Genomic DNA, 144,179 nt, shown 5'->3' on the forward strand with positions numbered 1-144,179 from the left:
AGAATATATATCCCACAGGGGTAAAATTGAAAAAAAGTTGAAAAAAATGTTTTTGGCACTTAGTAATTTTTCCGGCGTGTGTCAGACTTTCAGAGAGGGGAAATGTCAGTGAGCATTCCGATTTCAGTTCCAGAGTGATTCTCCCGTTGAGTCCTTGATATTTAGACGTTTTCAGTCAATTTTCTGAATTTTTGAAAATTTCACTTTTTTGTGAAAATATCTGCTAAATGAGGGAATAATATGTGTGAGGGTACCACAAGAGAGTTCCAAATGTGTGTGTGTAGAATATATATCCCACAGGGGTAAAATTGAAAAAAATTGAAAAAAATGTTTTTGGCACTTAGTCATTTTTCCGGCGTGTGTCAGACTTTCAGAGAGGGGAAATGTTAGTGAGTGTTCCGATTTCAGTTCCAGAGTGATTCGCCCAAAGAGTCCTTGATATTTAGTAGTTTTCAGGTAATTTTCTGAATTTTTTAAAATTTCACTTTTTTTGTGAAAATATCCACTAAATGAGGGAATAATATGTGTGAGGGTACCTCAGGAGAGTTCCAAATGTGTGTGGGTAGAATATATATCCCACGGGGGTAAAATTTAAAAAAGTTGAAAACTTTTTTTTTGGGGACTTAGTCGTTTTTCCGGCGTTTATCAGACTTTCAGAGAGGGGAAATGTTAATGATTATTCCGATTTCAGTTCCAGATCGATTCGCCCAATCAGTCCTTGATATTTAGTAGTTTTCAGACAATTTTCTGAATTTTTGAAAATTTCACTTTTTTGGGAAAATATCCACTAAATGAGGGAATGATATGTGTGAGGGTACCCCAGGAGAGTTCCAAATGTGTGTGGGTAGAATATATATCCCACGGGGGTAAAATTGAAAAAAAGTTGAAAAAAATGTTTTTGGCACTTAGTCATTTTTCCGGCATGTGTCAGACTTTCAGAGAGGGGAAATGTCAGTGAGCGTTCCGATTTCAGTTCCAGAGCGATTCGCCCAATGAGTACTTGATATTTAGTCATTTTCAGCCAATTTTCTGAATTTTTGAAAATGTTACTTTTTTGTGAAAACATCCACTAAATAAGGGAATAATATGTGTGAGGGTACACCAGGAGAGTTCCAAATGTGTGTGGGTAGAATATATATCCCACGGAGGTAAAATTGAAAAAAGTTGAAATTATTTTTTTTGGGACTTAGTAATTTTTTCTGGCGTTGACCAGACTTTCAGAGAGGGGAAATGTCAGTGATCGTTCCGAGTTCAGTTCCAGAGCAATTCTCACGTTGAATCCTTCATATTTAGTCATTTTCAGCCAATTTTCTGAATTTTTGAAAATTTCACTTTTTTGTGAAAATATCCGCTAAATGAGGGAATAATATGTGTGAGGGTACCCCAGGAGAGTTCCAAATGTGCGTGTGTAGAATATATATCCCACGAAGGTAAAATTGAAAAAAAGTTGATAACATTTTTTTGGGGACTTAGTCATTTTTCTGGCATGTGTCAGACCTTTAGAGAGGGAAAATGTCAGTGAGCATTCCGATTTCTGTTCCAGAGCGATTCTGCCGATGAGTCCTTGATATTTAATCGTTTTCAGCCAATTTCCTGAATTTTTGAAAATTTCACTTTTTTGAAAATATCCGCTAAATGAGGAAATAATATGTGTGAGGGTACCACAGGAGAGTTCCAAATGTGTGTGGGTAGAACATATATCCCACAGGGCTAAAATTGAAAAAAAGTTGAAAAATTTTTGGGGGGGACTTAGTCATTTTTCCAGCGTGTGTCAGACTTTCAGAGAGGGGAAATGTCAGTGAGCATTCCGATTTCAGTTCCAGAGCGATTCGCCCGATGAGTCCTTGATATTTAGTCGTTTTCAGGCAATTTTCTGAATTTTTGAAAATTTCCCTTTTTTGTGAAAATATCTCCTAAATGAGGGAATAATATGTGTGAGGGTACCCCAGGAGAGTTCCAAATGTGTGTGTGTAGAATATATATCCTACGGGGGTGAAATTGAAAAAAAGTTGAAAAAAATGTTTTTGGCACTTAGTCATTTTTCCGGCGTGTGTCAGACTTTCAGAGAGGGGAAATTTCAGTGATCGTTCCGATTTCAGTTCCAGAGCGATTCGCCAGATGAGTCCTTGATATTTAGTAGTTTTAAGGCAATTTTCTGAATTTTTGAAAATTTCACTTTTTTTGTGAAAATATCCGCTAAAAGAGGGAATAATATGTATGACGGTACCCCAGGAGAGTTCCAAATGTGTGTGAGTAGAATATATAATCCACGGGGGTAAAATTGAAAAAAAGTTGAAAAAAATGTTTTTGCCACTTAGTCATTTTTCCGGCATGTGTCAGACTTTCAGAAAGGGGAAATGTCAGTGAGCGTTCCGATTTCAGTTCCAGAGCGACTCTCCCGATGAGCCCTTGATATTTAATCGTTTTCAGCCAATTTTCTGAATTTTTGAAAATTTCACTTTTTTGTGAAAATATCCGCTAAATGAGGGAATAATATGTGTGAGGGTACCCCAGGAGAGTTCCAAATGTGTGTGGGTAAAATATATATCCCACGGGGGTAAAATTTAAAAAAGTTAAAAAAATTTTTTTTTGGGACTTAGTCGTTTTTTCGGCGTTTATCAGACTTTCAGAGAGGGGAAATGTTAGTGAGTGTTCCGATTTCAGTTCCAGAGCGATTCGCCCAATGAGTCCTTGATATTTAGCAGTTTTCAGGTAATTTTCTGAATTTTTGAAAATTTCACTTTTTTTGTGAAAATATCTGCTAAATGAGGGAATAATATGTGTGAGGGTACCCCAAGAGAGTTCCAAATGTGTTTGTGTAGAATATATATCCTACGGGGGTGAAATTGAAAAAAAGTTGAAAAAAATGTTTTTGGCACTTAGTCATTTTTCCGGCGTGTGTCAGACTTTCAGAGAGGGGAAATGTCAGTGATCGTTCCGATTTCAGTTCCAGAGCGATTCGCCAGATGAGTCCTTGATATTTAGTAGTTTTCAGGCAATTTTCTGAATTTTTGAAAATTTCACTTTTTTTGTGAAAATATCCGCTAAAAGAGGGAATAATATGTGTGAGGGTACCCCAGGAGAGTTCCAAATGTGTGTGAGTAGAATATATAATCCACGGGGGTAAAATTGAAAAAAAGTTGAAAAAAATGTTTTTGCCACTTAGTCATTTTTCCGGCATGTGTCAGACTTTCAGAGAGGGGAAATGTCAGTGAGCGTTCCGATTTCAGTTCCAGAGCGATTCTCCCGATGAGCCCTTGATATTTAATCGTTTTCAGCCAATTTTCTGAATTTTTGAAAATTTCACTTTTTTGTGAAAATATCCGCTAAATGAGGGAATAATATGTGTGAGGGTACCCCAGTAGAGTTCCAAATGTTTGTGGGTAGAATATATATCCCACGGGGGTAAAATTTAAAAAAGTTGAAAACATTTTTTTTGGGGACTTAGTCGTTTTTTCGGCATTTATCAGACTTTCAGAAAGGGGAAATGTCAGTAAGTGTTCCGATTTCAGTTCCAGAGCGATTTGCCCAATGAGTCCTTGATATTTAGCAGTTTTCAGCCTATTTTCTGAATTTTTGAAAATTTCACTTTTTTGTGAAAATATCCGCTAAATGAGGCAATAATGTGTTGAGGGTACCCCAGGAGAGTTCCAAATGTGTGTGTGTAGAATATATACCCCACGAGGGTAAAATTGAAAAAAAGTTGAAAAAAATGTTTTTGGCACTTAGTCATTTTTCCGGCGTGTGTCAGACTGTCAGAGAGGGGAAATGTCAGTGAGCATTCCGATTTCAGTTCCAGAGCGATTCTCCCTATGAGTCCTTGATATTTAGTTGTTTTCAGCCAATTTTCTGAATTTTTTAAAATTTCACTTTTTTGGAAAATATCCACTAAATAAGGGAATAATATGTGTGAGCATACCACAGGAGAGTTCCAAATGTTTGTGGGTAGAATATACATCCCACGGAGCAAATTTGAAAAAAGTTGAAAAAAATTTTTTTTTGGACTTAGTAATTTTTCCTGCATTTATCAGACTTTCAGGGAGGGGAAATGTCAGTGAGCACTCCGATTTCAGTTCCAGAGCGATTCGCCCAATGAGTCCTTGATATTTAGTCGTTATCAGCCAATTTTCAGAATTTTTGAAAATTTCACTTTTTTGTGAAAATATCCACTAAATGAGGGAATAATATGTGTGAGGGTACCACAGGAGAGTTCCAAATGTGAGTGTGTAGAATATATATCCCACAGGGGTAAAATTGAAAAAAAGTTGAAAAAAATGTTTTTGGCACTTAGTCATTTTTCCGGCGTGTGTCAGACTTTCAGAGAGGGGAAATGTCAGTGAGCATTCCGATTTCAGTTCCAGAGTGATTCTCCCGTTGAGTCCTTGATATTTAGACGTTTTCAGTCAATTTTCTGAATTTTTGAAAATTTCACTTTTTTGTGAAAATATCTGCTAAATGAGGGAATAATATGTGTGAGGGTACCACAAGAGAGTTCCAAATGTGTGTGTGTAGAATATATATCCCACAGGGGTAAAATTGAAAAAAATTGAAAAAAATGTTTTTGGCACTTAGTCATTTTTCCGGCGTGTGTCAGACTTTCAGAGAGGGGAAATGTCAGTGAGCGTTCCGATTTCAGTTCCAGAGTGATACTCCCGTTGAGTCCTTGATATTAAGTCGTTTTCATTCAATTTTCTGAATTTTTGAAAATTTCACTTTTTTGTGAAAATATCTGCTAAATGAGGGAATAATATGTGTGAGGGTACCCCAGGAGAGTTCCAAATGTGTGTGGGTAGAATATATATCCCACGGGGGTAAAATTGAAAAAAGTTGAAAAATTTTTCTTTGGGGAGTTAGTCGTTTTTCCGGCGTTTATCAGACTTTCAGAGAGGGGAAATGTTAGTGAGTGTTCCGATTTCAGTTCCAGAGCGATTCGCCCAAAGAGTCCTTGATATTTAGTAGTTTTCAGGTAATTTTCTGAATTTTTTAAAATTTCACTTTTTTTGTGAAAATATCCGCTAAATGAGGGAATAATATGTGTGAGGGTACCCCAGGAGAGTTCCATATGTGTGTGGGTAGAATATATATCCCACGGGGGTAAAATTTAAAAAAGTTGAAAACTTTTTTTTTGGGGACTTAGTCGTTTTTCCGGCGTTTATCAGACTTTCAGAGAGGGTAAATGTTAATGAGTATTCCGATTTCAGTTCCAGATCGATTCGCCCAATCAGTCCTTGATATTTAGTAGTTTTCAGACAATTTTCTGAATTTTTGAAAATTTCACTTTTTTGGGAAAATATCCACTAAATGAGGGAATGACATGTGTGAGGGTACCCCAGGAGAGTTCCAAATGTGTGTGGGTAGAATATATATCCCACGGGGGTAAAATTGAAAAAAAGTTGAAAAAAATGTTTTTGGCACTTAGTCATTTTTCCGGCATGTGTCAGACTTTCAGAGAGGGGAAATGTCAGTAAGCGTTCCGATTTCAGTTCCAGAGCGATTCGCCCAATGAGTACTTGATATTTAGTCATTTTCAGCCAATTTTCTGAATTTTTGAAAATGTTACTTTTTTGTGAAAACATCCACTAAATAAGGGAATAATATGTGTGAGGGTACGCCAGGAGAGTTCCAAATGTGTGTGGGTAGAATATATATCCCACGGAGGTAAAATTGAAAAAAGTTGAAATTATTTTTTTTTTGACTTAGTAATTTTTTCTGGCGTTGACCAGACTTTCAGAGAGGGGAAATGTCAGTGATCGTTCCGAGTTCAGTTCCAGAGCGATTCTCCGTATGAGTCCTTCATATTTAGTTGTTTTCAGCCAATTTTCTGAATTTTTGAAAATTTCTCTTTTTTATGAAAATATCCACTAAATGAGGGAATAATATGTGTGAGGATACCCCGGGAGAGTTCCAAATGTGTGTGGGTAGAATATATATCCCACGGGACAAATTTGAAAAAAGTTGAAAACATTTTTTTTTTGGACTTAGTCATTTTTCCTGCATTTATCAGAATTTCAGAGAGGGGAAATGTCAGTGAGCATTCCGATTTCAATTCCAGAGCGTTTCGCCTGATGAGTCCTTGATATTTAGTCGTTTTCAGCCAATTTTCTGAATTTTTGAAAATTTCACTTTTTTGTGAAAATATCCATTAAATGAGGGAATAATATGTGTGAGGGTACCCCAGGAGAGTTCCAAATGTGTGGGTAAAATATATATCCCACGGGGGTAAAATTTAAAAAAGTTTAAAAAATTTTTTTTTGGGACTTAGTCGTTTGTTCGGCGTTTATCAGACTTTCAGAGAGGGGAAATGTTAGTGAGTGTTCCGATTTCAGTTCCAGAGCGATTCGCCCAATGAGTCCTTGATATTTAGCAGTTTTCAGGTAATTTTCTGAATTTTTGAAAATTTCACTTTTTTGTGAAAATATCTGCTAAATGAGGGAATAATATGTGTGAGGGTACCCCAAGAGAGTTCCAAATGTGTTTGTGTAGAATATATATCCTACGGGGGTGAAATTGAAAAAAAGTTGAAAAAAATGTTTTTGGCACTTAGTCATTTTTCCGGCGTGTGTCAGACTTTCAGAGAGGGGAAATGTCAGTGATCGTTCCGATTTCAGTTCCAGTGCGATTCGCCAGATGAGTCCTTGATATTTAGTAGTTTTCAGGCAATTTTCTGAATTTTTGAAAATTTCACTTTTTTTGTGAAAATATCCGCTAAAAGAGGGAATAATATGTATGAGGGTACCCCAGGAGAGTTCCAAATGTGTGTGAGTACAATATATAATCCACGGGGGTAAAATTGAAAAAAAGTTGAAAAAAATGTTTTTGCCACTTAGTCATTTTTCCGGCATGTGTTAGACTTTCAGAAAGGGGAAATGTCAGTGAGCGTTCCGATTTCAGTTCCAGAGCGACTCTCCCGATGAGCCCTTGATATTTAATCGTTTTCAGCCAATTTTCTGAATTTTTGAAAATTTCACTTTTTTGTGAAAATATCCGCTAAATGAGGGAATAATATGTGTGAGGGTACCCCAGGAGAGTTCCAAATGTGTGTGGGTAAAATATATATCCCACGGGGGTAAAATTTAAAAAAGTTAAAAAAATTTTTTTTTGGGACTTAGTCGTTTTTTCGGCGTTTATCAGACTTTCAGAGAGGGGAAATGTTAGTGAGTGTTCCGATTTCAGTTCCAGAGCGATTCGCCCAATGAGTCCTTGATATTTAGCAGTTTTCAGGTAATTTTCTGAATTTTTGAAAATTTCACTTTTTTTGTGAAAATATCTGCTAAATGAGGGAATAATATGTGTGAGGGTACCCCAAGAGAGTTCCAAATGTGTTTGTGTAGAATATATATCCTACGGGGGTGAAATTGAAAAAAAGTTGAAAAAAATGTTTTTGGCACTTAGTCATTTTTCCGGCGTGTGTCAGACTTTCAGAGAGGGGAAATGTCAGTGATCGTTCCGATTTCAGTTCCAGAGCGATTCGCCAGATGAGTCCTTGATATTTAGTAGTTTTCAGGCAATTTTCTGAATTTTTGAAAATTTCACTTTTTTTGTGAAAATATCCGCTAAAAGAGGGAATAATATGTATGAGGGTACCCCAGGAGAGTTCCAAATGTGTGTGAGTAGAATATATAATCCACGGGGGTAAAATTGAAAAAAAGTTGAAAAAAATGTTTTTGCCACTTAGTCATTTTTCCGGCATGTGTCAGACTTTCAGAGAGGGGAAATGTCAGTGAGCGTTCCGATTTCAGTTCCAGAGCGATTCTCCCGATGAGCCCTTGATATTTAATCGTTTTCAGCCAATTTTCTGAATTTTTGAAAATTTCACTTTTTTGTGAAAATATCCGCTAAATGAGGGAATAATATGTGTGAGGGTACCCCAGTAGAGTTCCAAATGTTTGTGGGTAGAATATATATCCCACGGGGGTAAAATTTAAAAAAGTTGAAAACATTTTTTTTTGGCACTTAGTCGTTTTTCTGGCGTTTATCTGACTTTCAGAGAGGGGAAATGTTAGTCAGTGTTCCGATTTCAGTTCCAGATCGATTCGCCCAATGAGTCCTTGATATTTAGTTGTTTTCAGACAATTTATTGAATTTTTGAAAATTTTACTTTTTTTGTGAAAATATCCGCTAAATGAGGGAATAATATGTGTGAGGATACCCCAGGAGAGTTCCAAATGTGTGTGGGTAGAATATATATCCCACGGGGGTAAAATTGAAAAAAGTTTAAAACATTTTTTTTGGGGACTTAGTCGTTTTTTCGGCATTTATCAGACTTTCAGAAAGGGGAAATGTCAGTAAGTGTTCCGATTTCAGTTCCAGAGCGATTTGCCCAATGAGTCCTTGATATTTAGCAGTTTTCAGCCTATTTTCTGAATTTTTGAAAATTTCACTTTTTTGTGAAAATATCCGCTAAATGAGGGAATAATGTGTAGAGGGTACCCCAGGAGAGTTCCAAATGTGTGTGTGTAGAATATATACCCCACGGGGGTAAAATTGAAAAAAAGTTGAAAAAAATGTTTTTGGCACTTAGTCATTTTTCCGGCGTGTGTCAGACTGTCAGAGAGGGGAAATGTCAGTGAGCATTCCGATTTCAGTTCCAGAGCGATTCTCCCTATGAGTCCTTGATATTTAGTTGTTTTCAGCCAATTTTCTGAATTTTTTAAAATTTCACTTTTTTGGAAAATATCCACTAAATAAGGGAATAATATGTGTGAGCATACCACAGGAGAGTTCCAAATGTTTGTGGGTAGAATATACATCCCACGGAGCAAATTTGAAAAAAGTTGAAAAAAATTTTTTTTTGGACTTAGTAATTTTTCCTGCATTTATCAGACTTTCAGGGAGGGGAAATGTCAGTGAGCACTCCGATTTCAGTTCCAGAGCGATTCGCCCAATGAGTCCTTGATATTTAGTCGTTATCAGCCAATTTTCAGAATTTTTGAAAATTTCACTTTTTTGTGAAAATATCCACTAAATGAGGGAATAATATGTGTGAGGGTACCACAGGAGAGTTCCAAATGTGTGTGTGTAGAATATATATCCCACAGGGGTAAAATTGAAAAAAAGTTGAAAAAAATGTTTTTGGCACTTAGTCATTTTTCCGGCGTGTGTCAGACTTTCAGAGAGGGGAAATGTCAGTGAGCATTCCGATTTCAGTTCCAGAGTGATTCTCCCGTTGAGTCCTTGATATTTAGACGTTTTCAGTCAATTTTCTGAATTTTTGAAAATTTCACTTTTTTGTGAAAATATCTGCTAAATGAGGGAATAATATGTGTGAGGGTACCACAAGAGAGTTCCAAATGTGTGTGTGTAGAATATATATCCCACAGGGGTAAAATTGAAAAAAATTGAAAAAAATGTTTTTGGCACTTAGTCATTTTTCCGGCGTGTGTCAGACTTTCAGAGAGGGGAAATGTTAGTGAGTGTTCCGATTTCAGTTCCAGAGCGATTCGCCCAAAGAGTCCTTGATATTTAGTAGTTTTCAGGTAATTTTCTGAATTTTTTAAAATTTCACTTTTTTTGTGAAAATATCCACTAAATGAGGGAATAATATGTGTGAGGGTACCCCAGGAGAGTTCCAAATGTGTGTGGGTAGAATATATATCCCACGGGGGTAAAATTTAAAAAAGTTGAAAACTTTTTTTTTGGGGACTTAGTCGTTTTTCCGGCGTTTATCAGACTTTCAGAGAGGGGAAATGTTAATGATTATTCCGATTTCAGTTCCAGATCGATTCGCCCAATCAGTCCTTGATATTTAGTAGTTTTCAGACAATTTTCTGAATTTTTGAAAATTTCACTTTTTTGGGAAAATATCCACTAAATGAGGGAATGATATGTGTGAGGGTACCCCAGGAGAGTTCCAAATGTGTGTGGGTAGAATATATATCCCACGGGGGTAAAATTGAAAAAAAGTTGAAAAAAATGTTTTTGGCACTTAGTCATTTTTCCGGCATGTGTCAGACTTTCAGAGAGGGGAAATGTCAGTGAGCGTTCCGATTTCAGTTCCAGAGCGATTCGCCCAATGAGTACTTGATATTTAGTCATTTTCAGCCAATTTTCTGAATTTTTGAAAATGTTACTTTTTTGTGAAAACATCCACTAAATAAGGGAATAATATGTGTGAGGGTACACCAGGAGAGTTCCAAATGTGTGTGGGTAGAATATATATCCCACGGAGGTAAAATTGAAAAAAGTTGAAATTATTTTTTTTGGGACTTAGTAATTTTTTCTGGCGTTGACCAGACTTTCAGAGAGGGGAAATGTCAGTGATCGTTCCGAGTTCAGTTCCAGAGCAATTCTCACGTTGAATCCTTCATATTTAGTCATTTTCAGCCAATTTTCTGAATTTTTGAAAATTTCACTTTTTTGTGAAAATATCCGCTAAATGAGGGAATAATATGTGTGAGGGTACCCCAGGAGAGTTCCAAATGTGCGTGTGTAGAATATATATCCCACGAAGGTAAAATTGAAAAAAAGTTGATAACATTTTTTTGGGGACTTAGTCATTTTTCTGGCATGTGTCAGACCTTTAGAGAGGGAAAATGTCAGTGAGCATTCCGATTTCTGTTCCAGAGCGATTCTGCCGATGAGTCCTTGATATTTAATCGTTTTCAGCCAATTTCCTGAATTTTTGAAAATTTCACTTTTTTGAAAATATCCGCTAAATGAGGAAATAATATGTGTGAGGGTACCACAGGAGAGTTCCAAATGTGTGTGGGTAGAACATATATCCCACAGGGCTAAAATTGAAAAAAAGTTGAAAAATTTTTGGGGGGGACTTAGTCATTTTTCCAGCGTGTGTCAGACTTTCAGAGAGGGGAAATGTCAGTGAGCATTCCGATTTCAGTTCCAGAGCGATTCGCCCGATGAGTCCTTGATATTTAGTCGTTTTCAGGCAATTTTCTGAATTTTTGAAAATTTCCCTTTTTTGTGAAAATATCTCCTAAATGAGGGAATAATATGTGTGAGGGTACCCCAGGAGAGTTCCAAATGTGTGTGTGTAGAATATATATCCTACGGGGGTGAAATTGAAAAAAAGTTGAAAAAAATGTTTTTGGCACTTAGTCATTTTTCCGGCGTGTGTCAGACTTTCAGAGAGGGGAAATGTCAGTGATCGTTCCGATTTCAGTTCCAGAGCGATTCGCCAGATGAGTCCTTGATATTTAGTAGTTTTCAGGCAATTTTCTGAATTTTTGAAAATTTCACTTTTTTTGTGAAAATATCCGCTAAAAGAGGGAATAATATGTATGAGGGTACCCCAGGAGAGTTCCAAATGTGTGTGAGTAGAATATATAATCCACGGGGGTAAAATTGAAAAAAAGTTGAAAAAAATGTTTTTGCCACTTAGTCATTTTTCCGGCATGTGTCAGACTTTCAGAGAGGGGAAATGTCAGTGAGCGTTCCGATTTCAGTTCCAGAGCGATTCTCCCGATGAGCCCTTGATATTTAATCGTTTTCAGCCAATTTTCTGAATTTTTGAAAATTTCACTTTTTTGTGAAAATATCCGCTAAATGAGGGAATAATATGTGTGAGGGTACCCCAGTAGAGTTCCAAATGTTTGTGGGTAGAATATATATCCCACGGGGGTAAAATTTAAAAAAGTTGAAAACATTTTTTTTTGGCACTTAGTCGTTTTTCTGGCGTTTATCTGACTTTCAGAGAGGGGAAATGTTAGTCAGTGTTCCGATTTCAGTTCCAGATCGATTCGCCCAATGAGTCCTTGATATTTAGTTGTTTTCAGACAATTTATTGAATTTTTGAAAATTTTACTTTTTTTGTGAAAATATCCGCTAAATGAGGGAATAATATGTGTGAGGATACCCCAGGAGAGTTCCAAATGTGTGTGGGTAGAATATATATCCCACGGGGGTAAAATTGAAAAAAGTTTAAAACATTTTTTTTGGGGACTTAGTCGTTTTTTCGGCATTTATCAGACTTTCAGAAAGGGGAAATGTCAGTAAGTGTTCCGATTTCAGTTCCAGAGCGATTTGCCCAATGAGTCCTTGATATTTAGCAGTTTTCAGCCTATTTTCTGAATTTTTGAAAATTTCACTTTTTTGTGAAAATATCCGCTAAATGAGGGAATAATGTGTAGAGGGTACCCCAGGAGAGTTCCAAATGTGTGTGTGTAGAATATATACCCCACGGGGGTAAAATTGAAAAAAATTGAAAAAAATGTTTTTGGCACTTAGTCATTTTTCCGGCGTGTGTCAGACTTTCAGAGAGGGGAAATGTTAGTGAGTGTTCCGATTTCAGTTCCAGAGCGATTCGCCCAAAGAGTCCTTGATATTTAGTAGTTTTCAGGTAATTTTCTGAATTTTTTAAAATTTCACTTTTTTTGTGAAAATATCCACTAAATGAGGGAATAATATGTGTGAGGGTACCCCAGGAGAGTTCCAAATGTGTGTGGGTAGAATATATATCCCACGGGGGTAAAATTTAAAAAAGTTGAAAACTTTTTTTTTGGGGACTTAGTCGTTTTTCCGGCGTTTATCAGACTTTCAGAGAGGGGAAATGTTAATGATTATTCCGATTTCAGTTCCAGATCGATTCGCCCAATCAGTCCTTGATATTTAGTAGTTTTCAGACAATTTTCTGAATTTTTGAAAATTTCACTTTTTTGGGAAAATATCCACTAAATGAGGGAATGATATGTGTGAGGGTACCCCAGGAGAGTTCCAAATGTGTGTGGGTAGAATATATATCCCACGGGGGTAAAATTGAAAAAAAGTTGAAAAAAATGTTTTTGGCACTTAGTCATTTTTCCGGCATGTGTCAGACTTTCAGAGAGGGGAAATGTCAGTGAGCGTTCCGATTTCAGTTCCAGAGCGATTCGCCCAATGAGTACTTGATATTTAGTCATTTTCAGCCAATTTTCTGAATTTTTGAAAATGTTACTTTTTTGTGAAAACATCCACTAAATAAGGGAATAATATGTGTGAGGGTACACCAGGAGAGTTCCAAATGTGTGTGGGTAGAATATATATCCCACGGAGGTAAAATTGAAAAAAGTTGAAATTATTTTTTTTGGGACTTAGTAATTTTTTCTGGCGTTGACCAGACTTTCAGAGAGGGGAAATGTCAGTGATCGTTCCGAGTTCAGTTCCAGAGCAATTCTCACGTTGAATCCTTCATATTTAGTCATTTTCAGCCAATTTTCTGAATTTTTGAAAATTTCACTTTTTTGTGAAAATATCCGCTAAATGAGGGAATAATATGTGTGAGGGTACCCCAGGAGAGTTCCAAATGTGCGTGTGTAGAATATATATCCCACGAAGGTAAAATTGAAAAAAAGTTGATAACATTTTTTTGGGGACTTAGTCATTTTTCTGGCATGTGTCAGACCTTTAGAGAGGGAAAATGTCAGTGAGCATTCCGATTTCTGTTCCAGAGCGATTCTGCCGATGAGTCCTTGATATTTAATCGTTTTCAGCCAATTTCCTGAATTTTTGAAAATTTCACTTTTTGAAAATATCCGCTAAATGAGGAAATAATATGTGTGAGGGTACCACAGGAGAGTTCCAAATGTGTGTGGGTAGAACATATATCCCACAGGGCTAAAATTGAAAAAAAGTTGAAAAATTTTTGGGGGGGACTTAGTCATTTTTCCAGCGTGTGTCAGACTTTCAGAGAGGGGAAATGTCAGTGAGCATTCCGATTTCAGTTCCAGAGCGATTCGCCCGATGAGTCCTTGATATTTAGTCGTTTTCAGGCAATTTTCTGAATTTTTGAAAATTTCCCTTTTTTGTGAAAATATCTCCTAAATGAGGGAATAATATGTGTGAGGGTACCCCAGGAGAGTTCCAAATGTGTGTGTGTAGAATATATATCCTACGGGGGTGAAATTGAAAAAAAGTTGAAAAAAATGTTTTTGGCACTTAGTCATTTTTCCGGCGTGTGTCAGACTTTCAGAGAGGGGAAATGTCAGTGATCGTTCCGATTTCAGTTCCAGAGCGATTCGCCAGATGAGTCCTTGATATTTAGTAGTTTTCAGGCAATTTTCTGAATTTTTGAAAATTTCACTTTTTTTGTGAAAATATCCGCTAAAAGAGGGAATAATATGTATGAGGGTACCCCAGGAGAGTTCCAAATGTGTGTGAGTAGAATATATAATCCACGGGGGTAAAATTGAAAAAAAGTTGAAAAAAATGTTTTTGCCACTTAGTCATTTTTCCGGCATGTGTCAGACTTTCAGAGAGGGGAAATGTCAGTGAGCGTTCCGATTTCAGTTCCAGAGCGATTCTCCCGATGAGCCCTTGATATTTAATCGTTTTCAGCCAATTTTCTGAATTTTTGAAAATTTCACTTTTTTGTGAAAATATCCGCTAAATGAGGGAATAATATGTGTGAGGGTACCCCAGTAGAGTTCCAAATGTTTGTGGGTAGAATATATATCCCACGGGGGTAAAATTTAAAAAAGTTGAAAACATTTTTTTTTGGCACTTAGTCGTTTTTCTGGCGTTTATCTGACTTTCAGAGAGGGGAAATGTTAGTCAGTGTTCCGATTTCAGTTCCAGATCGATTCGCCCAATGAGTCCTTGATATTTAGTTGTTTTCAGACAATTTATTGAATTTTTGAAAATTTTACTTTTTTTGTGAAAATATCCGCTAAATGAGGGAATAATATGTGTGAGGATACCCCAGGAGAGTTCCAAATGTGTGTGGGTAGAATATATATCCCACGGGGGTAAAATTGAAAAAAGTTTAAAACATTTTTTTTGGGGACTTAGTCGTTTTTTCGGCATTTATCAGACTTTCAGAAAGGGGAAATGTCAGTAAGTGTTCCGATTTCAGTTCCAGAGCGATTTGCCCAATGAGTCCTTGATATTTAGCAGTTTTCAGCCTATTTTCTGAATTTTTGAAAATTTCACTTTTTTGTGAAAATATCCGCTAAATGAGGGAATAATGTGTAGAGGGTACCCCAGGAGAGTTCCAAATGTGTGTGTGTAGAATATATACCCCACGGGGGTAAAATTGAAAAAAAGTTGAAAAAAATGTTTTTGGCACTTAGTCATTTTTCCGGCGTGTGTCAGACTGTCAGAGAGGGGAAATGTCAGTGAGCATTCCGATTTCAGTTCCAGAGCGATTCTCCCTATGAGTCCTTGATATTTAGTTGTTTTCAGCCAATTTTCTGAATTTTTTAAAATTTCACTTTTTTGGAAAATATCCACTAAATAAGGGAATAATATGTGTGAGCATACCACAGGAGAGTTCCAAATGTTTGTGGGTAGAATATACATCCCACGGAGCAAATTTGAAAAAAGTTGAAAAAAATTTTTTTTTGGACTTAGTAATTTTTCCTGCATTTATCAGACTTTCAGGGAGGGGAAATGTCAGTGAGCACTCCGATTTCAGTTCCAGAGCGATTCGCCCAATGAGTCCTTGATATTTAGTCGTTATCAGCCAATTTTCAGAATTTTTGAAAATTTCACTTTTTTGTGAAAATATCCACTAAATGAGGGAATAATATGTGTGAGGGTACCACAGGAGAGTTCCAAATGTGTGTGTGTAGAATATATATCCCACAGGGGTAAAATTGAAAAAAAGTTGAAAAAAATGTTTTTGGCACTTAGTCATTTTTCCGGCGTGTGTCAGACTTTCAGAGAGGGGAAATGTCAGTGAGCATTCCGATTTCAGTTCCAGAGTGATTCTCCCGTTGAGTCCTTGATATTTAGACGTTTTCAGTCAATTTTCTGAATTTTTGAAAATTTCACTTTTTTGTGAAAATATCTGCTAAATGAGGGAATAATATGTGTGAGGGTACCACAAGAGAGTTCCAAATGTGTGTGTGTAGAATATATATCCCACAGGGGTAAAATTGAAAAAAATTGAAAAAAATGTTTTTGGCACTTAGTCATTTTTCCGGCGTGTGTCAGACTTTCAGAGAGGGGAAATGTTAGTGAGTGTTCCGATTTCAGTTCCAGAGCGATTCGCCCAAAGAGTCCTTGATATTTAGTAGTTTTCAGGTAATTTTCTGAATTTTTTAAAATTTCACTTTTTTTGTGAAAATATCCACTAAATGAGGGAATAATATGTGTGAGGGTACCCCAGGAGAGTTCCAAATGTGTGTGGGTAGAATATATATCCCACGGGGGTAAAATTTAAAAAAGTTGAAAACTTTTTTTTTGGGGACTTAGTCGTTTTTCCGGCGTTTATCAGACTTTCAGAGAGGGGAAATGTTAATGATTATTCCGATTTCAGTTCCAGATCGATTCGCCCAATCAGTCCTTGATATTTAGTAGTTTTCAGACAATTTTCTGAATTTTTGAAAATTTCACTTTTTTGGGAAAATATCCACTAAATGAGGGAATGATATGTGTGAGGGTACCCCAGGAGAGTTCCAAATGTGTGTGGGTAGAATATATATCCCACGGGGGTAAAATTGAAAAAAAGTTGAAAAAAATGTTTTTGGCACTTAGTCATTTTTCCGGCATGTGTCAGACTTTCAGAGAGGGGAAATGTCAGTGAGCGTTCCGATTTCAGTTCCAGAGCGATTCGCCCAATGAGTACTTGATATTTAGTCATTTTCAGCCAATTTTCTGAATTTTTGAAAATGTTACTTTTTTGTGAAAACATCCACTAAATAAGGGAATAATATGTGTGAGGGTACACCAGGAGAGTTCCAAATGTGTGTGGGTAGAATATATATCCCACGGAGGTAAAATTGAAAAAAGTTGAAATTATTTTTTTTGGGACTTAGTAATTTTTTCTGGCGTTGACCAGACTTTCAGAGAGGGGAAATGTCAGTGATCGTTCCGAGTTCAGTTCCAGAGCAATTCTCACGTTGAATCCTTCATATTTAGTCATTTTCAGCCAATTTTCTGAATTTTTGAAAATTTCACTTTTTTGTGAAAATATCCGCTAAATGAGGGAATAATATGTGTGAGGGTACCCCAGGAGAGTTCCAAATGTGCGTGTGTAGAATATATATCCCACGAAGGTAAAATTGAAAAAAAGTTGATAACATTTTTTTGGGGACTTAGTCATTTTTCTGGCATGTGTCAGACCTTTAGAGAGGGAAAATGTCAGTGAGCATTCCGATTTCTGTTCCAGAGCGATTCTGCCGATGAGTCCTTGATATTTAATCGTTTTCAGCCAATTTCCTGAATTTTTGAAAATTTCACTTTTTTGAAAATATCCGCTAAATGAGGAAATAATATGTGTGAGGGTACCACAGGAGAGTTCCAAATGTGTGTGGGTAGAACATATATCCCACAGGGCTAAAATTGAAAAAAAGTTGAAAAATTTTTGGGGGGGACTTAGTCATTTTTCCAGCGTGTGTCAGACTTTCAGAGAGGGGAAATGTCAGTGAGCATTCCGATTTCAGTTCCAGAGCGATTCGCCCGATGAGTCCTTGATATTTAGTCGTTTTCAGGCAATTTTCTGAATTTTTGAAAATTTCCCTTTTTTGTGAAAATATCTCCTAAATGAGGGAATAATATGTGTGAGGGTACCCCAGGAGAGTTCCAAATGTGTGTGTGTAGAATATATATCCTACGGGGGTGAAATTGAAAAAAAGTTGAAAAAAATGTTTTTGGCACTTAGTCATTTTTCCGGCGTGTGTCAGACTTTCAGAGAGGGGAAATTTCAGTGATCGTTCCGATTTCAGTTCCAGAGCGATTCGCCAGATGAGTCCTTGATATTTAGTAGTTTTAAGGCAATTTTCTGAATTTTTGAAAATTTCACTTTTTTTGTGAAAATATCCGCTAAAAGAGGGAATAATATGTATGAGGGTACCCCAGGAGAGTTCCAAATGTGTGTGAGTAGAATATATAATCCACGGGGGTAAAATTGAAAAAAAGTTGAAAAAAATGTTTTTGCCACTTAGTCATTTTTCCGGCATGTGTCAGACTTTCAGAAAGGGGAAATGTCAGTGAGCGTTCCGATTTCAGTTCCAGAGCGACTCTCCCGATGAGCCCTTGATATTTAATCGTTTTCAGCCAATTTTCTGAATTTTTGAAAATTTCACTTTTTTGTGAAAATATCCGCTAAATGAGGGAATAATATGTGTGAGGGTACCCCAGGAGAGTTCCAAATGTGTGTGGGTAAAATATATATCCCACGGGGGTAAAATTTAAAAAAGTTAAAAAAATTTTTTTTTGGGACTTAGTCGTTTTTTCGGCGTTTATCAGACTTTCAGAGAGGGGAAATGTTAGTGAGTGTTCCGATTTCAGTTCCAGAGCGATTCGCCCAATGAGTCCTTGATATTTAGCAGTTTTCAGGTAATTTTCTGAATTTTTGAAAATTTCACTTTTTTTGTGAAAATATCTGCTAAATGAGGGAATAATATGTGTGAGGGTACCCCAAGAGAGTTCCAAATGTGTTTGTGTAGAATATATATCCTACGGGGGTGAAATTGAAAAAAAGTTGAAAAAAATGTTTTTGGCACTTAGTCATTTTTCCGGCGTGTGTCAGACTTTCAGAGAGGGGAAATGTCAGTGATCGTTCCGATTTCAGTTCCAGAGCGATTCGCCAGATGAGTCCTTGATATTTAGTAGTTTTCAGGCAATTTTCTGAATTTTTGAAAATTTCACTTTTTTTGTGAAAATATCCGCTAAAAGAGGGAATAATATGTGTGAGGGTACCCCAGGAGAGTTCCAAATGTGTGTGAGTAGAATATATAATCCACGGGGGTAAAATTGAAAAAAAGTTGAAAAAAATGTTTTTGCCACTTAGTCATTTTTCCGGCATGTGTCAGACTTTCAGAGAGGGGAAATGTCAGTGAGCGTTCCGATTTCAGTTCCAGAGCGATTCTCCCGATGAGCCCTTGATATTTAATCGTTTTCAGCCAATTTTCTGAATTTTTGAAAATTTCACTTTTTTGTGAAAATATCCGCTAAATGAGGGAATAATATGTGTGAGGGTACCCCAGTAGAGTTCCAAATGTTTGTGGGTAGAATATATATCCCACGGGGGTAAAATTTAAAAAAGTTGAAAACATTTTTTTTGGGGACTTAGTCGTTTTTTCGGCATTTATCAGACTTTCAGAAAGGGGAAATGTCAGTAAGTGTTCCGATTTCAGTTCCAGAGCGATTTGCCCAATGAGTCCTTGATGTTTAGCAGTTTTCAGCCTATTTTCTGAATTTTTGAAAATTTCACTTTTTTGTGAAAATATCCGCTAAATGAGGGAATAATGTGTAGAGGGTACCCCAGGAGAGTTCCAAATGTGTGTGTGTAGAATATATACCCCACGGGGGTAAAATTGAAAAAAAGTTGAAAAAAATGTTTTTGGCACTTAGTCATTTTTCCGGCGTGTGTCAGACTGTCAGAGAGGGGAAATGTCAGTGAGCATTCCGATTTCAGTTCCAGAGCGATTCTCCCTATGAGTCCTTGATATTTAGTTGTTTTCAGCCAATTTTCTGAATTTTTTAAAATTTCACTTTTTTGGAAAATATCCACTAAATAAGGGAATAATATGTGTGAGCATACCACAGGAGAGTTCCAAATGTTTGTGGGTAGAATATACATCCCACGGAGCAAATTTGAAAAAAGTTGAAAAAAATTTTTTTTTGGACTTAGTAATTTTTCCTGCATTTATCAGACTTTCAGGGAGGGGAAATGTCAGTGAGCACTCCGATTTCAGTTCCAGAGCGATTCGCCCAATGAGTCCTTGATATTTAGTCGTTATCAGCCAATTTTCAGAATTTTTGAAAATTTCACTTTTTTGTGAAAATATCCACTAAATGAGGGAATAATATGTGTGAGGGTACCACAGGAGAGTTCCAAATGTGAGTGTGTAGAATATATATCCCACAGGGGTAAAATTGAAAAAAAGTTGAAAAAAATGTTTTTGGCACTTAGTCATTTTTCCGGCGTGTGTCAGACTTTCAGAGAGGGGAAATGTCAGTGAGCATTCCGATTTCAGTTCCAGAGTGATTCTCCCGTTGAGTCCTTGATATTTAGACGTTTTCAGTCAATTTTCTGAATTTTTGAAAATTTCACTTTTTTGTGAAAATATCTGCTAAAGGAGGGAATAATATGTGTGAGGGTACCACAAGAGAGTTCCAAATGTGTGTGTGTAGAATATATATCCCACAGGGGTAAAATTGAAAAAAATTGAAAAAAATGTTTTTGGCACTTAGTCATTTTTCCGGCGTGTGTCAGACTTTCAGAGAGGGGAAATGTCAGTGAGCGTTCCGATTTCAGTTCCAGAGTGATACTCCCGTTGAGTCCTTGATATTAAGTCGTTTTCATTCAATTTTCTGAATTTTTGAAAATTTCACTTTTTTGTGAAAATATCTGCTAAATGAGGGAATAATATGTGTGAGGGTACCCCAGGAGAGTTCCAAATGTGTGTGGGTAGAATATATATCCCACGGGGGTAAAATTGAAAAAAGTTGAAAAATTTTTCTTTGGGGAGTTAGTCGTTTTTCCGGCGTTTATCAGACTTTCAGAGAGGGGAAATGTTAGTGAGTGTTCCGATTTCAGTTCCAGAGCGATTCGCCCAAAGAGTCCTTGATATTTAGTAGTTTTCAGGTAATTTTCTGAATTTTTTAAAATTTCACTTTTTTTGTGAAAATATCCGCTAAATGAGGGAATAATATGTGTGAGGGTACCCCAGGAGAGTTCCATATGTGTGTGGGTAGAATATATATCCCACGGGGGTAAAATTTAAAAAAGTTGAAAACTTTTTTTTTGGGGACTTAGTCGTTTTTCCGGCGTTTATCAGACTTTCAGAGAGGGGAAATGTTAATGAGTATTCCGATTTCAGTTCCAGATCGATTCGCCCAATCAGTCCTTGATATTTAGTAGTTTTCAGACAATTTTCTGAATTTTTGAAAATTTCACTTTTTTGGGAAAATATCCACTAAATGAGGGAATGACATGTGTGAGGGTACCCCAGGAGAGTTCCAAATGTGTGTGGGTAGAATATATATCCCACGGGGGTAAAATTGAAAAAAAGTTGAAAAAAATGTTTTTGGCACTTAGTCATTTTTCCGGCATGTGTCAGACTTTCAGAGAGGGGAAATGTCAGTGAGCGTTCCGATTTCAGTTCCAGAGCGATTCGCCCAATGAGTACTTGATATTTAGTCATTTTCAGCCAATTTTCTGAATTTTTGAAAATGTTACTTTTTTGTGAAAACATCCACTAAATAAGGGAATAATATGTGTGAGGGTACGCCAGGAGAGTTCCAAATGTGTGTGGGTAGAATATATATCCCACGGAGGTAAAATTGAAAAAAGTTGAAATTATTTTTTTTGGGACTTAGTAATTTTTTCTGGCGTTGACCAGACTTTCAGAGAGGGGAAATGTCAGTGATCGTTCCGAGTTCAGTTCCAGAGCGATTCTCACGTTGAATCCTTCATATTTAGTCATTTTCAGCCAATTTTCTGAATTTTTGAAAATTTCACTTTTTTGTGAAAATATCCGCTAAATGAGGGAATAATATGTGTGAGGGTACCCCAGGAGAGTTCCAAATGTGCGTGTGTAGAATATATATCCCACGAAGGTAAAATTGAAAAAAAGTTGAAAAATTTTTGGGGGGGACTTAGTCATTTTTCCGGCGGGTGTCAGACTTTCAGAAAGGGGAAATGTCAGTGAGCATTCCGATTTCAGTTGCAGAGCGATTCTCCTGATGAGTCCTTGATATTTAGTTGTTTTCAGCCAATTTTCTGAATTTTTGAAAATTTCACTTTTTTGTGAAAATATCCGCTAAATGAGGGAATAATATGTGTGAGGGTACCCCAGGAGAGTTCCAAATGTGCGTGTGTAGAATATATATACCACGAAGGTAAAATTGAAAAAAAGTTGATAACATTTTTTTGGGGACTTAGTCATTTTTCTGGCATGTGTCAGACCTTTAGAGAGGGAAAATGTCAGTGAGCATTCCGATTTCTGTTCCAGAGCGATTCTGCCGATGAGTCCTTGATATTTAGTCGTTTTCAGCCAATTTTCTGAATTTTTGAAAATGTCACTTTTTTGTGAAAATATCCACTAAATGAGGGAATATGTGTGAGGGTACCCCATGAGAGTTACAAATGTGTGTGGGTAGAATATAAATCCCACGGGGGTAAAATTGAAAAAAGTTGAAAAATTTTTTTTTTTTAAATTTCTCATTTTTCCAGCATTTATCAGACTTTCAGAGAGAGGAAATGTCAGTGAGCATTCCGATTTCAGTTCCAGAGCGATTCGCCTGATGAGTCCTTGATATTTAGTCGTTTTCAGCCAATTTTCTTAATTTTTGAAAATTTCACTTTTTTGTGAAAATATCCACTAAATGAGGGAATAATATGTGTGAGGGTACCCCAGGAGAGTTCCAAATGTGCGTGTGTAGAATATATATCCCACGAAGGTAAAATTGAAAAAAAGTTGAAAAATTTTTGGGGGGGACTTAGTCATTTTTCCGGCTGGTGTCAGACTTTCAGAAAGGGGAAATGTCAGTGAGCATTCCGATTTCAGTTGCAGAGCGATTCTCCTGATGAGTCCTTGATATTTAGTTGTTTTCAGCCAATTTTCTGAATTTTTGAAAATTTCACTTTTTTGTGAAAATATCCGCTAAATGAGGGAATAATATGTGTGAGGGTACCACAGGAGAGTTCCAAATGTGTGTGTGTAGAATATATATCCCACAGGGGTAAAATTGAAAAAAAGTTGAAAAAAATGTTTTTGGCACTTAGTCATTTTTCCGGCGTGTGTCACACTTTCAGAGAGGGGAAATGTCAGTGATCGTTCCGATTTCAGTTCCAGAGTGATTCTCCCGTTGAGTCCTTGATATTTAGACGTTTTCAGTCAATTTTCTGAATTTTTGAAAATTTCACTTTTTTGTGAAAATATCTGCTAAATGAGGGAATAATATGTGTGAGGGTACCACAGGAGAGTTCCAAATGTGTGTGTGTAGAATATATATCCCACAGGGGTAAAATTGAAAAAAAGTTGAAAAAAATGTTTTTGGCACTTAGTCATTTTTCCGGCGTGTGTCAGACTTTCAGAGAGGGGAAATGTCAGTGAGCGTTCCGATTTCAGTTCCAGCGTGATTCTCCCGTTGAGTCCTTGATATTTAGTCGTTTTCATTCAATTTTCTGAATTTTTGAAAATTTCACTTTTTTGTGAAAATATCTGCTAAATGAGGGAATAATATGTGTGAGGGTACCCCAGGAGAGTTCCAAATGTGTGTGGGTAGAATATATATCCCACGGGGGTAAAATTGAAAAAAGTTGAAAACTTTTTCATTGGGGAGTTAGTCGTTTTTCCGGCGTTTATCAGACATTCAGAGAGGGGAAATGTTAGTGAGTGTTCCGATTTCAGTTCCAGAGCGATTTGCCCAAAGAGTCCTTGATATTTAGTAGTTTTCAGGTAATTTTCTGAATTTTTTAAAGTTTCACTTTTTTTGTGAAAATATCCGCTAAATGAGAGAATAATATGTGTGAGGGTACCCCAGTAGAGTTCCAAATGTGTGTGGGTAGAATATATATCCCACGGGGGTAAAATTTAAAAAAGTTGAAAACATTTTTTTTGGGGACTTAGTCGTTTTTCCGGCGTTTATCAGACTTTCAGAGAGGGGAAATGTTAATGAGTGTTCCGATTTCAGTTCCAGATCGATTCGCCCAATGAGTCCTTGATATTTAGTAGTTTTCAGACAATTTTCTGAATTTTTGAAAATTTCACTTTTTTGGGAAAATATCCACTAAATGAGGGAATGATATGTGTGAGGGTACCTCAGGAGAGTTCCAAATGTTTGTGGGTAGAATATATATCCCACGGGGGTAAAATTGAAAAAAAGTTGAAAAAAATGTTTTTGGCACTTAGTCATTTTTCCGGCATGTGTCAGACTTTCAGAGAGGGGAAATGTCAGTGAGCGTTCCGATTTCAGTTCCAGAGCGATTCGCCCGATGAGTACTTGATATTTAGTCATTTTCAGCCAGTTTTCTGAATTTTTGAAAATTTTACTTCTGAATTTTTGAAAATTTTACTTTTTTGTGAAAATATCCGCTAAATGAGGGAATAATATGTGTGAGGGTACCCCATGAGAGTTACAAATGTGTGTGGGTAGAATATAAATCCCAAGGGGGTAAAATTGAAAAAAGTTGAAAATTTTTTTTTTTTTAAATTACTCATTTTTCCAGCATTTATCAGACTTTCAGAGAGAGGAAATGTCAGTGAGCATTCCGATTTCAGTTCCAGAGCGATTTGCCAGATGAGTCCTTGATATTTAGTCGTTTTCAGCCAATTTTCAGAATTTTTGAAAATTTCACTTTTTTAAAAATATCCGCTAAATGAGGAAATAATATGTGTGAGGGTACCCAGGAGAGTTCCAAATGTGATTGGGTAAAACATATATCCCACAGGGCTAAAATTTAAAAAAAGTTGAAAAATTTTTGGGGGGGACTTAGTCATTTTTCCAGCGTGTGTCAGACTTTCAGAGAGGGGAAATGTCAGTGAGCATTCCAATTTCAGTTCCAGAGCGATTTGCCCGATGAGTCCTTGATATTTAGTCGTTTTCAGGCAATTTTCTGAATTTTTGAAAATTTCACTTTTTGGGAAAATATCTCCTAAATGAGGGAATAATATGTGTGAGGGTACCCCAGGAGAGTTCCAAATGTGTGTGTGTAGAATATATATCCCACGGGGGTAAAATTGAAAAAAAGTTGATAAAATTTTTTGGGGGACTTAGTCATTTTTCCGGCGTGTGTCAGACCTTTAGAGAGGGGAAATGTCAGTGAGCGTTCCGATTTCAGTTCCAGAGCGATTCGGCCGATGAGTCCTTGATATTTAGTCGTTTTCAGCCAATTTTCTGAATTTTTGAAAATTTCACTTTTTTGTGAAGATATTCGCTAAATGAGGGAATAATATGTGTGAGGGTACCCCAGGAGAGTTCCAAATGTGTGTGGGTAGAATATAAATCCCACGGGGGTAAAATTGAAAAAAGTTGGAAAAAAATTTTTTTTGGACTTACTCATTTTTCCAGCATTTATCAGACTTTCAGAGAGAGGAAATGTCAGTGAGCATTCCGATTTCAGTTCCAGAGCGATTCGCCTGATGAGTCCTTGATGTTTAGTCGTTTTCAGCCAATTTTCTGAATTTTTGAAAATTTCACTTTTTTGAAAATATCCGCTAAATGAGGAAATAATATGTGTGAGGTTACCCCAGGAGAGTTCCAAATGTGTGTGGGTAGAACATATATCCCACCATAGTAAAATTGAAAAAAGTTGAAAAAATAACTTTTTTGGGCGACTTAGTCATTTTTCCGGCGTTTATCAGACTTTCAGAGAGGGGAAATGTCAATGAGCATTCGATTTCAGTTCCAGAGCGATTCGCCCGATGAGTCCTTGATATTAAGTCGTTTTCAGCCAATTTTCTGAATTTTTGAAAATTTCACTTTTTTGTGAAAATATGCACTAAATGAGGGAATAATATGTGTGAGGGTACCCCAGGAGAGTTCCAAATGTGTGTGTGTAGAACATATATCCCACCATAGTAAAATTGAAAAAAGTTGAAAAAATATCTTTTTTGGGCGACTTAGTCATTTTTCCGGCGTTTAACAGACTTTCAGAGAGGGGAAATGTCAGTGAGCATTCCGATTTCAGTTCCAGAGCGATTCGGCCGATGAGTCCTTGATATTTAGTCGTTTTCAGCCAATTTTCTTCATTTTTGAAAATTTCACTTTTTTGTGAAAATATCCACTAAATGAGGGAATAATATGTGTGAGGATACCCCAGGAGAGTTTCAAATGTGTGTGGGTAGAATATATATCCCACGGGGGTAAAATTGAAAAAAGTTGAAAAATTTTATTTGGGGACTTAGTAATTTTTCTGGTGTTTATCAGACTTTCAGAGAGGGGAAATGTCAGTGAGCATTCCGATTTCAGTTCCAGAGCGATTCGCCCGATGAGTCCTTGATATTTAGTCGTTTTCAGACAATTTTCAGAATTTTTGAAAATTTCACTTTTTTGTGAAAATATCTGCTAAATGAGGGAATAATATGTGTGAGGATACCCCAGGAGAGTTCCAAATGTGTTTGTGTAGAATATATATCCCATGGGGGTAAAACTGAAAAAAGTTGAAAAAATTTTTTTTTTGATCTAAGTCCTTTTTCCGGCGTTTATCAGACTTTCAGAGAGGGGAAATGTCAGTGAGGGTTCCGATTTCAGTTCCAGAGCGATTCGCCCGATGAGTCCTTGATATTTAGTTATTTCCAGCCAATTTTCTCAGTTTTGGAAAATTTCACTTTTTTGTAAAAATATAAGCTAAATGAGGGAATAATATGTGTAAGGGTACTCCAGGTGAGTTCCAAATGTGTGTGGGTAGAATATAAATCCCACGGGGGTAAAATTGAAAAAAGTTGAAAAAATTGTTTTGGGGACTTAGTCATTTTTCTGGTGTTTATCAGATTTTCAGAGAGGGGAAATGTCAGTGAGCGTTCCGATTTCAGTTCCAGAGCGATTCGCCCGATGAGTCCTTGATATTTAGTCATTCTCAGCCAATTTTCTGAACATTTGAAAATTTCACTTTTTTGTGAAAATATCCGCTAAATGAGGGTACCCCAGGAAAGTTCCAAATATGTGTGTGTAGAATATATATCCCACGGGTGTAAAACTGAAAAAAGTTGAAAATTTTTTGGGGGGGACTTAGTTATTTTTCCGGCATGTGTCAGACCTTTAGAGAGGAGAAATGTCAGTGAGCGTTCCGATTTCAGTTCCAGAGCGATTCGGCCGATGAGTCCTTGATATTTAGTCATTTTCAGCCAATTTTCAGAATTTTTGAAAATTTCACTTTTTTGTGAAAATATCCGCTAAATGAGGAAATAATATGTGGGAGGGTACCCCGGGAGAGTTCCAAATGTGTGTGGGTAGAATATATATCCCACGGGGAAAAAATTTAAAAAAAGTTGAAAAATTTTTGGGGGGGACTTAGTCATTTTTCCGGGGTGTGTCAGACCTTTAGAGAGGAGAAATGTCAGTGAGCGTTCCGATTTCAGTTCCAGAGCGATTCGCCGATGAGTCCTTGATATTAAGTCGTTTTCATTCAATTTTCTGAATTTTTGAAAATTTCACTTTTTTGTGAAAATATCTGCTAAATGAGGGAATAATATGTGTGAGGGTACCCCAGGAGAGTTCCAAATGTGTGTGGGTAGAATATATATCCCACGGGGGTAAAATTGAAAAAAGTTGAAAATTTTTTGGGGGGGACTTAGTCATTTTTCCGGCGTGTGTCAGACTTTCAGAGAGGGGAAATGTCTGTGAGCATTCCGATTTCAGTTCCAGAGCGATTTGGCTGATGCGTCCTTGATATTTAATCGTTTTCAGCCAATTTTCTGAATTTTTGAAAATTTCACTTTTTTGTGAAAATATCCACTAAATGAGGGAATAATATGTGTGAGGGTACCCCAGGAGAGTTCCAAATGTGTGTGGGTAGAATATATATCCCACGGGGGTAAAATTGAAAAAAAGTTGATAAAATTTTTTTGGGGACTTAGTCATTTTTCTGGCGTGTGTCATACCTTTAGAGAGGGGAAATGTCAGTGAGCATTCCGATTTCAGTTCCAGAGCGATTCGGCCGATGAGTCCTTGATATTTAGTCATTTTTAGCCAATTTTCAGAATTTTTGAAAATTTCACTTTTTTGTGAAAATATCCGCTAAATGAGGAAATAACATGTGTGAGGGTACCCCGGGAGAGTTCCAAATGTGTGTGGGTAGAACATATATCCCACGGGGATAAAATTGAAAAAAGTTTAAAACATTTTTTTTAAGGACTTAGTCATTTTTCTTGTGTTTATCAGACTTTCAGAGAGGGGAAATGTCAGTGAGCGTTCCGATTTCAGTTCCAGAGCGATTCACCCGATGAGTCCTTGATATTTAGTCATTTTCAGCCAATTTTCTGAATTTTTGAAAATTTTACTTTTTTGTGAAAATATCCACTAAATGAGGGAATAATATGTGTGAGGGTACCCCAGGAGAGTTCCGAATGTGTGTGGGTAGAATATATATCCCACGGGGGTAAAATTGAAAAAAGTTGAAAACATTTTTTTGTGTTTATCAGACTTTCAGAGAGTTCCAAATGTGTGTGGGTAGTATATATATCCCTCGGGGGTAAAATTGAAAAAAGTTGAAAAAAAAATGTTTTTGGACTTAGTCATTTTTCTGGCATTTATCAGACTTGCAGAGAGGGGAAATGTCAGTGAGCATACAGATTTCAGTTCCAGAGCGATTCGCCCGATGAGTCGTTGATATTTAATCGTTTTCAGCCAATTTTCTGAATTTTTGAAAATTTCACTTTTTTGTGAAAATATCTGCTAAATGAGGGAATAATATGTGTGAGGGTACCCCAGGAGAGTTCCAAATGTGTGTGGGTAGAATATGTATAGCACGGGGGTAACATTGAAAAAAGTTGAAATTTTTTTTGGGGGACTTAGTCATTTTTCTGGCGTTTATCAGACTTTCAGAGAGGGGAAATGTCAGTGAGCATTCCGATTTCAGTTCCAGGGGGATTCGCCCGTTGAGTCGTTGATATTTAATCGTTTTCAGCCAATTTTCTGATTTTTTGAAAATTTCACTTTTTTGTGGAAATGTCTGCTAAATGAGGGAATAATATGTGTGAGGGTACCCCAGGAGAGTTCCAAATGTGTGTGGGTAGAATATATATCCCATGGGGATAAAACTGAAAAAAGTTGAAAAAAAAATGTTTTTGGACTTAGTCATTTTTCCAGCATTTATCAGACTTTCAGAGAGGGGAAATGTCAGAGTGTTCCGATTTCAGTTCCAGAGCGATTAGCCCGATGAGTCCTTGATATTTAGTCGTTTTCAGCCAATTTTCAGAATTTTTGAAAATTTCACTTTTTATGTGAAAATATCCGCTAAATGAGGGAATAATATGTTTGAGGGTACCTCAGGAGAGTTCCAAATGTGTGTGTGTAGAATATACAGTACAGACCAAAAGTTTGGACACACCTTCTCATTTAAAGATTTTTCTGTATTTTCATGACTATGAAAATTGTACATTCACACTGAAGGCATCAAAACTATGAATTAACACATGTGGAATTATATACTTAACAAAAAAGTGGGAAACAACTGAAAATATGTCTTATATTCTAGGTTCTTCAAAGTAGTCACCTTTTGCTTTGATGACTGCTTTGCACACTCTTGGCATTCTCTTGATGAGCTTCAAGAGGTAGTCACCGGAAATGATCTTCCAACAATCTTGAAGGAGTTCCCAGAGATGCTTAGCACTTGTTGGCCCTTTTGCCTTCACTCTGCGGTCCAGCTCATCCCAAACCATCTCGATTGGGATCAGGTCTGGTGACTATGGAGGCCAAGTCATCTGGCGTAGCACCCCATCACTCTGCTTCTTGGTCAAATAGCCCTTACACAGCCTGGAGGTGTGTTTGGGGTCATGGTCCTATTGAAAAATAAATGATGGTCCAACTAAACACAAAACGGATGGAATAGCGTGCCGCTGCAAGATGCTGTGGTAGCCATGCTGGTTCAGTATGCCTTCAATTTTGAATAAATCCCCAACAGTGTCACCAGCAAAGCACCCCACACCATCACACCTCCTCCTCCATGCTTCACAGTTGGAACCAGGCATGTAGAGTCCATCCGTTCACCTTTTCTGCGTCGCACAAAGACACAGTGGTTGGAACCAAAGATCTCAAATTTGGACTCATCAGACCAAAGCACAGATTTCCACTGGTCTAATGTCCATTCCTTGTGTTCTTTAGCCCAAACAAGTCTCTTCTGCTTGTTGCCTGTCCTTAGCAGTGGTTTCCTAGCTGCTATTTTACCATGAAGGCCTGCTGCACAAAGTCTCCTCTTAACAGTTGTTGTAGAGAGGTGTCTGCTGCTAGAACTCTGTGTAGCATTGACCTAGTCTCTAATCTGAGCTGCTGTTAACCTGCGATTTCTGAGGCTGGTGACTCGGATAAACTTATCCTCAGAAGCAGAGGTGACTCTTGGTCTTCCTTTCCTGGGGCGGTCCTCATGTGAGCCTGTTTCTTTGTAGCACTTGATGGTTTTTGCAACTGCACTTGGGGACACTTTCAAAGTTATCCCAATTTTTCGGACTGACTGACCTTCATTTCTTAAAGTAATGATGGCCACTCGTTTTTCTTTACTTAGCTGCTTTTTTCTTGCCATAATACAAATTCTAACAGTCTATTCAGTAGGACTATCAGCTGTGTAACTACCAGACTTCTGCACAACACAACTGATGGTTCCAACCCCATTTATAAGGCAAGAAATCCCACTTATTAAACCTGACAGGGCACACCTGTGAAGTGAAAACCATTTCCGGTGACTACCTCTTGAAGCTCATCAAGAGAATGCCAAGAGTGTGCAAAGCAGTCATCAAAGCAAAAGGTGGCTACTTTGAAGAACCTAGAATATAAGTCATATTTTCAGTTGTTTCACACTTTTTTGCTAAGTATATAATTCCACATGTGTTAATTCATAGTTTTGATGCCTTCAGTGTGAATGTACAATTTTCATAGTCATGAAAATACAGAAAAATCTTTAAATGAGAAGGTGTGTCCAAACTTTTGGTCTATACTGTATATCCCACGGGGGTAAAATTGAAAAAAAGTTGAAACATTTTTTGGGAGGACTTAGTCATTTTTCTGGCGTGTGTCATACCTTTAGAGAGGGGAAATGTCAGTGAGCGTTCCGATTTCAGTTCCAGAGCGATTCGGTCGATGAGTCCTTGATAGTGTTGAGCGAACATGCTCGACACTGCTCGGTACTCGCCCGAGCATCACGCTACTCGGGATGTTCGGCGAGCACCGAGCATTTCCGGGTTACTGGGCGGGAGCTCGCGTCTCCGCCCTGCATGTTTGGCGCTCTTTACAGAGCCAATGAACATGCCGGGATTGCCAGCCAGTCACTGTAATGCCGCAGCCATGTTGTTTGTGGGCATTACAGTGATTGGCTGGCCGCACAGCGTCACCTCGAGTATTTAAAACCGGGCGCCGCCATCTTGGACACAGTCGCTCCGGATCAGACAGTGTAGGGACAGCGCTGCTGATTTAGGGAGAGATATATCCTGCAAAATAGTTAGTGTAGGGTCTGTAAAGGCTGCCAGATCAAACAAACAGTCCTTCTCAGGACTAATATCCATCCCAGGTATATCAGGCAGGCAGGCAGGCTGTATAGGAGACGCAGTGGTTATACCAGCAAACGCTGCATTACAGTCCTGTGTGCTGCTCCTGTTGCTGAAATTGCTGGACTTAGCTCCAGGTCCCGGGGGCCAGGAAAAATCCTTTTTTTTTATCTAAATCCTCTTTTTTTTTTCCTCCTTCACAATGTACAAATACCCATCTTATTAACCTTTTGGTGTCCCCCCCCCCCTAAAAAAAAAAGTGTGCCTCTGATTTTTCAGACACAAATATATCTGTTGAAAATAGGCTGGTGTAGGCCAGAGAAATAGAAGTGTGGTTTTGCAGTTCTATGGGCCATTTGTATCTAAAAAAAACAGATTGAGTGTGTCGCTCACTGTTCAGCCGCAAATATACAGTACAGACCAAAAGTTTGGACACCCCTTCTCATTTAAAGATTTTTCTGTATTCTCATGACTATGAAAATGGTACATTCACACTGAAGGCATCAAAACTATGGATTAACACATGTGAAATTATATGCTTAACAAAAAAGTGTGAAACAACTGAAAATATGTCTTATATTCTAGGTTCTTCAAAGTAGCCTCCTTTTGCTTTGATGACTGCTTTGCACACTCTTGGCATTCTCTTGATGAGCTTCAAGAGGTAGTCACTGGAAATGGCCTTCCAACAATCTTGAAGGAGTTCCCAGAGATGCTTAGCACTCTGCGGTCCAGCTCACCCCAAACCATCTCGATTGGGTTCAGGTCTGGTGACTGTGGAGGCCAGGTCATCTGGCGTTGCACCTCATCACTCTCCTTCTTGGTCAAATAGCCCTTACACAGCCTGGAGGTGTGTTTGGGGTCACTGTCCTGTTGAAAAATAAATGATGGTCCAACTAAACGCAAACCGGATGGAATAGCATGCCGCTGCAATATGCTGTGGTAGCCATGCTGGTTCAGTATGCCTTCAATTTTGAATAAATCCCCAACAGTGTCACCAGCAAAGCACCCCCACACCATCACACCTCCTCCTCCCTGCTTCACGGTGGGAACCAGGCATGTAGAGTCCATCCGTTCACCTTTTCTGCGTCGCACAAAGACACGGTGGTTGGAACCAAAGATCTCAAATTTGGACTCATGAGAACAAAGCACAGATTTCCACTTGTCTAATGTCCATTCCTTGTGTTCTTTAGCCCAAACAAGTCTCTTCTGCTTGTTGCCTGTCCTTAGCAGTGGTTTCCTAGCAGCTATTTTACCATGAAGGCCTGCTGCACAAAGTCTCCTCTTAACAGTTGTTGTAGAGATGTGTCTGCTGCTAGAACTCTGTGTGGCATTGACCTGGTCTCTAATCTGAGCTGCTGTTACTCTGCGATTTCTGAGGCTGGTGACTCGGATAAACTTATCCTCAGAAGCAGAGGTGACTCTTGGTCTTCCTTTCCTGGGGCGGTCCTCATGTGAGCCAGTTTCTTTGTAGCGCTTGATGGTTTTTGCAACTGCACTTGGGGACACTTTCAAAGTTTGCCCAATTTTTCAGACTGACTGACCTTCATTTCTTGAAGTAACGATGGCCACTCGTTTTTCTTTACTTAGCTGCTTTTTTCTTGCCATAATACAAATTCTACAGTCTATCCAGTAGGACAATCCACTGTGTATCCACCTGACTTCTGCACAACACAACTGATGGTCCCAACTCCATTTATAAGGCAAGAAATCCCACTTATTAAACCTGACAGGGCACACCTGTGCAGTGAAAACCATTTCCGGTGACTACCTCCAAGCTCATCAAGAGAATGCCAAGAGTGTGCAAAGCACTCATCAAATCAAAAGGTGGCTACTTTGAAGAACCTAGAATATAAGACATATTTTCAGTTGTTTCACATTTTTTTGTTAAGTATATAATTCCACATGTGTTAATTCATAGTTTTGATGCCTTCAGTGTGAATGTACAATTTTCAAAGTCATGAAAATACAGAAAAATATTTAAATGAGAAGGTGTGTCCAAACTTTTGGTCTGTACTGTATATATTTAAAAAAGTCTGGTATACACCAGTAAATTATTACTGTGGTTTTGATGTTCCACGGTAAAACATCTCTATTATCCTGTTTTTGGCATTTTTTGCTGTATAAAAATAATAATAGTGCCTCCCTGATTTTTCAGACACAAATATATCTGTTGAAAATAGTCTGGTGTAGGCCAGAGAGACAGAAGTGTGCTTTTGCTGTTCCACGGTAAAAAATCTCTATTATCCTGCTTTTTGCATTTTTTGCTGTAAAAAAAAAAATAATAGTGTCTCCCTGATTTTTCAGACACAAATATATCTGTTGAAAATAGTCTGGTGCAGGCCCGAGAAATACAAGTGTGGTTTTGCAGTTCCACGGTACAAACCTCTGTATTATCCACTTTTGGGCCATTTGTATCTAAAAAAAACAGTTTGAGTGTGTCGCTCACTGTTCAGCCGCAAATATATATATATTCAAAAAAGTCTGGTAAACACCAGTAAATTATAACTGTGGTTTTGCTGTTCCACGGTAAAACATCTCTATTATCCTGCTTTTGGCATTTTTTGCCGCAAAAAATAAATAGTGTCTCCTGATTGTTCAGACACAAATATATCTGTTGAAAATAGTCTGGTGTAGGCCCGAGAAATACAAGTGTGGTTTTGCAGTTCCACGGTTCAAACCTCTGTATTATCCACTTTTGGGCCATTTGTATCTAAAAAAACAGTTTGAGTGTGTCGCTCACTGTTCAGCCGCAAATATATATATATTCAAAAAAGTCTGGTATACACCAGTAAATTATAACTGTGGTTTTGCTGTTCCACGGTAAAACATCTCTATAATCCTGCTTTTGGCATTTTTTGCCGTAAAAAATAAATAGTGTCTCCTGATTGTTAAGACACAAATATATCTGTTGAAAATAGTCTGGTGTAGGCCCAAGAAATACAAGTGTGGCTTTGCAGTTTCACGGTTCAAATCTCTGTACTATCCAGTTTTGGGCCTTTGGTATCTAAAAAAACACAGTTTGAGTGTGTCGCTCACTGTTCAGCCGCAAATCTATATATTTAAAAAAGTCTGGTATACCCCAGTAAACAATAACTCTGGTTTTGCCATCCCACGGTAAAAAGTCTCTATTATTCAGGTTTTGGTATATTTTCCGTAAAGAAAAACAGTAGTGTCTCCTGACTGTTGTGACACAAAAATATATCTGTTGAAAATAGTCTGGTGTAGGCTCGACAAATTCCAGTGTGGTTTTGCAGTACCACGGGTCAAATCTCTGTACTATCCAGTTTTGGGCCTTTGGTATCTAAAAAAGAAACAGTTTGAGTGTGTCGCTCACTGTTCAGCCGCAAATATCTCTATTTAAAAAAGTGTGGTATACCCCAGTAAACAATAACTGTGGTTTCGCCATCCCACGGTAAAAAATCTCTATTATTCAGGTTTTGGTAGTGAACAGGTTATTAATTGGATAGCAGACAATACTTCCAGTTACCTGGGCACCACCACCTCCGGTCTGTCTTCCACACGGTCAACTCTTAGTGGCCGTGAGTCTCGACCGCATACTCCTCCTCACCCTGATGCTCCTTCCTCCCACCATGCCGAGTGTCGTCAGACAGCAAGTGATCCCACACTTGGACACTCTGAATAGCTGTTCACTGGTCCATTTCCATATTTGGGCCCCTCGCCTGATACGCTTGAAGTGGTGGAAGAGGAGATCCCATGTTGCGATGCCCAAATATTTGAACAGCCACGGCCACAGGAAGTCGACGTTGGCAATCTGTCACAAGAGGTGGACGATGACGAGACACAATTGCCAGGAAGTGAGGAGGAGGATCGTGGTGCGCAAGTGGAAGAGGAGGAGGTGGTGGATGATCTAATAACTGACCCAACGTGGAAGGAGGACATGCAGAGTGAGGCCAGCAGCACACAGAGGGAGGGAGGCAGAGTACCCCAACAGGCAGGAAGAAGCAGTGTGGTGGCCGCAGACAGAAGGCAGGCAACCGCTCCCCGTAACACCAACACGAGGGACGTTGCCAGTACAAGCGGTAGGTCTTCCAGAGTCTGGAATTTTTTTAAAGACTCTGCTGATAACCCCAAAAAGGCCATATGTTCCACCTGCCATGCCAGCATCAGCAGGGGTGACAAAACTACCAGCCTGACCACCACCAGCATGATCAGGCACATGGCAGCAAAGCACCCGACTTTGTGGGGCGAAACCCAGGGTCCACGACCAGTGTCAGCGGGTGTCACCACTGCTTCTTCCACTGTTGTGCGTGCAATAGAACCCCCTGTTGTGTGTGCAAGGCAATCCCCTGTCCATACTGCATGTAAAGATGCCCCCTCCTCTCAGTCTTCACTTGTTATGCTCATTTCTCAAGAAACAGCATCAATGTCCATGTCCACGTCCCACCACAGCGTTCAATTGTCCATCCTTCCGCAATCTTATGGCGGTGGCCGTCCCTCGGTACTCGGTCCCCAGCCTACACTATTTTGCCCTGTGTGCCATCCCCCCACTACACAAGCACGTGTCCCAAAGCATCTGCCGTGCCCTCAACAATGCAGTTACTGGGAGAGTCCACCTGACAACGGACACGTGGACAAGTGCTTGTGGCCAGAGATGGTACATCTCTCTGACGGCACACTGGGTAAACATAGTGGAAGCCGGGACCCAGTCGGCCCTTGGACGGAACACATCCTCCCCACACCGAGGATTGCGGGCCCTATGTCAGTCAGAGTTGCCCCCACAGTGTACAGTTCCTGCGCATCCTCCTCCTCCTCCTCCTCCTCATATTCAGCCTCCATCTCAGATATCACCACATCAGTTACAAGCTGGAAGCATTGCAGTACTGCCTCCACCAAGCAGCAACAGGCTATGCTGAAACTCATAAGCTTAGGTGATAAACCTCACACTGCTTGTGAGTTGTTGACAGCTGTGAAAGAGCAGGCAGATCTGTGGCTGAGACCGCTGAACCTACATCCCGGCATGGTCGTGTGTGACAATGGCCGTAACCTGGTGGCGGCTCTGAGGCGAGGTGAGATCACACACGTACCATGCCTGGCTCATGTGCTTAACCTCGTGGTTCAGCGGTTTCTTAAATCGTACCCCGAGTTGCCAGATCTGCTCGTGAAAGTACGCCGCCTGTCAGCTCATTTTCGCAAGTCGGCTACAGCTTCCGCCGCCCTTGCTGTGTTGCAGCAGCGTTTGCAGCTTCCGGCACACCGACTGGTGTGTGATGTCCCCACACGTTGGAACTCTACCCTCCACATGTTGCAAGGGATTTGTGAGCAGAAGAGAGCAGTTGTGGAGTACCAGCTGCAACAAGGCCGTCGATATTCAGGTCAGACTCCACACATAAGACCTCAGGAGTGGACCTGGATGTCTGACATATGTACCATCCTGACAAACTTTGAGGAGGCCACCAAGATGGTGAGTGGCGATGACGCCATCATTAGTGTCAGCATCCCACTTGTCTGTCTTTTGCAACGCTCTCTGCAGAGAATTAAAGAGGAGGCATTGCAGCTAGAGTATGATGAGATGGATCAAGAAGCCGTAGCGGGCGATTACACACAGCCCAGCCTCATCTCATCCCAACGTGCATTGGGGGACAATGAGGGAAAGGAGGAGGAGGAGGAGGAGGAGGAGGAAGAACAGGAGCTGCTATCATGCGTTGTAGCCGGTAGTACCTGTACAAGTGTCATACCGTCGGTTCAGCGTGGGTGGCCTGAGGACAGGGGGAAGGAGGAAGAGGAGGAGGAGGAGAGCATGGTCTGTCGTCATCTTGGTGAGGACACGGAAATCTTGCCCGTTACCAGTCTGGCACGCATGGCTGACTTTATGTTACGCTGCCTTAACCGTGACCCTCGCGTTGTCAAAATGTTGGGTGACAGTCATTACTGGTTGGTGACATTTGTAGATACCCGCTACAAGGAGAACTTTCACTCTCTTATTCCTGAGGTGGAGAGGTCTACAAAAATGGGGCAATACCAGAAGGCCCTTGCTGCAGAACTTTTAAAAAAATTCCCATCTGAACACGCAAGCGGCAGAGGTCACAGTTCGTTGCCCAACCAAGGCGTACAGGCGAGAGAGATGCAACTCCAATCCAGCAGAGGCAGGGGAACACTGTTAACGTTCTGGGACAGTTTTCTGACACCCGCCAAGCTTACAGGCCCTGAGGTGCGGGGTACTCTCACAAGGAGTGGAAAGTTTCAAAAGATGGTGAGGGAGTACCTTGCCGATCGTACCAGCGTCCTCCGTGATTCCTCTGTGCCTTTTAATTATTGGGTATCCAAGCTGGACACTTGGAATGAACTCGCTCTGTACGCCTTGGAGGTCCTGGCACTGCCCTGCCGCTAGCGTGTTATCGGAGCGTGTTTTTAGTGCCGCTGGGGGAATTATAACTGATAAGCGCACTCGCCTGTCAACTGACAATGCTGACAAGCTGACCCTTATCAAAATGAACAAGGGCTGGATTGGGCCAGACTTCTCATCACCACCAAATGACAGCAGAGTAACATAAAGTCAAATCCACTGTGTTATTTCGGGAAGTGTATTCACATGCACCGCTTCACACCCACACATGGGTATACGCTTCCTCGTTTCGGCTGTTTTTTGCTCTTCTCCTTATCCTCAGCCTCCACGACCACTATACCACCAGGGTGACCGTGGTCCATGTTGCCAGCATTGCAAGTTCCTCTGTCCTAATTTTTGGCAGCTTTTGCTTGGAAGGCATAGGCAAAGACTATGGGAGACCCACTCCCCAATAATGGGAATAATGTTTTTAATATGGTGTACTGCATGCCTCTTGTAAGGGACAGTGCAAGTTTCCCCTTCCTAATTTTTGGCAGCTTTTGCTTGGAAGGCATAGGCAAAGACTATGGGAGACCCACTCCCCAATAATGTTAATAATGTTTTTAATATGCTGCACTGCATGGCTCTTGTAAGGGGCATTAAAATCGTCTTGTTAAGCTACTGTGACCTCCACGTCTCTTCCAAGGGTCGTTAATATTGTCTTTTTATTCCACTGCAACCTCCACCACTCTTCCAAGGGGCATTAAAAGCGTCTTGTTAAGCTACTGTGATGTCCACGTCTCTTCCACAGGGCGTTGATATTGTCTTTTTATTCCACTGTAACCTCCACCACTATTCCAAGGGGCATTGATATTGTCTTTTTATTCCACTGCGACCTCCACCACTCTTCCAAGGGGCATTAAAACCGTCTTGTTAAGCTACTGTGACCTCCAGGTCTCTTCCACGGGGCATTGATATTGCCTTTTTATTCCACTGTAACCTCCACCACTCTTCCAAGGGGCATTAAAACTGTCTTGTTAAACCACTCTGAACTCCACGTCTCTTCCAAGGGGCATTAAAACCATCTTGTTAAGCTACTGTGACCTCCACATCTTTTCCAAGGGGCATTAAAATTGTCTTGTTAAACCACTCTGAACTCCACGTCTCTTCTAAGGGGCATTAAAACCGTCTTGTTAAACCACTCTGAACTCCACAGCTCTTCCAAGGGGCATTGACATGTTGTTTTTAATTACCTCTAACCTCCACGACTCTTGCAACGGGCATTGCATTTCCTCCTAATTTTTGTCAGCTTTTGCTTTTCAATGCATAGGCGAACACTAAGGGAGACCCACTCCCCAATAATGGGTAGAAGGTTTTTAATACGCTGTAATCCACGTCTGTTTCAAGGGGCATTGCAGTGCCTAATAATTTTTGGAAAGCCTTCCATTCCCTGCTTAGGCCAACAGTGTACAGGAGACCCAGTTGCTATAAATGGAAAAAACGGTTTAGTTAAGGCCCTCTGACCTCCATGTCACTTCCAAGGGGCATTGGAGTGCCTCGAAATTTTTGGTAGGCATTGCATTCACTGTATGCCTTATAACTGTGTAGCTGAACCGCTCCTTTTGGTACAGAAACATATCCTACAAGATGTGTGTGGTTGGCTGGCCTGATATTGATGTGAATGGTCCCTGTTCCTCCTGCTCTTTCTCCTTTGCCACCACCTCATCCATCATTCATCACCTGAAGCTTTGTTTTAACGGGAGTCATAGAACTGGGATAGTAGCAGGAAAACATCCAGCAATCCTCGAAGGAGGTAGAATATGCGCCAAAACGCTGACCACCTCAGGCCTAGCTGCTACTACACACATGCGCTTGCATTCCAAAGAACAGAAAGCTAAGGAGGTGGATGGCCTCATGATCATGAATAATTTACTCGTTGTGTAGGAGGCCGACCACTGCTGTTGTCTACCTTCTGAACTTTGTTTTGAAGCCTGATTGACCCAGGACCCGCAATCCTCTATGTCTGGAGGACATGTTGCATCCCAGTGTCCAACTGTGTCCCGGCTTCCACAATATTAACCCAGTGTGAAGGCGTCAGTGAGATGGACCATTCCTGGCCACATTCACTTGTCCACGTGTTCGTGGTTAGGCTGTCCTTCCCACTAAATGCACTGGGGAGGGCACAGGTAATGTTTTGGTATGCGTGCTTGTGTATATGGCGCACCGGGACAAATAGGGGTGGCTGGGGACCGTTTATGGACACCCAGCCACCCCCACGCGGCTGGGGACCAAGCGTGGACACCCGGCCGCCGGGCGGCTGGGGACTGAGTATGAATACCAGGCCGCCCCCTGGTGGCTGGGGACCAAGCGTGGACACCCGGCCGCCGGGCGGCTGGGGACTGAGTATGAATACCAGGCTACCGACGCAGCCATGACGTGGTGGCCAGATTCCACCTCCACATGCCTAAAAGGCCCAATTTCAAGTGCAAGCAAGCAAGCAGTATGGTATTGCAGCCTGGGGGTGGGTGGGTGGCAGGCTGCATACTTGCGCTTGTTTTGCAAGTTATGGGGGAGGTACAATTGAACACTGCCCTGGGACAAGGACTTGCACGGGGATAGTTGCAAGTCTGCATCTTCTGATGCGGCAAGGATCACTTCTGATGGGCACACTTTTAGGCAGTGACCTGGGTGTCAGAGATGCTTCCAGGGGTCTTCCCCATGCTGTTCCCATGTCTTTTTAGCACTGTATGCATGTGTCACATAGCACATGGCCAGATAAGGTTGTAAAATGTTAAAATGACATTTCCCGGTGAATGCATTTGTCACGGTTGACAGCAATACAAACGTGCAAAAACGCATAAAAAATGCTACTTGTGAACATAGCCGAAGGTGTGGAGGAGTATTTTTGTTTTTGGTTATTTATTTTACCTTATACACAAGTCTTTACCCTGGAAAGGATGTTCCTTAACCCCTTTCCGACCTGGTCAGTAATAGTACGCACCAGGTCGGGAAGGCCGGTTCAGCGGGGGCTCCGGCGGTGAGCCCGCACTGAAGCGAGCACATGTCAGCTGATTATTGGAATCGCAATCCACCCGCGGCTGTTAACATGTTAAATCTCTGACAGTGGCATTTAACTCGCGCTTCCGGGAGTCCTAAGCCCCGCCCATCAGTGACCCCGTCACGTGATCGCGGGTCACCAATGGGTGGGCATGACAACTCAGGGTCTGCAGCAGACGCCTGTGGTTGTCATGTCTCAATTGCTATGAGCGCCACCTAGTGGTCAGCGCTCATAGCACGTGAGTATTTCTCCTGCATACAAGCGATCTGCTCATCGCTTGTATGCAGTAGAAGCAATCAGACAACTGCTGCTTCTAGTCTACTCTGGAGACTATAGAAGCAAGCAGAAAGTGTAAAAAAAAAGTTTTTAAAAAAATAAAAAATATATAAAAGTTTAAGTCACCCCGCTTTCGCCCCATTCAAAATAAAATATATATATATATAAAAAAAAACACATACACATATTTGGTATCGCCGCATTCAGAATCGCCCGATCTATCAATATAAAAGTAGAATTAATGCAATCAGTAAATGGCGTAACGAGAAAAAAAATTTAAACGCCAGAATTAAGTTTTTTTGGTCACTACAACTTTGCAATAAAATGCAATAAAGGGCGATCAAAACATCGGTTCTACCCCAAAATGGTATCAATAAAAATGTCAGCCCGGCATGCAAAAAATAAGCCCTCACCTGGCCCCAGATCCCAAAAAATGGAGAAGCTAAGGGTCTCGGAAAATGGCGTCATTTTTTTTGTTTTTTTCAGCAAGCTTTGGATTTTTTTTTCACCACTTAAATAAAAAATAACCTATACATGTTTGGTGTCTATGAACTCGTAAAGACCTGGAAAATAATGATGGCAGGTCAGTTTTAGCAATCTGTGAACGTGGTAAAAAAAGGACCCAAAAAACAACTGTGGAATTGCATTTTTTTTGCAGTTTCACTGCAATTGGAATTTTTTTCCCATTTTCCAGCACACGATATGGTAAAACCAGTGATGGTGTTTAAAAGTACAACTCGTCCCGCAAAAAATAAGCCCTCACATGGCCATATTGAACGAAAATTAAAAAAGTTCTGTCTCTGGGAAGAAGGGGAGCAAAAAAGTAAAACACAAAAACAGAAAGACCCATGGTCGTTAAGGGGTTAACATATTTCACAGGAAAGCACTTTCACTTTCGTTTTGGAACGTGTTATTGTGAGCCTGTAAAAGTGGCTTAATACCTCTGACCACGTTGTTGACAGCAGTGACCTGGGGGTCAGAAATGCTTCCAGGGGCGATCCCCATGCTGTCCCCATGTCATTTGAGCACTGTCACTATCGTTTTGGGCGCTTTTTAGGCTTTCTACAGACTGCCGGGGGAGCCGCCGCAAAAATGTTCGGGTCTCCCATAGACTAACATTGGGCTCGTTGCTTGGGTCGAGCACCCGAGTATCACAGTGAGCTCGGCCCGAGCTTCGAGCACCCGAGCATTTTAGTGCTCGCTCAACACAAGTCCTTGATATTTAGTCATTTTCAGCCAATTTTCTGAATTTTTGAAAATTTCACTTTTTTGTGAAAATATCCGCTAAATGAGGAAATAAAATGTGTGAGGGTACCCCAGGAGAGTTCCAAATGTGTGTGGGTAGAATATATATCCCACGGGGTTAAAATTGAAAAAAGTTGAAAAAATTTTTTGGGGGACTTAGTCATTTTTCTAGCGTTTATCAGACTTGCAGAGAGGGGAAATGTCAGTGAGCATACCGATTTCAGTTCCAGAGACATTCGCCCGATGAGTCGTTGATATTTAATCGTTTTCAGCCAATTTTCTGAATTTTAGGAAATTTCACTTTTTTGTGAAAATATCTGCTAAATGAGGGAATAATATGTGTGAGGGTACCACAGGAGAGTTCCAAATGTGTGTGGGTAGAATATATATCCCATGGGGGTAAAACTGAAAAAAGTTTAAAAAAATTTTTTTTCGAGGACTTAGTAATTTTTACGGCGTTTATCAGACTTTCAGAGAGGGGAAATGACAGTGAGCGTTTCGATTTCAGTTCCAGAGCGATTCTCCGGATGAGTCCTTGATATTTACTCGTTTTCAGCCAATTTTCTGAATTTTTGAAAATTTCACTTTTTTGTGAAAATATCCGCTAAATGAGGGAATAATATGTGTGAGGGTACCCCAGGAGAGTTCCAAATGTGTGTGTAGAATATATATTCCACAGGGGTAAAATTGAAAAAAAGTTGAAAAATTTTTGGGGGGGACTTAGTCATTTTTCTGGCGTGTGTCATACCTTTAGAGAGGGGAAATGTCAGTGAGCATTCCGATTTCAGTTCCATAGCGATTCGGCCGATGAGTCGTTGATATTTAGTCATTTTCAGCCAATTTTCTGAATTTTTGAAAATTTCACTTTTTTGTGAAAATATCCGCTAAATGAGGATATAATATGTGTGAGGGTAACCCAGGAGAGTTCCAAATGTGTGTGGGTAGAATATATATAGCACGGGGGTAAAATTGAAAAAAGTTGAAAACATTTTTTTGGGGACTTAGTCATTTTTCTGTCGTTTATCAGACTTTCAGAGAGGAGAAATGTCAGTGAGCATTCCGATTTCAGTTCCAGGGGATTCGACCGTTGAGTCGTTGATATTTAATCGTTTTCAGACAATTTTCTGAATTTTTGAAAATTTCACTTTTTTGTGAAAATATCTGCTAAATGAGGGAATAATATGTGTGAGGGTACCTCTGGAGAGTTCCAAATGTGTGTGGGTAGAATATATATCCCACGGGGTTAAAATTGAAAAAAGTTGAAAATTTTTTTGGGGGGACTTAGTCATTTTTCCGGCGTTTATCAGACTTTCAGAGAGGGGAAATGTCAGTGAGCAATGCGATTTCAGTTCCAGAGCGATTCGGCTGATGAGACATTGATATTTAGTAATTTTAAGCCAATTTTCCGAATTTTTGAAAATTTCACTTTTTTGTGAAAACGTCCGCTAAATGAGGAAATAATATGTGTGAGGGTACCCCACTAGAGTTCCAAATGTGGTTGGGTAGAATATATATCCCACGGGGTTAAAATTGAAAAAAGTTGAAAAAAATTTTTTGGGGACTTGGTCATTTTTCCGACATTTATTGGACTTTCAGAGAGGGGAAATGTCAGAGAGCATTCCGATTTCAGTTCCAGAGCGATTCACCCGATGAGTCCTTGATATTTAGTCGTTTTCAGCCAATTTTCTGAATTTTTGAAAATTTCACTTTTTTGTGAAAATATCCGCTAAATGAGGGAATAATATGTGTGAGGGTACCCCAGGAGAGTTCCAAATGTGTGTGTGTAGAATACATATCCCACGGGCATAAAATTGAAAAAAGTTTAAAAAAAAATTTGGGGGGGACTTAGTCAGTTTTCCGGCAATTATCAGACTTTCAGAGAGGGGAGATGTCAGTGAGCATTCCGATTTCAGTTCCAGAGCGATTCGCCCGATGAGTGCTTGATATTTCGTTGTTTTCAGCCAATTTTCTGAATTTTTGAAAATTTCACTTTTTTGTGAAAATATCCGCTAAATGAGGGAATAATATATGTGAGGGTACCCCAGGAGAGTTCCAAATGTGTGTGGGTAGAATATAAATCCCACGGGGGTAAAATTGAAAAAAGTTTAAAAAAATTTTTTTGGGGATTTAGTATTTTTTCCGGCGTTTATCAGACTTTCAGAGAGGGGAAATGTCAGTGAGCGTTCCGATTTTAGTTCCAGAGCGATTCGCCCGATGAGTACTTGATATTTCGCTGTTTTCAGCCAATTTTCTGAATTTTTGAAAATTTCACTTTTTTGTGAAAATATCCGCTAAATGAGGGAATAATATGTGTGAGGGTACCCCAGGAGAGTTCCAAATGTGAGTGGGTAGAATATATATCCCACGGGGGTAAAAATGAAAAAAGTTGAAAAAAAATTTTTTTGGGACTCTCATTTTTCCGGTGTTTATCAGACTGTCAGAGGGGAAATGTCAGTGAGCATTCCGATTTCAGTTCCAGAATGATTCGCCTGATGAGTCCTTGATATTTAATTGTTTTCAGCCAATTTTCAGAATTTTCGAAAATTTCACTTTTTTGTGAAAATATCCACTAAATGAGGGAATAATATGTGTGAGGGTACATCAGGAGAGTTCCAAATGTGTGTGGGTAGAATATATATCCCACGGGGTTAAAATTGAAAAAAGTTGAAAATTTTTTTGGGGGGTCTTAGTCATTTTTCCGGCGTTTATCAGACTTTCAGAGAGGGGAAATGTCAGTGAGAATTCCGATTTCAGTTCCAGAGCGATTCGCCCAATGATTGCTTGATATTTCGTCGTTTTCAGCCAATTTTGTGAATTTTTGAAAATTTCAATTTTTGTGAAAATATCCACTAAATGAGGGAATAATATGTGTGAGGGTACCCCAGGAGAGTTCCAAATGTGGTTGGGTAGAATATATATCCCACGGGGTTAAAATTGAAAAAAGTTGAAATATTTTTTGGGGGACTTGGTCATTTTTCCGGCGTTTATTAGACTTTCAGAGAGGGGAAATGTCAGTGAGCATTCCGATTTCAGTTCCAGAGCGATTCGCACGATGAGTCCTTGATATTTAGTCGTTTTCAGCCAATTTTCTGAATTTTTGAAAATTTAACTTTTTTGTGAAAATATCCGCTAAATGAGGGAATAATATGTGAGGGTACCCCAGGAGAGTTCCAAATGTGTGTGGGTAGAATATATATCCCATGGGGGTAAAATTGAAAATAGTTGAAAAAAAAATTTTTTTGGACTTAGTAATTTTTCTGCCATTTATCTGACTTTCAGAGAGGGGAAATGTCAGTGAGCATTCCGATTTCAGTTCCAGAGCGATTCCCCCGATGAGGCCTTGATATTTAGTCGTTTTTAGCCAATTTTCAGAATTTTTGAAAATTTCACTTTTCTTGTGAAAATATCCATTAAATGAGGGAATAATATGTGTGAGGGTACCCCAGGAGAGTTCCAAATGTGTGTGGGTAGAATATATATACCACGGGGGTAAAATTGAAAAAAGATTAAAAAAAATTTTTTTGGACTCACTCATTTTTCCGGCGTTTATCAGACTTTCAGATAGGGGAAATGTCAGTGAGCATTCCGATTTCAGTTCCAGAGCGTTTCGCCCGATTAATGTTTGATATTTAGTCACCAGGAGAGTTCCAAAATTTTTTTTCCACTTATTTCAATTTTACCCCCGTTTGATATATATTATACCCACACACATTTGGATCTCTCCTGGTGTACACTCACACATATTATTCCCTCATTTAGTGGATATTTTCACAAAAAAGTGAAATTTTTAAAAATTCTGAAAATTGGCTGAAAACGACTAATTATCAAGAACTCAGAGGGCAAATCGCTCTGGAACTGAAATCGGCATGCTCACTGACATTTCCCCTCTCTGAAAGTCTAACACACGCCGGAAAAATGACCAAGTCCGAAAAAAAAAATTTTCAACTTTTTTTCAATTTTACCCCTGTGGGATATATATTCTACCCACACACATTTGGTACTCTCCTGGGGTACCCTCACACATATTATTCCCTCATTTAGTGGATATTTTTACAAAAAAGTAAAATTTTCAAAAATTCAGAAAATTGGCTGAAAACGACTAAATATCAAGGACTCATCGGCCGAATCGCTCTGGAACTGAAATCAGAATGCTCACTGACATTTCCCCTCTTTGAAAGTCTGATAAACGCCGGAAAAATGACTAAGTCCAAAAAAAATTATTTTTCAACTTTTTTCAATTTTACCCCCATGGGATATATATTCTACCCACACACATTTCGAACTCTCCTGGGGTACCCTCACACATATTATTCCCTCATTTAGCAGATATTTTCACAAAAAAGTGACATTTTCAACAATTCAGAAAATTGGCTAAAAACGACTAAATATCAGGGACTCATTGGGCGAATCGCTCTGGAACTGAAATCGGAACGCTCACTGACATTTCCCATCTCTGAAAGTCTGGAAAATGCCGTTAAAATGACTAAGTCCAAAAAAAAATGTTTTTCAACTTTTTTCAATTTTACCCCCGTGGGATATATATTCTACCCACACACATTTGGAACTCTCCCGGGGTACCCCCACACATTTTATTCCCTCATTTAGCGGATATTTTCACAAAAAAGTGACATTTTCAAAAATTCAGAAAATTGGCTGAAAACGACTAAACATCAAGGACTCATCGGCCGAATCTCTCTGGAACTGAAATCACAATGCTTACTGACAATTCCCCTCTCTGAAAGTCTGATACTCGCCGGAAAAATGACTAAGTCCCAAAAAAAATTTTTTTCAACTTTTTTCAATTTTACCCGCGTTGGATATATATTCTACCCACTCACATTTGGATCTCTCCTGGGGTACCCTCACACATATTATTTGCTCATTTAGCGGATATTTTCACAAAAAAGTGACATTTTCAAAAATTCAGAAAATTGGCTTAAATCGACTTAATATCAAGGACTCATCAGGCTAATTGCTCTGGAACTGAAATGAGAACACTCACTCACATTTCCCCTCTCTGAAAGTCTGATAAATGCCGGAAAAATGACTAAGTCCAAAAAAAATTTTTTTTTAACTTTTTTCAGTTTTACCCCCGTGGGATATATAATCTACCGACACACATTTGGAACTCTCTTGGTGTACCCTCACACATATTTTTCCCTCATTTAGCGGATATTTTCACAAAATAGTGAAGTTTTCAAAAATTCAGAAAATTGGCTGAAAACGACTAAATATCAAGGACTCATCGGGCAAATCACTCTGGAACTGAAATCAGAATGCTCACTGACATTTCCCCTCTCTGAAAGTCTGATAAACGCCATAAATATGACTAAGTCCCCCAAAAAAATTTTTTCAACTTTTTTCAATTTTACCCCCGTGGGATATATATTCTACCCACACACAGTTGGAACTCTCCTGGGTTACCCTCACACATATTATTCCCTCATTTAGCGGATATTTTCACAAAAAAGTGAAATTTTCAAAAATTCAGAAAATTGGCTTAAAACGACTTAATATCAAGGACTCAAGGGGCGAATTGCTCTGGAACTGAAATCGGAACGCTCACTTACATTTCCCCTCTCTGAAAGTCTGACACACGCCGGAAAAATGACTAAGTCCAAAAAATGTTTTTTTCACCTTTTTTCAATTTTACCCCCGTGGGATATATATTCTACCCACACACATTTGGAACTCTCCTGGGGTACCTTCACACATATTATTCCCTCATTTAGCAGATATTTTCCCAAAAATTGAAATTTTCAAATATTCAGAAAATTGGCTGAAAACGACTAAATATCAAGGACTCATCGGGCGAATCGCTCTGGAACTGAAATCAGAACGCTCACTGACATTTCCCCTCTCTGAAAGTCTGACACACGCCGGAAAAATGACTAAGTCCAAAAAATGTTTTTTTGAACTTTTTTCAATTTTACCCCCGTGGGATATATATTCTACCCACACACATTTGGAACTCTCCTGGGGTACCCTCACACATATTATTCCTTCTTTTAGCGGATATTTTCACAAAAAAGTGAAATTTTCAAAAATTCAGAAAGTTATCTTAAAACGACTTAATATCAAGGACTCATTGGGCTAATCGCTCTGGAACTGAAATCAGAACACTCACTCACATTTCCCCTCTCTGAAAGTCTGTTTAACGCTGGAAAAATGACTAAGTGCAAAAAAAAAAATTTTCTCAACTTTTTTAAAGTTTACCTCCGTGAGATACATATTCTACCCACACACATTTGGAACTCTCCTGGGGTACCCTCACACATATTATTCCCTCATTTAGCGGATATTTTCAAAAAAAAATGTGAAATTTTCAAAAATTCAGAAAATTGGCTGAAAACGACTAAATATCAAGGACTCATCGGGCGATTCGCTCTGACACTGAAATCACAACGCTTACTGACATTTCCCCTCTCTGAAAGTCTGGAAAACGCCGTTAAAATGACTAAGTCCAAAAAAAAATTTTTTTCAACTTTTTTCAATTTTACCCCCGTGGGATATATATTCTACCCACACACATTTGGAACTCTCCTGGGGTACCCTCACACATATCATTCCCTCATTTAGCGGATATTTTCACAAAAATTGAAATTTCAAAAATTCAGAAAATTGGCTGAAAATGACTAAATATCAAGGACTCATCGGGCGAATCGCTCTGGAACTGAAATCAGAACACTCAATGACATTTCCCCTTTCTGAAAGTCTGATAAACGCCGTAAATATGACTTAGTCCCCAAAAAAATTTTTTTCAACTTTTTGCAATTTTACCCCCGTGGTATATACAGTCATGGCCAAAAGTATTGAGAATGAGACAAATAGTAATTTTTCCAAAGTTTACTGCTTCATTTTTTGTAATGGCAATTTGCATATACTCCTGAATGTCAAAGAGTGATCAGCTTAACAGCAATTACTGTACTTGCAAAGTCAATATTTGCCCAGAAAATGAACTTTAACCCCCAAAACACATTTCAACATCATTGCAGTCCTGCCTTAAAAGGAGCAGCTAACATCGTTTTAGTGATTGATCCATTAACACAGGTGTGGGTGTTGATGAGGACAGGGCTGGTGATCAATCAGTCATGATTAAGTAAGAATGACATCACTGGACACTTTAAAAGGAGGCTGGTTCTTGGTATCATTGTTTCTCTTCAGTTAACCATGGTTATCTCTAAAGAAACATGTGCAGCCATCATTGCACTGCACAAAAATGGCCTAACAGGGAAGAGTATCGCAGCTACAAAGATTGCACCTCAGTCAACAATCTTCGCATCATCAAGAACTTCAAGGAGAGAGCTTCCATTGTTGTCAAAAAGGCTCCAGGGCACCCAAGAAAGACCAGCAAGCGCCAGGACCGTATCTTAAAACTGTTTCAGCTGCGGGATCGGACTACCAGCTGTTATGTTCTGCTACCAGAACTAAGGAAAGAGAGGAGATCTGTCCCTACGATAGAACTCAGCTTAATCCCTACGATGTAACAGGGGACCTGATCCTGCGATCAGACCTGCTAAAGTCCTAAGCTAGTCTGTACGGAGACCTATAGATGTGGGGAAGGAATCCCTACAAGTACTAAGGACTGGGAGGAATATGGGACACCTCCTAACAGAAATAGTAGCAGACAGACGAACAAACAAAATATATAGAACATAGAGGTCAGTAGACAAAGCAAACTAACAGAGCAAGACACAGAGCACAGGCTAGCTAGAAAGTAGATATACAATGAAGTCCAGCAAAGCCAGAAGGGCGGAGCAGGATTAAATAGGCCAACAAGGTCATGTGACCAGCAAAGGAAAAAAAACCTAAGAGCAAGGTTCTAACAGTACCCCCCCTTCTAAGAGGATCCTCCAGATCCCCTAGGACCAGGCTTATCAGGAAATCTCCTGTGAAACGCTCTGATAAGTCTGGACGCGGAAACATCATCCGACCTCGCCCAAGAGTTATCCTCGGGACCGAAACCTTTCCAGGCCACAAGATACTGCAAACTACCTCTATACCGTCTAGAGTTAAGGATGCGAGAAATTTCATATTCCCCGTCCTCCACCACCGGAGGAACAGAGGCAGAGGCGTCACAATCCGATACAACAGCTTTTTTCAACAGAGAGACATGAAATACCGGATTAATTTTCCAGGAGGTAGGAACCTCCAACCTAACAGCCGATTGGTTGACAACCTGAAGCACCTTAAAGGGCCCTACAAACTTGGGACCCAATTTCTTAGAAGGAATCCTCAACCGCAGATTCCTAGAGGACAACCAAACCATGTCACCAACAGCGAACAAAACCTCCTGTCGTTTCCTATCAAAGTAGTCTTTAGATTTTCTGTTGGCCTCCTGAAGATTACCACGCACATCCGTCCAAACTCTCTCCAAATCACCGGAAAAATTCTCCTCCTCAGGCACGGCAGATCCCAACTTGGAGAACGACCCAAACGACGGATGTCTCCCAGAACAACAAAAAAAAGGCGAACAACCAGCAGAAGAAGATGTATGATTGTTCAGAGCAAATTCAGCAAGTGGCAGAAACTCAGACCACCCCTCTTGATTGTCTGCCACAAAACAACGCAAGAACTGCTCAACATCCTGGTTTTTCCTTTCTGTCTGGCCATTAGATTCAGGATGATATCCGGACGAGAACGACAAATGAACTCCCAACCTATCACAAAAGGCACGCCAAAAACGAGCCACGAACTGAGGACCCCTATAAGAAACAATGTCAGTAGGAACGCCATGAAGTCTGACAATTTCCTTGACAAAGGCCTTAGCGAGAGTTTTAGCGCAGGGCAGTTTGACGAAAGGAACCAAGTGACACATCTTGCTAAAACGGTCCACGACCACCCAGATGACAGTAAAACCCTCAGAGGGGGGAAGGTCAGTTATAAAGTCCAGAGCCAAATGTGTCCAAGGAGCACTGGGAACCTCCAAAGGACAAAGCAACCCCGCAGCAGGAGTATGTGAGGACTTAGATCTAGCACATATAGTACATTGACGCACCCACTTAATGACTTCCTTCTGCCATCAAGGCCACCAAAAACTGCGACCCATCAGTCTCTTGGTCTCAGAGATTCCGGGATGACCTGCCAACCGAGATTCGTGACACTCAACAAACAAGTCTCTCCTAAAGGTCCCAGGCACAAACAACCTCCCATGAGGAGTGTTAGAAGGGGCATTCTCCTGTGCTTTAACACTAGGACTACTGGACTCGTGACCCCGCCTAGAACTACTGAAAGGAGTCATTTTTACTCCTTGCTTGTTTTCGTTTATTTTTAGAGTTTCATTTGTGGTTATTTATTAATAATTATATTTTTTGTAATGTATTATTATTGTGAGATCCAACAGTAATGCTTTTGATTGTTTTTTTTCTGCTTTTCTTATTTTTCTACAGAAAATAACAATAATTATAATAGACGTTTTTCAAACATTTTTTTTTATTCAAGTGCACACATATAAACAACAACTGAAGAACAAAAAGCAGAGAAAATGTAGGTGGAGGAGCATAAAAATGAAAATATGGCGCAGAATTCACCTTCTAAACATTTGGTGTTTCGCATTTTAGGCATTGCCTTTGATTTATGGCAGTACATTGCCCACACAAAGACTTACCACAAGTCTTACAATTTCCGACAGATCTATTTTTCTTGCACTTTTCTTTGATCTGGCAAAATTTTGTTTGAACCATCACTTCTGAGCATGTAGAAACTTGGGACGTGGAACCCTTTTCCCTATCTGTGACATAAGGACCATTCAACTCTCTCACAAGCGTTTGCAAAAATGCCTTGCGTGACATTTTTTGGTGGGTAATCTCCTTGAATATTATCCATGCATTTATACCCGCAAAGTCTAAGGCATTTTCAAATGCATGAACAGGCCATCTCCTTGTGCATGTTCGTGTGGTATATTTTCGTGCCATCTGATCCACTACATCTACTCCATATTTTGTTTCATTGTAAAACTTTACCGTTTCTGGAGTTTTTTTTAGCGGAATCAGATGCAACAACAACATCTGGATGGACGGAACTCAAAATGACAACATTTTTCTTGGGCTTTCCTTGATATACTGTAAGTGTAAAATTGTCTTAATTTCTAAACACTTTAGTGTTGTACAATTCCTCTTTCATGGATTTTATTTCTTTAGGCACTTCTCGCCTTATCTTGTTCAGTGTTCCCACGATGGTTGTTCCTTTGCTTTTTAGCTGTTTAGCTAATTTTACTGAAGTAAAATAATTATCGGTTGTAACATTGCGACCTTTTTTCAAAAACGGGTCCAATAACTTCATTACCACATGGTCAGTTAAACGGTCCTCAGCACGGCGTGTGTCATCTTTGTCTAGATAAGGGAAGCCATTTGCCAGATATTTGCTCCTCTTATCAACAGCTAGCCAATATTTGTGGCCATATTTATCTGGTTTGGAAGGCATGTACTGCGTGAGTGGACACCTAGTTTTGCTTGGGAAAAGTTGCTCATCCACCATTATGTATGGGCCAGGTTTGTAACACGCAATACAATTTTCAATAAACCTGTCCCACACAGTAGAAAATAGAGCAAACTTGTCCGTTTGCAGTCTCTCCGATCGAGTAGATTTCTCATCAAATCTGAGAAACCTCATAATTTCAACAAAGCGGTCCCTAGACATTGTCGCTTTGCAAAACGGTATTCCCCAGTCATTACACCAAATACTGCTAATCGAGTGACGGTTCATGCCAGATATTCCACGAGCATAGAATATCGCAATGAATGCATCTAGCTCCTCATCAGATAGAGTTTGTTCAGCATTACACAGTAATACAAGCAGGTAAAACACAAGGAAAATGTGAAAAGTTGACATGTAAATTGAACTACATCTATATGAACATCAGGGTAAATAAGACAGAGTGAAAAAATTATGCACAAAACTTTATAGCAACATTTAGTGACAAAAGGACCTCAAAATATAGTAGGGAGTCAAAATGACTCCCTTCAGTAGTTCTTGGTAAATTTTGAAAAAAACGCGCAAATTTTTCACCAAAATTATTTATTCTCACAAAATCTTTTTTCACATCATATTTGAGGAAAAGTCACCGAGTTTCAAGCCGGAATTCTGAAAAATGTAGTCACAGAAGAGAAATAAAAAACGAAAGGAGTCAAAATGACTCCATCAGTAGTTCTAGTGTTAAGAATCTCATTTTCCAAAACGGAGTCCAAAGCAGCTATCACAACACCTTCTTGTAAAATGTTCTCCTCTTTCTCAGCACCGACTATGGGAGAAAAACTGCGAGACAAGGCATCCGCCTTAACATTCTTAGTACCAGGGATGTAAGTAACAGAGAAATTAAACCGCGAGAAAAACAGTGCCCACCTAGCCTGACGGGCATTCAGGCGCTTGGCAGCATCAAGATATATCAGATTTTTATGATCCGTAAGAACCTGAACGGGAAATTCCGCACCTTCCAAGAAGTGGCGCCAGTGTTCAAATGCGAGTTTAATAGCCAATAATTCCCGATTACCAATATCGTAATTCAGTTCAGTCTCCGAAAATTTTTTTGAAAAAAAGGCACAGGGATGTAATCCATCCCCGTTATCCTGAGACAATACTGCGCCAACCCCCACAGAGGAAGCATCAACCTCAACCAAAAACGGCCTAGTCACATCAGGCTGCATAAGGATGGGAGCAGAGGTGAACCTCTCCTTGAGATACACAAAAGCTTCAATGGCCTCAGAAGACCACTGAACCGCATCAGCACCTTTCCTGGTGAGATCAGTCAGAGGTTTGACAATACTAGAAAAATTTTTTATGAATTTTCTGTAGTAATTGGTGAAACCCAAAAACCTCTGTATCGATTTCAAACCAATAGGCCTAGGCCATTCCTGCACAGCCTGAACCTTAACCGGATCCATCTCAAAACCTTTGCTGGAGATAATGTAGCCCAAAAAACTAATTCTCTGTACAGCGAACTCACATTTCTCCAGCTTAGCAAAAAGTGAATTGTCCATTAATAACTGTAATACCTCACGCACGCTCCGCCAATGAGACTCCAGATCCGGCGAATAAATCAAAATGTCATCCAAATACACAACCACATTTTTGCCGATCAAAGGTCTAAGGATGTCATTAATCAGATTCTGAAAAAATGCAGGAGCATTAGTAAGACCAAAAGGCATAACCAGATTCTCAAAATGACCCACAGGAGTGTTAAAAGCAGTCTTCCATTCGTCACCCTCCTTCATGCGCAACAGATTGTATGCCCCCTTAAGGTCAATTTTAGAGAACCACTTGGCCCCCATTAACTGGTTAAACAGATCAGGAATCAATGGCAGTGGGTAAGGATTGCGTACAGTAATTTTGTTAATCTCACGAAAATCCAGACAAGGACGTAAACCGCCGTCCTTTTTGTTTTACAAAAAAAAATCCAACCGCCACAGGAGACTTAGAGGGCCTAATGTGACCGGCGGCCAAACTTGTCTGTATGTATTCCTCCAAAGCCTTCCTCTCAGGAATAGTAAGGTTAAATAAACGACTTTTAGGAAGAGTCGCTCCAGGGACAAATTCAATAGAACAATCATAGTCTCTATGGGGAGGCAAAACCTGCGATTCCTTCTCAGAAAAAACTCTCCAAAAATCCTGAATAGGAACAGGCAATTCTCCCCTATCCAAAGCTGCAATACGCCCGTTGCAACACTTTTCATAACATTTATGGCTCCAGGATTTAATTTCACTGGTAGACCAATCCAGTACAGGATTGTGAAATTTTAACCAGGGCAATCCCAATATTACTGGAGAAGGCAAGTTATTCAACACTACCAAATCCAATTTCTCATGGTGAACACCATTAATAGTGAGAGGAAATTCACAGACCTTGAGAGTAATATTCTTCAAAGGGGAACCATCCACAGAAACCACAGCAATGGGGGATGATAAAGGTTCAGGTTCTAAATTGAGTCTTTCCACGAATCCCCCATCAATTACATTCAGAGTAGACCCGCAATCAACAAACACCCGAAATTCCATTAATTTTTTCTGAGCAATCGTGGAAGCAGCTAAAAATATACCCTTGGAATTTAAACAGGCAATACGGGCGTGACTGACCATTTTTTTTTCTTTCTTCATACGAAGCTCACAGCCTTTAATCAAATGACCAGATTTTCCGCAATAGAAACACAAGCCTTCAGAAAATCGACGGTCTTTTTCTTGAGAGCGAGGTGCCACCGATCCAATCTCCATCGGTTCACCACTGTTAGTACACACATTCTCATAACCAGAAACTGACATAGCAGAGGATTTGCTCTCATTAACCCTAGCACGCAGTCTCCTATCCACCCGTATAGCTAATTGCATAGCCTGTTGCAAATCTTCAGGTGTAGGATAAGCAATTAACAGGTCTTTAACCCTTTCACTGAGCCCAGCAAGAAATAGACTTTTCAGAGCAGAATCGTTCCACCCTGTTTGAGTAGACCAACGACGGAAATGAGTACAATATTTTTCCACATTACCTGATCCCTGTTTTAAACGTCTCAACTCAGTCTCAGCTGATGCGACACGGTCAGGATCATCATATAATAGTCCCAAAGCAGAAAAAAAACTATCCACTGATCTGAAGCATGTATCACTAGGTTGCAAAGAAAAGGCCCACTCCTGAGGCTCTTTGCGCAAAAGTGACATTATGAACCCTACGCGCTGGGATTCATCCCCAGAGGACTTAGGTCTCAAACGAAAATACAATAAGCAAGCATTTTTGAATGAAAAAAATTCTCGGTGTTCACCAAAAAATAAATCCGGCAAACATACCTTAGGCTCCAAGAAATGTGCTCCAGGACAGTTACTCACGTGCTGACGGAGCTCGGCCACCTCCAGAGAGAGTCACTGCAGGCGATGAACCAAATCCTGAACCGACACCATGATGGAACAGAAAAATCTTTCCTTAGAGAATTTGCTGGCTGGACTTACTGTTATGTTCTGCTACCAGAGCTAAGGAAAGAGAGGAGATCTGTCCCTACGATAGAACTCAGCTTAATCCCTACGATGTAACAGGGGACCTGATCCTGCGATCAGACCTGCTAAAGTCCTAAGCTAGTCTGTACGGAGACCTATAGATGTGGGGAAGGAATCCCTACAAGTACTAAGGACTGGGAGGAATATGGGACACCTCCTAACAGAAATAGTAGCAGACAGACGAACAAACAAAATATATAGAACATAGAGGTCAGTAGACAAAGCAAACTAACAGAGCAAGACACAGAGCACAGGCTAGCTAGAAAGTAGATATACAATGAAGTCCAGCAAAGCCAGAAGGGCGGAGCAGGATTAAATAGGCCAACAAGGTCATGTGACCAGCAAAGGAAAAAAAACCTAAGAGCAAGGTTCTAACACCAGCAGTGCCGAGCTTGCTCAGGAATGGCAGCAGGCTGGTGTGAGTGCTTCTGCACGCACTGTGAGGCGGAGACTCTTTGAGCAAGGGCTGGTTTCAAGGAGGGCAGCAAAGAAGCCACTTCTCTCCAGAAAAAACATCAGGGACCGACTGATATTCTGCAAAAGGTACAGGGAGTGGACTGCTGAGGACTGGGGCAAAGTCATTTTCTCTGATGAATCCCCTTTTCTATTGTTTGGGACATCTGGAAAACAGCTTATTCGGAGAAGAAGAGGTGAGCGCTACCACCAGTCTTGTCTCATGCCAACTGTAAAGCATCCTGAAACCATTCATGTGTGGGGTTGCTTCTCAGCCAAGGGAATCGGCTCACTCACAGTCTTGCCTAAAAACACAGCCATGAATAAAGAATGGTACCAGAATGTCCTCCAAGAGCAACTTCTCCCAACCGTCCAAGAGCAGTTTGGTGCCCAACAATGCCTTTTCCAGCATGATGGAGAACCTTGCCATAAAGCAAAGGTGATAACTAAATGGCTCATAGAATAAAACATAGAGATTTTGGGTCCATGGCCTGGAAACTCCCCAGATCTTAATCCCATTGAGAACTTGCGGTCAATCATCAAGAGACGGGTGGACAAACAAAAACCAACAAATTCTGGCTAAATGCAAGCATTGATTATGCAAGAATGGACTGCTATCAGTCAGGATTTGGTCCAAAAGTTGATTGAGAGCATGCCAAGGAGAATTACAGAGGTCTTGAAGAAGAAGGGGCAACACTGCAAATATTGACTTGCTGCATTAACTCATTCTAACTGTCAATATAACCTATTAGTACTCATAATATGATTGCAATTATATTTCTGTATGTGATATAAACATCAGACAAACACTAATAAAAACCAGAGGCCAGCAGATCATGTGAAAATATAATTTTGGTGTCATTCTCAAAACTTTTGGCCATGACTGTATATTCTACCCACACACATTTGGAACTCTCCTGGGGTATCCTCACACATATTATTCCCTCATTTAGCGGATATTTTCACAAAAAAAGTGAAATTTTCAAAAATTCAGAAAATTGGCTTAAAACGACTTAATATCAAGGACTCATCGGGCTAATCGCTCTGGAACTGAAATCAGAACACTCACTCACATTTCCCCTTTCTGAAAGTCTGTTTAACGCCGGAAAAATGACTAAGTGCAAAAAAAAATTTTCTCAACTTTTTTCAAGTTTACCCCTATGGGATATATATTCTACCCACACACATTTGGAACTCTCCTGGGGTACCCTCACACATATTATTCCCTCATTTAGCAGATATTTTCACAAAAAAAGTGAAATTTTCAAAAATTCTGAAAATTGGCTACAAATGACTAAATATCAAGGACTCATCGGGCGAATCGCTCTGGAACTGAAATCGCAATGCTCACTGACATTTCCCCTCTCTGAAAGTCTGACACACGCCGGAAAAATGACTAAGTCCCAAAAAATTTTTTTTTCAACTTTTTTCAATTTTACCCCCGTGGGATATATATTCTACACACACACATTTGGAACTCTCCTGGGGTACCCTCATACATATTATTCCCTCATTTAGCGGATATTTTCACAAAAAAGTGAAATTTTCAAAAATTCAGAAAGCTGGCTAAAAATGACTAAATATCAAGGACTCATCGGGCGAATCGCTCTGGAACTGAAATCAGAATGCTCACTGACATTTCCCCTCTCTGAAAGTCTGATAAACGCCGGAAATTAGTGTTGAGCGAACATGCTCGACACTGCTCGGTACTCGCCCGAGCATCACGCTACTCGGGATGTTCGGCGAGCACCGAGCATTTCCGGGTTACTCGGGCCGGAGCTCGGGTCTCCGCCGTGCATGTTCGGCGCTCTTTACAGAGCCAAAGAACATGCAGGAATTGCCAGCCAGTCACTGTAATGCCGCAGCCATGTTGGTTGTGGGCATTACAGTGATTGGCTGTCCGCACAGCGTCACCTCGAGCATTTAAAACCGGGCGCCGCCATCTTGGACACAGTCGCTCCGGATCAGACAGTGTAGGGACAGCGCTGCTGATTTAGGGAGAGATATAAACTGCAAAATAGTTAGTGTAGGGTCTGTAAAGGCTGCCAGATCAAGCAAACAGTCCTTCTCAGGACTAATATCCATCCCAGATATCAGGCAGGCTGGCTGTATAGGAGACGCAGTGGTTATACCAGCAAAAGCTGCATTACTGTCCTGTATGCTGCTTCTGTTGCTGAAATTGCGGGACTTAGCTCCAGGTCTCAGGGGACAGGAAAAATCCCCTTTTTTTCAACTAAATACTCTTTTTTTTTCCTCCTTCACACTGTACAAATACCCGTCTTATTAACCTTTTGGTGCCCCACCCCAAAAAAAAAGCGTGTCTCTGATTTTTCAGACACAAATATATCTGTTGAAAATAGTCAGGTATAGGCTAGAGAAACAGAAGTGTTGCTTTGCACTTCCACGGTTCAAACCTCTGTATTATCCACTTTTGGGCCATTTGTATCTAAAAAAAAAAAACAGTTTGAGTGTGTCGCTCACTGTTCAGCCACAAATATATCTATTTAAAAAAGTCTGGTATACCCCAGTAAACAATAACTGTGGTTTTGCCATCCCACGGTAAAAAATCTCTATTATTCAGGTTTTGGTATATTTTCCGTAAAGAAAAACATTAGTGTCTCCTGACTGTTGTCACACAAAAATATATCTGTTGAAAATAGTCTGGTGTAGGCCCGACAAATCCCAGTGTGGTTTTGCAGTTCCACGGGTCAAATATCTGTACTATCCAGTTTTGGGCCTTTGGTATCTAAAAAAAAAAACAGTTTGAGTGTGTCGCTCACTGTTCAGCCGCAAATCTATATATTTAAAAAAATCTGGTATACCCCAGTAAACAATAACTGTGGTATTGCCATCCCACGGTAAAAAATCTCTATTATTCAGGTTTTGGTATATTTTCCGTAAAGAAAGACAGTAGTGTCTCCTGACTGTTGTGACACAAAAATATATCTGTTGAAAATAGTCTGGTGTAGGCCTGACAAATCCCAGTGTGGTTTTGCAGTTCCACGGGTCAAATCTCTGTACTATCCAGTTTTGGGCCTTTGGTATCTAAAAAAACACAGTTTGAGTGTGTCGCTCACTGTTCAGCTGCAAATCTATATATTTAAAAAAGTCTGGTATACCGCAGTAAACAATAACTCTGGTTTTGCCATCCCACGGTAAAAAGTCTCTATTATTCAGGTTTTGGTATATTTTCCGTAAAGAAAAACAGTAGTGTCTCCTGACTGTTGTGACACAAAAATATATCTGTTGAAAATAGTCTGGTGCAGGCTCGACAGATTCCAGTGTGGTTTTGCAGTACCACGGGTCAAATCTCTGTACTATCCAGTTTTGGGCCTTTGGTATCTAAAAAAAAAAACAGTTTGAGTGTGTCGCTCACTGTTCAGCCGCAAATCTATATATTTAAAAAAGTCTGGTATAACCCAGTTAACAATAACTGTGGTTTTGCCATCCCACGGTAAAAAATCTCTATTATTCAGGTTTTGGTATATTTTCCGTAAAGAAAAACAGTAGTGAAACAGTAGTGTCTCCTGACTGTTGTGACACAAAAATATATCTGTTGAAAATAGTCTGGTGTAGGCTCGACAAATCCCAGTGTGGTTTTGCAGTTCCACGGGTCAAATCTCTGTACTATCCAGTTTTGAGCCTTTGGTATCTAAAAAAAAACAGTTTGAGTGTGTCGCTCACTGTTCAGCCGCAAATCTATATATTTAAAAAAGTCTGGTATACCCCAGTACACAATAACTGTGGTTTTGCCATCCCACGGTAAAAAATCTCTATTATTCCGGTTTTGGTATATTTTCCGTAAAGAAAAAGAGTAGTGTCTCCTGACTGTTGTGACACAAAAATATATCTGTTGAAAAAAGTCTGGTGTAGGCAAGACAAATTCCAGTGTGGTTTTGCAGTTCCACGGGTCAAATCTCTGTACTATCCAGTTTTGGGCCTTTGGTATTTAAAAAACACAGTTTGAGTGTGTCGCTCACTGTTCAGCCGCAAATCTATATATTTAAAAAAGTCTGGTATACCCCAGTAAACAATAACTGTGGTTTTGCCATCCCACGGTAAAAATCTCTATTATTCAGGTTTTGGTATATTTTCCGTAAAGAAAAACATTATTGTCTCCTGACTGTTGTGACACAAAAATGTATCTGTTGAAAATAGTCTGGTGTAGGCTCGACAAATCCCAGTGTGGTTTTGCAGTTCCACGGGTCAAATCTCTGTACTATCCAGTTTTGGGCCTTTGGTATCTATAAAAACACAGTTTGAGTGTGTCGCTCACTGTTCAGCCGCAAATCTATATATTTAAAAAAGTCTGGTATAGCCCAGTACACAATAACTGTGGTTTCGCCATCCCACGGTAAAAAATCTCTATTATTCAGGTTTTGGTATTTTTTACGTAAATAAAAAAAGTAATAGTTTCTCCCTGATTGTTCAGATTGTTTAAAAGAGTCGGGTGTAGGCCAGAGAAATAGAACTGTGGTTTTCCTCTTCCACGGTTCTAATCTACTTTTTCTTACCCTTTTTCCATTGATAGTGCAAGTGTAAGCTATTTTACTTCCTTTACAATGGGCAAGGCGCATGGCAAGGGACGTGGAAGTGGACGTTCTGGTGATGGTTCGTGCAGAGGACGGGGCCGTGGCCAAGGTGAAAATGTGCCACAACCAACAGCCACATCTTCTCGCTCCCACTTCTTGACCGAATTACTAGGAAAGCACAGAACAACACCAGTATTGAGAAGTGATCAGTGTGAACAGGTTATTAATTGGAGAGTAGATAATACTTCCAGTTACCTGGGCACCACCACCTCCGGTCTGTCTTCCACGCGGTCAACTCTTAGTAGCCGTGAGTCTCGACCGCACACTCCTCCTCACCCTGATTCTCCTTCCTCCCACCATGCCGAGTGTCGTCAGACAGCAATTGATCCCACACTTGGACACTCTGAAAAGCTGTTCACTGGTCCATTTCCATATTTGTGCCGCTCGCCTGATACGCTTGAAATGGTGGAAGAGGAGATCCCATGTAGCGATGCCCAAATATTTGAACAGCCACGGCCACAGGAAGTCGACGCTGGCAATTTGTCACAAGAGGTGGACGATGACGAGACACAATTGCCAGGAAGTGAGGAGGAGCATCGTGGTGCGCAAGTGGAAGAGGAGGAGGTGGTGGATGATCTAGTAACTGACCCAACGTGGCAGGAGGACATGCAGAGTAAGGCAAGCAGCACACAGGGGGAGGGAGGCAGAGTACCCCAACAGGCAGGAAGAAGCAGTGTGGTGGCCGCAGACAGAAGGCGGGCAACCATTCCCCGTAGCACCAACACGAGAGACGTTGCCAGTACAAGCGGTAGGTCTTCCAGAGTCTGGAATTTTTTTAAAGACTCTGCTGATAACCCCAAAAAGGCCATATGTTCCACCTGCCATGCAAGCATCAGCAGGGGTGACAAAACTACCAGCCTGACCACCACCAGCATGATCAGGCACATGGCAGCAAAGCACCCGACTTTGTGGGGCGAAACCCAGGGTCCACGACCAGTGTCAGCGGGTGTCACCACTGCTTCTTCCACTGTTTTGCGTGCAATAGAACCCCCTGTTGTGTGTGCAAGGCAATCCCCTGTCCATGCTGCATGTAAAGATGCCCCCTCCTCTCAGTCTTCACTTGTTATGGCAGTTTCTCAAGAAACAGCATCAACGTCCACGTCCACGTCCCACCGCAGCGTTCAATTGTCCATATCCCAGACCTTTGAATGAAAGCGGAAATTCGCAGCTAACGCCCCACAGGCCACAGTCCTAAATTCGCACATTTCACGACTGCTTGCGTTGGAAATGCTGCCTTTTAGGCCGGTGGAGATGGAATCCTTCCGCAATCTTATGGCGGTGGCCGTCCCTCGGTACACTGGGTAAACATAGTGGAAGCCGGGACCCAGTCGGACCTTGGGACGGAACACGTCCTCCCCACACCGAGGATTGCGGGCCCTATGTCAGTCATAATTGCCCCCACAGTGTATAGCTCCTGAGCATCATCCTCCTCCTCCTCATCCTCATGTTCAGCCTCCATCTCAGATATCACCACATCAGTTACAAGCTGGAAGCACTGCAGTACTGCCTCCGCCAAGCGGCAACAGGCTGTGCTGAAACTCATAAGCTTAGGTGATAAACCTCACACTGCTTGTGAGTTGTGGACAGCTGTAAAAGAACAGGCAGATCTGTGGCTGAGACCGCTGAACCTACATCCCGGCATGGTCGTGTGTGACAATGGCCGTAACCTGGTGGCGGCTCTGAGGCGAGGTGAGATCACACACGTACCATGCCTGAATCATGTGCTTAACCTCGTGGTTCAGCGGTTTCTTAAATCGTACCCCGAGTTGCCAGATCTGCTCGTGAAAGTACGCCGCCTGTCAGCTCATTTTCGCTAGTCGGCTAAAGCTTCCGCCGCCCTTGCTGTGTTGCAGCAGCGTTTGCAGCTTCCGGCACACTGACTGGTGTGTGATGTCCCCACACTTTGGAACTCTACCCTCCACATGTTGCAAAGGATTTGTGAGAAGAAGAGAGCAGATGTGGAGTACCAGAAGCAACAAGGCTGTCGATATTCAGGTCAGACTCCACACATAAGACCTCAGGAGTGGACCTGGATGTCTGACATATGAACCATCCTGACAAACTTTGAGGAGGCCACCAAGATGGTGAGTGGCGATGACGCCATCATTAGTGTCAGCATCCCACTTGTCTGTCTTTTGCAACGCTCTCTACAGAGAATTAAAGAGGAGGCATTGCAGCCAGAGTATGATGAGATGGATCAAGAAGCCGTAGTGGGCGATTACACACAGCCCAGCATCATCTCATCCCAATGTGCATTGGGGGACAATGAGGAAGAGGAGGAGGAGGAGGAGGAAGAACAGGAGCTGCTATCATGCGCTGTAGACGGTAGTACCTGTACAAGTGTCATACCGTCGGTTCAGCGTGGGTGGCCTGAGAACAGGGGGGAGGACGAGGAGGAGGAGGAGGAGAGCATGGTCAGTCGTCATCTTGGTGAGGACACGGAAATCTTGCCCGTTACCAGTCTGGCACGCATGGCTGACTTTATGTTACGCTGCCTTAACCGTGACCCCTTGTCAAAATGTTGGGTGACAGTCATTACTGGTTGGTGACACTTTTAGACCCCCGCTATAAGGAGAACTTTCACTCTCTTATTCCTGAGGTGGAGAAGTCTACAAAAATGGGGCAGTACCAGAAGGCCCTTGCTGCAGAACTCTTTAAAAAATTCCCATCTGAACACGCTAGCGGCAGAGGTCACAGTTCGTTGCCCAACCAAGGCGTACAGGCGAGAGAGATGCAACTCCAATCCAGCAGAGGCAGGGGAACACTGTCAACGTTCTGGGACAGATTTCTGATACCCGCCAAGCTTACAGGCCCTGAGGCGCGGGGTACTCTCACAAGGAGTGGAAAGTTTCAAAAGATGGTGAAGGAGTACCTTGCCGACCGTACCAGCATCCTCCTTGATTCCTCTGTACCTTTTAATTATTGGGTATCCAAGCTGGACACTTGGAATGAACTCACTCTATAAGCCTTGGAGGTCCTGGCCTGCCCTGCCGCTAGATTGTTATCGGAGCGTGTTTTTAGTGCCGCTGGGGGAATTATAACTGATAAGCGCACTCGCCTGTCAACTGACAATGCTGACAAGCTGACCCTTATCAAAATGAACAAGGGCTGGATTGGGCCAGACTTCTCATCACCACCAAATTACAGCAGAGTAACATAAAGTCAAATCCACTGTGTTATTTCGGGAGGTGTATTCACATGCACCGCTTCACACACACGCATGGGTATACGCTTCCTCATTTCGGCTGTTTTATGTTCTTCTCCTTAGCCTCAGCCTCCACCACCACTATACCACCAGGCAGCCAGCATTGCAAGTTCCTCCGTCCTTATTTTTGTCAGCTTTTGCTTGGAAGGCATAAGCAAAGACTGTGGGAGACCCACTCCCCAATAATGGGACTTATGTTTGTAATATGCTGTACTGCATGGCTCTTGTAAGGGGCATTGCAAGTTGCTCCGTCCTAATTTTCGGAAGGTTATGCTTGGAAGGCATAAGCAAATCCTATGGGAGACTCACTCCCCAATAATGGGACTTATGTTTGTAATATGCTGTACTGCATGGCTCTTGTAAGGGGCATTGCAGTTCCTCATAATTTTTGGAAAGCCTTCCATTCACTGCTTAGGCCAACAGTGCACAGGAGACCCAGTTGCTATAAATGGAAAAAAAGGTTTAGTTAAGGCCCTCTGACCTCCATGTCATTTCCAAGGGGCATTGGAGTGCCTTGAAATTTTTGGTAGGCATTATACACACTGTATGCCCTATAACTGTGAAGCCGAACCGCTCCTTTTGTTACAGAAACATATCCTACAAGACATATCTGGTTGACTGGCCTGATATTGATGTGAATGGTCCCTGTTCCTCCTGCTCTTTCTCCTTTGCCACTACCTCATCCATCATTTATCACCTGAAGCTTTGTTTTATCGGGATTCATAGAACTTGGATAGTAGTAGGAAAACATCCAGCAATCCTCGGAGGAGGTAGGATATGCGCCAAAACGCTGACCACCTCAGTCCTAGCCGCTACTACATACATGCGCTTGCATTCCAACAAAACAAAGCAGATGCTAACTTCTATCATCCTCATCAAGCTCCTCACCTTGGCACTCTCAACTCCCCTGATGGAGAAGCCAGGGCCCACCGGAGGAGTCTGGTTGTCTGGTGAGCTCGGCCAATGCTGCCCTAAAGCAGGCCAGGCTAAGAAAAGTGTGGGAAAGGTTACCGGGACAAATAGGGGTGGCTAGGGACCGAGTATGGACACCCGGCCGCCCCCTGCAGGCTGGGGAGCAAGCGGGGACATCCGGCCACTGGGCGGCTGGGGACTGAGTATGGATACCAGGCCGCCGACGCAGCCATGGCGTGGTGGCAAGATTCCACCTCCACATGCCTAAAAGGCCCAATTTAAAGTGCAAGCAAGCAGTATGGTATTGCAGCCTTGGGGCGGGTGGGTGTCAGGCTGCATACTTGTGCTTGCATTGCAAGCAATGGGAGAGGTACAATTGAACACTGCCCTGGGACAAGGACTTGAACGGGGATAGTTGCAAGTCTGCAACGACAGGAGCAGGGTGGGAGGCATCTTCGCATGTACCATGAACAGGGGTTTGGCATGCACACACTACAGCGGAATAGGCTCTCCTTCCCACTAAATGCACTGGGGAGGGCACAGGTAATGTTTTGGTATACGCTCTTAATCTTATGTGTAAGGCACAAAAGGACAAATAGGGGCGGCTGGGGACTGAGTATGGATACCTCGCTGCCGAAGCAGCCATGAGGTAGTGGCCAGCTTCGGCCTCCTCCAAACTAAAAGGCCCCATTTCAAGAGCAAGCTAGCAGTATGGCATTGCAGTCTGGGGGTGGATGGGTGACAGGCTGCACACTTACACTTGCATTAAAAGAAAACAAAGCAGATGCTAACTTCTGTCATCATCATCATGCTCCTCACCTTGGCACTCTCAACTCCCCTGATGGAGAAGCCAGGGCCCACCGGAGGAGACTGGTTCTCTGGTGGGCTCGTCCAATGCTGCCCTAAAGCAGGCCGGGCTAAGAAAAGTGTGTGGGGGGATGTTCCAAGGAGAAATAGGGGCGGCTGGGGACCGTTTATGGACACCCGGTTGCCCCCAAGCGGCTGGGAACCGTGTGTGGACACTCAACTGCGGGGCGGCTGGGGACCGAGCATGGACACCCGGCCGCCGGGCGGCTGGGGACTGAGTATGGATTACAGGCCGCCAACGCAGCAATGACGTGGTGGCCAGATTCCGCCTCCACATGCCTAAAAGGCCCAATTTGAAGTGCAAGCAAGCAAGCAGTATGGTATTGCAGCCTGGGGGTGGGTTGGCGGCAGGCTGCATACTTGCACTTGTATTGCAAGGAATGGGGGAGGTACAATTGAACACTGCCCTGGGACTAGAACTTGCACGGGGATAGTTGCAAGTCTGCATCTTCTGATGCAGCAAGGATCACTTATGATGGGCACACTTTTAGACAGTGACCTGGGTGTCAGAGATGCTTCCAGGGGTCTTTCCCATGCTGTTCCCATGTCTTTTCAGCACTTTATGCATGTGTCACACAGCACATGGCCAGATAAGGTTGTAAAATGTTAAAATGACATTTCCCGGTGAATGAATTTGTCACAGTTGAAAGCAATACAAAAGTGCAAAAACACATAAAAAATGCTACTTGTGAATTTAGCCCAAGGTGTGGAGGAGTATTTTTGTTTTTGGTTATTTATTTTACCTTATACACAAGTCTTTACCCTGGAAAAGAAATTCCTTAACATATTTCACAGGAAATAAGTTTCAGTTTCGTTTTTGAACGTTTTATTGTGAGCCCGTAAAAGTGGCTTAATACCTATTATCACGTTGTTGACAGCAGTGAACTGAGGGTCAGAAATGCTTCCTGGGGTGATCCCCATGCTGTCCCCATGTCATTTGAGCACTGTCACTATCGTTTTGGGCACTTGTTAGGCTTTTAAAAGACTGCCGGAGGTGCCACCCCAAAAATGCTCGGGTCTCCCATAGACTAACATTGGGCTCGTTGCTCGGGTCGAGCACACGAGTATCACGGCGAGCTCGGCCCGAGCTTCGAGCACCCGAGCATTTTAGTGCTCGATCAACACTACCGCAAATATGACTAAGCCCAAAAAAAATTTTTTAAAACTGTTTTCAATTTTACACCCGTGGGACATATATTCTACGCACACACATTTGGAACTCTCCTGGGGTACCCTCACACATATTATTCCCTCATTTAGTGGATATTTTCACAAAAAAGTGAAATTTTCAAAATTTCAGAAAATTGGCTTAAAACGACTTAATATCAAGGACTCATCAGGCGAATCGCTCTGGAACTGAAATCGGAACGCTCACTGACATTTCCCCTCTCTGCCGAAAAAATGAAGTAAGTCCAAAAAATTTTTTTTTCAATTTTACCCCCGTGGGATATATATTCTACCCACACACATTTGGATCTCTCCTGGGGTACCCTCACACATATTATTTAGCGGATATTTTCACAAAAAAGTGAAATTTTCAAAAATTCAGAAAATTGGCTTAAAACGACTTAATATCAAGGACTCATTGGGCAAATCGCTCTGGAACTGAAATAGGAACACTCACTGACATTTCCCCTGTCTGAAAGTCTGATAAACGTGGGAAAAATGACTAAGTTCCAAAAAAAAATTTTTTTTAACTCTTTTCAATTTTACCTCCGTGGGATATATATTCTACCCACACACATTTGGTACTCTCCTGGGGTACCATCACACATATTATTCCCTCATTTAGCGGATATTTTCACAAAAAAGTGAAATTTTAAAAAATTCAGAAAATTGGCTTAAAACGACTCAATATCAAGGACTCATTGGGCAAATCGCTCTGGAACTGAAATCGGAATGCTCACTGACATTTCCCCTCTCTGAAAGTCTGACACACGCCGGAAAACTGACTAAGTCCAAAAAAAAATGTTTTCAACTTTTTCAATTTTACCCCCGTGGGATATATATTCTACCCACACACATTTGGAACTCTCCTGGGGTACCCTCACACATATTATTCCTTCATTTAGCGGATATTTTCACAAAAAAGTGAAATTTTCAAAAATTCTGAAAATTGGCTGAAAACGACTAAATATCAAGGACTCATCAGACGAATCGCTCTGGAACTGAAATCGGAATGCTCACTGACATTTCCCCTCTCTGAAAGTCTGATAAACGCCGGAAAAATGCATAAGTCCAAAAATATTTTTTTTTCAACTTTTTTCAATTTTACCGCCGTGGGATATATATTCTACCCACACACATTTGGAACTCTCCTGGGGTACCCTCACACATATTATTCCCTCATTTAGCGGATATTTTGACAAGAAAGTGAAATTTTCAAAAATCTGAAAATTGGCAGATAACAACTAAATATCAAGGACTGATCGGGCGAATCGCTCTGGAACTGAAATCGGAACGCTCACTGACATTTCCCCTCTCTGAAAGTCTGATCAATGCCGGAAAAATGACTAAGTCTAAAAAAAAATTTTTTGTCAACTTTTTTCAATTTTACCCCCGTGGGATATATATTCTACCCACACATTTGGAACTCTCCTGGGGTACCATCACACATATTATTCCCTCTTTTAGTGGATATTTTCACAAAAAAGTGAAATTTTCAAAAATTCAGAAAATTGGCTTAAAACGACTCAATATCAAGGACTCATCGGGCGAATCGCTCTGGAACTGAAATCGGAATGCTCACTGACATTTCCCCTCTCTGAAAGTCTGACACACGCCGGAAAACTGACTAAGTCCAAGAAAAAAATATTTTCAACTTTTTCAATTTTACCCCCGTGGGATATATATTCTACCCACACACATTTGGAACTCTCCTGGGGTACCCTCACACATATTATTCCTTCATTTAGCGGATATTTTCACAAAAAAGTGAAATTTTCAAAAATTCAGAAAATTGGCTGAAAACGACTAAATATCAAGGACTCATCAGACGAATCGCTCTGGAACTGAAATTGGAATGCTCACTGACATTTCCCCTGTCTGAAAGTCTGATAAACGCCGGAAAAATGAATAAGTCTAAAAATATTTTTTTTTCAACTTTTTTCAATTTTACCGCCGTGGGATATATATTCTACCCACACACATTTGGAACTCTCCTGGGGTACCCTCACACATATTATTCCCTCATTTAGCGGATATTTTGACAAGAAAGTGAAACTTTCAAAAATCAGAAAATTGGCAGAAAACGACTAAATATCATGGACTGATCGGGCGAATCGCTCTCGAACTGAAATCGGAACACTCACTGACATTTCCCCTCTCTGAAAGTCTGATCAATGCCGGAAAAATTACTAAGTCTAAAAAAAATTTTTTTGTCAACTTTTTTCAATTTTACCCCCGTGGGATATATATTCTACCCACACATTTGGAACTCTCCTGGGGTACCCTCACACATATTATTCCTTCATTTAGCGGATATTTTCCCAAAAAAGTGAAATTTTCAAAAATTCAGAAAATTTGCTGAAAACGACTAAATATCAAGGACTCATTGGGCGAATCGCTCTCGAACTGAAATCGGAATGCTCACTGACATTTCCTCTCTCTGAAAGTCTGGTAAACGCCATTAAAATGAGTAAGTCCAAAAAATTTTTTTTTTCAATTTTACCCCCGTGGGATATATATTCTACCCACACACATTTGGAACTCTCCTGGGGTACCCTCACACATGTTATACCCTCATTTAGCGGATATTTTCACAAAAAAGTTAAATTTTCAAAATTTCAGAAAATTGGCTGAAAACGACTTAATATCAAGGACTTCATCGGGCGAATCGCTCTGGTACTGAAATCGGAACGCTCACTGACATTTCCCCTCTCTGAAAGTCTGACACACGCCGGAAATATAACTAAGTCCATAAAAAAATTATTTTCAACTTTTTTCAATTTTACCCCCGTGGGATATATATTCTATCCACACTCATTTGGAACTCTCCTGGGGTACCCTCACACATATTATTCCTTCATTTTGCGGATATTTTTACAAAAAAGTGAAATTTTCAAAAGTTCAGAAAATTGGCTGAAAACGACTGAATATCAAGGACTAGTGTTGAGCGATTCCTTCCGATATCAGGAAATATCGGATCGGGTCGATACCCAAAAAGTATCGGATATCGCCGATTCCGATACCGGAAACCAATGCAAGTCAATGGGACACAAATATCGGAATGAAAATAAACCCTTTCTTTCCTTGTAGGTTAATTCTACATGAAGGAAAACAACTAATAATAATGTAGAATGTATTGGGGGAGGTGGTTGCCCAAATCGATGGGAACAGTGCTCACAGTGAAACATGAAAAGCCGGCAATTCAGCCGCAGCATACACCGTACCCGACAATTTATAACAGAAAGAATAAAGCTTCACACATAGATTAGATAGATAGAAACATGTCAGTCACATATATATGAAGTACAGTGACAGTGTTGCTTACTGTACTTGTCATTTAGTGTAAAGGATTTATTAAAAAAAATATTAGTGTTTTCATGCACCGTCTCTTTAAAAAAGCCGGCCGGCAATTCAGCAGCGGTTCCCGACAATTTAGAATAGAAAGAATAGAGAATCACACATAGATTAGATAGATAGAAATATGTCAGTCACATATATATGAAGTACAGTGACAGTGTTGCTTACTGTACTTGTCATTTAGTGTAAAGAATTTATTTAAAAAAATATTAGTGTTTTCATGCACCGTCTCTTTAAAAAAGCCGGCCGGCAATTCAGCATCTGTACCCGACAATTTATAACAGAAAGAATAAAGCATCACACATAGATTAGATAGATAGAAACATGTCAGTCACATATATAAGAAGTACAGTGATAGTGTTGATTACTGTACTTGTCATTTAGTGTTAAAATAAAGGATTTATTAAAAAAAAAATTGGCGTGGGGTTCCCCCTAATTTTAGTCTCTAGCAGAGGTTAAGCAGACGGCTGGGGCAGATGTTTGAAGCCTGGGAAGGGGGTAATACCCACGGAGCTTCCCAGGCTACTAATATCAGCCCCCAGCTGAATACCTAGCCTTTACTAGCTATTAAAATGGGGGACCCCCCCAAAAAAATGACGTGAGGTCCCCCCTATTTTAATAGCTAGCAAAGGCTAGGCCGACAGCTGGGGGCTGATATTAATAGCCCAGGAAGGGTGCCATGAATATTGGCCCCCTCCCAGGCTAGAAACACCAGCCGTCAGCCGCCCCAGAAATGGCGCATCCATAGGATGCGCCAACTCTGGCACTTAGCCTCGCTCTTCCACGCTGCCCTGGTGCGGTGGCAGGGGGTAATAGGGTTGAGATTCATGTCAGCGCCAGCTGCCATGAAGCCCAGGTTAGTAATGATGGACGTCTATAAGACACCCCCATTACTAATCTACAAAGTGTTAAAAAGAAAAAAACACACTACACCCAGAAAAAAATAATTTATTTGAAATAAAACACACCATTTTATTTATTTCTTAGTTTACTAAAAAAAAATAGTTACCTGTCCACGTTCCTGCGCTGATCTCCCATGCACAGCTGTCACATCTGGAGATGGTGACAGCTGTGTATGGCTGCTGTAAGCTCACGCTGCCGGGAACACGTCCAATCCCGGCAGCGGGAGCCCCTGACTGAGGTCACCGGAGTGCATTCAGGCAGCGCAGCTCCGGAGACCTCCTTTACGGCACTGCTGTACCGTGGGAATTTCTCACGATACAGCAGGGCCATAAAGGAGCTAACCGGAGCAGCGCTGTCTGAACTCCGGCGAACCCGCTTATGCAATGACGAGGCTGCTTTACGGCCCCATCATTCTAGCGGCGGCAGCGGTTCAGAGCGGTCACATTCTATGTGGCTGCTCTAAACTGGAGATCATCGTGGGACACTCGTGGACTACTACGGATGGGTAAGGATAAGGTTGTGGTTTATTATTTTAGATTTTATTACAGGAGATCGATGGCTTAGGGAAATAGGTGTCTAGGTGAGTATAGGTGTAGTTTTTTATTTTTTACTTTATTTTAGGTGGCGATCGGCGGGGACAGGTAATGTATGAACTAATTTATTGTAGGTAACCACTGGCCACCAATGACATGTATTTAAAATTAATTGGGGACACAGTAGGGCAATTTAAATAGCAGGATCAGGCTGATGGGATCTACTGCTCCCATCGAGCTGATCCTGCTGGCACGAGTGGACGGGGGACAGACATAGGCCGATGGGAGTAGTAGTGTCACATCGCCCTATGTCTGCCTGCACGCACACACCCCCCAGACATCACACAGACACCGCGCACACCCGTACATACTCGCAGTCATCGCACAGACACCGCGCGCACACCCGCAGACATCGCACAGACACCCACACACACCAATCATGACCGGTCTGATGGTCTGGGAGGTGAGGCTGACCTGTGCGGCCGTGGGAAAGTTCATGTGAGTTCATGCAGTCAAGCATGAACTCACATGAACCCTCTGAGGGCACCGCGGCTACTTCAAATGAACAGCTGATCAGCATCACCTGATACCTCAGCTGTTCATTTGAAATAACCGGCGGGAAAGCGCAGCACAGAACGGGAAAGCCGGCGGTGAAATCTTTTCACTGCCGGCTTCCCCGCCCGGGTCCTTCGCTCCCCGCTCCTTGGTGCTGTGCTCCCCGCCCGGTCCTAACTTACGATCGGGATGGGAGGTGGCGAGGGGAGCGGAGGATCGGGGTGGGAGGCTGCAGGGAAGCAGTATGGGGCTGTGTGATTGTTTAAAAGCCGCTGGCTTTTTACCGCCCGCCGGCTTTTAAACAATCAGGAGAATTCTCTCACGCTGGGATGGCATTCTGATGACAGGCTGGATGGCAGCTGAGCGCTGCCATCCAGCTTGTCATCCTTCAGAGACACTGCAGAGCGCAGGCATTATGGGAACTTCCGATTCCGGTATTCGATATTGTAAAAGTATCGGAATTAAGTATCGGAATTCCGATACTGCGAATATCGGCCGATACCCGATATTTCAGTATCGGAATGCTTAACACTATAAAGGACTCATCAGGTGAATCGCTCTGGAACTGAAATCGGAACGTTCACTGACATTTCACCTCTCTGAAAGTCTGATAAATGCCGGAAATATGACTAAGTCCAAAAAAATTTTTTTTAAACTTTTTTCAATTTTACCCCCGTGGGACATATATTCTACCCACACACAACTCTCCTGGGTTCCCTCACACATATTATTCCCTCATTTAGCGGATATTTTCACAAAAAAGTTAAATTTTCAAAAATTCAGAAAACTGGCTTAAAACGACTTAATATCAAGGACTCATCGGGCGAATCGCTATGGAACTGAAATCAGAATGCTCACTGACATTTCCCCTCTCTGAAAGTCTGACACATTCCGGAAAAATCACTAAGTCCCAAAAAATATTTTTTTTCACTTTTTTCAATTTTTCCACCGTGGGATATATATTCTACCCACACATTTGGAACTCTCCTGGCATACCCTCACACATATTATTCCCTCATTTAGCGGATATTTTCACAAAAAAGTGAAATTTTCAAAAATTTAGAAAACTGGCTTAAAACGACTTAATATCAAGGACTCATCGGGAGAATCGCTATGGAACTGAAATCAGAATGCTCACTGACATTTTCCCTGACTGAAAGTCTGACAAACGCAGGAAATATGACTAAGTCCAAAAAAAATTTTTTTCAATTTTACCACCGTGGGATATATATTCTACCCACACACATTTGGCACTCTCCTGGGGTACCCTCACACATATTATTCTCTCATTTAGCGGATATTTTTAAAAAAAGTGAAATTTTCAAAAGTTCAGAAAATTGGCTTAAAACGACTTAATATCAAGGACTCATCGGGCGACATTTCCCCTCTCTGAAAGTCTGATAAACGCGGGAAAAATGACTAAGTCCCAAAAAAATTTTTTTTAAACTTTTTCAATTTTACCCTTGTGAAATACATATTCTATCCACACACATTTCGAATTCTCCTGGGGTACCCTCACACATATTATTTCCTCATTTAGCGGATATTTTCACAAAAAAGTGAAATTTTCAAAATTTCAGAAAATTGGCTAAAAACGACTTAATATCAAGGACTCATCGGGCGAATCACTCTGGAACTGAAATTGGATTGCTTACTGACATTTCCCCTCTCTGTAAGTCTGATAAACATGGGAAAAATGACTAAGTCCCCAAAAAAATTTTTTAAAACTTTTTTCAATTTTGACCCTGTGGGATAAATATTGTACCCACACAGATTTGGAACTCTCCTGGGGTACACTCACACATATTATTCCCTCATTTAGTGGATATTTTCACAAAAAAGTGAAATTTTCAAAAATTCTGAAAATTTTCTTAAAACAACTTAATATCAAGGACTCATCGGGTGAATCGCTCTGGAACTGAAATCGGAATGCTCACTGACATTTCCCCTCTCTGAAAGTCTGATAAACGCAGGAAAAATGAATAAGTCCCCAAAAAAATTTTTTAAAACTTTTTTCAATTTTACCCCTGTGGAATATATATTCTACCCACACACATTTGGAACTCTCCTGGGGTACCCTCACACATATTATTCCCTCATTTAGCAGATATTTTCCAAAAAAGGGAAATTTTCGAAAATTGGCTTAAAACGACTTAATATCAAGGACTCATCGGGCAAATCGCTCTGGAACTGAAATCGGAATGTTCACTGACATTTCCCCTCTCTGAAAGTCTGATAAACGCGGGAAAAATGAATAAGTCCCCCAAAAAATTTTTTTCAACTTTTTTCAATTTTACCCCTGTGGGATATATATATTCTACCCACACACATTTGGAACTCTCCTGGGGTACCCTCACACATATAATTCCCTCATTTAGTGGATATTTTCACAAAAAAGGGAAATTTTCAAAAATTGGCTTAAAACGACTTAATATCAAGGACTCATCGGGCAAATCGCTCTGGAACTGAAATCGGAATGTTCACTGACATTTCCCCCCTATGAAAGTCTGACACACGCCGGAAAAGTGACTAAGTCCCAAAAAAAAATTTTTTAAACTTTTTTCAATTTTACCCCCGTGGGATATATATTCTACCCACACACATTTGGAACTCGCCTTAGGTACCATCACACATATTATTCCCTCATTTAGCGGATATTTTCACAAAAAAGTTAAATTTTAAAAAATTCAGAAAATTGGCTGAAAACGACTAAATATCAAGGACTCATCGGGCGAATCACTCTGGAACTGAAATCAGAATGCTCACTGACTTTTCCCCTCTCTGAAAGTCTGATAAACGCGGGAAAAATGACTTAAGTCGATAAAATATTTTTTTCAACTTTTTTCAATTTTACCCCTGTGGGATATATATTCTACCCACACACATTTGGTACTCTCCTGGGGTACCCTCACACATATTATTCCCTCATTTAGCGGATATTTTTACAAAAAAGTGACATTTTTAAAAGTTCAGAAAATTGGCTTAAAACGACTTAATATCAAGGACTCATCGGGCGAATCGCTCTGGAACTAAAATCAGAATGCTCACTGACATTTCCCCTCTCTGAAAGTCTGATAAACGCGGGAAAAATTTTTTTAAACTTTTTTCAATTTTACCCTTGTGAAATACATATTCTACCCACACACATTTGGAACTCTCCTGGGGTACCCTCACACATATAATTCCCTCATTTACTGGATATTTTCACAAAAAAGGGAAATTTTCGAAAATTGGCTTAAAACTACTTAATATCAAGGAGTCATCGGGCGAATCGCTCTGGAGTAGAGATGAGCGTTGTTCTACTCGAACTGTTCGCTAATCTCAAATTCGAGCTGTTTTGGGCGGTGTTCGAGCCATTCGGCGAACACGAACGATTTGAGAAAAATTTGGCTGTTCAAGGTTATGTTCGATAACTGTTCGTGCACCAAAATCATAACTGGATTTTTTCTCAGTAATGATGAAAATTAATGTTAATACGCAGTTTGAGTGTACAGCGGGGTGGGGGAGGGGCAGGGGATGGATCTCTGCAGGAATAATGAAGATCTCCATTTTTTTTTCTCTTTCCCGCATTTGCAGTGGGGAGGTGCAGTCTGTCAGCCTATCAGCAGCGCACACACGGAGCGAACTGCTGTTTTTCACACAAGCAAGGGCATGTGTCATTGGCAGTGTATGTCACATGTCCTTGCCCTATAAGACCAAGCCATTTTCCCCGTCGCCACCATTTTCTCACTGCTGCAGCTGCATGTTAGACGGCACCGCTGTTGCTGTGTGCGCTTTACCTTGTTAATTTCAAGCCAATTTTCGCACAAATCTACAGATAGCTTGGGAGTAGGGAATAGTTGTGATTGCAGTCCTTTTAAGGACTAGGTTACAGCATTTCCTAAAACTTTAATCAGGCAGGTCTGTGCTCTTAAATAGATAGATTGTGGGAGTAAAGACTAATTGTAATTGCAGTCCTTTTCAGGACTAGGTTACATCAGTTCCTATCAGTTTTTGCCAGGCAGGTCTGTGCCAGTGCTGTGCAAGTTTTTTTCACAGCATTTGGCTGAATCTAGCAAAGCTAATCCTTTTTGGCCTATTGCAGAGTGTGTTAGTCAGTGGAGTAGCCTATCTGTGTTGCAAGATATACCACCTGTGTATAGAATACCAATTTTTTTACTGCACCTAGTGAAGTAAAATCTTTTGGGCATAGCATCATTCTATTAGTCCATCTATACTGACCTCCATCAGGTTGCAAACTGAATATAATTTTTTTCTGCATCTAGCTCTGAAAAAATATTTGGGCTTCTAGCAGTGTGTGGGACTTGTTCTATTAGTCCATCTATACTGACCTCCATCAGGTTGCAAACTGAATATAATTTTTATCTGCATCTAGCTCTGAAAAAATATTTGGCCTTCTAGCAGTGTGTGGGACTTTCTCTATTAGTCCATCTATACTGACCTCCATCAGGTTGCAAATTAAAAATAATTTTTATCTGCATCTACCTCTGAAAAAATATTTCGGCTTCTAGCTGTGTGTGGGACTTGTTCTATTAGTCAATCTATACTGACCTCCATCAGGTTGCAAACTGAATATAATTTTTTTCTGCATCTAGCTCTGAAAAAATATTTGGCCTTCTAGCAGTGTGTGGGACTTTCTCTATTAGTCCATCTATACTGACCTCCATCAGGTTGCAAATTAAAAATAATTTTTATCTGCATCTAGCTCTGAAAAAATATTTGGCCTTCTAGCCGTGTGTGGGACTTTCTCTATTAGTCCATCTATACTGACCTCCATCAGGTTGCAAATTAAAAATAATTTTTATCTGCATCTACCTCTGAAAAAATATTTGGGCTTCTAGCTGTGTGTGGGACTTGTTCTATTAGTCCATCTATACTGACCTCCATCAGGTTGCAAATTAAAAATATTTTTTTTTCTGCATCTACCTCTGAAAAAATATTGGGCTTCTAGCTGTGTGTGGGACTTGTTCTATTAATCCATCTATACAGACCTCCATCAGGTTGCAAACTGAATATAATTTTTTTCTGCATCTACCTCTGAAAAAATATTTGGGCTTTTAGCTGTGTGTGGGACTTGTTCTATTAGTCCATCTATACTGACCTCCATCAGGTTGCAAACTGAATATAATTTTTTTCTGCATCTAGCTCTGAAAAAATATTTGGCCTTCTAGCAGTGTGTGGGACTTTCTCTATTAGTCCATCTATACTGACCTCCATCAGGTTGCAAATTAAAAATAATTTTTATCTGCATCTAGCTCTGAAAAAATATTTGGCCTTCTAGCAGTGTGTGGGACTTTCTCTATTAGTCCATCTATACTGACCTCCATCAGGTTGCAAATTAAAAATAATTTTTATCTGCATCTACCTCTGAAAAAATATTTGGGCTTCTAGCTGTGTGTGGGACTTGTTCTATTAGTCCATCTATACTGACCTCCATCAGGTTGCAAACTGAATATAATTTTTTTCTGCATCTAGCTCTGAAAAAATATTTGGCCTTCTAGCAGTGTGTGGGACTGGTTCTATTAGTCTACCTATACTGACCTCCATCAGGTTGCAAATTCAAAATATTTTTTTTCTGCATCTACCTCTGAAAAAATATTTGGGCTTCTAGCTGTGTGTGGGACTTGTTCTATTAGTCCATCTATACTGACCTTCTTCAGGTTGCAAATCGAATATAATTTTTTTCTGCATCTAACCCAGCCAATAGTTTTGGTCTAATACCACAGTTTGGCCACTCAGCTCTGCTCGGTTCCCATCCATTGTTTTTTTGTGCAATCAACTCCAGAGTTGTGAATTAGTTAACCACCAAAATGAGTGGAAAAAGGCCTGCTGCTGGTGGAAAGGGGAATAGGTGTGTTGGGAAGGGGAAAAAAGGTTGTGTCCGTGGGGTAGGTGTTAAAGCAACAGTAACATCTGCAGAAGAAAGACCATCTTCCAGCCAAACTAAAATGTCTACTTCTTTTAGCGGACAATGTGATAAGATCCCTTACTTACGGCCACGCCAATCGCTACAAATTCCAGATGAGGCACAAAAACAGCAGGTGCTTTAACGGATATCAAGTGCTCCTTTAAGTGGGCTCTCCTCCACATCAACTTCAACATCACAAATACTCCAGTCCTCAAAGGTGTCACCCCAATCGCACTTGCTTCCTCACAGCTCCCAAATCTCCAGCTGCCCGTCAGAGTATGAGGTAGAACAGATGGTTGAGTCTGCAGAGCTGTTTACTCATACTATAGCCTGGGAATCAGAGGTCGACTACAGCGCTTCTTTGAATCCAGATGAGGAAATGATCTGCACTGATGCCCAGAATCTTTATGAGTCGGATCCAGGACCAGACGCAGAAGGTTCTGACCATAATGTAGACCTTCATTCCCAAACTGTAACTCCTGTTGGTGGAGACAATGAGGAAGACGATGATGAGACTCAAATACCTGATTGGAGTGACAACTTTAGTTATTTGTCAGGGCAGGAACAGGTTGGCTCTGAGGACGACGGGTGTGATAACGCACAGGGTGATGATGATGAGGTTGGAGATCCCACTTGCTGTCAACCCACAGTCAGCCAAGAGATGAGGTCAGCAGAGGAGGTGGAGGAAGATGCTAGTGACGACGAGTTCAGGTTGCGCCTTCCTGGACAGAGACGTAGCACTGGAAGCACGTCAACAACTGCATCCTCAAACACAACTCTGCCTCTCACCACAAGTCGTGGTGGCTCTTCAGGTCGCATGGGTGCTAAGCCTTGCATAGCCTGGGCATTTTTTCAGATCGATAAAGATGACCCAACTCGTGTTATCTGTAACATTTGTCAGCAAAAGCCAAGTAGAGGCCAAAAAATACATAGTTTGAGTACTTCATGCATGAACCGGCACATGGACATGAAGCATAAGTTGCAGTGGGAAGCTCAGTGTGCTACAATGCGGCCTAGCCGGCCGGGCCAACCACCGTCTGCCATAACTTGTGCATCCGCGGCCTCTTCATCCTCTGTGACTGGGGGGACAGCAGTCACACCTGTTTTGGGACGCAGACCTGCCACCTCTTTACCCGCAACAGCCAGCGTGATTGGCAGGTCATCATTTTCTTTGAAGGTGGTAACACCAGCTGGTGTTGAGCGCTGTCCAACATCGATAGCACCACCTTTGGATCAAGGCAACCTAACATGTCCGCCTGCATCTTCCTCACAGACCGGCAGTTTGCCGGGGACACCCTTATCAACCCCGTCTAAGCACAATAGCCAGCCCTCGGTCCCTCAGATGTGGACAAGTAAAAGACCATTTCCTCCTAGCCATGAGAAAGCTAAGAGGTTGAATTTCACCATCTGCAAGCTCTTGGCTACAGAAATGCTGCCTTTCCGCCTGGTGGACACAGAGGATTTTCGAGACCTTATGTCCGTCGCAGTGCCCCAGTACCAGATGCCCAGTCGGCACTACTTCTCAAAGAAAGGTGTGCCTGCGCTCCACCAGCATGCCGCACACAACATCACCGCTTCTTTGAGAAACTCTGTGTGTGACAGGGTGCATTTCACCACAGACACTTGGACGAGTAGGCATGGACAGGGGCGTTACATGTCGCTGACTGGGCACTGGGTAACTATGGTGACAGCAGAACAAGGGGCTGCTGTCCAAGTCTTGCCGTCCCCACGAGTTGTGCGTCAATCCTCTTTATGTCATAGTTCCTCCACTGCTTCTGCCTCCTCAACCTCCTCTCGGTCTTCCACCTGCACCCAAAGCCTGTCTGGTCAAGCCACAAGCTTTCTAACTGCGCAGAAGGGATCCTGCACACCTCATTACTATGCTGGCAGTAGGGCTCAACGTCATCAGGCGGTTTTTACTTTGAAATGTCTGGGAAATGTGAGTCACACAGCTGAGGAGTTGTGGTCAGCTCTGGAGAACCAATTTCATGAATGGTTGTCTCCACTGGACCTGAAACCAGGGAAGGCCGTGTGCGACAATGCTGCAAACCTGGGTGCGGCCCTTCGCCGGGGCAATGTCACACAAGTGCCTTGTATGGCTCACGTGTTGAACCTGGTTGTCCAGCAATTTTTAGCCCACTATCCCAGACTAGATGGCCTTCTGCAGAGGGCACGGTCGCTGTGTGCTCACTTCCGCCGTTCGCATCCCGCAGCTCAGCGACTTACATCTCTACAGAAGTCGTTGGGCCTGCCACTTCACCGGCTAAAATGCGATGTGCCTACCCGGTGGAATTCAACTCTGCACATGTTGCAGCGACTGTGGCAGCACCGACAAGCCCTGGTGCAATACGTTCTGACGTATAGCCTGGGCCAACGAGATCCAGAGGTGGGGCAAATCACGCTGGAGGAGTGGTCTCAGATCAGGGACCTATGCATCCTTCTGCACAGTTTTGAAATGGCGACAAAGATGTTTAGTGCTGACGATGCCATTATCAGCATGACTATTCCGGTGATTTACATGCTGGAGCACATGTTAAACAGAATTCGGAGTCAGGTGGTGGCACAAGAGGAGGTGGAGGAAGTAGAGGAGGAGGAGTTGTATGCGGAAGGGCTAACATCTGCAAGGTCCAGACGGTCGGCAGCACCAAGGCGGCAGGCATGTGAGGGTGGGGGAGATGGTTTTACCAGGGCGCATGGTAGCAGCCAAACTAGTGAGGAAGGTGCAGGAGCCCAGGAAGAAGTGGAGGACGAACTGATGGAAGACTCATCAGATGAGGGAGACCTTGATCACATTTCTGTTGTGCGAGGTTCGGGGGAGAGGACAGAGGAAGGAAGCATGATTGTTACCTCGCCACCAACACAACAGGGACTTGGTGCTCCTGGATGCGCAACACACATGAGTGCCTTCTTGCTGCACTACCTGCAACATGACCCTCGAATTGTGAGAATTAGAAATAATCCTGACTACTGGGTTGCCACACTGTTAGATCCCCGGTACAAAAGTAAATTTGCCGAAATTATTCCTGCCATAGAAAGGGATGCACAAATGCAGGAGTATCAGCAGAGACTGTTGCAGAATCTTACATGTGCTTTTCCACAAAATACCAGTGGTGCACGTAGTGAATCTCACAGTGCCAATTTGCCAACCGTGGGACCGTCAAGTGTTCAGCACTCAAACCGTAACAGAAACACAGTATCTGCTGGTAACATCAATTTTGCGGAATCATTTCACCACTTTTTTAGCCCATCCTTTGCAAGGCCACAGGAGACAAGAAGTCTGACACATAGTCAACGCCTAGAGACGATGGTACAGGAGTATCTCCAAGTAAACATTGAAGCCATGACTGTGTCACTGGACCCTTGCTCTTTTTGGGCTTCCAATCTGGATAAATGGCTGGAGCTAGCCACTTACGCCTTGGAGATCTTGTCATGCCCCGCAGCCAGCGTTCTGTCTGAACGTGTGTTCAGCGCTGCTGGTGGTGTGCTGACAGATAATCGCACGCGGCTCTCCACTGATAATGTAGACAGACTCACGTTCATAAAGATGAACAAATCATGGATCCGAAACGACTTTTCTACCCCTGTGTCATCCTGGGGAGAGTAAAAGCTTGATGATTGGTTAAAATCACCCTACCAACCGTTTTAAGCTTTCAAATTACTAATCATGTTTATCTGTATCTTGGCTGGAAAATAATTTGGGCTTTGTAGCAGTGTGCAGCACTGATTCTATTAGGCCATCTATAATAAGCTCCCCCAGATTTAAAATTACTAATCATGTTTATCTGTATCTTGGCTGGAAAATAATTTGGGCTTTGTAGCAGTGTGCAGCACTGATCCTATTAGGCCATCTATACTAAGCTCCGCCAGATTTAAAATTAATAATAATTTTTAGCTGCATCTAGCCCGGAAAATAATTTTGGGGCTCCGAGATGCGCAAGACACATAAGTGCCTTCTTGCTGCACTACCTGCAACATGACCCTCATATTGTCAGAATTCGAAGTAATCATGACTACTGGGTTGCCACACTCTTAGATCCCCCAAACTTTTCGATCAACCTTTTCATTTTAATAAAGACCAAAAAAATTGTCATTTTTGAAATTATAAGCATTAGCAGGTTATTAGAAACTGAAATCAAACAGTTTTCAACTCAAAACTTTATTCTAGGTGATGTTACATTTTCACATAGGACCCCATGTTCGAAAGGAGCTTCTGAACTCTCTCGTCCATTGAATTTGTCAGGTTTTGGATGGTTTCTGCTTCAATTGTTTTGCATGAGGACAGAATACCCTCCCAGAGCTGTTGCTTAGATGTGAACTGCCTCCCGCCATCATAGACACTCCATTTGATGATGCTCCAGAGGTTCTGAATGGGGTAGAGGTCAGGGGAGCATGGGGGTCACACCATAAGTTTGTCCCCTTTTATGCCCATATCAGCCAGAGATGCAGATGTTTTATGTGCAGCATGAGATGGTGCATTATCATGCAAAAAAATGATCTTGCTGTGAAATATACAGTTCTTCTTCTTGAACCATGGCAGGAAGTGCTGTTTGAGAAAATCCACATACATTATTGAGTTCATCTTTACCCCTTCAGGGATCCTAAAGGGGCCGACAATCTCTCTCCCCATGATTCCAGCCCAAAACATTACTCCACCTCCTCCTTGTTGGCGCTGTAGCCGTGTTTGCGTGGGGTGTCCATCAACCAGCCATCCTCCACTCCATCCATCTGGACCATCGAGCGCTGCACGGCACTCATCCGTGAACAAAACAGTTTTGAAATCAGTCTTCATGTAATGTTTAGCCCACTGGAGCCGTTTCTGCTTGTGTGAAGTGGATAGAGGAGGTCGACAGGATGGAGTATGCACAGCTGCAAACCTCTGAAGGACCCTGCATCTTGTTGTTTGGGGGACGTTGGAGGCACCAGCAGCTTCAAAAACTTGTCTGCTGCTATGACAAGGCTTTTTTGCTGCTGCTCTTTTAACCTGACGTAATTGCCTGTAGGAAAGAGTCCTCAATTTGCCCTTATCAGCACGCACACGTGTGTACTGTGAATCAGCTACATACTTCTTGATTGCCAACACACTTCATCCTGATCATCGCACAATGTTGATTGTAGTCATGCCTTGACCTAAACACTCCACAATTTGTTGCTTCTCAGCAGCCGACACATCCTTTTTCTTTCCCATTTTGGCAGAAAATGTAGGCTGCTTAATAATGTGAGACAGCCTTCTTAAGTAGTCTTGCCTTTCATTGGACACACCTGCCAAACTAATTAGCACAGGTGTCTGCAATTGCTTACAGTGATATAAAGAGCCCTGACACACATCACCATCAATGAGTTTAACTGACAAACAAACAAATTCTTCCCTTATCACTCCTAAACACTTTTTGCACAATAATTTGGAACACAGAGTACATGTGCTTTTCCACAAAACACCAGTGGTTCACGTAGTGAATCTTACATTTCTAACTTGCAAACCATGGTCTGTATGGAGTTGTTCAATAAAGGGCCCAAAATTAAGATAACATAGATGGGAGAGGTCTCTATGAATAGGAATTCCTAAGTATTTGATACCCTGTGAGGGCCAGGCAAAGGGAAAGTTGGACTGGATGGAGTCCTATATGGATTTGGGGAGGGAGACATCGAGGGCCTCAGACTTCGCTGCATTGATTTTAAAATTTGACCAGGTAACAAAGTGATTGTGAAAGGTGATGAAAATGTTCTGATGCACCCCCTGGGCCTTGGGACACCCGGAGCCGGACCCTTTTTGGTGGATGCTGGTGGTTGTAGTCTTCGTGGCGGCGACCCGGTTCCGTGGCTCAGGGTGGTCAAACCAGTGGCGGAACTATTTATGTGGTTTTGATGTTTAAATGTCCGACTACGCCACCCGTCGATTGCGGTCAGAATGAACCGCCGCTGCAGGGCAGACCACTGAGGCTGGTGTTGTGGGTGCAGCAGAGCGTAGCATAACTCCCCACGGGAGGAGTATAGCCTCAGGGCAGTGTATGCAGAGGATGGGGGTGATGGTGCAGGGCAACAGCTGTAACGACACGGAGTCAGTGATGCAGTCCAGGGCCTTTACTCACAGTTCTTATTATCCAGACCACGTCTGCAGGTAACGGCTGCCCACGTCGTACTGTGCTCACCAGGTGAGGGACTCAGACAACTCCCAGATAACTTTGGAGCGCTTCACAGGACCCCCTTTGTGTGTCCTTTGTCTGGCCTTTCTTACCAACCCTTCTGTCCAGCTGCCTCGGGCCTCCTCTTGGTAAACTTGGCGCCAGTTTCCCTGACCCTATGTGGTGCCTTCCTAGCGGGTGTAGCAAGGGGCTGCGCCACATAAAATGTCAGAGCCTCCGGTTTCTAGCTGAGGGTCGTTTCCTGCCTCCACTAGTTTCGGGGACCGGTCTCCCCCTTTGGTCTGAGCCCTCCACGCAGGTGGATTCGGGCGTGCGGTGGCGACTCGCCCGTCCGCACCCCTGGGATCCCTTCATTCCTCGTTCCTGGAGCCTTCTCCGCTCCTCTTCCTTCCTTCTCCCTCTTGCAGGCCTGGGCCTCTGTTACTAGGCCCGCCTCCGGAGCAGAGCTCATGCAGAGCCCCTGCTCCCTGCCACTTCTGCTCAGACTTCTCTGCACTGAACTAAGATGGTGCCCACCTTTTATACTCCCTTCTCAATGCACCCAGGAACTGCTTCCTCCTTGCTCCTGCACTACAGGGTTCCCCTTCCTCAGTGTTCCCTCCCCCCACTCCAGCCAGGGACAGGGACTGTCGTGCCCATCTCAGAGGCATATTGGTCGCCCTGCCCCACGGCAATGTGGTGTAATGGATGCAGGTGTCGGGTCCTGATCCACACTCCATCCTTACCTGAGAGTGAGATATCACACCTCTGGGTGAGGTGCAATACCTCTGTAGCAACCGAGCCCTCAGGGTGCTACAGTTCCATTTATCTTCAGCCTAGGTGACGTATTGTGATACAGGGCCGTGATTTTGGCTATAAAAGGGTCCCCTAGACCCCTACCCCAAGCTTTTTAAGAGAATCATATATGGCGTGCCAGGAGACTCTATGGAATGCTTTCTCATCATCCAACGAGAGTATCTAATTACAAATTTTTAACTGCATCTAGCCCAGGAAATACTTTGTGCCTAGTAGCAGTGTCTGTAAGTCAGCGGATTATCCCGGCTGTTAAGCAAGCTACACCACCTGTAGTTTGGACACTTAATTTTTTCAAAGGAAATGCTTCGGGACCACGGGATACTCAGTGAAGAGCATCAGGAGGCACCCCAAGGCATAGGGGCTGGGACTGGCAGTAGGATGCCTTGCGGTGGACAGCCGAGCTCGATCCTTATAAAAGCTTTTTAACTGCAGCAGCTTTAGTGGACGCTACTGGAGCTGGAATTACGCGGCTGCTGGCATGAGACTTGCCCTCCAATAGATCCTTGTAAATGGATTTAAAGTGTATTCATTCAAATTAGAGAGACAATTTAAATTAAAAAGCTTAGAGCTGCCTCCACCACAGTGGGGCTCGCTCGACCCACCAGCAGACAGGCACCAGTATTGGGAGAGGGGGGCTGGCCGTCAGGGTTCACCGCGGCTCTGGCACAAACCCGGCGACACGGAGGTGGCACGGGCAGGAGCGGACTGAACGTGTCGGCTTCTCACTTTTTGGATTTTAGAAGGGCATGACATGCCTATATCTGTGTCTTCCCCTCCTTTTACTCCTCCACCTCTTTTCTTTTCGCATGACTATATGTACTTGTCACTTTTCCATGTGTTAGTTGTGTCTTCTGAGCAGTTTGTCAGCTTTTGGACACCTTTGAAGGTGTTTTCTATGTGTTTCTATGTGTATTTGTTTGCCTGACATTGGTTTTAACGGTGTTCGAAGGTGTTCGACGAACAGTTCGACGAACAGTTCGGCGAACACACGAGTGTTCGACGAACCGAACCGAACTCGAACACTACGGGGGTGGCTCAACACTACTCTGGAACTGAAATCGGAACGCTCACTGACAATTCCCCTCTCTGAAAGTCTGACACACGCCTGAAAAATGACTAAGTCCCAAAAAAAATTTTTTTTAACTTTTTTCAATTTTACCCCTGTGGGATATGTATTCTACCCACACACATTTGGAACTCTCCTGGGGTACACTCACACATATTTTTCCCTCATTTAGTGGATATTTTTACAAAAAAGTGAAATTTTCAAAAATTCAGAAAATTGGCTTAAATCGACTTAATATCAAGGACTCATCGGGAGAATCGCTCTGGAACTGAAATCGGAATGCTCACTGACATTTCCCCTCTCCGAAAGTCTGATAAATGCGGGAAAAATGACTAAGTCCCCAAAAAAATTTTTTTTAAACTTTTTTTAATTTTACCCCTGTGGGATATATATTCTACCCACACACATTTGGAACTCGCATGGGGTACCCTCACACATATTATTTCCTCATTTAGCGAATATTTTCACAAAAAAGTGAAATTTTCAAAAATTCAGAAAATTGGCTTAAAAGAAGTAAATATCAGGGACTCATCGGGCGAATCACTCTGGAACTGAAATCAGAATGCTCACTGACTTTTCCCCTCTCTGAAAGTCAGATAAACGCGGGAAAAATGACAAGTCGAAAAAAAAAAAATTTCAACTTTTTTCAATTTTACCCCCTGTGGGATATATATTCTACCCACACACATTTGGAACTCGCCTTAGGTACCATCACATATATTATTCCCTCAATTAGCGGATATTTTCACAAAAAAAGTTAGATTTTAAAAAATTCAGAAAATTGGCTTAAAACGACTTAATATCAATTACTCATTGGGCGAATCGCTCTGGAACTGAAATCGGAACGCTCACTGACATTTCCCCTCTCTGAAAGTCTGATAAACGTGGGAAAAATGACTAAGTCCCAAAAATTTTTTTTAAAGCTTATTTCAATTTTAGCCCTGTGGGATAAATATTCTACCCACACAGATTTGGAACTCTCCTGGGGTACCCTCACACATATTATTCCCTCATTTAGCGGATATTTTCACAAAAAAGTGAAATTTTCAAAATTTCAGAAAATTGGCTAAAAACGACTTAATATCAAGGACTTATCGGGCGAATTGCTCTGGAACTGAAATCGGAATGCTCAATGACATTTCCCCTCTCTGAAAGTCAGATAAACGCGGGAAAAATGACAAGTCGAAAAAAAAAAAATTTCAACTTTTTTCAATTTTACCCCCTGTGGGATATATATTCTACCCACACACATTTGGAACTCGCCTTAGGTACCATCACATATATTATTCCCTCAATTAGCGGATATTTTCACAAAAAAAGTTAGATTTTAAAAAATTCAGAAAATTGGCTTAAAACGACTTAATATCAATTACTCATTGGGCGAATCGCTCTGGAACTGAAATCGGAACGCTCACTGACATTTCCCCTCTCTGAAAGTCTGATAAACGCGGGAAAAATGACTAAGTCCCAAAAATTTTTTTTAAAGCTTATTTCAATTTTAGCCCTGTGGGATAAATATTCTACCCACACAGATTTGGAACTCTCCTGGGGTACCCTCACACATATTATTCCCTCATTTAGCGGATATTTTCACAAAAAAGTGAAATTTTCAAAATTTCAGAAAATTGGCTAAAAACGACTTAATATCAAGGACTTATCGGGCGAATTGCTCTGGAACTGAAATCGGAATGCTCAATGACATTTCCCCTCTCTGAAAGTCTGATAAACGTGGGAAAAATGACTTCAGTCGAAAAAAAAATTTTTTTAACTTTTTCCAATTTTACCCCCTGTGGGATATATATTCTACCCACACACATTTGGAACTCTCCTGGGGTACCCTCACACATATAATTCCCTCATTTACTGGATATTTTCACAAAAAAGGGAAATTTTCGAAAATTCTCTTAAAACTACTTAATATCAAGGAGTCATCGTGCGAATCGCTCTGGAACTGAAATCGGAACGCTCACTGACATTTCCCCTCTCTGAAAGTCTGACACACGCCTGAAAAATGACTAAGTCCCAAAAAAATTTTTTTTTTACTTTTTTCAATTTTACCCCCGTGGGATATGTATTCTACCCACACACATTTGGAACTCTCCTGGGGTACACTCACACTTATTATTCCCTCATTTAGCGGATATTTTCACAAAAAAGTGAAATTTTCAAAAATTCAGAAAATTGGCTTAAAACGACTTAATATCAAGGACTCATCGGGCAAATCGCTCTGGAACTGAAATCGGAATGCTCACTGACATTTCCCCTCTCCGAAAGTCTGATAAATGCGGGAAAAATGACTTAAGTCCCCAAAAAAAAATTTTTTCAACTTTTTTCAATTTTACCCCTGTGGGATATATATTCTACCCACAGACATTTGGTACTCGCATGGGGTACCCTCACACATATTATTCCCTCATTTAGCGGATATTTTCACAAAAAAGTAAAATTTTCAAAAATTCAGAAAATTGGCTTAAAACTACTAAATATCAAGGACTCATCGGGCGAATCACTCTGGAACTGAATTCAGAATGCTCACTGACTTTTCCCCTCTCTGAAAGTCTGATAAACGCGGCAAAAATGACTTAAGTCAAAAAAAAACATTTTCAACTTTTTTCAATTTTACCCCCTGTGGGATATATATTCTACCCACACACATTTGGAACTCTCCTGGGGTACCCTCACACATATTATTCCCTCATTTACTGGAAATTTTCGAAAATTGGCTTAAAACGACTTAATATCAAGGACTCATTGGGCGAATCGCTCTGGAACTGAAATCTGAACGCTCACTGACATTTCCCCTCTCTGAAAGTCTGATAAACGCGGGAAAAAAGACTAAGTCCCCCCCAAAAATTTTTTTGAAAACTTTTTTCAATTTTAGCCCTGTGGGATAAATATTATACCCACACAGATTTGGAACTCTCCTGGGGTACATTCACACATATTATTCTCTCATTTAGTGGATATTTTCACAAAAAAGTGAAATTTTCAAAAATTCAGAAAATTGGCTTAAAACGACTAAATATCAAGGACTCATCGGGCGAATCGCTCTGGAAGTGAAATCGGAATGCTCACTGACTTTTCCCCTCTCTGAAAGTCTGATAAATGCGGGAAAAATGACTTAAGTCTAAAAAAAATTTTTTAAACTTTTTTCAATTTTACCCCTGTGGGATATATATATGCTACCCACACACATTTGGAACTCTCCTGGGGTACCCTCACACATATTATTCCGTCATTTAGTGGATATTTTCACAAAAAAGAGAAATTTTCAAATGTTCAGAAAATTGTCTGAAAACGACTAAATATCAAGGACTCATCGGGCGAATCGCTCTGGAACTGAAATTGGAATGCTCACTGACATTTCCCCTCTCTGAAAGTCTGACACACGCCGGAAAAATGACTAAGTCCCCCAAAAATTTTTTTTTATTTTTTTCAATTTTACCCCCGTGGGATATATATTCTACCCACACACATTTGGAACTCTCCTGGGGTACCCTCACTCATATTATTCCCTCATTTAGTGGACATTTTCACAAAAAAGGGAAATTTTCAAAAATTGGCTTAAAACGACTTAATATCAAGGACTCAATGGGCAAATCGTTCTGGAACTGAAATCGGAACGCTCACTGACTTTTCCCCTCTCTGAAAGTCTGATAAACACTGGAAAAATGACTAAGTCCAATAAAAAAAAATTTTCAACTTTTTTTAATTTTACCCCTGTGGGCCATATATTATACCCACACACATTTGGAACTCTCCTGGGGTACCCTCACACATATTATTCCCTCATTTAGCAGATATTTTCACAAAAAGTTACATTTTCAAAAATTCAGAAAATTGGCTTAAAACGACTAAATATCAAGGACTCATTGGGCGAATCGCTCTGGAACTGAAATCGTAACACTAACTGACATTTGCCCTCTCTGAAAGTCTGACACATGCCAGAAAAATGACAAATAGAGATGAGCGTTGTTTGACTCGAACTGTTCGCCAATCTCAAATTCGAGCAGTTTTGGGCGGTGTTCGAGCCGTTCGGCGAACACGAACGATTTGAAAAAAATTCGGCTGTTCGAGGTTATGTTCGATAACTGTTCGTGCACCAAAATCATATCTGGATTTTTTCTCAGTAATGATGAAAATTAATGTTAATACGCAGTTTGAGTGTACAGCGGGGCGGGGGGAGGGGCAGGGGATGGATCTCTGCAGGAATAATGAAGATCTAATTTTTTTTTTCTCTTTCCCGCAATTACAGTGGGGAGGTGCAATCTGTCAGCCTATCAGCAGTGCCCACACGGAGCGAATTGCTTTTTTTCACACAAGCAAGGGCATGTGTCATTGGCAGTGTATGTCACATGTCCTTGCCCTATAAGACCCAGCCATTTTACCCGTCGCCACCATTTTTTCACTGCTGCAGCTGCGTGTTAGACGGCACCGCTGTTGCTGTGTGCGCTATACCTTGTTAATTTCAAGCCAATTTTCGCACAAATCTACAGACAGCTTGGGAGTAGGGAATAGTTGTGATTGCAGTCCTTTTAAGGACTAGGTTACAGCATTTCCTATGACTTTTATCAGGCAGGTCTGTGCTCTTAAATAGATAGGTTGGGAGTAAACACTCATTGTAATTGCAGTGCTTTACAGGACTAAGTTATATCAGTTCCTATCAGTTTTTGGCAGACAGGTCTGTGCCAGTGCTGTGCAATTTTTTTTCACAGCATTTGGCTAAATCTAGCAAAGCTAATCCTTTTTGGCTTATTGCAGAGTGTGTTAGTCAGTGGAGTAGCCTATCTGTGTTGCAAGCTACACTACCTGTGTACAGAATACCAATTTTTTTACTGCACCTAGTGAAGTAAAACCTTTTGGGCATAGCATCATTCTATTAGTCCATCTATACTGACCTCCATCAGGTTGCAAATTGAATATCATTTTTTTAAAAAACTAGCTGTGAAAAAATATTTGGGCTTCTAGCAGTGTGTGGGACTTGGTCTATTAGTCCATCTATACTGACCTCCATCAGGTTGCAAATTGAATATAATTTTTTTCTGCATCTAGCTCTGAAAAAATGTTTGGGCTTCTAGCAGTGTGTGGGACTTGGTTTATTAGTTCATCTACACTGACCTCCATCAGGTTGCAAATTAAAAATAATTTTTATCTGCATCTAGCTCTGAAAAAATATTTGGGCTTCTAGCAGTGTGTGAGACTTGTTCTATTAGTCAATCTATACTGACCTCCATCAGGTTGCAAATTGAATATAATTTTTTTCTGCATCTAGCTCTGAAAAAATATTTGGGCTTATAGCAGTGTGTGGGACTTGGTCTATTAGTCCATCTGTACTGACCTCCATCAGGTTGCAAATTGAATATAATTTTTTTCTGCATCTAACCCAACCAATAGTTTTGGCCTAATACCACAGTTGGCCACTCAGCTCTGCTCGGTTCCCATCCATTGTTGTTTTGTGCAAACAACTCCAGAGTTGTGAATTAGTTAACCACCAAAATGAGTGGAAAAAGGCCTGCTACTGGTGGAAAGTGGAATAGTCGTGTTGGGAAGGGGAAAAAAGGTTGTGTCCGTGGGGTAGGTGTTAAAGCAACAGTAATATCTGCAGAAGAAAGATCATTTTCCAGCCAAACTAAAATGTCTACTTCTTTTAGCGGACAATGTGATAAGATCCCTTTCTTACGGCCATGCCAATCGCTACAAATTCCAGATGAGGCACAAAAACAGCAGGTGCTTCAACGGATATCAAGTGCTCCTTTAAGTGGGCTCTCCTCCACATCAACGTCAACATCACAAATACTCCAGCCCTCAGAGGTGTCACCCCAATCGCACTTGCTTCCTCACAGCTCCCAAATCTCCAGCTGCCCGTCTGAGTATGAGGTAGAACAGATGGTTGAGTCTGCAGAGCTGTTTACTCATACTATAGCCTGGGAATCAGAGGTCGGCTCCAGCGCTTCTGTGAATCCAGACGAGGAAATGATCTGCACTGTTGCCCAGAATCTTTATGAGTCGGATCCAGGACCAGACGCAGAAGGTTCTGACCATAATGTAGACCCTCATTCCCAAACTGTAACTCCTGTTGGTGGAGACAATGAGGAAGACGATGATGAGACTCAAATACCTGATTGGAGCGACAACTTTAGTTTTTTGTCAGGGCAGGAACAGGTTGGCTCTGAGGACGACGGGTGTGATAACACACAGGGTGATGATGATGAGGTTGGAGATCCCACTTACTGTCAACCCATAGTCAGCCAAGAGATGAGGCCAGCAGAGGAGGTGGAGGAGAATGCTAGTGATGACGAGGTCAGGTTGCGCCTTCCTGGACAGAGACGTAGTACTGGAAGCACGTCAACAACTGCATCCTCAAACACAACTCTGCCTCTCACCACAAGTCGTGGTGGCTCTTCAGGTCGCATGGGTGCTACGCCTTGCATAGCCTGGGCATTTTTTCAGATCGATAAAGATGACCCAACTCGTGTTATCTGTAACATTTGTCAGCAAAAGCTAAGTAGAGGCCAAAAAATACATAGTTTGAGTACTTCATGCATGAACCGGCACATGGACATGAAGCATAAGTTGCAGTCGGAAGCTCACTGTGCTACAATGCGGTCTAGCCCGCCGGGCCAACCACCGTCTGCCACATCTTGTGCATCTGCAGCCTCTTCATCCTCTGTGACTGGGGGGACAGCAGTCACACCTGTTTTGGGACGCAGACCTGCCACCTCTTTACCCGCAACAGCCAGCGTGATTGGCAGGTCATCATTTTCTTTGGAGGTGGTAACACCAGCTGGTGTTGAGCGTTGTCCGACATCGATAGCACCACCTTTGAATCAAGGCAACCTAACATGTCCGCCTGCATCTTCCTCACAGACCGGCAGTTTGCCGGGGACACCCTTATCAACCCCGTCTAAGCACAACAGCCAGCCCTCGGTCCCTCAGATGTGGACAAGTAAAAGACCATTTCCTCCTAGCCATGAGAAAGCTAAGAGGTTGAATTTTCACCATCTGCAAGCTCTTGGCTACAGAAATGCTGCCTTTCCGCCTGGTGGACACAGAGGATTTTCGAGACCTTATGTCCGTCGCAGTGCCCCAGTACCAGTTGCCCAGTCGGGCACCTTTCTCAAAGAAAGGTGTGCCTGCGCTCCACCAGCATGTCGCACACAACATCACCGCTTCTTTGAGAAACTCTGTGTGTGACAGGGTGCATTTCACCACAGACACTTGGACGAGTAGGCATGGACAGGGGCGTTACATGTCGCTGACCGGGCACTGGGTAACTATGGTGACAGCAGGACAAGGGGCTGCTGTCCAAGTCTTGCTGTTTCCACGAGTTGTGCGTCAATCCTCTTTATCTCAAAGTTCCTCCACTGCTTCTGCCTCCTCAACCTCCTCTCGGTCCTCCACCTGCACCCAAAGCCTGTCTGGTCAAGCCACAAGCTTTCTAACTGCGCAGAAGGGATCCTGCACACCTCCTTACTATGCTGGCAGTAGGGCTCAACGTCATCAGGCGGTTTTTACTTTGAAATGTCTGGGAAATGTGAGTCACACAGCTGAGGAGTTGTAGTCAGCTCTGGAGAACCAATTTCATGAATGGTTGTCTCCAATGGACCTGAAACCAGGGAAGGCCGTGTGCGACAATGCTGCAAACCTGGGTGCGGCCCTTCGCCGGGGCAATGTCACACACGTGCCTTGTATGGCTCACGTGTTGAACCTGGTTGTCCAGCAATTTTTAGCCCACTATCCTGGACTAGATGGCCTTCTGCAGAGGGCACGGTCACTGTGTGCTCACGTCCGCCGTTCGCATCCCGCAGCTCAGCGACTTATAATTCTACAGAAGTCGTTGGGCCTGCCACTTCACCGGCTAAAATGCGATATGCCTACCCGGTGGAATTCAACTCTGCACATGTTGCAGCGACTGTGGCAGCACCGACAAGCCCTGGTGCAATACGTTCTGACGTATAGCCTGGGCCAACGAGATCCAGAGGTGGGGCAAATCACGCTGGAGGAGTGGTCTCTGATCAGGGACCTATGCACCCTTCTGCACAGTTTTGAAATGGCGACGAAGATGTTTAGTGCTGACGATGCCATTATCAGCATGACTATTCCGGTGATTTACATGCTGGAGCACATGTTAAACAGAATTCGGAGTCAGGTGGTGGCACAAGAGGAGGTGGTGGAAGTAGAGGAGGAGGAGTTGTATGCGGAAGGGCTAACATCTGCAAGGTCCAGACGGTCGGCAGCACCAAGGCGGCAGGCATGTGAGGGTGGGGGAGATGGTTTTACCAGGGCGCATGGTAGCAGCCAAACTAGTGAGGAAGGTGCAGGAGCCCAGGAAGAAGTGGAGGATGAACTGATGGAAGACTCACCAGATGAGGGAGACCTTGATCACATTTCTGTTGTGTGAGGTTGGGGGGAGAGGACAGAGGAAGGAAGCATGATTGTTACCTCGCCACCAACACAACAGGGACTTGGTGCTCCTGGATGCGCAAGACACATGAGTGCCTTCTTGCTGCACTACCTGCAACATGACCCCCGAATTGTGAGAATTAGAAATAATCCTGACTACTGGGTTGCCACACTGTTAGATCCCCAGTATAAAAGTAAATTTTCAGAAATTATTCCTGCTATGGAAAGGGATGCACGCATGCAGGAGTATCAGCAGAGACTGTTGCAGAATCTTACATGTACTTTTCCACAAAACACCAGTGGTGCACGTAGTGAATCTCACAGTTCCAGCTTGCCAACCGTGGAACCGTCGAGTGTTCAGCACTCAAACCGTAACAGAAACACAGTATCTGCTGGTAACATCAATTTTGCGGAATCATTTCACCACTTTTTTAGCCCATCCTTTGCAAGGCCACAGGAGACAAGAAGTCTGACATATAGTGAACGCCTAGAGACGATGGTACAGGAGTATCTCCAAGTAAACATTGAAGCCATGACTGTGTCACTGGACCCTTGCTCTTTTTGGGCTTCCAATCTGGATAAATGTCCGGAGCTAGCCACTTGCACCTTGGAGATCTTGTCATGCCCCGCAGCCAACGTTCTGTCTGAACGTGTGTTCAGCGCTGCTGGTGGTGTGCTGACAGATAAGCGCACGCGGCTCTCCACTGATAATGTAGACAGATTCACGTTCATAAAGATGAACAAATCATGGATCCGAAATGACTTTTCTACCCCTGTGTCATCCTGGGGAGAGTAAAAGCTTGATGATTGGTTAAAATCACCTCACCAACCGTTTTAAGCTTTCAAATTACTAATCATGTTTATCTGCATCTTGGCTGGAAAATAATTTGGGCTTTGTAGCAGATTGCAGTACTGCTTCTATTAGGCCATCTATACTAAGCTCCACCAGATTTAAAATTAGAAATCATGTTTATCTGTATCTTGGCTGGAAAATAATTTGGGCTTTGTAGCAGTGTGTAGTACTGAATCTATTAGGCCATCTATACTAAGCTCCACCAGATTTAAAATGACTAATCATGTTTATCTGTATCTTGGCTGGAAAATAATTTGGGCTTTGTAGCAGTGTGCAGCACTGATTCTATTAGGCAATCTATACTAAGCTCCACCAGATTTAAAATGACTAATCATGTTTATCTGTATCTTGGCTGGAAAATAATTTGGGCTTTGTAGCAGTGTGCAGTACTGATTCTATTAGGCCATCTATACTAAGCACCACCAGATTTAAAATTAATAATAATTTTTAGCTGCATCTAGCCCGGAAAATAATTTTGGGGCTCCGAGATGCGCAAGACACATAATTGCCTTCTTGCTGCACTACCTGCAACATGACCCTCAGATTGTCAGAATTTAAAGTAATCCTGACTACTGGGTTGCCACACTCTTAGATCCCCCACACTCTTCGATCAACCTTTTCATTTTAATAAAGACCAAAAAATTTGTCATTTTTGAAATTATAAGCATTAGCAGGTTATTAGAAACTGAAATCAAACAGTTTTCAACTCAAAACTTTATTCTAGGTGATGTTACATTTGCACATAGGACCCCTTGTTCGAAAGGAGCTTCTGAACTCTGTCGTCCATGGAATTTGTCAGGTTTTGGATGGTTTCTGCTTCAATTGTTTTGCATGAGGACAGAATACCCTCCCAGAGCTGTTGCTTAGATATGAACTGCCTCCCGCCATCATAGACACTCCTTTTGATGATGCTCCAGAGGTTCTGAATGGGGTAGAGGTCAGGGGAGCATGGGGGTCACACCATAAGTTTGTCCCCTTTTATGCCCATATCAGCCAGAGATGCAGATGTGTTATGTGCAGCATGAGACAGTGCATTATCATGCATGAAAATGATTTTGTTGTGAAATACACGGTTCTTCTTCTTGAACCATGGCAGGAAGTGCTGTTTGAGAAACTCCACATACATTATGGAGTTCATCTTTACCCCTTCAGGGATCCTAAAGGGGCCGACAATCTCTCTCCCCATGATTCCAGCCCAAAACATTACTCCACCTCCTCCTTGTTGGCGCTGTAGCCGGGTTTGCTTGGGGTGTCCATCAACCAGCCATCCTCCACTCCATCCATCTGGACCATCGAGCGTTGCACGGCACTCATCCGTGAACAAAACAGTTTTGAAATCAGTCTTCATGTATTGTTTGGCCCACTGGAGCCATTTCTGCTTGTGTGCAGTGGATAGAAGAGGTCGACAGGATGGCGTACGCACAGCTGCAAACCTCTGAAGGACCCTGCATCTTGTTGTTCGGGGGACGTTGGAGGCACCAGCAGCTTCAAAAACTTGTCTGCTGCTATGACAAGGCTTTTTTGCCGCTGCTCTTTTAACCTGACGTAATTGCCTGTAGGTAAGAGTCCTCAATTTGCCCTTATCAGCACGCACACGTGTGTACTGTGAATCAGCTACATACTTCTTGATTGCCAAGACACTTCATCCTGATCATCGCACAATGTTGATTGTAGTCATGCCTTGACCTAAACACTCCACAATTTGTTGCTTCTCAGCAGCCGACACATCCTTTTTCTTTCCCATTTTGGCAGAAAATGTAGGCTGCTTAATAATGTTTGACAGCCTTCTTAAGTAGTCTTGCCTTTCATTGGACACACCTGCCAAACTAATTAGCACAGGTGTCTGCAATTGCTTACAGTGATATAAAGAGCCCTGACACACATCACCATCAATGAGTTTAAATGACAAACAAACAAATTCTTCCCTTATCACTCCTAAACACTTTTTGCATAATAATTTGGAACACAGTGTACATGTGCTTTTCCACAAAACACCAGTGGTTCACGTAGTGAATCTTACAGTTCTAACTTGCCAACCGTGGTCTGTATGGAGTTGTTCAATAAAGGGTCCAAAATTAAGATAACATAGACGGGAGAGGTCTCTATGAATAGGAATTCCTAAGTATTTGATACCCTGTGAGGGCCAGGAAAAGGGAAAGTTGGACTGGATGGAATCCTGTATGGATTTGGGGAGGGAGACATCGAGGGCCTCAGACTTCGCTGCATTGATTTTAAAATTTGACCATGTAACAAAGTGATCTATTTCAGCCATAACAGCAGGGATGGATATCTGTGATTGAGTGATATATACTAGGACATCATCAGCAAATAGAGAGCACTTGTACTCGGTGCCTCTCACCTCAATCCACCTAATATTGGGGTTATGGCGAATTGATGAGAGCAGGTGCTCCGTCAATAGGATGTATAAGAGAGGGAACAGAGAACATCCCTGCCTTGTCCCATTGGTGATTATGAAACGTGATGAAAATGTTCTGACCTGCCCCCTGGGCCTTGGGACACCCGGAGCCGGACCATTTTTGGTGGATGCTGGTGGTTGTAGTCTCCGTGGCGGCGACCTGGTTCCATGGCTCATGGCGGTCAAACCAGTGGCGGAACTATTTATGTGGTTTTGATGTTTAAACGTCCGACTACGCCACCTGTGGATTGCGGTCAGAGTGAACCGCCGCTGCAGGGCAGACCACTGAGGCTGGTGTTGTGGGTGCAGCAGAGCGTAGCATAACTCCCCACGGGAGGAGTATAGCCTCAGGGCAGTGTATGCGGAGGATGGGGGTGATGGTGCAGGGCAGCAGCAGTAACGGCACGGAGTCAGTGATGCAGTCCAGGGCCTTTACTCACAGTTCTTATTATCCAGACCACTTCTGCAGGTAACGGCTGCCCACGTCGTACTGTGCTCACCAGGAGAGGGGCTCAGACAACTCCCAGATAACTTTGGAGCGCTTCACAGGACCCACTTTGTGTGTCCTTTGTCTGGCCTTTCTTACCAACCTTTCTGTCCGGCTGACTCGGGCCTCCTCTTGGTAAACTTGGCGCCAGTTTCCCTGACCCTATGTGGTGCCTTCCTAGTGGGTGTAGCGAGGGGCTGCGGCACATAAAATGTCACAGCCTCCGGTTTCTAGCTGAGGGTCGTTTCCCACCTCCACTAGTTTCGGGGACCGGTCTCCCCCTTTGGCCTGACCCCTCCACGCAGGTGAATTCGGGTGTGCGGTGGCGACTCGCCCGTCCGCACCCCTGGGATCCCTTCGTTCCTCATTCCTGGAGCCTTCTCCGCTCCTCTTCCTTCCTTCTCCCTCTTCCAGGCCTGGGCCTCTGTTACTAGGCCCGCCTCCGGAGCAGAGCTCATGAAGAGCCCCTGCTCCCTGTCACTTCTGCTCAGACTTCTCTGCACTGAACTAAGATGGTGCCCACCTTTTATACTCCCTTCTCAATGCACCCAGGAACTGCTTCCTCCCTGCTCCTGCACTACAGGGTTTCCCTTCCTCAGTGTTCCCTCCACCCACTCCAGCCAGGGACAGGGACTGTCGTGCCCATCTCAGGGGCATATTGGTCGCCCTGCCCCACGGCAATGTGGTGTAATGAATGCAGGTGTCGGGTTCTGATCCACACTCCATCCTTACCAGAGAGTGAGATATCACACCTCTGGGTGAGGTGCAATACTTCTGTAGCAACCGAGCCCTCAGGGTGCTCCAGTTCCATTTATCTTCAGCCTAGGTGACGTATTGCGATACAGGGCCGCGATTTTGGCTATAAAAGGGTCCCCTAGACCCCTACCCCAAGCTTTTTAAGAGAATAATATATGGCGTGCCAGGAGACTCTATGGAATGCTTTCTCAGCATCCAACGAGAGTATCTAAGTACAAATTTTTAACTGCATCTAGCCCAGGAAATACTTTGTGCCTAGTAGCAGTGTCTGCTAGTCAGCGGATTATCCCGGCTGTTAAGCAAGCTACACCACCTGTAGTTTGGACACTAAATTTTTTCAAAGGAAATGCTTCAGGACCACGGGATACTCAATGAAGAGCATCAGGAGGCACCCTAAGGCATAGGGGTTGGGACTGGCGGTAGGATGCCTTGCGGTGGACAGCCGAGCTTGATCCTTATAAAAGCTTTTTAACTGCAGCAGCTTTAGTGGACGCTACTGGAGCTGGTATTACGCGGCTGCTAGCATGAGACTTGCCCTCCAATAGATCCTTGTAAAAGGATTTAAAGTGTATTCATTCAAATTAGAGAGACAATTTAAATTAAAAAGCTTAGAGTTGCCTCCACCACAGGGGGGCTTGCTCGACCCACCAGCGGACAGGCACCAGTATTGGGAGAGGGGGGCTGGCCGTCAGGGTCCACCGCGGCTCTGGCACAAACCCGGCGACACGGAGGTGGCACGGGCAGGAACGGACTGGCCGTGTCGGCTTCTCACTTTTTGGATTTTAGAAGGGCATGCCTATATCTGTGTCTCCCCCTCCTTTTACTCTTCCACCTATTTTCTTTTCGCATGACTATATGTACTTGTCACTTTTCCATGTGTTAGTTATGTCTTCTGAGCAGTTTGTCAGCTTTTGGACACCTTTGAAGGTGTTTTCTATGTGTTTCTATGTCTTTTTGTTTGCCTGCCACTGGTTTTAATGGTGTTCGAAGGTGTTCGACGAACAGTTCGACGAGCAGTTCGGCAAACACACGGGTGTTTGACGAAAAAAACCGAACTCGAACACTATGGGGGTGGATCAACACTAATGACTAAGTCCAAAAAATTTTTTTTTCAACTTTTTTCAATTTTTCCCCCGTGGGATATATATTCTACCCACACACATTTGGAACTCTCCTGGGGTACCCTCACACATATTATTCCGTCATTTAGCAGATATTTTCCCAAAAAAGTGAAATTTTCAAAAATTCAGAAAATTGGCTTAAAACGACTAAATATCAAGGACTCATCGGGCGAATCGCTCTGGAACTGAAACTGGGCAGCTCACTGACATTTCCCCTCTCTGAAAGTCTGATAAACGCCGGAAAAATGACAGTCCAAAAATTTTTTTTTTCAATTTTTCCCCCGTGGGATATATATTCTACCCACACACATTTGGAACTCTCCTGGGGTACCCTCACACATATTATTCCGTCATTTAGCAGATATTTTCACAAAAAAGTGAAATTTTCAAAAATTCCGAAAATTGGCTTAAAACGACTTAATATCAAGGACTCATCGGGCGAATCGCTCTGGAACTGTAATTGGACAGCTCACTGACATTTCCCCTCTTTGAAAGTCTGACAAACGCCGGAAAAATGACTGTCCAAAAAAAAATTTTCAACTTTTTTCAATTTTTCCCCCGTGGGATATATATTCTACCCACACACATTTGGAACTCTCCTGGGGGACTCTCACACAAATTATTCCCTCATTTAGTGGATATTTTCACAAAAAAGTGCCATTTTCAAAATTTCCGAAAATTGGCTTAAAATGACTTAATATCAAGGACTCAACGGGCGAATTGCTCTGGAACTGAAATAGGAATGCTCACTGACATTTACCCTCTCTGAAAGTCTGACACACATCAGAAAAATGACTATGTCCCCCCCAAATTTTTTTTAAACTTTTTTCAATTTTACCCCCGTGGGATATTTATTCTACGCACACACATTTAGAACTCTCCTGGGGTACCCTCACACATATTATTCCCTCATTTAGCGGATATTTTCACAAAAAAGTGAAATTTTCAAAAATTCAGAAAATTGTCTGAAAACGACTAAATATCAAGGACTCATCAGGCGAATCGCTCTGGAACTGAAACTGGACAGCTCACTGACATTTCCCCTCTCTGAAAGTCTGATAAACGCCGGAAAAATGACAGTCCAAAAAATATTTTTTTTCAACATTTTTCAATTTTACCCCCGTGGGATATATATTCTACCCACACACATTTGGAACTTTCCTGGGGTACCCTCACACATATTATTCCCTCATTTAGCGTATATTTTCACAAAAAAGAGAAATTTTCAAAAATTCAGAAAATTGGCTTAAAACAACTTAATATCAAGAGCTCATCAGGCGAATCGCTCTGGAACTGAAATCGTAACACTCACTGACATTTCCCCTATCTGAAAGTCTGACACATGCCAGAAAAATGACAAATAGAGATGAGCGTTGTTCGACTCGAACTGTTCGCCAATCTCAAATTCGAGCTGTTTTGGGCGGTGTTCGAGCCGTTCGGTGAACACGAACGATTTGAAAAAAATTTGGCTGTTCGAGGTTATGTTCGATAACTGTTCGTGCACCAAAATCATAACTGGATTTTTTCTCAGTAATGATGAAAATTAATGTTAATACGCAGTTTGAGTGTACAGCGGGGTGGGGGGAGGGGCAGGGGATGGATCTCTGCAGGAATAATGAAGATCTCCATTTTTTTTCTCTTTCCCGCAATTACAGTGGGGAGGTGCAATCTGTCAGCCTATCAGCAGTGCCCACACGGAGCGAAGTGCTTTTTTCACACAAAGAAGGGCATGTGTCATTGGCAGTGTATGTCACATGTCCTTGCCCTGTAAGACCCAGCCATTTTCCCTGTCGCCACCATTTTCTCACTGCTGCAGCTGCGTGTTAGACGGCACCGCTGTTGCTGTGTGCGCTATACCTTGTTAATTTCAAGCCAATTTTCGCACAAATCTACAGATAGCTTGGGAGTAGGGAATAGTTGTGATTGCAGTCCTTTTAGGGACTAGGTTACAGCATTTCCTATGACTTTTATCAGGCAGGTCTGTGCTCTTAAATAGATAGGTTGGGAGTAAACACTAATTGTAATTGCAGTCCTTTTCAGGACTGAGTTACATCAGTTCCTATCAGTTTTTGCCAGGCAGGTCTGTGCCAGTGCTGTGCAAGTTTTTTTTCACAGCATTTGGCTAAATCTAGCAAAGCTAATCCTTTTTGGCCCATTGCAGAGTGTGTTAGTCACCTGTGTATAGAAAACCAATTTTTTTACTGCACCTAGTGAAGTAAAACCTTTAGGGCATAGCATCATTCTATTAGTCCATCTATACTGACCTCCATCAGGTTGCAAATTGAATATAATTTTTTTCTGCATCTAGCTCTGAAAAAATATTTGGGCTTCTAGCAGTGTGTGGGACTTGTTCTATTAGTCCATCTATACTGACCTCCATCAGGTTGCAAATTGAATATAATTTTTTTCTACATTTAGCTCTGAAAAAATATTTGGGCTTCTAGCAGTGTGTGGGACTTGGTCTATTAGTCTATCTATACTGACCTCCATCAGGTTGCAGATTCAAAATAATTTTTTTCTGCATCTAGCTCTGAAAAAATATTTGGGCTTCTAGCAGTGTGTGGGACTTGGTCTATTTGTCCATCTATACTGACCTCCATCAGGTTGCAAATTAAAAATAATTTTTATCTGCATCTAGCTCTGAAAAAATATTTGGGCTTCTAGCAGTGTGTGGGACTTGGTCTATTAGTCCATCTATACTGACCTCCACCAGGTTGCAAACTGAATATAATTTTTTTCTGCATCTAGCTCTGAAAAAATATTTGGGCTTCTGGCAGTGTGTAGGACTTGTTCTATTAGTCCACCTATACTGACCTCCATCAGGTTGCAATTAAAAATAATTTTTATCTGCATCTAGCTCTGAAAAAATATTTGGGCTTCTAGCAGTGTGTGGGACTTGTTCTATTAGTCCATCTATACTGACCTCCATCAGGTTGCAAATTGAATATAATTTTTTTCTGCATCTAGCTGTGAAAAAATATTTGGGCTTCTAGCAGTGTGTGGGACTTGGTCTATTAGTCCATCTATACTGACCTCCATCAGGTTGCAAATTGAATATAATTTTTACCTGCATCTAGCTCTGAAAAAATATTTGGGCTTCTAGCAGTGTGTGGGACTTGGTCTATTAGTCCATCTATACTGACCTCCATCAGGTTGCAAATTAAAAATAATTTTTATCTGCATCTAGCTCTGAAAAAATATTTGGGCTTCTAGCAGTGTGTGGGACTTGTTCTATTAGTCCATCTATACTGACCTCCATCAGGTTGCAAATTGAATATAATTTTTTTCTGCATCTAGCTCTGAAAAAATATTTGGGCTTCTAGCAGTGTGTGGGACTTGGTCTATTAGTCCATCTATACTGACCTCCATCAGGTTGCAAATTAAAGATAATTTTTATCTGCATCTAACCCAACCAATAGTTTTGGCCTAATACCACAGTTTGGCCGCTCAGCTCTGCTCGGTTCCCATCCATTGTTGTTTTGTGCAAACAACTCCAGAGTTGTGAATTAGTTAACCACCAAAATGAGTGGAAAAAGGCCTGCTGCTGGTGGAAAGGGGAATAGGCTTGTTGGGAAGGGGAAAAAAGGTTGTGTCCGTGGGGTAGGTGTTAAAGCAACAGTAACATCTGCAGAAGAAAGACCATCTTCCAGCCAAACTAAAATGTCTGCTTCTTTTAGCGGACAATGTGATAAGATCCCTTTCTTACGGCCACGCCAATCGCTGCAAATTCCAGATGAGGCACAAAAAACAGCAGGTGCTTCAACGGATATCAAGTGCTCCTTTAAGTGGGCTCTCCTCCACATCAACTTTTGCGAGTGTGAACGAGCTGCGTGTGTCCGGAGCGTAAGTGCGAACGAAAGTAAGTGTGTGACGTGTTTTTCAGTGAAGAGGTATTGGGAATCCTGCAGAAAATACCTGTGTGAATTGCGGTGAGTGCTGCATTGTGATCTGCTGAGTGCTTTTCTACCTGTTTAGATTTATTGGGCTTTTTAAAATCTATTTTCTCACTACAGTTTTAGTTTCTTAGTTTACTACCTGTGTATTTAAGGGTTAACTACATTGCACTAAAATCCTGAGGTGTAGATTTACTTACAAGGGTTTAATTAAGGGGAAGGGGTCAAAATTAAGGGTTTAAAAGGGGCAGCTGGTTGGGCATCAAGTCCTTTGGAAGTGCATTGAGGTGAAGGGTACATTGCTGGAAAAGGAAAAAAAAAAAAAAAAAAACTCTTTAAATCTCTTAGTTTGCGAGTGTGAACGAGCTGCGTGTGTCCGGAGTGTAAGTGCGAACGAAAGTAAGTGTGTGAATTGTTTTTCAGTGACTTTGGATTCAGGGAGTTTGGAAGGGAGGACTTAGGACTGAATTGCTGACTGTATTTCATTCTTTCTTTACTTTACTTTTTACTTAATTAATCCACCTGACCTACTTAGCTTATTCCCCCGTCCATACTTGATACTTAATTGATCCCCCGTCCATACTTAACTGATCCCCCGCCGATATCTAATTGATACACTTGCACATCCCTAATTGATCCCCGTCCATACACCTATATATAAATAATTGTGTTTTGTACTTGTATATATATACTGACTGTATCCCCATATTTAGAATGACGTCCATGTTGGCCGGAGCCGTGCAGTGTACATCTTGCGCAATGTATGCATTCCGTGAGCACCCGCTCGAGGATCCATACTGCTGCGAGAGATGTGAGCATATCGTGCACTTGGAAGCCCAAATTCTGGATCTAAGTGCTCAGATAGCGGTACTGAGGAGCATCGACAACATGGAACGGAGTTTGCTGCTCACCGAGCAGACACTCAATGGGTCAATACTGGGGGTGGAGCATAGAGGGGAAGTGCAGGCTGAACAGGCAGGGAGCTGGATAACAGTTAGGAGGGATAGAGGGAAGAAGTATAGGAAGGCTGGTTCAGAACCGGCATTATTGGAGCACGACAGATCCTCTGACCGCCGGGGGAGTGTATGCTCCAGTAATGAGGGGGAGGGGGGAAGTGTAGGGCAGGCAAGACAGGTTCTGGTAGTGGGTGACTCTATTATTAGGGGGACAGACAGGGCAATCTGTCACAAAGACCGGGATCGCCGAACGGTGTGCTGCCTCCCTGGCGCTCGAGTCCGGCACATCGCGGATCGGGTTGACAGGTTACTGGGTGGGGCTGGCGAAGACCCAGCGGTCATGGTCCACATCGGCACCAATGACAAAGTGAGTGGTAGATGGAGGGTCCTTAAAAATGATTTCAGGGACCTAGGTAGGAAGCTTAGGGCAAGGACCTCCAAGGTAGTTTTCTCAGAAATACTACCAATCCCGCGAGCCACACAGGAGCGCCAACAGGAGGTTAGGGAGGTGAATAAGTGGCTTAAGAGTTGGTGCAAGACAGAAGGGTTTGGGTTCATGGAGAACTGGGCCGACTTCGCGGTCGGCTACAGGTTCTACCGTAGGGACGGGCTGCACCTCAATGGGGAGGGTGCAGCGGTGCTGGGGAAGAAGATGGCTAATAGGTTGGAGGAGTTTTTAAACTAGAGACGGGGGGGGGAAACCAAGGAAATAGGTGGGATGTGAGGCAAGCAAGGGATAAGGGGAGAAGTGAATATAATGAGGGTGGAGAGGGGGGTGGGGATAGTACAGTTAGATCATTAGAGAAGAATAGGATGCTAAATAACCCCAAAGTTTTATCTTGCATGCTGACCAATGCAAGAAGCCTGACCAATAAGGCGGATGAGCTGCGGGCGCTTATATCGGAGGAGAGGTATGACATTGTAGGTATAACAGAGACTTGGCTAGACGATAGCTGCGACTGGGCGGTAAATTTATTAGATTATAGTTTATTTAGAAGGGACCGGAAACAGGGGAAAGGCGGAGGAGTCTGCTTATATGTAAAGTCATGTCTAAAACCCAGACTAAGGGAAGATATAGGAGAGGGAGAAGAGGGGGTCGAGTCCATGTGGGTAGAGATAGAGGGAACTAAAAATAATAATAAAATATTACTGGGGGTCTGCTATAAGCCACCCAATATAACAGAGGAGAATGAGAATCTGCTATTAGGACAAATAGACAAAGCAGCAAAACATAATGAAGTGATTGTAATGGGGGATTTCAACTACCCGGATATTGACTGGGAAACAGAAACCTGTAGATCTCAGAAAGGAAAAAGGTTCTTGAAAATATTAAGGATAATTATCTCTCCCAACTAGTGCAGGAACCAACGAGAGGGAAGGCCGTGTTGGACTTAATATTGACTAATAGGCCTGATAGAATAACTGAGGTACAGATAGGGGGGCACCTAGGTAATAGCGACCATAATATTATCGACTTCAAAATGCCCTTCAGTAGGGTTATCAATAAGGGAACAACAAAAACATTAAACTTTAGGAGGGCGAAGTTTGATCAGCTGAAAGAAAGCCTTCAACTTCTTAATCAAAGGAATACGAATAGTAAATGGGAAACCTTCAAAAGAATTCTGAATACTCAGTGCGAGAGGTATATACCGTATGGGAATAAAAGGGCCAGAAATAAGAGGAAACCAATATGGTTGAACAAGAACGTAAAAGGGGCGTTAAATAGCAAAAAAGAGGCTTTCAAGAGATTAAAACAGGAAAACAGTAAGGAGGCACTAATGTGTTACAAGGAAAAAACGAGAACATGTAAAAAACAAATAAAAATAGCGAAGGAGGAAACAGAGAGACGTATTGCTAGGGAAAGTAGATCAAATCCCAAGCTGTTCTTTACGTATATAAATAGTAAAAGGTTTAAATTGGATAATATTGGACCGATAAAAAGTGAGGAAGGCAAAATCATAGAGAAAGATGAGGATAAAGCTAATCTATTAAATAATTTTTTTTCGACAACTTTCACAAAGGAAATCGAACTAACAGGAGAAATGAGAAGTGACAAGCTTAATCCTCCACTAAGTATGACTAATCTAACCCAAGCTGGGGTACAGAAACGCCTCAGTAACATTAAAATAAACAAATCACCAGGACCTGATGGCATACACCCACGGGTACTAAGGGAACTAAGTAATGTGATAGACAGACCGTTATATCTTATATTTAAGGACTCTGTTGAGACTGGGTCTGTGCCACTTGATTGGCGACAGGCGAATGTAGTGCCAATATTCAAAAAGGGAGCGAAAAGTGACGCCGGAAACTATCGGCCGGTGAGTCTGACGTCCGTTGTGGGCAAAATTTTTGAAAGCTTCATTAAAGAGGCAATTACGGAGCATCTTGATGCTAATAATCTTTTAATCCCGAACCAACATGGATTCATGAGGAATCGCTCCTGCCAAACAAACCTGATTGACTTCTACGAGGAGGTTAGCTCTCGAGTAGATCAGGGGGAACCAGTGGATGTCGTGTATCTCGACTTCTCAAAAGCGTTCGATAGCGTGCCACATAATAGGTTGGTATACAAAATGAGAATGATGGGGCTGGGGGAAAATGTCTGCAAGTGGGTAGCTAACTGGCTAAAGGATAGAAGGCAGAGTGTGGTTATAAATGGAATATACTCAGATTGGGTAAGCGTCACTAGTGGGTTACCACAGGGGTCTGTACTAGGCCCAATGTTATTTAATATCTTTATTAACGACATAGTCAACGGGATAAATAGTAAAATATCAATATTTGCAGATGACACAAAGTTATGTAAAACAATTAATACAAAAGAGGACAGTGCAGACCTACAGAGGGATTTGGATAAGCTGGGTATGTGGAGCATCAAATGGCAAATGAGGTTTAACGAGGAGAAATGTAAGGTCATACATATGGGAAGGAAAAATGGAAGTCACCAGTACTCACTGAATGGGAAATCATTGGGGAATTCAGAGATGGAGAAGGACTTGGGCATCTTGATTGATAGCAAACTAAATTGGAGTGCCCAAAGTCAGGCCGCTGCTGTAAGGGCAAACAGGGTAATGGGATGTATCAGAAGAGGTATAGCTGCAAAGGATGAGAACATTGTTCTTCCACTGTACAAAGCACTGGTCAGACCACACTTGGAATACTGTGCTCAGTTTTGGGCCCCAATATATAGAAAGGATATAAATGAGCTTGAAAAGGTACAAAGGAGGGCAACAAAATTAATAAAGGGAATGGAGGGACTGCAATACCCAGAGAGGTTGGCAAAACTAGGACTATTCAGCCTGGAAAAGAGAAGGTTGAGGGGGGACATAATAAATGTGTACAAATATGTTAGGGGACAGTATAGAGACCTTGCCAGGGATTTGTTCAAAAGGAGGAATATTACGGTAACAAGAGGGCATTCACTAAGACTGGAAGAGAAAAGGTTTCAACACCAGCATAGGAAGGGGTTCTTTACGGTAAGAGTAGTGAGAATATGGAATTCACTGAGTGAGGAGATGGTAATGTCGGATTCACTACACCAGTTCAAGCGGGGACTGGATGCATTTCTAGATACCAGGCAGATTTCAGCATATACTTAAAAATAAAATAAAATAGTAAGATGATACAGGGATTTATTCTGACTGCTGGTTTCAGAGTCGGGAGGGAATTTTTCCTCAGGTGAAGATTGGCCAAATCATTTGGGGTTTTTGCCCTCCTCTGGATCAACTTTAGCAATTACAGAACTAACAGGTCGAACTTGATGGACGCAAGTCTTTATTCGGCTTTACAAACTATGTTACTATGTTACTATGTAACTTCAACATCACAAATACTCCAGCCATCAGAGGTGTCACCCCAATCGCACTTGCTTCCTCACAGCTCCCAAATCTCCAGCTGCCCGTCTGAGTATGAGGTAGAACAGATGGTTGAGTCTGCAGAGCTGTTTACTCATACTATAGCCTGGGAATCAGAGGTCGGCTCCAGCGCTTCTGTGAATCCAGACGAGGAAATGATCTGCACTTATGCCCAGAATCTTTATGAGTCAGATCCAGGACCAGACGCAGAAGGTTCTGACCATAATGTATTAAGAAGGAATAGTCGGCACTCCGTATAGCTAGAGTGGTGCACGTGGAAAACAATGTCTGTAGGAAAAGAAAATCCCGGCACTCACGTGTTGATAATCAGTTGATTTATTCCACAACTCACACAAGATGTTTCAGCCTGTCCAAGGCTTTTTTCAATCTTGACAGGACAGGCTGAAACGTCTTGTGTGAGTTGTGGAATAAATCAAATGATTATCAACACGTGAGTGCCGGGGATTTTCTTTTCCTACTGACCATAATGTAGACCCTCATTCCCAAACTGTAACTCCTGTTGGTGGAGACAATGAGGAAGACGATGATGAGACTCAAATACCTGATTAGAGCGACGCCTTTAGTTTTTTGTCAGGGCAGGAACAGGTTGGCTCTGAGGACGACGGGTGTGATAACACACAGGGTGATGATGATGAGGTTGGAGATCCCACTTACTGTCAACCCATAGTCAGCCAAGAGATGAGGTCAGCAGAGGAGGTGGAGGAGAATGCTAGTGATGACGAGGTCAGGTTGCGCCTTCCTGGACAGAGACGTAGTACTGGAAGCACGTCAAAAACTGCATCCTCAAACACAACTCTGCCTCTCACCACAAGTCGTGGTGGCTCTTCAGGTCGCATGGGTGCTACGCCTTGTATAGCCTGGGCATTTTTTTCAGATTGATAAAGATGACCCAACTCGTGTTATCTGTAACATTTGTCAGCAAAAGCTAAGTAGAAGCCAAAAAATACATAGTTTGAGTACTTCATGCATGAACCGGCACATGGACATGAAGCATAAGTTGCAGTGGGAAGCTCACTGTGCTACAATGCGGTCTAGCCCGCCGGGCCAACCACCGTCTGCCATATCTTGTGCATTCGCAGCCTCTTCATCCTCTGTGACTGGGGGGACAGCAGTCACACCTATTTTGGGACGCAGACCTGTCACCTCTTTACCCGCAACAGCCAGCGTGACTGGCAGGTCAACATTTTCTTTGGAGGTGGTAACACCAGCTGGTGTTGAGCGCTGTCCGACATCGATAGCACCACCTTTGGATCAAGGCAACCTAACATGTCCGCCTGCATCTTCCTCACAGACCGGCAGTTTGCCGGGGACACCCTTATCAACCCCGTCTAAGCACAACAGCCAGCCCTCGGTCCCTCAGATGTGGACAAGTAAAAGACCATTTCCTCCTAGCCATGAGAAAGCTAAGAGGTTGAATTTCACCATCTGCAAGCTCTTGGCTACATAAATGCTGCCTTTCCGCCTGGTGGACACAGAGGATTTTCGAGACCTTATGTCCGTCGCAGTGCCCCAGTACCAGATGCCCAGTCGGCACTACTTCTCAAAGAAAGGTGTGCCTGCGCTCCACCAGCATGTCGCACACAACATCACCGCTTCTTTGAGAAACTCTGTGTGTGACAGGGTGCATTTCACCACAGACACTTGGACGAGTAGGCATGGACAGGGGCGTTACATGTCGCTGACTGGGCACTGGGTAACTATGGTGACAGCAGGACAAGGGGCTGCTGTCCAAGTCTTGCCGTTCCCACGAGTTGTGCGTCAATCCTCTTCATCTCAAATTTCCTCCACTGCTTCTGCCTCCTCAAACCTCCTCTCGGTCCTCCACCTGCACCCAAAGCCTGTCTGGTCGTGCCACAAGCTTTCTAACTGCGCAGAAGGGATCCTGCACACCTCCTTACTATGCTGGCAGTAGGGCTCAACGTCATCAGGCGTTTTTTACTTTGAAAATGTCTGGGAAATGTGATTCACACAGCTGAGGAGTTGTGGTCAGCTCTGGAAAACCAATTTCATGAATGGTTGTCTCCACTGGACCTGAAACCAGGGAAGGCCGTGTGCGACAATGCTGCAAACCTGGGCGCGGCCCTTCACTGGGGCAATGTCACACACGTGCCTTGTATGGCTCACGTTTTGAACCTTGTTGTCCAGCAATTTTTAGCCCACTATCCTGGACTAGATGGCCTTCTGCAGAGGGCACGGTTGCTGTGTGCTCACTTCCGCCGTTCGCATCCCGCAACTCAGCGACTTATATCTCTACAGAAGTCGTTGGGCCTGCCACTTCACCGGCTAAAATGCGATGTGCCTACCAGGTGGAATTCAACTCTGCACATGTTGCAGCGACTGTGGCAGCACCGACAAGCCCTGGTGCAATACGTTCTGACGTATAGCCTGGGCCAACGAGATCCAGGGGTGGGGCAAATCACGCTGGAGGAGTGGTCTCAGATCAGGGACCTATGCACCCTTCTGCACAGTTTTGAAATGGCGACGAAGATGTTTAGTGCTGACGATGCCATTATCAGCATGACTATTCCGGTGATTTACATGCTGGAGCACATGTTAAACAGAATTCGGAGTCAGGTGGTGGCACAAGAGGAGGTGGAATAAGTAGAGGAGGAGGAGTTGTATGTGGAAGGGCTAACATCTGCAAGGTCCTGACGGTCGGCAGCACCAAGGCGGCAGGCATGTGAGGATGGGGGAGATGGCTTTACCAGGGCGCATGGTAGCAGCCAAACTAGTGAGGAAGGTGCAGGAGCCCAGGAAGAAGTGGAGGACGAACTGATGGAAGACTCATCAGATGAGGGAGACCTTGATCACATTTCTGTTGTGCGAGGTTGGGGGGAGAGGACAGAGGAAGGAAGCATGATTGTTACCTCGCCACCAACACAACAGGGACTTGGTGCTCCTGGATGCGCAAGACACATGAGTGCCTTCTTGCTGCACTACCTGCAACATGACCCTCGAATTGTGAGAATTAGAAATAATCCTGACTACTGGGTTGCCACACTGTTAGATCCCCGGTACAAAAGTAAATTTGCAGAAATTATTCCAGCCATAGAAAGGGATGCACGTATGCAGGAGTATCAGCAGAGACTGTTTCAGGATTTTACATGTGCTTTTCCACAAAACACCAGTGGTGCACGTAGTGAATCTCACAGTTCCAACTTGCCAACCGTGGGACTGTCGAGTGTTCAGCACTCAAACCATAACAGAAACACAGTATCTGCTGGTAACATCAATTTTGCGGAATCATTTCACCACTTTTTTAGCCCATCCTTTGCAAGGCCACAGGAGACAAGAAGTCTGACACATAGTCAACACCTAGAGACTATGGTACAGGAGTATCTCCAAGTAAACATTGAAGCCATGACTGTGTCACTGGACCCTTGCTCTTTTTAGGCTTCCAATCTGGATAAAAGGCCGGAGCTAGCCACTTACGCCTTGGAGATCTTGTCATGCCCCGCAGCCAGCGTTCATTCTGAACGTGTGTTCAGCGCTGCTGGTGGTGTGCTGACAGATAAGCGCACGCGGCTCTCCACTGATAATGTAGACAGACTCACGTTCATAAAGATGAACAAATCATGGATCCGAAATTACTTTTCTACCCCAGTGTCATCCTGGGGAGAGTAAAAGTTTGATGATTGGTTAAAATCATCTCACCAACCGTTTTAAGCTTTCAAATTACTAATCATGTTTATCTGTATCTTGGCTGGAAAATAATTTGGGCTTTGTAGCAGTGTGCAGTACTGATTCTATTAGGCCATCTATACTAAGCTCCACCAGATTTAAAATTGCTAATCATGTTTATCTGTATCTTGTCTGGAAAATAATTTGGGCTTTGTAGCAGTGTGCATTACTGAATCTATTAGGCCATCTATACTAAGCTCCACCAGATTTAAAATTACTAATCATGTTTATCTGTATCTTGGCTGGAAAATAATTTGGGCTTTGTAGCAGTGTGCAGCACTGATTCTATTAGGCCATCTATACTAAGCTCCACCAGATTTAAAATTACTAATCATGTTTATCTGTATCTTGGCTGGAAAATAGTTTGGGCTTTGTAGCAGTGTGCAGTACTGTTTCTATTAGGCCATCTATACTAAGCTCCACCAGATTTAAAATTAATAATAATTTTTAGCTGCATCTAGCCCGGAAAATAATTTTGGGGCTCCGAGATGCGCAAGACACATAAGTGCCTTCTTGCTGCACTACCTGCAACATGACCCTCAGATTGTAAGAATTCGAAGTAATCCTGACTACTGGGTTGCCACACTCTTAGATCCAACACACTCTTCGATCAACCTTTTCATTTTAATAAAGACCAAAAAAATTGTCATTTTTGAAATTATAAGCATTAGCAGGTTATTAGAAACTGAAATCAAACAGTTTTCAACTCAAAACTTTATTCTAGGTGATGTTACATTTGCACATAGGACCCCATGAACTCTCTCGTCCATGGAATTTGTCAGGTTTTGGATGGTTTCTGCTTCAATTGTTTTGCATGAGGACAGAATACCCTCCCAGAGCTGTTGCTTAGATGTGAACTGCCACCCGCCATCATAGACACTCCTTTTGATGATGCTCCAGAGGTTCTGAATGGGGTAGAGGTCAGTGGAGCATGGGGGTCACACCATAAGTTTGTCCCCTTTTATGCCCATATCAGCTAGAGATGCAGATGTGTTATGTGCAGCATGAGACGGTGCATTATCATGCATGAAAATGATCTTGCTGTGGAATACACGGTTCTTCTTCTTGAACCATGGCAGGAAGTGCTGTTTGAGAAACTCCACATACATTATGAAGTTCATCTGTACCCCTTCAAGGATCCTAAAGGGGCCGACAATCTCTCTCCCCATGATTCCAGCCCAAAACATTACTCCACCTCCTCCTTGTTGGCGCTGTAGCCGAGTTTGCGTGGGGCGTCCATCAACCAGCCATCCTCCACTCCATCCATCTGGACCATCGAGCGTTGCACGGCACTCATCCGTGAACAAAACAGTTTTGAAATCAGTCTTCATGTATTGTTTGGCCCACTGGAGCCATTTCTGCTTGTGTGCAGTGGGTAGAGGAGGTCAACAGGATGGCGTACGCACAGCTGCAAACCTCAGAAGGACCCTGCATCTTGTTTTTCGGGGGACGTTGGAGGCACCAGCAGCTTCAAAAACTTGTCTGCTGCTATGACAAGGCTGTTTTGCTGCTGCACTTTTAACCTGACGTAATTGCCTGTAGGAAAGAGTCCTCAATTTGCCCTTATCAGCACGCACATGTGTGTACTGTGAATCAGCTACATACTTCTTGATTGCCAAGACACTTCATCCTGATCATCGCACAATGTTGATTGTAGTCATGCCTTGACCTAAACACTTCACAATTTGTTGCTTCTCAGCAGCCGACACATCCTTTTTCTTTCCCATTTTGGCAGAAAATGTAGGCTGCTTAATAATGTGGGACAGCCTTCTTAAGTAGTCTTGCCTTTCATTGGGCACACCTGACAAACTAATTAGCACAGGTGTCTGCAATTGCTTACAGTGATATAAAGAGCCCTGACACACATCACCATCAATGAGTTTAACTGACAAACAAACAAATTCTTCCCTTATCACTCCTAAACACTTTTTGCATAATAATTTGGAGCACAGTGTACATGTGCTTTTCCACAAAACACCAGTGGTTCACGTAGTGAATCTTACAGTTCTAACTTGCCAACCGTGGTCTGTATGGGGTTGTTCAATAAAGGGTCCAAAATTAAGATAACATAGAGGGGAGAGGTCTCTATGAATAGGAATTCCTAAGTATTTGATACCCTGTGAGGGCCAGGCAAAGGGAAAGTTGGACTGGATGGAATCCTGTATGGATTTGGGGAGGGAGACATCGAGGGCCTCAGACTTCGCTGCATTGATTTTAAAATTTGACCATGTAACAAAGTGATCTATTTCAGCCATAACAGCAGGGATGGATATCTGTGATTGAGTGATATATACTAGGACATCATCAGCAAATAGAGAGCACTTGTACTCGGTGCCTCCCACCTCAATCCACCTAATATTGGGGTTATGGCGAATTGATGAGAGCAGGTGCTCCGTCACTAGGATGTATAAGAAAGGGGACAGAGGACATCCCTGCCTTGTCCCATTGGTGATTATGAAAGGTGATGAAAATGTTCTGACGCGCCCCCTGGGCCTTGGGACACCCGGAGCCGGACCCTTTTTGGTGGATGCTGGTGGTTGTAGTCTCCGTGGCGGCGACCCGGTTCCATGGCTCAGGGCGGTCAAACCAGTGGCGGAACTATTTATGTGGTTTTGATGTTTAAATGTCCGACTACGCCACCCGTGGATTGCGGTCAGAGTGAACCGCCGCTGCAGGGCAGACCGCTGAGGCTGGTGTTGTGGGTGCAGCAGAGCGTAGCATAACTCCCCATGGGAGGAGTATAGCCTCAGGGCAGTGTATGCGGAGGATGGGGGTGATGGTGCAGGGCAGCAGCAGTAACGGCACGGAGTCAGTGATGCAGTCCAGGGCCTTTACTCACAGTTCTTATTATCCAGACCACTTCTGCAGGCAACGGCTGCCCACGTCGTACTGTGCTCATCAGGTGAGGGGCTCAGACAACTCCCAGATAACTTTGGAGTGCTTCACAGGACGCCCTTTGTGTGTCCTTTGTCTGGCCTTTCTTACCAACCCTTCTGTCCGGCGGCCTCGGGCCTCCTCTTGGTAAACTTGGCGCCAATTTCCCTGACCCTATGTGGTGCCTTCCTAGCGGGTGTAGCAAGGGGCTGCGCCACATAAAATGTCAGAGCCTCCGGTTTCTAGCTGAGGGTCGTTTCCCGCCTCCACTATTTTCGGGGACCGGTCTCCCCCTTTGGCTTGACCCCTCCACGCAGGTGGATTTGGGCGTGCGGTGGCGACTCGCCCGTCCGCACCCCTGGGATCCCTTCGTTCCTCATTCCTGGAGCCTTCTCCGCTCCTCTTCCTTCCTTCTCCCTCTTCCAGGCCTGGGCCTCTGTTACTAGGCCCGCCTCCGGAGCAGAGCTCATGAAGAGCCCCTGCTCCCTGTCACTTCTGCTCAGACTTCTCTGCACTGAACTAAGATGGTGCCCACCTTTTATACTCCCTTCTCAATGCACCCAGGAACTGCTTCCTCCCTGCTCCTGCACTACAGGGTTCCCCTTCCTCAGTGTTCCCTCCCCCCACTCCAGCCAGGGACAGGGACTGTCGTGCCCATCTCAGGGGCATATTGGTCGCCCTGCCCCCACGGCAATGTGGTGTAATGAATGCAGGTGTTGGGTCCTGATCCACACTCCATCCTTACCTGAGAGTGAGATATCACACCTCTGGGTGAGGTGCAATACCTCTGTAGCAACCGAGCCCTCAGGGTGTTACAGTTCCCTTTGTCTTCAGCCTAGGTGGCGTATTGCGATACAGGGCCGTGATTTTGGCTATAAAAGGGTCCCCTAGACCCCTACCCCAAGCTTTTTAAGAGAATAATATATGGCGTGCCAGGAGACTCTATGGAATGTTTTCTCAGCATCCAACGAGAGTATCTAATTACAAATTTTTAACTGCATCTAGCCCAGGAAATACTTTGTGCCTAGTAGCAGTGTCTGCTAGTCAGCGGATTATCCTGGCTGTTAAGCAAGCTACACCACCTGTAGTTTGGACACTTAATTTTTTCAAAGGAAATGCTTCGGGACCACGGTATACTCAGTGAAGAGCATCAGGAGGCACCCCAAGGCATAGGGGCTGGGACTGGCAGTAGGATGCCATGCGGTGGACAGCCGAGCTCGATCCTTATAAAAGCTTTTTAACTGCAGCAGCTTTAGTGGACGCTACTGGAGCTGGAATTACGCGGCTGCTGGCATGAGACTTGCCCTCCAATAGATCCTTGTAAAAGGATTTAAAGTGTATTCATTCAAATTAGAGAGACAATTGAAATTATAAAGCTTAGAGCTGCCTCCACCACAGGGGGGCTCGCTCGACCCACCAGCGGACAGGCACCAGTATTGGGAGAGGGGGGCTGGCCGTCAGGTTCCACCACAGCTCTGGCACAAACCCGGCGACACGGAGGTGGCATGGGCAGGAACGGACTGGCCATGTCGGCTTCTCACTTTTTGGATTTTAGAAGGGCATGACATGCCTATATCTGTGTCTCCCCCTCCTTTTACTCCTCCACCTATTTTCTTTTCGCATGACTATATGTACTTGTCACTTTTCCATGTTTTATTTATGTCTTCTGAGCAGTTTGTCAGCTTTTGGACACCTTTGAAGGTGTTTTCTATGTGTTTCTATGTCTTTTTGTTTGCCTGCCATTGGTTTTAACGGTGTTCGAAGGTGTTCGACGAAAAGTTTGACGAACAGTTCGGCAAACACATGGATGTTCGACAAACCGAACCGAACTCGAACACTACGGGGGTGGCTCAACACTAATGACTAGTTCCAAAAATTTTTTTTTAAACTTTTTTCAATTTTTCCCCTGTGGTATATATATTCTATCCACAAACATTTGGAACTCTCCTGGGGTACCCTCACACATATTATTCCCTCATTTAGCGGGTATTTTCACAAAAAAGTGAAATTTACAAATTGGCTGAAAACGACTACATATCAAAGACTGATCAGGCGAATCGCTCTGGAACTGAAATCGGAATGCTCACTGACATTTCCCCTCTCTGAAAGTCTGATAAAAGCAGGAAAAATGACAGTCCAAAAAAATTTTTTCTTCAACTTTTTTCAATTTTACCCCCGTGGGATTTATATTCTACCCACACACATTTGGAACTCTCCTGGGGTACCCTCACACATATTATTCCCTCATTTAGCGGATATTTTCTCAAAAAAGTGAAATTTTCAAAAATGCAGAAAATTGGCTTAAAATGACTTAATATTAAGGACTCATCGGGCGAATCGCTCTGGAACTGAAATCGTAACACTCACTGACATTTCCACTCTCTGAAATTCTGATAAACGCCGGAAAAATGACAGTCCAAAAAAATTTTTTCTTCAACTTTTTTCAATTTTACACTCACGGGATATATATCCTACCCACATACATTTGGAATTCTCCTGGGGTACCCTCACACATGTTATTCCCTCATTTAGTGGATATTTTCACAAAAAAGTGAAATTTTAAAAAATTCTGAAAATTGGCTGAAAACGACTTAAAATCAAGGACTCATCGGGCCAATCGCTCTGGAACTGAAATCGTAACACTCACTGACATTTCCCCTCTCTGAAAGTCTGACACACGACGGGAAAATGACTAAGTCCCCAAAAATTTTTTTTAAACTTTTTTCAATTTTACCCCCGTAGGATATATATTCTATCCACACACATTTGGAACTCTCCTGGGGTGCCCTCACACATATTATTCCCTCATTTAGCGGATATTTTTACAAAAAAGTGAAATTTTCATAAATTCTGAAAATTGACTGAAAATGACTAAATATCAAGGACTCATCGGGCGAATTGCTCTGGAACTGAAATTGGAATGCTAACTGACATTTCCTCTCTCTGAAAGTGTGATAAACGGCGGAAAAATGACTAAGTCCAAAAAAAATTTTTTTCAACATTTTTCAATTTTACCCCCGTGGGATATATATTCTACCCACACACATTTGGAACTCTTCTGGGGTACCCTCACACATATTATTCCCTCATTTAGCGGATATTTTCACAAAAAAGTGAAATTTTCAAAAATTCAGAAAATTGGCTGAAAATGACTAAACATCAAGGACTCATCAGACAAATCGCTCTGGAACCGAAATCGGAACGCTCACTGACATTTCCCCTCTCTGAAAGTCTGATAAACGCCGGAAAAATGACTAAGTTCAAAAAAAATGTTTTTTCAACTTTTTTCAATTTTACCCCCGTGGGATATATATTCTACCCACACACATTTGGAACTCTCCTGGGGTACCCTCACACATATTATTCCCTCATTTAGCGGATATTTTCACAAAGAAGTGAAAGTTTCAAAAATTCAGAAAATTGGCTGAAAACGACTAAATATCAAGGACTCATCAGACGAATCGCTCTGGAACTGAAATCACTGACATTTCCCCTCTCTGAAAGTCTGATAAACGCCGGAAAAACGACTAAGTCCAAAAAATATTTTTTTTCAACTTTTTTCAACTTTACCCCCGTGGGATATATATTCTACCCACGCACATTTGGAACTCTCCTGGTTTACCCTCACATATATTATTCTCTCATTTAGCGGATATTTTCACAAAAAAGTGAAATTTTCAAAAATTCTGAAAATTGGCTGAAAACGACTAAATATCAAGGAGTCATCAGGCGAATGACTCTGGAAGTGAAATCGGAATGCTCACTGACATTTCCCCTCTATGAAAGTCTGATAAACGCCGGAAAAATGAATAAGTCCCCACAAAAATTTTTTTTTACTTTTTTCCAATTTTACCCCTGTGAGATATATATTCTATCCACAAACATTTGGAACTCTCCTGGGGTACCCTCACATATATTATTCTCTCATTTAGTGGATATTTTCACAAAAAAGTTAAATTTTCAAAAATTCAGAAAATTGGCTGAAATCGACTAAATATCAAGGACTCATCGGACGAATTGCTCTGGAACTGAAATCGGAACGCTCACTGACATTTCCCCTTTCTGAAAGTCTGACACACGCCGGAAAAATGACTAAGTCCAAAAAAAAATTTTTTAAAACTTTTTTCAATTTTACCCCCGTGGGACATATATTATACTCACACACATTTGGAACTCTCCTGGGGTACCCTCACACATATTATTCCCTCATTTAGCAGATATTTTTTTAAAAAAGTGAAATTTTCAAAAATTCTGAAAATTGGCTTAAAACAACTAAATATCAAGGACTCATCGGGCAAATCACTCTGAAACTGAAATCAGAACACTCACTGACATTTCCCCTCTCTGAAAGTCTGATAAAAGCCGGAAAAATGACAGTCCAAAACAATTTTTTTTGCCACTTTTTTCAATTTTACCCCCGTGGGATATACATTCTACCCACACACATTTGGAACTCACATATTATTCCCTCATTTAGCGGATATTTTCACAAAAAAGTGAAATTTTCAAAAATTCAGAAAATTGGCTTAAAACAACTTAATATCAAGGACTTATCAGGCAAATCGCTCTGGAACTGAAATCGTAATGCTCACTGACATTTCCCCTCTCTGAAAGTCTGATAAACGCCGGAAAAATGACTAAGTCTAAAAAATTTTTATTTCAACTTTTTTCAATTTTGCCCCCGTGGTATATATATTCTACCCACACACATTTGGAACTCTCCTGGGGTACAGTCACACATATTATTCCCTCATTTAGCGGATATTTTCACAAAAAAGTGAAATTTTCAAAAATTCAGAAAATTGGCTGAAAACGACTAAATATCAAGGACTCATCGGGCGAATCACTCTGGAACTGAAATCGGAACGCTCTCTGACATTTTCCCTCTCTGAAAGTCTGACACACGCCGGAAACATGACTAAGTCAAAAAAAATTTTTTTTTAAACTTTTTTCAATTTTACCCCTGTGGGATATATATTCTACCAACACACATTTGGAACTCTCCTGGGCTACCGTCACACATATTATTCCCTCATTTAGCGGATATTTTCACAAAAAAGTGAAATTTTCAAAAATTCAAAAAATTGGCTTAAAACAACTTAATATCAAGGACGCATCAGGCGAATCGCTCTGGAACTGAAATCGTAACACATACTGACATTCCCTCTGAAAGTCTGACACACGCCGGAAAAATGACTAAGTTTCCCCCAAATTTTTTTTTAACCTTTTTCAATTTTACCCCCGTGGGATATGTATTCTATCCACACACATTTGGAACTCTCCTGGGGTATCCTCACACATATTATTCCCTCATTTAGTGGATATTTTCACAAAAAGGAGAAATTTTAAAAAATTCTGAAAATTGTCTGAAAACGTCTAAATATCAAGGACTCATCGGGCGAATCGCTCTGGAACTGAAATCGGAATGCTCACTGACATTTCCCCTCTCTGAAAGTCTGATAAACGCCGGAAAAATGACAAATAGAGATGAGCCTTGTTCGACTCGAACTGTTCGCCAATCTCAAATTCGAGCTGTTTTGGGCGGTGTTCGAGCCGTTCGGCGAAGACGAACGATTTGAAAAAAATTCGGCTGTTCGAGGTTATGTTCGATAACTGTTCGTGCACCAAAATCGTAACTGGATTTTTTCTCCGTAATGATGAAAATTAATGTTAATACGCAGTTTGAGTGTACAGCGGGGCGGGGGGAGGGGCAGGGGATGGATCTCTGCAGGAATAATGAAGATCTCCATTTTTTTTTCTCTTTCCTGCAATTACAGTGGGGAGGTGCAATCTGTCAGCCTATCAGCAGTGCCCACACGGAGCGAAGTGCTTTTTTTCACACAAGCAAGGGCATGTGTCATTGGCAGTGTATGTCACATGTCCTTGCCCTATAAGACCCAGCCATTTTCCCTGTCGCCACCATTTTCTCACTGCTGCAGCTGCGTGTTAGATGGCACCGCTGTTGCTGTGTGCGCTATACCTTGTTAATTTCAAGCCAATTTTCGCACAAATCTACAGATAGCTTTGTAGTAGGGAATAGTTGTGATTGCAGTCCTTTTAAGGACTAGGTTACAGCATTTCCTATGACTTTTATCAGGCAGGTCTGTGCTCTTAGATAGATAGGTTGGGAGTAAACACTAATTGTAATTGCAGTCTTTTTCAGGACTGAGTTACATCAGTTCCTATCAGTTTTTGCCAGGCAGGTCTGTGCCAGTGCTGTGCAAGTTTTTTTCACAGCATTCGGCTAAATCTAGCAAAGCTAATCCTTTTTGGCCTATTGCACAGTGTGTTAGTCAGTGGAGTAGCCTATCTGTGTTGCAAGCTACATCACCTGTGTATAGAATACCAATTTTTTTACTGCACCGAGTGAAGTAAAACCTTTTGGGCATAGCATCATTCTATTAGTCCATCTATACTGACCTCCACCAGGTTGCAAATTGAATATAATTTTTTTCTGCATCTAGCTCTGAAAAAATATTTGGGCTTCTAGCCGTGTGTGGGACTTGGTCTATTAGTCCGTCTATACTGACCTCCACCTGGTTGCAAATTGAATATAATTTTTTTCTGCATTTAGCTCTGAAAAAATATTTGGGCTTCTAGCAGTGTGTGGAACTTGGTCTATTAGTCCATCTATACTGACCTCCATCAGGTTGCAGATTCAAAATAATTTTTTTCTGCATCTAGCTCTGAAAAAATATTTGGGCTTCTAGCAGTGTGAGGGACTTGGTCTATTAGTCCATCTATACTGACCTCCATCAGGTTGCAAATTAAAAATAATTTTTATCTGCATCTAGCTCTGAAAAAATATTTGGGCTTCTAGCAGTGTGTGGGACTTGGTCTATTAGTCCATCTATACTGACCTCCATCAGGTTGCAAATTAAAAATAATTTTTATCTGCATCTAGCTCTCAAAAAATATTTGGGCTTCTAGCAGTGTGTGGGACTTGGTCTATTAGTCCATCTATACTGACCTCCATCAGGTTGCAAATTAAAAATAATTTTATCTGCATCTAGCTCTGAAAAAATATTTGGGCTTCTAGCAGTGTGTGGGACTTGGTCTATTAGTCCATCTATACTGACCTCAATCAGGTTGCAAATTGAATATATTTTTTTTCTGCATCTAGGTCTGAAAAAATATTTGGGCTTCTAGCAGTGTGTGGGACTTGGTCTATTAGTCCATCTATACTGACCTCCATCAGGTTGCAAATTAAAAATAATTTTTATCTGCATCTAGCTCTGAAAAAATATTTGGGCTTCTAGCAGTGTGTGGGACTTGGTCTATTAGTCCATCTATACTGACCTCCATCAGGTTGCAAATTGAATATAATTTTTTTCTGCATCTAGCTCTGAAAAAATATTTGGGCTTCTAGCAGTGTGTGGGACTTGGTCTATTAGTCCATCTATACTGACCTCCATCAGGTTGCAAATTAAAAATAATTTTTATCTGCATCTAGCTCTGAAAAAAATATTTGGGCATCTAGCAGTGTGTGGGACTTGGTCTATTAGTCCATCTATACTGACCTCCATCAGGTTGCAAATTAAAAATATTTTTTATCTGCATCTAGCTCTGAAAAAAATATTTAGGCTTCTAGCAGTGTGTGGGACTTGGTCTATTAGTCCATCTATACTGACCTCAATCAGGTTGCAAATTGAATATATTTTTTTTCTGCATCTAGCTCTGAAAAAATATTTGGGCTTCTAGCAGTGTGTGGGACTTGGTCTATTAGTCCATCTATACTGACCTCCATCAGGTTGCAAATTAAAAATATTTTTTATCTGCATCTAGCTCTGAAAAAATATGTGGGCTTCTAGCAGTGTGTGGGACTTGTTCTATTAGTCCATCTACACTGACCTCCACCAGGTTGCAAATTGAATATAATTTTTTTCTGCATCTAGCTGTGAAAAAATATTTGGACTTCTAGCAGTGTGTGGGACTTGGTCTATTAGTCCATCTATACTGACCTCCATCAGGTTGCAAATTGAATATAATTTTTTTCTGCATCTAGCTCTGAAAAAATATTTGGGCTTCTAGCAGTGTGTGGGACTTGGTCTATTAGTCCATCTATACTGACCTCCATCAGGTTGCAAATTGAATATAATTTTTTTCTGCATCTAGCTCTGAAAAAATATTTGGGCTTCTAGCAGTGTGTGGGACTTGGTCTATTAGTCCATCTATACTGACCTCCATCAGGTTGCAAATTGAATATAATTTTTTTCTGCATCTAGCTCTGAAAAAATATTTGGGCTTCTAGCAGTGTGTGGGACTTGGTCTATTAGTCCATCTATACTGACCTCCATCAGGTTGCAAATTAAAAATAATTTTTATCTGCATCTAGCTCTGAAAAAAATATTTGGGCATCTAGCAGTGTGTGGGACTTGGTCTATTAGTCCATCTATACTGACCTCCATCAGGTTGCAAATTAAAAATATTTTTTATCTGCATCTAGCTCTGAAAAAATATTTAGGCTTCTAGCAGTGTGTGGGACTTGGTCTATTAGTCCATCTATACTGACCTCAATCAGGTTGCAAATTGAATATATTTTTTTTCTGCATCTAGCTCTGAAAAAATATTTGGGCTTCTAGCAGTGTGTGGGACTTGGTCTATTAGTCCATCTATATTGACCTCCATCAGGTTGCAAATGAAAAATATTTTTTATCTGCATCTAGCTCTGAAAAAATATGTGGGCTTCTAGCAGTGTGTGGGACTTGTTCTATTAGTCCATCTACACTGACCTCCACCAGGTTGCAAATTGAATATAATTTTTTTCTGCATCTAGCTGTGAAATAATATTTGGGCTTCTAGCAGTGTGTGGGACTTGGTCTATTAGTCCATCTATACTGACCTCCATCAGGTTGCAAATTGAATATAATTTTTTTCTGCATCTAGCTCTGAAAAAATATTTGGGCTTCTAGCAGTGTGTGGGACTTGGTCTATTAGTCTATCTATACTGACCTCCATCAGGTTGCAAACTGAATATAATTTTTTTCTGCATCTAGCTCTGAAAAAATATTTGGGCTTCTAGCAGTGTGTGGGACTTGGTCTATTAGTCCATCTATACTGACCTCCATCAGGTTGCAAATTGAATATAATTTTTTTCTGCATCTAACCCAGCCAATAGTATTGGCCTAATACCACAGTTTGGCCACTCAGCTCTGCTTGGTTCCCATCCATTGTTGTTTTGTGCAAACAACTCCAGAGTTGTGAATTAGTTAACCACCAAAATGAGTGGAAAAAGGCCTGCTGCTGGTGGAAAGGGGAATAGGCATGTTGGGAAGGGGAAAAAAGGTTGTGTCCGTGGGGTAGGTGTTAAAGCAACAGTAACATCTGCAGAAGAAAGACCATCTTCCAGCCAAACTAAAATGTCTACTTCTTTTAGCGGACAATGTGATAAGATCCCTTTCTTACGGCCATGCCAATCGCTACAAATTCCTGATGAGGCACAAAAACAGCAGGTGCTTCAATGGATATCAAGTGCTCCTTTAAGTGGGCTCTCCTCCACATCAACTTCAACATCACAAATACTCCAGCCCTCAGAGGTGTCACCCCAATCGCACTTGCTTCCTCACAGCTCCCAAATCTCCAGCTGCCCATCTGAGTATGAGGTAGAACAGATGGTTGAGTCTGCAGAGCTGTTTACTCATACTATAGCCTGGGAATCAGAGGTCGGCTCCAGCGCTTCTGTGAATCCAGACGAGGAAATGATCTGCACTGATGCCCAGAATCTTTATGAGTCAGATCCAGGACCAGACGCAGAAGGTTCTGACCATAACGTAGACCCTCATTCCCAAACTGTAACTCCTGTTGGTGGAGACAATGAGGAAGACGATGATGAGGCTCAAATACCTGATTGGAGCGACAACTTTAGTTTTTTGTCAGGGCAGGAACAGGTTGGCTCTGAGGACGACGGGTGTGATAACACACAGGGTGATGATGATGAGGTTGGAGATCCCACTTACTGTCAACCCATAGTCAGCCAAGAGATGAGGTCAGCAGAGGAGGTAGAGGAGAATGCTAGTGATGACGAGGTCAGGTTGCGCCTTTCTGGACAGAGACGTAGTACTGGAAGCATGTCAACAACTGCATCCTCAAACACAACTCTGCCTCTCACCACAAGTCGTGGTGGCTCTTCAGGTCGCATGGGTGCTACGCCTTGTATAGCCTGGGCATTTTTTCAGATCGATAAAGATGACCCAACTCGTGTTATCTGTAACATTTGTCAGCAAAAGCTAAGTAGAGGCCAAAAAATACATAGTTTGAGTACTTCATGCATGAACCGGCACATGGACATGAAGCATAAGATGCAGTGGGAAGCTCACTGTGCTACAATGCGGCCTAGCCAGCCGGGCCAACCACCGTCTGCCATATCTTGTGCATCTACAGCCTCTTCATCCTCTGTGACTGGGGGGACAGCAGTCACACCTATTTTGGGACGCAGACCTGCCACCTCTTTACACGCAACAGCCGGCGTGATTGGCAGGTCATCATTTTCTTTGGAGGTGGTAACACCAGCTGGTGTTGAGCGCTGTCCGACATCGATAGCACCACCTTTGGATCAAGGCAACCTAATATTTCTGCCTGCATCTTCCTCACAGACCGGCAGTTTTCCGGGGACACCCTTATCAACCCCGTCAAAGCACAACAGCCAGCCCTCGGTCCCTCAGATGTGGACAAGTAAAAGACCATTTCCTCCTAGCCATGAGAAAGCTAAGAGTTTGAATTTCACCATCTGCAAGCTCTTGGCTACATAAATGCTGCCTTTCCGCCTGGTGGACACAGAGGATTTTCGAGACCTTATGTCAGTCGCAGTCCCCCAGTACCAGATGCCCAGTCGGCACTACTTCTCAAAGAAAGGTGTGCCTGCGCTCCACCAACATGTCGCACACAACATCACCGCTTCTTTGAGAAACTCTGTGTGTGACAGGGTGCATTTCACCACAGACACTTGAACGAGTAGGCATGTACAGGGGCGTTACATGTCGCTGACTGGGCACTGGGCAACTATGGTGACAGCAGGACAAGGGGCTGCTGTCCAAGTCTTGCCGTTCCCACGAGTTGTGCGTCAATCCTCTTTATCTCAAATTTCCTCCACTGCTTCTGCCTCCTCAACCTCCTCTCGGTCTTCCACCTGCACCCAAAACCTGTCTGGTCAAGCCACAAGCTTTCTAACTGCGCAGAAGGGATCCTGCACACCTCCTTACTATGCTGGCAGTAGGGCTCAACGTCATCAGGCGGTTTTTACTTTGAAATGTCTGGGAAATGTGAGTCACACAGCTGAGGAGTTGTGGTCAGCTCTGGAGAACCAATTTCATGAATGGTTGTCTCCACTGGACCTGAAACCAGGGAAGGCCGTGTGCGACAATGCTGCAAACCTGGGTGCGGCCCTTCGCCGGGGCAATGTCACACACGTGCCTTGTATGGCTCACGTGTTGAACCTGGTTGTCCAGCAATTTTTAGCCCACTATCCCAGACTAGATGGCCTTCTGCAGAGGGCACGGTCGCTGTGTGCTCACTTCCGCCGTTCGCATCCCGCAGCTCAGCGACTTACATCTCTTCAGAAGTCGTTGGGCCTGCCACTTCACCGGCTAAAATGCGATGTGCCTACCCGGTGGAATTCAACTCTGCACATGTTGCAGCGACTGTGGCAGCACCGACAAGCCCTGGTGCAATACGTTCTGACGTATAGCCTGGGCCAACGAGATCCAGAGGTGGGGCAAATCACGCTGGAGGAGTGGTCTCAGATCAGGGACCTATGCACCCTTCTGCACAGTTTTGAAATGGCGACGAAGATGTTTAGTGCTGACGATGCCATTATCAGCATGACTATTCCGGTGATTTACATGCTGGAGCACATGTTAAACAGAATTCGGAGTCAGGTGGTGGCACAAGAGGAGGTGGAGGAAGGAGAGGAGGAGGAGTTGTATGTGGAAGGGCTAACATCTGCAAGGTCCTGACGGTCGGCAGCACCAAGGCGGCAGGCATGTGACGGTGGGGGAGATGGTTTTACCAGGGCACATGGTAGCAGCCAAACTAGTGAGGAAGGTACCGGAGCCCAGGAAGAAGTGGAGGACGAACTGATGGAAGACTCATCAGATGAGGGAGACCTTGATCACATTTCTGTTGTGTGAGGTTGGGGGGAGAGGACAGAGGAAGAGATGATTGTTACCTCGCCACCAACACAACAGGGACTTGGTGCTCCTGGATGCGCAAGACACATGAGTGCCTTCTTGCTGCACGACCTGCAACATGACCCTAGAATTGTGAGAATTAGAAATAATCCTGACTACTGGGTTGCCACACTGCTAGATCCCCGGTACAAAAGTAAATTTGCAGAAATTATTCCTGCCATAGAAAGGGATGCACGCATGCAGGAGTATCAGCAGAGACTGTTGCAGAATTTTACATATGCTTTTCCACGAAACACTAGTGGTGCAGGAAGTGAATCTCACAGTTCCAACTTGCCAACCGTGGGACTGTCGAGTGTTCAGCACTCAAACCGTAACAGAAACACAGTATCTGCTGGTAACATCAATTTTGCGGAATCATTTCACCACTTTTTTAGCCCATCCTTTGCAAGGCCACAGGAGACAAGAAGTCTGACACATAGTCAACACCTAGAGACAATGGTACAGGAGTATCTCCAAGTAAACATTGAAGCCATGACTGTGTCACTGGACCCTTGCTCTTTTTGGGCTTCCAATCTGGATAAATGGTCGGAGCTAGCCAGTTACGCCTTGGAGATCTTGTCATGCCCCGCAGCCAGCGTTCTGTCTGAACGTTCAGCGCTGCTGGTGGTGTGCTGACAGATAAGCGCACGCGGCTCTCCACTGATAATGTAGACAGACTCACGTTCATAAAGATGAACAAATCATGGATCCAAAATGACTTTTCTACCCCTGTGTCATCCTGGGGAGAGTAAAAGCTTGATGATTGGTTAAAATCACCTCACCAACCGTTTTAAGCTTTCAAATTACTAATCATGTTTATCTGTATCTTGGCTGGAAAATAATTTGGGCTTTGTAGCAGTGTGCAGTACTGATTCTATTAGGCCATCTATACTAAGCTCCACCAGATTTAAAATTACTAATCATGTTTATCTGTATCTTGGCGGGAAAATAATTTGGGCTTTGTAGCAGTGTGCAGTACTGAATCTATTAGGCCATCTATACTAAGCTCCACCAGATTTAAAATGACTAATCATGTTTATCTGTATCTTGGCTGGAAAATAATTTGGGCTTTGTAGCAGTGTGCAGTACTGATTCTATTAGGCCATCTATACTAAGCTCCACCAGATTTAAAATTAATAATAATTTTTAGCTGCATCTTGCCCGGAAAATAAGTTTGGGGTTCCGAGATGCGCAAGACACATAGGTGCCTTCTTGCTGCACTACCTGCAACATGACCCTCAGATTGTCAGAATTTGAAGTAATCCTGACTACTGGGTTGCCACACTCTTAGATCCCCCACACTCTTCGATCAACCTTTTCATTTTAATAAAGACCAAAAAAATTGTCATTTTTGAAATTATAAGCATTAGCAGGTTATTAGAAACTGAAATCAAACAGTTTTCAACTCAAAACTTTATTCTAGGTGATGTTACATTTGCACATAGGACCCCTTGTTCGAAAGGAGCTTCTGAACTCTCTCGTTCATGGAATTTGTCAGGTTTTGGATGGTTTCTGCTTCAATTGTTTTGCATGAGGACAGAATACCCTCCCAGAGCTGTTGCTTAGATATGAACTGCCTACCGCCATCATAGACACTCCTTTTGATGATGCTCCAGAGGTTCTGAATGGGGTAGAGGTCAGGGGAGCATGGGGGTCACACCATAAGTTTGTCCCCTTTTATGCCCATATCAGACAGAGATGCAGATGTGTTATGTGCAGCATGAGACGGTGCATTATCATGCATAAAAATGATCTTGCTGTGGAATATACGGTTCTTCTTTTTGAACCATGGCAGGAAGTGCTGTTTGAGAAACTCCACATACATTATGGAGTTCATCTTTACCCCTTCAAGGATCCTAAAGGGGCCGACAATCTCTCTCCCCATGATTCCAGCCCAAAATATTACTCCACCTCCTACTTGTTGGCGCTGTAGCTGTGTTTGCGTGGGGTGTCCATCAACCAGCCATCCTCCACTCCATCCATCTGGACCATCGAGCGTTGCACGGCACTCATCCGTGAACAAAACAGTTTTGAAATCAGTCTTCATGTATTGTTTGGCCCACTGGAGCCATTTCTGCTTGTGTGCAGTGGATAGAGGAGGTCGACAGGATGGCGTACGCACAGCTGCAAACCTCTGAAGGACCCTGCATCTTGTTTTTCGGGGGACGTTGGAGGCACCAGCAGCTTCAAAAACTTGTCTGCTGCTATGACAAGGCTTTTTTGCTGCTGCTCTTTTAACCTGACGTAATTGCCTGTAGGAAAGAGTCCTCAATTTGCCCTTATCAGCAGGCACACGTGTGTACTGTGAATCAGCTACATACTTCTTGATTGCCAAGACACTTCATCCTGATCATCGCACAATGTTGATTGTAGTCATGCCTTGACCTAAACACTTCACAATTTGTTGCTTCTCAGCAGCCGACACATCCATTTTCTTTCCCATTTTGGCAGAAAATGTAGGCTGCTTAATAATGTGGGACAGCCTTCTTAAGTAGTCTTGCCTTTCATTGGACACACCTGACAAACTAATTAGCACAGGTGTCTGCAATTGCTTACAGTGATATAAAGAGCCCTGACACACATCACCATCAATGAGTTTAACTGACAAACAAACAAATTCTTCCCTTATCACTCCTAAACACTTTTTGCATAATAATTTGGAACACAGTGTACATGTGCTTTTCCACAAAACACCAGTGGTTCACGTAGTGAATCTTACAGTTCTAACTTGCCAACCGTGGTCTGTATGGGGTTGTTCAATAAAGGGTCCAAAATTAAGATAACATAGAGGGGAGAGGTCTCTATGAATAGGAATTCCTAAGTATTTGATACCCTGTGAGGGCCAGGCAAAGGGAAAGTTGGACTGGATGGAATCCTGTATGGATTTGGGGAGGGAGACATGGAGGGCCTCAGACTTCGCTGCATTGATTTTAAAATTTGACCATGTAACAAAGTGATCTATTTCAGCCATAACAGCAGGGATGGATATCTGTGATTGAGTGAAATATACTAGGACATCATCAGCAAATAGAGAGCACTTGTACTCGGTGCCTCCGACCTCAATCCACCTAATATTGGGGTTATGGCGAATTGATGAGAGCAGGTGCTCCGTCACTAGGATGTATAAGAGAGGGGACAGAGGACATCCCTGCCTTGTCCCATTGGTGATTATGAAAGGTGATGAAAATGTTCTGACGTGCCCCCTGGGCCTTGGGATACCCGGAGCCGGACCCTTTTTGGTGGATGCTGGTGGTTTTAGTCTCCGTGGCGGCGACCCGGTTCCGTGGCTCAGGGCGGTCAAACCAGTGGCGGAACTATTTATGTGGTTTTGATGTTTAACCATCCGACTACGCCACCCGTGGATTGGGGTCAGAGTGAACCGCCGCTGCAGGGCAGACCGCTGAGGCTGGTGTTGTGGGTGCAGCAGAGCGTAGCATAACTCCCCACGGGAGGAGTATAGCCTCAGGGCAGCGTATGCAGAGGATGGGGGTGATGGTGCAGGGCAGCAGCAGTAACGACACGGATACAGTGATGCAGTCCAGGGCCTTTACTCACAGTTCTTATTATCCAGACCACTTCTGCAGGTAACGGCTGCCCACGTCATACTGTGCTCACCAGGGGAGGGGCTCAGACAACTCCCAGATAACTTTGGAGCGCTTCACAGGACCCCCTTTGTGTGTCCTTTGTCTGGCCTTTCTTACCAACACTTCTGTCTGGCTGCCTCGGGCCTCCTCTTGGTAAACTTGTCGCCAGTTTCCCTGACCCTATGTGGTGCCTTCCTAGTGGGTGTAGCGAGGGGCTGCGCCACATAAAATGTCACAGCCTCCGGTTTCTAGCTGAGGGTCGTTTCCCGCCTCCACTAGTTTCGGGGACCGGTCTTCCCCTTTGGCCTGACCCCTCCACGCAGGTGGATTCGGGCGTGCGGTGGCGACTCGCCCGTCCGCACCCCTGGGATCCCTTCGTTCCTCATTCCTGGAGCCTTCTCCGCTCCTCTTCCTTCCTTCTCCCTCTTCCTGGCCTGGGCCTCTGTTACTAGGCCCGCCTCCGGAGCAGAGCTCATGCAGAGCCCCTGCTCCCTGTCACTTCTGCTCAGACTTCTCTGCACTGAACTAAGATGGTGCCCACTTTTTTTACTCCCTTCTCAATGCACCCAGGAACTGCTTCCTCCCTGCTCCTGCACTACAGGGTTCCCCTTCCTCAGTGTTCCCTCCCCCCACTCCAGCCAGGGACTGGGACTGTCGTGCCCATCTGAGGGGCATATTGGTTGCCCTGCCCAACGGCAATGTGGTGTAATGAATGCAGGTGTCGGGTCCTGATCCACACGCCATCCTTACCTGAGAGTGAGATATCACACCTCTGGGTGAGGTGCAATACCTCTGTAGCAACCGAGCCCTCAGGGTGCTACAGTTCCATTTATCTTCAGCCTAGGTGACGTATTGCGATACAGGGCAGTGATTTTGGCTATAAAAGGGTCCCCTAGACCCCTACCCCAAGCTTTTTAAGAGAATAATATATGGCGTGCCAGGAGACTCTATGGAATGCTTTCTCAGCATCCAACAAGAGTATCTAATTACAAATTTTTAACTGCATCTAGCCCAGGAAATACTTTGTGCCTAGTAGCAGTGTCTGCTAGTCAGCGGATTATCCCGGCTGTTAAGCAAGCTACACCACCTGTAGTTTGGACACTTAATTTTTTCAAAGGAAATGCTTCGGGACCACAGGATACTCAGTAAAGAGCATCAGGAGGCACCCCAAGGCATAGGGGTTGGGACTGGCGGTAGGATGCCTTGTGGTGGACAGCCAAGCTCGATCCTTATAAAAGCTTTTTAACTGCAGCAGCTTTAGTGGACGCTACTGGAGCTGGAAATACGCGGCTGTTGGCATGAGACTTGCCCTCCAATAGATCCTTGTAAAAGGATTTAAATTGTATTTATTCAAATTAAAGAGACAATTTAAATTAAAAAGCTTAGAGCTGCCTCCACCACAGGGGGGCTCGCTCGACCCACCAGCGGACAGGCACCAGTATTGGGAGAGGGGGGCTGGCAGTCAGGGTCCACCGCGGCTCTGGCACAAACCCGGCGACACGGAGGTGGCACGGGCAGGAACGGACTGGCCGTGATGGCTTCTCACTTTTTGGATTTTAGAAGGGCATGACATGCCTTTATCTATGTCTCCCCCTCCTTTTACTCCTCCACCTATTTTCTTTTCGCATGACTATATGTACTTGTCACTTTTCCATGTGTTAGTTATGTCTTTGAGCAGTTTGTCAACTTTTGGACACCTTTGAAGGTGTTTTCTATGTGTTTCTATGTCTTTTTGTTTGCCTGCCATTGGTTTTAATGGTGTTCGAAGGTGTTCGATGAACAGTTCGACGAACAGTTCGGCAAACACACGGGTGTTCGACGAACCGAACCGAACTCGAACACTACGGGGGTGGCTCAACACTAATGACTAAATGCAAAAAATTTTTTTTCCAACTTTTTTACATTTTTCCCCCGTGGGATATATGTTCTACCCACACACATTTGGAACTCCCTTGGCGTACCCTCACACATATTATTCCATCATTTAGCAGATATTTTCACAAAAAAGTGAAATTTTCAAAAATTCAGAAAATTGGCTTAAAACGACTAAATATCAAGGACTCATCGGGCGAATCGCTCTGGAACTGAAATTGGACAGCTCACTGACATTTCCCCTCTCTGAAAGTCTGATAAACGCAGGAAAAATGACAGTCCAAAAAATACTTTTTTTCAACTTTTTTAAATTTTACCCCCGTGGGATATATATTCTACCCACACACATTTGGAACTCTCCTGGGGTACCCTCACACATATTATTCCCTCATTTAGCAGATATTTTCACAAAAAGTTAAATTTTCAAAAATTCAGAAAATTGGCTTAAAACGACTAAATATCAAGGACTCATCGGGCGAATCGCTCTGGAACTGAAATCGGAACGCTCACTGGCATTTTCCCTCTCTGAAAGTCTGACACTCGCCGGAAAAATGACTAAGTTCCCCCCCCAATTTTTTTTTTACTTTTTTCAATTTTACCCCTGTGGGATATATATTCTACGCACACACATGTGGAACTCTCCTGGGGTACCCTCACACATATTATTCCCTCATTTAGCGTATATTTTCACAAAAAAGTGAAATTTTCAAAAATTCTGAAAATTGACTGAAAACGACTAAATATCAAGGACTCATCAGACGAATCGCTCTGGAACTGAAATCGGTACGCTCACTGACATTTCCCCTCTCTGAAAGTCTGATAAACGCAGGAAAAATGACAGTCCAAAAAAAAATTTTTTTAAACTTTTTTCAATTTTACCACCGTGGGACATATATTATACCCACACACATTTGGAACTCTCCTGGGGTACCCTCACACATATTATTCCCTCATTTAGCAGATATTTTCACAAAAAGTTAAATTTTCAAAAATTCAGAAAATTGGCTTAAAACGACTAAATATCAAGGACTCATCGGGCGAATTGCTCTGGAACTGAAATTGGACAGCTCACTGACATTTCCCCTCTCTGAAAGTCTGACACTCGCCGGAAAAATGACTAAGTCCCAAAAATTTTTTTTTTCAACTTTTTTCAATTTTACCCCCGTGGGATATATATTCTACCCACACACATTTGGAACTCTCTTGGGGTACCCTCACACATATTATTCCCTCATTTAGCGAATATTTTCACAAAATAGTGACATTTTTAAAAATTCAGAAAATTGGCTGGAAACTACTAAATATCAAGGACTCATCATGCAAATCGCTCTGGAACTGAAATCGGAACGCTCACTGACATCTCCCCTCTCTGAAAGTCTGACACACGCCGGAAAAATGACAGTCCAAAAAAATTTTTTTTTCAACTTATTCAATTTTTCCTCCGTGGGATATATATTATACCCACACACATTTGGAACTCTCCTGGGGTACCCTCACACATATTATTCCCTCATTTAGCGGATATTTTCTCAAAAAAGTGAAATTTTCAAAAATTCAGAAAATTGGCTTAAAACGACTTAATATCAAGGACTCATCAGGCAAATCGCTCTGGAACTGAAGTCGTAACACTCACTGACATTTCCCCTCTCTGAAAGTCTGACGCACATCAGAAAAATGACTATGTCCCCCCCCAAATTTTTTTTTTACTTTTTTCAATTTTACCCCCGTGGGATATTTATTCTACGCACTCACATTTGGATCTCTCCTGCGGTACCCTCACACATATTATTCCCTCATTTAGTGGATATTTTCACAAAAGAGTGAAATTTTCCAAAATTCTGAAAATTGACTGAAAACGACTAAATATCAAGGACTCATCGGGCGAATCGCTCTGGAACTGAAATTTGAATGGTTACTGACATTTCCTCTCTCTGAAAGTCTGATAAACGCCGGAAATATGACTAAGCCCAAAAAAATTTTTTTTTCAACTTTTTTCAATTTTACCCCCGTGGGACATATATTATACCCACACACATTTGGAACTCTCCTGGGGTACCCTGACACACATATTATTCCCTCATTTAGCAGATATTTTCACAAAAACATGAAATTTTCAAAAATTCAGAAAATTGACATAAACATATTAATATCAAGGACTCATCAAGCGAATCGCTCTGGTACTGAAATCATAACACTCACTGACATTTCCCCTCTCTGAAAGTCTGACACACTCCAGAAAAATTGCTAAGTCCCAAAAATTTTTTTTTTTTTACTTTTTTCAATTTTACCCCAGTGGGATATATATTCTGCCCACACACATTTGGAACTCTCTTGGGGTACCCTCACACATATTATTCCCTCATTCAGCGAATATTTTCACAGAAAAGTGAAATTTTCAAAAATTCTGAAAATTGAATGAAAACGACTAAATATCAAGGACTCATCGGGCAAATCGCTCTGGAACTGAAATCTCAGCGCTCACTGACATTTTCCCTCTCTGAAAGTCTGACACTCGCCGGAAAAATGACTAAGTCCAAAAAAATTTTTTTTTCAACATTTTTCAATTTTTCCCCCGTGGGATATATATTCTACCCACACACATTTGGAACTCTCCTGGGTTACTCTCGCACATATTATTCCGTCATTTAACAGATATTTTCACAAAAAAGTGAAATTTTCAAAAATTCAGAAAATTGGCTTAAAACAACTAAATATCAAGGACTCATCGGGGGAAACACTCTGGAACTGAAATTCAACAGCTCACTGACATTTCCCCTCTCTGAAAGTCTGACACACGCTGGAAAAATGACAGTCCAAAAAAATTTTTTTTTCAACTGATTCAATTTTTCCTCCGTGGGATATATATTCTACCCACACACATTTGGAACTCTCCTGGGGTACCCTCACACATATTATTCCCTCATTTAGTGGATATTCTCACAAAAAAGTGAAATTTTCAAAAATTCAGAAAATTGGCTGAAAACGACTAAATATCAAGGACTCACCGGGCGAATCGCTCTGGAACTAAAATCACAATGCTCACTGACATTTCCCCTCTCTGAAAGTCTGATAAACGCCGGAAAAATGACTAAGTCCAAAAAAAATTTTTTTTAAACTTTTTTCAATTTTACTCCCGTGGGTTATATATTCTACCCACACACATTTGGAACTCTCCTGGGGTACCCTCACACGTATTATTCCGTCATTTGGCAGATATTTTCACAAAAAAGTGAAATTTTCAAAAATTCAGAAAATTGGCATAAACGACTAAATATCAAGGACTCATCAGGCGAATCGCTCTGGAACTGAAATTGGACAGCTCACTGACATTTCCCCTCTCTGAAAGTCTGACACACATCGGAAAAATGACTAAGTCCAAAAAAAATTTTTTTCAACTTTACCCCTGTGGGATATATATTCTACCTGTTAGGTGTCTGTCTGGTGCTGGATTTGAAATGGGTCAAGGATCTTCTGTGGTCTTCCATTTCAGTCCAGGTGGGGCTGAAGCTGCTCAGCATCACCATCAGCCCCAACAACTAGCTGGTCCGCGAGCCCTGTTTGTCTCCCAGGTAGTTGTGCCTAGCTATGTTAAGCCTGGGTTGCAGAGTGAGACAGGGCTTGTGGAATCTAAGTCCAGGTTTTGCCGCACTGAGCATGTCCGTGACCTGGCGGATCATGATTGGTGGGTTGGCACCCACCTGACCCGGTGACCTGGCACCGCCTGATTGGTTCACGGGTAACGTCACCAATAGCGCATTGGTGGGCAGGGCTTAGTCTTTAAAAGGCCCGCTCACAAAGATTGTGACGCGCTCAGATCATTTAAGCTAGCTGTTTGTGGTGTGCACGCTTTCTCTGGGCTCCTCGAAGATCCTTAGCTTTAGTTAGGCAGGTTAGATTAAGTAGGCAGGTAGCTTCACCTTGCAGACTGGTTCTGACCAGGGGGTTAGCCTTACACCCCGAGCCGCCTGTGAGCTATATAGAGCGGGTTGGCTCAGTACGGTAGCATGCCTGCTGAGTGCTCGCGCCTTCTCCTATAGTGTAGCGCCTGTATCGAAGACAGGGCTACTTCTCCTAGTCCGGTCACACGTCTCCCTGCGGTTCTTGGAGATTGTGTGAACCGCTTTAGCGCCAATCCCCATAGCGTAGCGCCTGTATCAAAGACAGGGCTACTGCTGTTCCCACGGTCGCACGTCTCCCTGCGGTTCTTGGAGATTGTGCGAACCATCTTACCCTTCCGTGTGCCTTAACACGAAGGGTTAAGATATTGTTAGGTGCGCCACCGGTCGCTCTCTCCTCCGTGCAGTTAACGGAGTTACAGCGTACCGCTTTACCCAGTCCGGTGTGCTGTAAACACGGATGGGTTATCAGTTTAGTTGTCGCTTTCCTTTCCACCTGGGAAGTGTTCAGCAGCAGTCCATTAGGCTGCATTGCAGACCCCGGGGTCGGTTGCGTTTCATTAAAATAAAGTTGTCTGCAACCGCCCTCCTATCAGTATCTGAGCGCCAGCGTCTTGCCGAACATGGCCGACAACCAGCAACTGCAGAGTTACGTACAGCAACAGGAGACCAGATTTAGAACTCTGGAACAAACTGCTCCAGTTGCTAATATCACTGCAGTAGCTTCCCAGGCGGCTACTCTAGCAGCCAATATTATCAACTCGGCTGCGGTGAATACTGCAACCACTGCAAGTGCCCCATTACCCCGGTTTGCTCTCCCGGAAAAATTTTCTGGGGATAGTAAACTCTGCAGGGGTTTTATTAATGTATGCTCCATTCATTTGGAGATGATGGAGGCACAGTTCCCCTCCGAAAGAGCCAAAGTGGGATATATCATCTCATTACTTTCTCACAGGGCTCTGGAGTGGGCTACTCCTCTATGGGAGCGGAACGACCCGGTGGTAGTAAATACGGGTCTCTTCCTTAAGACCCTAAAAAGTGTTTTTCTGGGTCCTCAGGTCACGCATGATACGGCTCTTAAGCTCCTTGCGTTGGTCCAGGGTTCGGCCACCGCCAGTCACTATGCCGTCCAGTTCAAAACCTTAGCGGCTGAACTGGACTGGTCTGAGCGGTTGCTAATCCCGGTGTTCTGGAAGGGTCTGGCTGGGCATATTAAAGATGCTTTATCTACCAGAGAGATTCCAACCTCCCTGGAGGAGTTAATATCTCTCGCTGACCGTATAGACTTGCGTCATGCAGAACACAGGTTAGAGCTAGAGGTTGGCAGTCCCCAGTACCTGTTGGCACCAGGCGTCTTTAGACCCAAATCCAAGACCTCCGACCCGGAGCCTGACGCTATGGATGTATCCCAGACTGAGTCTAATCCCTCTCGTTCCCGTCCTGCACATCTCTTGGAGCACCCCGTAAATAAGGGTTCCAAGCAGCCGGTAAAACGAGTAGGTCTTACCACCGTTGGTGGAGGTACATTAAATCCTGGGTCCTCTTCCTACAAGTTATCATATAAGGTGATCTTGTCCTTCGGTAAATCTGCAGTTACTGCCAAGGCGTGGGTGGACTCTGGTGCTGAGGGCAATTTTTTATCTTCTACGTTTGCCCAGAGACATGCCATCTCTACTGAGCCACTCTCTAGTCCAATGAACATTAGTGTTGCCAATGGTTCACTCCTGGATGTGCAAATCACCCACCAGTCGATCCCTCTCACCATGTCATTTCCTCAGGGCCACCGGGAGGTTATCTCTTTTCTTATTATTCCCGGTGGATTAGACGAGGTGTTGTTGGGTCTCCCCTGGTTACGTTGTCATTCTCCACACATTGACTGGAAGTCAGGGAGAATTTCTTCCTGGAGTGGGAATTGTGCATCTCAGTGTTTGGGCAAAGTCACCCGGAGGGTAGTCTCTGACACTTCTATCATTTCGACATCCGGTACAGATTCCTTGTCTGTTTCCAGGACTCGGTCCTTGTCTGATTATGTCGCTAAGAACTCTCAGAAAGAGAGGGTGGCAGCAGTGTCCTCCAACGCGGTTCCGTCGGGGAGGACGTTTGTTTCCCCTAATCTACGGAGTATGGTGCTCTCTTGGGCTCATGCCCCTAAGATTGGAGCTCACCTGGGGGTCAAACGTACCACTAAGTCCCTTCTACGGTCCTATTGGTGACCCCGGTGGCGCCAGGATGTCAAGGACTTTGTTCTTGCGTGTCCCGTCTGTGCGAGAGATAAATCTTTTTGCCAGAGACCAGCGGGTCCTTCCTCCCTGTCACCCGTGAAGGATCCTACAGTTGTCAATGCTTCCCGTCCTAAAAGAGGGTACCCTTTATACCGGAGGCGTCACTGTTTCCTCTCTGTGACCCGTTGGACCACATCCTTGCCCCCTGGCTCATGGAGGAAAATGAGCGTCAAGTGGATGATAATGTTAGGCTTCGGTCTGGTGCTGGATTTGAAATGGGTCCAGGACCTTCTGTGGTCTCCCATTTCAGTCCAGCCACAGCTGATGCTGCTCAGCATCACCATCAGCCCCAACGCCTGGCTGGTGCGCGAGCCCTGTTTGTCTCCCAGGTAGTTGTGCCTAGCAATGTTAAGCCTGGGCTGCAGAGTGAGACAGGGCTTGTGGAATCGAAGTCCAGGTTTTGCCGCACTGAGCATGTCCGTGACCTGGCGGATCATGATTGGTGGGTTGGCACCCACCTGACCCGGTGACCTGGCACCGCCTGATTGGTTCACAGGTAACGTCACCAATAGCACGTTGGTGGGCAGGGCTTAGTCTTTAAAAGGCCCGCCCACAAAGATGGCGACGCACTCAGATCATTTGAGCTAGCTGTTTGTGGTGTGCACGTTTTCTCTGGGCTCCTCGAAGAGCCTGAGCTTTAGTTAGGCAGGTTAGATTAAGTAGGCAGGTAGTTTCACCTTGCAGACTGGTTCTGACCAGGGAGTTAGCCACCTGTGAGCTACGTAGAGCGGGTTGGCTCAGTCTGGTAGCAGGCTGGCTGAGTGCTCGAATACCCGGCGGGAATCACACCCGCACTCTAGCGTCTTCTCCTATAGCGTAGCGCCTGTATTGAAGACAGGGCTACTGCATCTAGTCCGGTCACACGTCTCCCTGCGGTTCTTGATGATTGTGTGAACCGCTTTAGCGCCAATCCCCATAGCATAGCGCCTGTATCAAAGACAGGGCTACTGCTGTTCCCACGGTCGCACGTCTCCCTGCGATTCTTGGAGATTGTGCGAACCGTCTTACCCTTCCGTGTGCCTTAACACGAAGGGTTAAGATATTGTTAGGTGCGTCGCCGGTCGCTCTCTCCTCCGTGCAGTTAACGGAGATAGAGCGTACCGCTTTACCCAGTCTGGTGTGCTGTTAACACGGACGGGTTATCAGTTTAGTTGTTGCTTTCCTTTCCACCTGGGAAGTGTTCGGCAGCAGTCCATTAGGCTGCATTGCGGACCCCGGGGTCGGTTGCTTTCCATTAAAATAAAGTTGTCTGCAACCGCCCTCCTAACACTACCCACACACATTTGGAGCTCTCCTGGGGTACCCTCACACATATTATTAACTCATTTAGCGTATATTTGCACAAAAAAGTGAAATTTTTAAAATTTCAGAAAATTGGCTTAAAACGACTTAATATCAAGGACTCATCGGGCGAATCGCTCTGGTACTAAAATCGGAACACTCACTGACATTTCCCCCCTCTGAAAGTCTGACACACGCCGGAAAAATGACTAAGTCCAAAAATATATTATTTTCAACTTTTTTGAATTTTACCCCCGTGGGATATATATTCTTCCCACACACATTTGGAACTCTCCTGGGGTACCCTCACACTTATTATTCCCTCATTTAGCGTATATTTTCACAAAAAGGTGAAATTTTCAAAAATTCTGAAAATTGGCTGGAAAGGACTTAATATCAAGGACTCATCGGGCGAATCGCTCTGGAACTGAAATCGTAACACTCACTGATATTTCCCCTCTCTGAGAGTCTGATAAACGCCGGGAAAAGTACTAAGTCCCCCAAAAAAATTTTTAAACTCTTTTCAATGTTACCCACGTGGGATATATATTCTACCCACACACATTTGGAACTCTCCTGGGGTACCCTCACACATATTATTCCCTCATTTAGCAGATATTTTCACAAAAAAGTGAAATTTTCAAAAATTCAGAAAATTGGCTTAAAACAACTAAATATCAAGGACTCATCAGGCGAATCGCTCTGGAACTGAAATCGGAACACTCACCGACATTTCCCCTCTCTGAAAGTCTGACACACGCCGGAAAAATGACCAAGTCCGAAAAAAAAAAGGTCAACTTTTTATCAATTTTACCCCCGTGGGACATATATTATACCCACACACATTTGGAACTCTCCTTGGTTACCCTCACACATATTATTCCCTCATTTAGTGGATATTTTCACAAAAAAGTTAAATTTTCAAAAATTCTGAAAATTGCCTGAAAATGGCTAAATATCAAGGACTCAAAGGGCGAATCGCTCTGGTACTGAAATCGGAACGCTCACTGACATTTCCCCTCTCTGAAAGTCTGACACACGCCGGAAAAATGACCAAGTCCGAAAAAAAAAATTTTTCAACTTTTTTTCAATTTTACCCCCGTGGGATACATATTCTACCCACACACATTTGGAACTCTCCTGGGGTACCCTCACACATATTATTCCCTCATTTAGCAGATATTTTCACAAAAAAGTGAAACTTTCAAAATTTCAGAAAATTGGCTTAAAATGACTTAATATCAAGGACTCATCGGGCGAATCGTTCTGGAAATGAAATCGGAACACTCACTGACATTTCCCCTCTCTGAAAGTCTAACACACGCCGGAAAAATGACCAAGTCCGAAAAAAAAAATGTCAACTTTTTTTCAATTTTACCCCCGTGGGATATTTATTCTACCCACACAAATTTCGAACTCTCCTGGGGTACCCTCACACATATTATTCCCTCGTTTAGCAGATATTTTCACAAAAAAGTAAAATTTTCAAAAATTCTGAAAATTTGCTTAAAATTACTTAATATCAAGGACTCATCGCGTGAATCGCTCTGGAACTGAGATCGGAAACCTGACTGACATTTCCCCTCTCTGAAAGTCTGATAAACGGCGGAAATATGACTAAGTCCAAAAAAAATTTTTTTCAACTTTTTTCAATTTTACCCCTGTGGGACATACAGTTATATGAAAATGTTTGGGCACCCCTATTAATCTTAAGCTTAATGTTTTATAAAAATTGGTGTTTTTGCAACAGCTACTTCAGTTTGATATATGTAATAACTGTTGGACACAATAATGTTTCTGCCTTGACATGAGGTTTATTGTACTAACAGAAAATGTGCAATCTGCATTCAAACAAAATTTGACAGGAGCATAAGTATGGGCACCCTTATCATTTTCTTCTTTTAAATACTCCTACCTAATTTTTACTGACTTACTAAAGCACTTTTTTTGGTTTTGTAACTTCATTGAGCTTTGAACTTCATAGCCAGGTGAATGCAATCATGAGAAAAGCTACTAAAAGTGGCCACTTGCAAGTTGTTCTCCTGTTTGAATCTCCTCTGAAGAGTGGCATCATGGGCTCCTCAAAACAACTGTCAAATGATCTGAAAACAAAGATTATTCAACATAGTTGTTCAGGGGAAGGATACAAAAAGCTGTCTCAGAGATTTAACCTGTCAGTTTCCACTGTGAGGAACATAGTAAGGAAATGGAAGAACACAGGGACAGTTCTTGTTAAGGCCAGAAGTGGCAGGCCAAGAAAAACATCAGAAAGGCAGAGAAGAAGAATGGTGAGATCAGTCAAGGACAATCCTCAGACCACCTTCATAGAGCTGCAGCATCAACTTGCTGCAGATGGTGTCACTGTGCATTGGTCAACTATACAATGCACTTTGCACAAGGAGAAGCTGTATGGGAGAGTGATGCGAAGGAAACCGTTTCTACAAGCATGCCACAAACAGAGTCGGCTGAGGTATGCAAAAGCACGTTTGGAGAAGCCAATTTCTTTTTGGAAGAAGGTCCTGAGGACTGATGAAACCAAGATTGAGTTGTTTGGTCATACAAAAAGGCCTTATGCATGGCGTCAAAAAAACACAGCATTCCAAGAAAACACTTGCTACCCACAGTAAAATTTGGTGGAGGTTCCATCATGCTTTGGGGCTCTGTGGCCAATGCCGGCACCGGGAATCTTGTTAAAGTTGAGGGACGCATGGATTCCACTCAGTATCAGCAGATTCTTGACAATAATGTTCAAGAATCAGTGATAAAGTTGAAGTTACGCAGGGGATGGATCTTTCAGCAAGACAATGATCCAAAACACCGCTCCAAATCTACTCAGGCATTCATGCAGAGAAACAATTACAATGTTCTGGAATGGCCATCCCAGTCCCCAGACCTGAATATCATTGAACATTTGTGGGATTATTTGAAGAGGGCTGTCCATGCTCGGCGACCATCAAACTTAACTGAACTAAAATTGTTTTGTAAAGAGGAATGGTCAAAAATACCTTCATCCAGGATCCAGGAACTCATTAAAAGCTACAGGAAGCGACTAGAGGCGATTATTTTTGCAAAAGGAGGATCTACTAAATATTAATGTCACTTTTCTGGTGAGGTGCCCATACTTATGCACCTGTCAAATTTAGTTTGAATGCAGATTGCACATTTTCTGTTAGTACAATAAACCTAATTTCAAGGCAGAAACATTACTGCGTCCTACAGTTATTAAATATATCAAACTGAAATAGCTGTTGCAAAAACACCAATTTTAAGAAAACATTAAGCTTAAGATTAATAGGGGTGCCCAAACTTTTTCATATAACTGTATATTCTACCCACACACATTTGGAACTCTCTTGGGGTACATTCAGACATATTATTCCCTCATTTAGCAGATATTTTCACAAAAAAGTGAAATTTTCAAAAATTCAGAAAATTGGCTTAAAACGACTAAATATCAAGGACTCACCGGGCGAA

The sequence above is a fragment of the Phyllobates terribilis genome, unplaced genomic scaffold (genome assembly GCF_046119375.1).
Source record: "Phyllobates terribilis strain yellow unplaced genomic scaffold, ASM4611937v1 Scaffold_9__5_contigs__length_417890890, whole genome shotgun sequence".
Classification (NCBI taxonomy): Eukaryota; Metazoa; Chordata; class Amphibia; order Anura; family Dendrobatidae; genus Phyllobates; species Phyllobates terribilis.